Below are 144179 nucleotides of genomic sequence, written 5' to 3'. Positions count from 1 at the left end.
TAAAAAATGCTTTGCAATGTATGGGAAACATTGGAGCTGACTACCAAGCAATGCATGGCATTTGTAGGTCTTTAGCCATTGTACATTTACATATCTCTACCTAGCTACATGTACTGTAGTACCTGTAGGCAACTCACGAATATTTAATATAATAAAATCTACAATTTGCATGTGTTTTGAAAGCTTTACATGATTGATGTAAAAGTACAAGCAAAGTAAAGGCTATTTCTAATGGAAAAATTTAGCAGAATATTTTATATTAAAAGCTGTCAGTCAGATGGCTGATTGCCAAACTACTGAAGGCAAAAATTTTTTGACACAAAAATAATAACCATTCAATCGTCTAAACCCTCTATTTTCAACAATACAAATCAGAGAGAAACCTATATCACAAAACTAATGCCTATGGAATACAACTTACAATTCAAAAGTCAACATCTATGTAGAAAGCAATAAATCTTTTTGATATTACATGTAAATACACTGTCTTCAACAGAGCTTTAAAGATTTAAATGCTAGTCTTCAATTCAAGCAGTTAAGACGCTTATTTATGCTTGTTTTGTTTGCCTTACATGTATGCTTTGTTCTGTTAGTTTGCAACTATATACAGTAGTTATTTTTTTTTGAAGAATCAGGGCTTTTAACTGACACTTACAAACTGTACAATTGCGAAGCTCAATTCAGCTTGACTAAAAACACCTGGCTTCTTTGTCTTTTATTCTTTGGAAACAAAAACAAAAACATGTGACATGGTGTCTAAAACTTGTACTCCTTTATTGACATGTCAACTATTGAAACTCCCTTCCTGGACTTTAATATTTTGCATGTATTGGAGTCTGTGCAGCCAGACTCGTACTGAATCTACATGTAATATTGTAATCTCATAGCACATTATAGTTGTATTATGATTGCATTATGATTGCATTACCCTCGCATTACTTCCCTACATGTATTTGCTACTTTGAAAGTGCATTGGAATTTTGTCCTGGCTTTAGCTTCGGCAACTACAGTCAGTGCGTAATGTAAATGTATTTCAAGGAATAATGCCAACAGGAACCTACTGCACCTGGGTCTACGTTGGCAAATGTATTCATATATTGTTGTTGCGCTTTGTGTTTGTTCACATGCCGTATGATTGTTATTTTCTTCATGCCACAAAGTTCAACATACAGGGTGTACATGCAATCTTTCAAAAAGTTATTATGCTTCATGAATGTACTTGAATTCTGTTATGTTATGTTATTTTACCGTTACTTCTTAAATCTATTCACACGTACACGTATCACCAGCGGACGTGGAGAACCTCATGACAGAATGGAAATTCTTTGAGGTAATCCTCAGGCGTCCGCTGGTGGCATTTCCACTGTCTTACAACTCTTTCATGTTATGTGCAATGTGTTGTCATTTCTATTTTGTTTAATTAATACATACTACATGGAAATGAAATAAATAAAATAAATAAAATAAATCAATGTAGATTACATGTATAATAATATTAATATTCTATGTTCATATCTGTAGTGCTTACATGTAGATAATGTATCTAAGTTCTTTACAGATATGTACATTGTATTATTAACCCGGGCATCGGATTCAGGATTGCCCGTAGACAATGTTTGCACATTCTCAGCCAGGCGCCATCTTACGGACGTTCACATCCTACCGGAAACCCATTTAACACCTGGGTAGAGAGTGGCAAATGTAGATTTAAGGTCTTGCCAAAAGAAGTTGGTGCCAGGCTGGGATTTGTAAACTGTATCTTGTGATCTACAGTCTGATGACTTATCCAATAGACCACAACACCTCTCATGCCTTGCCAAAGAAAACTGGTGCTGTGTAATATTTTTACATCCAGTCATGTGTTCAACTTTTTATCTGCCTTGGTCGACTTATGGAACAAACACTGGACCACCATAGTTGACTTTTCTCACACACACAAAATGTAAAAAATACTAAATCAAATTGTTTGAACATAGGATTTAAATCCCCAGTGGATAAAGAGTTAAAACAACTCTACCAAGACACCGCTATTACTACTAGGAGATTTTGTTTTCCTGCACACTTGTACCCAGAGGTCTGTAAAATATCAAAGCACATTACAAATATATTTCCTCTGATGCACACACCATATGCGAGTTTGAAGTGAAAAAATATTCAGGATTGAAGGAGGCAAAAGAAATCAAGATGAGAAGGAGCAGGCAAAGGAGGAGAAGGAAGAGCAGGAGAAGGGAGAAGAGAAAGAGGGAGAAGAGAAAGAGGAGGAAGAGGAGGAAGAGGAAGAGGAGGAAGAGGAAGAAGAGGAGGAGGAAGAAGAGAAAGAGGGAGAAGAGAAAGAGGAGGAAGAGGAGGAAGAAGAAGATGTAGAAGCAAAAGAAGAAGAAGAAGAAGAAGAAGAAGAAGAAGAAGAAGAAGAAGAAGAAAAGGAGGAGGAGGAGGAGAAGGAGGAGAAGAAGAAGAAGGAGGACGAGGACGAGGACGAGAAGAAGAAGAAGAAGCAGAAGGAGAACTCACCTCTGATTGCCAGCCAGCCATCATCTATCTTGTTATGCTTGGCCAGCTCTTCTTCCGAGACGTCCATCTTCTGGCCCTGGACGCCATTCAGCTTCTTACCCTGCTGCTTGCCTAGCCGGACCCAGTCCATCAGGGAGCGGCCAGGCTTCAGGGCAGCCTTGATGCGGCTAGAGGACCCACTCGGAACGGACAGCGAGGAGGAGCCGCCTGCCCTCTGGGGTGAGTTCATGGCAGGGAACTGCTGCTGCTGCTGCGGCGGGGAAAGACTCATCTTTGGGTTCATGCTATGCAAACCTGCAATGACAAGCAAAAAATAAGTATAATGACAAGCAAATAATAAGTATAATAACAAAGTGGATTCGTGGACCAATCACTCTCAAAATAGGAATTGATAAAAATCATCTTCAAAACTGCATGACACACTCACATAGATCTAGATCTAGTCAGTAGGGTCTAGATAAACATTAAGATGCACCTGGGGGGGGGGGGGGGGGTTGGGTGCAGGATGTTTACTCTGATTTACACATCTGTGTAGGTGTGTGCTTTAGTAAGAGATTGTCTGACGACAATCCAGCTCATTTTAAAAACAAATAGGAGAAAAGCAAAAATTATTGTTCAAACTCCTTCAAATGTGATGCTCTAAATTGACTAAAATCATTTTGATACAGGAATGACTGGAATAAAATAAATCAGTTGATTTCCATTTAAAATTCCACACAAACTATATTAATGCTCCTAGTATTGATTCAGCCGTCACGCCGTGTCAATAACAATGTTAACATGGTCAATGCGACAATAATTTATATTCATAAAAAGTTCTTTAAGACTAGACCCCTACGTAGAAAATCACGTACGGGACCGAAGTAAACTATGCGGTCGAAGTCAACAACCGCTCTCTCGTTTAACTCCCAAAGTGCACGGTTTTGCCTAAAAATTGTCAATTCAAATTCAAATTGCAAAATTAAGAAAGCCTACTAATGAAGTATTAACATCGAAGATTACAGAAATAACTTGAAGTAGAATGTCATACCTGTGCAATTTCGCTCAGTGGCAACAAATATTTTGGTGATCGACTTTGGTTTTTCAACTAACTGAAGTTATCGACTAATATATCACATGCTCCATGCATGATGAAACGGGGATGAAACATACCGAGACATACACTGTTTTGTTGTAATCCAGCTATAGGTCCTTTGATTTGTTGTTGTTGTTGATTTAAAATAAAATTATAATTGAGCTTTACCTTTAAACGCGATTCGTTTTCTAGCAACTTATTTTCTTCAAGAAATGTTTGCCTTATGTGTATAAGTTATACTTAATCTGGATGTTCATCAATAAAATGGGCGTGGCACTTCTGTTTCGGTTTCTGTTTCGGTTGCGTCGGTATACTCGGGGTTTACTGTACTTGACCAACGTTTTGATTAGTATGGTCGTGTATGTGCTATGGCAAGTGGTTGTGGTATCTTGAGAAGCTTACTTAAGATGGGGGAGGAGGGGTATCGATTTTCAAATCCCCCCCCCCCCCCCCCCCCCTCTAAGAAATCCTGGATCTGCGCCTGTAAATATAGCGTAAATGTTATTGATTATAGTTCCCCTGTTCTTGATACTATTATTGTTTCAAACAGATTTGTAATTTATATTAATTTCTTGATGTTGTGAGTCTTGTGACTTAATTTTATACAAGAATATTACTTTGAGCCACTGGCGTACTGGTGGGGGAGCTAGGGGGGGCGCCAGCCCCCCCAAATAAAATTGAACCATGACTTATTTTCAATTCCATATACAAGTGATGTATAAATGTTCGTGATATCACATGATTTTCAACAAAATGCTCGTTTCTCCATTTGAGTTGCAAACTGACACATTCCCAAATGGCCAGGAATTAAGAGCATATGTTTTTTTATAGTCACTAAGGGGCCGTGGCCCTAACAGTAACACTAGTAAAAAAATCCTTTCCAGAAGCAACTGTAACACTGCACATGTACCGTTAAAGGTACTATGTCCCTTTTGCAGCCAACCTCAAATGCTGTAGAACTTTGCAGGAATTATGAATATGTCATGTATGTCCTATCTGTGAAATTTAAACGTTAGCAGTGTCCTCATATTCAAATTATGCAAGGAAAACCGTATACTTGCTAGACTTCAATGTCAGACAGTATTGAGTGACTGACTGGCTTTTTTTTCTTATTTGGTAATAACATACATGAAAAGAGTTGTAAAGGGTACATGAGCATTTGTCTACATCAATAACCCACTTCTTGTGATGGCCAAGATTAAACTGATTCAATCTTTGCGCAGCATAAAACGTATGACCATTCGGTACAATTGTCTGAAAATCAAGACTATTACTTTTGGGCTCTATAGCCCTAAAGTCGATTTGACAACTAATGGTCGTTATTTTCCCACTTGAAGACATTTTCAAGCCCCACCTTTTTTAGGGAAGTTCTAAATTAGTATTATCTTTCAAATGCAGTTGGAATTTAACTTTTTCATTTTTTTGGCCTGCAAATGGGACATAGTCCCTTTAAGGGGCCCAGTGGGGAAATTGAATTCAGACAAGATTAAGAGTATAGTGAACGGTACAGCGAATCGTCTTCTTTCTCTAATAATTTAATGAAACGGCAAAGCTTCCGCGCTTCGGGGGGGGGAACTGAATTCAGACTAGGATTAAGAGTCGAGAACGGTACAACGAATCGTCTTCCTTCTTTAATAATTTAATGAAGTGTCAAAGCTTCCGCGCTTTGCGCGGGAGGGTTAGGGTTAGGGTTAGGGTTAGGGCGGGAACTGAATTCAGACAAGGATTAAGAGTCGGAACCGGTACAATGAATCGTCTTCTTTCTCTTATAATTTAATGAAATGTCAAAGCTTCCGGGCTTCGCGCGGGAGGGGGAACTGAATTTAGACAAAAACACGATACAACGAATCGTCTTCTTTCTCTAATAATTTAATGAAATGTCAAAGCTTCCGCGCTTAGCGCGGGAGGGGGGAAACTGAATTCAGACAAGAACACGATACAACGAATCGTCTTCTTTCTCTGATTTTTTAATGAAAGGTGAAAGCTTCCGCGCTTTGCGCGGGATGGGCGAATATGAATTCAGACAAGGATTAAGAGTAATAGTTTAATAAAACGTCAGAGTTTCCGTGCTTCGCGCGATAAGGGCGAAAATGAATTCAGACTAGGATTAAGAGTCGAGAACGGTACAACGAATCGTCTTCCTTCTTTAATGAAGTGTCAAAGCTTCCGCGCTTCGCGCGGGAGGGGGGTGGAAACTGAATTCAGACAAGAACACGATACAACAAATCGTCTTCTTTCTCTGATTATTTAATGAAACGTGAAAGCTTCCGCGCTTCGCGCGGGATGGGCGAATATGAAATCAGCCAAGGATTAAGAGTAATATTTTAATAAAACGTCAGAGTTTCCGCGCTTCGCGCGACATGGGCGAAAATGAATTCAGACAAGGATTAAGAGTCGGAACCGGTACACTGAATCGTCTTCTTTCTCTAATAATTTAATGAAGTGTCAAAGCTTCCGGGCTTCGCGCGGGAGGGGGAAAACTGAATTTAGACAAAAACACGATACAACGAATCGTCTTCTTTCTCTAATAATTTAATGAAATGTCAATGCTTCCGCGCTTTGCGCGGGAGGGGGGGGGGGGGGACTGAATTCAGACAAGGATTAAGAGTCGGAACCGGTACAATGAATCGTCTTCTTTCTCTTATAATTTAATGAAATGTCAAAGCTTCCGGGCTTCGGGCGGGAGGGGGGGGGGGAACTGAATTCAGACAAGAACACGATACAACGAATCGTATTCTTTCTCTAATAATTTAATGAAACGTGAAAGCTCCCGCGCTTCGCGCGAGATGGTCTAAAATGAATTCAGACAATCATTAAGAGTTATTTTGTATTGAAACGTCCAAACTGCCGCGCTTCCCGCTGGAGGAGTTGGGGGGGGGGGGGGAACTGGATCCAAACAAGAATTAAGAGTCGAGGACGGTACAACGGATCGTCTTCTTTCTCTAATAATTTAATGAAATGTCAAAGTTTCCGCGCTTCGCGCGGGAGGGGGGAGACTGAAAAATAACTTAGTTACTGGCACCGGGTTTATAGGGTTAAATTTATAAACCTTTGGACATTGGCAAATTTGTCGGTAATTGGTTGCTCGTTTTGTCTGTAATCGGTGGCCTCTATCCCCTCCCCACTCCCCCACTGACAAAGATCTAGCGACGCCCCTGATAACGACACAGTTTATACACTCGACCACACTTTGCGAAACGTTCAGCGGGGCCTGCATGTTAGTGTAGGGTGCTGCGGATTTTTTTTTTTTGTCAGCCCCCCCAAACGTTTTTGCTCATTACGCCACTGCTTTGAGCCTTAGAATGGTCGGTTGAGTAGCGCTTGAGGTCCGATCTTCAAATAATTGAGGATCACGTTAATGGTCGGATGAGACGTGGGACATCTTCTCATACTACTCTGGAAAGTATTTGGTGACGATCATTGTCAAGTAGGCCCTGTAAAACTTTGTTAATTAATGGGTCAAAATAGGCTATGTGCTTACAGTTTCCACAGGACAACAGAACTGATATTTGATACCTAAATATTCATATTATGATCGTAAAATGATGAAAACAAAAATTACACAAAACAATAACAAATACAGGGAATGAAATACATGCAAGCTTAAATTACTTACAAGTAACAATTATCAAAATCAAAATGTGAGTATATGAGGCCTACAGTGTCATGAAATTTGATATCTTTAGATTTTTAGCCAATGGCTATACCATTTTTTTAAAAATCGCTGCCAAGGGAAATTATCAAAATACAGAAGATGATAATTAGATATCATTAAATTATATGAGACATTCCCCCCTCCGTTATCATGTTGGATTTCAAGATCACGGATCAAAATGGGCTCTAACCATCGGCTGTAACTCATTCACATTTAAATGAAAATCTGCCTTAGGCTCTTTAAAAAAATTAATATCAACACAAGTTTCAAACCCTAAACCAAACAGTGCCTCATATAGTATTATTTTTTTGTGGTCATATACCATCAAGGATACCATAATTTTCCTGTACTGTACTGGTCTAGTTATTTTTTCCTTCTCCTTCTTCTTCTTCTTTTTTAATCCTCTTCCCCTTCCTTCTTCTCTTCTTCTTCTTCTTCTTCTTCTTCTTCTCTTCTTCTTCTTCTTCTTCTTCTTCTTCTTCTTCTTCTTCTTCTTCTTCTTCTTCTTCTTCTTCTTCTTCTTCTTCTTCTTCTTCTTCTTCTTTTTCTTCTTTTTCTTCTTCTTCTTCTTCTTCTTCTTCTTCTTCTTCTTCTTCTTCTTCTTCTTCTTTCTTCTTCTTCTTCTTCTTTCTTCTTCTTCTTTCTTCTTCTTCTTCTTCTTCTTCTTTTTCTTCTTCTTCTTCTTCTTCTTCTTCTTCTTCTTCTTCTTCTTCTTCTTCTTCTTCTTCTTCTTCTTCCCTCCTCCAGTATATTCCTTCTCCCCTCGAGCTCCATTTATTTATTTATTTATTTAAAAAAAAATCTTTCAGTTTTGCCGTATTCAGATTTTGATAATTATACAAAATGATAAAAAGGAACATAAATGTTCTTACATTATTAACATAGCACATTTTCTCATACATTATAAACACAGACGTGTTTAACAAATATTTCCCATTCCCATAAGTATCCAAACTAATATATAGTACAATCAAAAATACAAATTGTGATACAACTCAACCTTTTGGAAGAAGAAAAAACAAAAACAAAATCAATATAAAAGAAGGAAAAGGTGACGGTAATACTTCATATTGATATTTTTGGATACAATATTATAATAAGGAACAATTTTTACAGTATAAACATATAATCTATGCACGGTCAATAAAAAGTAAGCAATCTGAATACATATTTTCTTATCTTTGAACATAGGTGAAGGTGCTGCTTCGATCATAACCAATAATAAAAAAATTTGTTATATTTACATGACATGACTTGGTGCATTTTTTTTTTTACTCCTAGATTTTATTATAATTATATGAGGGTCTTGTATCAGTGGAGTTTTATAACTAGACTGTTATTATTAAAAAAACAAGCAAATCACGAATAACTGATTGTCAGGATCGATGAGAAAGTGAGGGAGTGAGCAGGAATGAAACAAATAATTAAATGAAATAATAACATTAACAAATCAAAATATATATATATCTACAAACAGCCTCCCTGCTTTAAAGGGTCATTTTTTTCTCCATTTTTTTATAACGTATTGGCAATTTGTCCTTTATTTTTGCTTTTTCATATTCAACCTTTTTTTGAATTGTCTACAGCAAAACATGTTTCTTTGCTTGTTGTAAACTTTCCATTTTTACGGTTACTGTAAATTATATATTTGACCGAAATCAATATATGATCATGTTACCTTTCTTTTTTCTCTGAAACCAAGCAACACATCAATTCATTGCATATTTGGAAACTGAAACATAAACTGTTTCCCATCTCAATCCATATCCTGGACACTTCAGTACATTCATAAAAAATATGACGATATGTCTCCACATTCTTTCAACAAAAGGAACATAAATTTGACTATATTAATCCAAAAATATTCAGTTTATCATTACAAAATACGATGTTATGTAAAAGTTTGTACTCAAATTCACTTTGAACTTGGAAAATCTGGGGATTGAGAAACAATAGTCCGGCGCCCTCTGTTGTCTGTAATGACACAGGTGAAAACAGTAAGTTCGCTTCGATTTCGAAGACTGAACTTAAAAGTTAAATAAATGGACTAATGGACACATTGAATGAATGGTAATATTTCCTTTATTTATTTAAATTTTGGAATTACAATATTAAACAAATAAAATGGAGATATAATGTACTATTCGTTGTAAATGCGATGTTATCAAGGAGGGAATCACGACCAACTTTACTTTGGTCCCATATGCTTGGATTTTTGTTGGGAAATTGATGTACCTGTTACTTAATCTAAATATAATCTAGGTCTAGTCCATGGACATTGTCTTGGCATGGTTTGTGGTAGAAACTAGAAAAATGTTCATGCACTACATTTCAAGGAAAATGGACATGGACAGCTTCAATAGTACAAAATGGCTTCAGCTGCTAGCTGTCAGGTAAACAACAACAACAACCAAAACAAACTTTATTTTTAATAATTTAAAGAAAAGAAAGGGGGGGGGGGGGGGGGGTTGATTGATCCCCTCAATGCAAAGCCTTTGTTGTTGTTTTAGTTTTATCGCATGATTCATTTATATATGAATATTAACGCCAATACCAAGCCTACAGTTAAGGCTCCAAGTGTTTTTTCTTATAATTTTCCACCCATTAACCGCATATTAAATTCAATATTACCATCCATATCCATTAATACCTGTTATTAACCGCGAACATTTTTGCCTCATAGACACGGCACAGGTTGTGGATGGAACATCTCACTGTCATCATATTGCAATGGAGGAATCTGAAGAAAGAATTGCCATGGTAACAGCAACACCCAGTGACGATGATAATCACATAAAGCATGACCCTCACAAGATTGTTCTTTGCTTGCCTTGCAATCTCTGGTTTGATGATGTTTTGAAGTTCATCGGTCACCACTCGCAACGTAAGTTGAGGCAGGGTACAAAGGGAAGAAAAAAATATTACCTGGGGGGCGTTTCACAAAACTTGTTATCAGTGACAAATGCCATTTTTTGTTATAAGCTATTGAAATCCTTGCTTCTGATTGGTTATTAGCAGATTTGTCACTGATTTTAGTCATTTGTCATTGAAAAAAGGCTTTGTGAAACAGGTCCCTGGACAGACACCAATGTAGAGTCTAGTCCATTCACTAGATTCCGTTAAAGAGCAAGTCTGACCCATTTGCAAGTTGTTGAATAAATAGAGAAAAAATAAACAAACAAAATGGTGAAGGTTTCATAAGAATCGGACAAAAATAAAAGAAAATTAATGAATTTAGAAGTTTTGCATAATTTCATGAAATGTAGGGATAGTGTATTGCAGAAATGAAAATTGGATGACAAAATGACTAGCTCCTTTGTACTTGGTAGACACATTAAAAAGTGTGTTTCACTGATGACAATTACACAAATTCACAACTTTCCTATTTTTAATGGGATATTGCTCACACTTTCGCTAATTCCCCTTCAAATGACAAATATGTTTATTATGTTTCACATTTTTTTCCCTCCACAGATGAAGTCCAGACAGAGGTACAATGTCTTCTTTGCAAACAGTCTTTTACAACAAAAATCCTCCTGACTGATCACTATGAAAACTTCCACAACGTTGAAGCGCTCGCAGCAACTGCTGCGCTACTAGAAGGTCCAGACAGGGACCAGAAAACACATGTTGATCACTCTTACTCCAGGGCAGAAAATGGAGACCAGGGAGAGGCAGACGTTGATCCACATGATGAGGAAGAAGACTCATGCAGGGAAGAAGGATCTGGTGAGAACAAAACAGAAAAAGGTGAAGGAGAGGAGGAGACAAAAATTGATGAAGGAAGAGAAGAAAAGGCACACATTGTTGGAGGAGCAGAGAAGGAAGTGATTGTTGGAGGGGAGAAGAAGACAGAAAAAGTTGAAGCAGGAGAGGGTATTTTCAGCGATGCTACCATTGGTACCAAGGCAGTGATCAAAAGAACCAGTGACGAACAGGATCAGGATGCTGAAGGATGCATAAAAGCCGAGGTCGAATCAAGAAATGAAAAAGTCATGGAAGCGGAAGAGGTGTCTTTCGGTGCTGAGATAGGAGTCATGGACAGTATTGACAAGGAGGAGAATGAAGGTGAATTAGAGGAAAGCGGCTCTCAGAGTCCTTGCAGGGATGATGGGTTGTCCAACATTCCAAATTCTAGGGGTCATATAGAGGAATTGGAAGAAGAGATGGATGTAGAGGAAGAGTCTGATGGACAGAATAGAGAGGTAACAGAGAACACTCTTGAAGAAAGGCTCAGTCCTTTTGAGGAGTTACAGGGTAGTAGCACCGCTCTAGATTCAATACACTCTGATCATCTGGATGAAAATGATGATAGCAATACTTTCATGGAGCAAATACACCTCGAGACAGGAGATGATTTCGAAGGCAGTTTTAGTGATGTTGATGATGATCATGAAGAAGAGACTCCACATTCGGAAGAGGACATAGCTGAGATGATGCCAGAATACGAGGAAGGAGACTTCCGTTTCATATCTGGACTCAGGCACCGACAGATTCATATCGCCAACTCCAATCTGGTAACAGACATCGGTATGCAGGTCTTCATATGCCTTCATTGTGATTTCTTAGACAGTGAAGCTGGACTTGTGAATCATATGCAAAGGACACATAAGGAAGTTCTGGAACTGGAGAGTGCAATGCTAGAGTTTCCAAGGGAAGTGCCGGCTGATAGGGACTTCCCAGAAAATGTAACAGGAGAAGAAGTAATGATGTTGTCCGAGTACCACAGGAGAAATCTTGAGCAAAAGCATGTGTCAGGTGGAAGTAGGAAAAAAACTGCCAGGACCGAGGGTGTACGAGAGAAAAGGCACCTTGGGTGTATCAGTAATGGGGAGACATTGGAAAAGAAGAAGAGATATGTTGAAAATCGGGTGCCATGTTTATGTCCAGAGTGTGGTAAAGTCCTGTGTAGGAAAAGTGCCTTGAGGACACATATCCTTGGAGTCCACAGCCGCTCCAGGAATCACCTGTGTGAGGTGTGTGGGAAAGCATTTCGGGCTTCTTACCATCTCAGCCAGCACCGGAAATCCCATCGGACGAAAACCTTCAGCTGTGATCTCTGCGACTTCACGTCTGATGTCCGCATGGATATTTTCGATCACCAACAGTTGCACCCGAACAAGTTTATCCTTTGCCATGTGTGTGGAACAGTACTCAAAAGCAAGACTGCCCTCAAACGCCACATGATGGTACATTCTGAAACGCGGCCTTTTTCTTGTACCGTTGAGGGCTGCACGTGGCGTTTCACAAGCGAGGCTCTGTGCAAGGGACACATTGAGTCGCATAATTCCCCAGGGGAATTCATCTGCTTGGAGTGCAAACGCCGCTTCCGCAAGCGGCATCACATTCGTCGCCACCTGAAGATGGTTCATGGAAAAGTATCAAATAGCGATGCTGATAAGTTTGTTGCGGTGGATGCAAAGGTCATGCCTTCAGCAGAACAGTTCGGTCAGATCCCGGTAACGCAGCTCAGCAAACAGCATATTGTGATAACCACGGATGAGCACGGTACTCCTATCTTCTGTGATCAAAATGAGGAGCTTGTGTTTGATTCAAAGACATCGTCTCTACTGCAAGTTACTGTTAAACATTCTGATGGAATATGATGCTCTCTGTGACACACCGACTAGGACAACATCTTAAATGAACAGTATCATCTATAGTTACTCAATAATGACTGGGATACCTCTATGTGCAATAAGATCTGATACAGAGTGTTATAATGATTAAGTTACCCTCCCAGACACAGGTGACACAGAATGATTTATACCGGTACCTATGACATGTTCAGGGTATTTGGTCATTTGCTATCCTATGATATGTTACCAAGAATGATGGAAACCGCAAAACATTTGACATCGAAAGTGTCATTCTCCTTGACGTATTCTTTTAGGTTATTGGTACACTTCAAATGAAAATGCAAATAACCTGCAAACTGTCACATATGTTTCTTGATTGTCTACCTGTCGTGTAATGAATTTGATCCTTTAAATGGTTTTAGCAGTGGAAATGTTAGACATACCTTTCAGTTAAGTAGGGTATATTGTCTCTTGAGAGCCGGAAGGGCGTTAACTGATATCCTTTGACGTTAATGCCCTTCTGGCTGCAAACGGATGATATGATGCATCTGTATTGTAAGAGTCTATGCTGCTTTATATAATTACTCAGGGAAAGATTCTACAGTTGCCCAAAAGAGTTGTTAATGTCTGTTTTGCAGAAAGAAACTTTTGAGAATTTGCAAAATTTCAGTGTTGTGATTCATTCATTTAGTAAATATGATTATAGGCTGAGAGTGAGAGAGAACGAGAGAGAGAGAGATTTGAAGAGGATGATAAATAAAGACAAAACATGAAACAGAAATAAAAGAGAGATAGATTGATAGAGAGAGAGAGAGAGAGATAGAGAGGAATAAAGAGGGTGAGAGAGAGAGAGAGAGAGAGAATGAGAGAGAGGGGGGGGGGGGGATGAGAGAGGTGCGACAAAAATAGAACATTGTAAAAAAAAGCTAGAGAGGTTGACAGAGAAATACATGTATGACAGTGAGCGAGAGAATGGAGAATAGTGTAATCGAGGTGAGAGAGAAAGAGAGAGAGAGGAGGACAGCCAGACATGTAAAATGGAGGTGGGGGGGGGGCCCGCCCCCCCCCCACTCAGTGTTATTTAGGGTATGCATATGCTCGTTCCCTCTTTTTGAAAGCACCCCCTATCTGAGGACTGCAAACATTTCCGAACCCCCTTTCGCGGGCTTTTCGCGGGCTTTTCCTGCCTTGGAGACCCCCCTTAATCAGGGAAAATGCTCAATGTACCCCCCTAAATTCTGAATAATTTCTCAGGAGTCCGATGAGATGAGAGAAAAAAAAGAAAAAACACCCCTTTTTAAAGAAATCTCCTGGTGAAAAGTCAAATACACCCCTTTTTTTACAATTCTCGGGCCGGACTTTGTCGCACGAAAAGTACCTTTTTACCGGACATTTTGGCAACACGCATGCGGTCATTCTGACCCTTGAGTGGGGAGGGGGGGGGGGGGGGTGGAGTGTGAGATTACATCTGTATTCTGTGGAAAGTTCTGTTTGCTAATATTATACATCAAAATCATTTGTGAGCATGAAGCATGTGGGTGGGGGGGGCCCAAATTTGAAATTATGCGAGCCAAATATTAGTACGTAATGGTGACCAACAGTGACGTAATGCGGGGGGGGGGTCGGTGCAGGGAGGGGCGAGTTTTCCCCTTCCTCCTCCGCGAACGCGGAAGTTTTGACGTTTCATTAAATTATTAGAGAAAGATGACGATTCGTTGTACCGTTCTCAAAAATAATTCTCGTCTGAATTAAGTTTTTCCCCTCCCGCGCGAAGCGCGAATTTTTTTTCGATTTATTAAATTATTACGATTCTTTGGAGAGTTCTCGACTCTTAATCCTCGTCTGAATTCAGGTTCCCCCCCTCCCGCGCTTCGCGCGGAAGCTTTTTAAGTTTCCTTTAATCATTAGAGAAAGAAGACGATTCGTTGTACCGTTCTCGACACTAATCCTCGTCTGAAATCAGTTTTCCCCTTCCACGCGAAGCGTGGAAGCTTTTACGATTCATTAAATCATTAGAGAAAGAAGACGATTCGTTATACCGTTCTCGAAAATAATCCTCGTCGGAATTTAGTTTCCCCTACATCCCGCACGAAGCGCGGGAGGTAACATTAAATCATTAAAGATTCGTATTACCGTTCTCGCCTCTGAATCCTCGTCTGAATTCAGGTCCCCCCCCCCCCTCCCGCGCTTTGCGCGGAAGCTTTGACATTTCACAAGAAAAATTTACGATTTATTAAATTATTACTATTCTTTGGAGAGCTCTCGACTCTTAATCCTCGTCTGAATTCAGGTTTCCCCCCGCGCTTCGCGCGGAAGCTTTTTAAGTTTCCTTTAATCATTAGAGAAAGAAGACGACTCGTTGTACCGTTTTCGACACTAATCCTCGTCTGAAATCAGTTTTCCCCATTCCGCGCGAAGCGTGGAAGCTTTACGATTCATTAAATCATTAGAGAAAGAAGACGATTCGTTATACCGTTCTCGAAAATAATCCTCGTCGGAATTAAGTTTCCCCTACATCCCGCGCAAAGCGCGGAAGGTAACATTAAATCATTAAAGAATCGTATTACCGTTCTCGCCTCTGAATCCTCGTCTGAATTCAGGTTCCCCCCCCCCCTATCGCGCGAAGCGCGGAAGCTTTTACGTTTCATTAAATCATTAGAGAAAGAAGACGATTCGTTGTACCGTTCTCGACTCTTAATCCTCGTCTGAATTCAGTGCCCCCCCCCCCCCTCCCGCGCGAAGCGCGGAAGCTTTTACGTTTCATAATGTTATAAGAGAAAAAAGACGATTGGTTGTACAGTTCTCGACTCTTAATCCTCGTCTGAATTCAGGTTCCCCCTGCCGCGGGGCGCGAAGCGCGGAAGTTTTTAATTTTCATGAAATCATTAGAGAAAGAAGACGATTCGTTGTACCGTTCTCGAAAATAATCCTCGTCGGAATTTAGTTTTCCCTCCATCCCGCACGAAGCGCGGAAGCTTTTACGTTTCATTAAATAATTAAAGATTCGTATTACCGTCTCGCCTCTGAATTCAGGTTCCCCACTCCCGCGCTTCGCGCGGAAGCTTTGACGTTTCACAAGATTATGAGAGAAAGAAGACGATTCGCTGTACCGTTCTCGATTCTTAATCCTTGTCTGAATTCAGTCCCCCCCCCCCTCCCCTCTTGAGCGAAGTTTTGACGTTTCATTAAATTATTAGAGAAAGAAGACGATGCGTTGTACCGTTCTCTATACTCTTAATCCTTTTTTTAAAGGTGTTCTTTGTCTGCTCCTTTTTCTTCCATGCCTCTTCCGATTTGGGGGACCGCCTCCCCCCCCCCCCCCCCCCCCCCCCCCCTCTGGCTACGCACCTGCGGTCAGATAACACATTTTGATACCTTGTCCGACCCCGCAAGCTCAGGGGTTTAAGGCATTAAATTGCGGTCAGATAAGCATTCAGGGGCCCGTGTTAGGGCCCTGGTGGGGTCGAGGCGGCTGAGCCGGCCCCGGAAGCTCAGGGGTTTTAGGTGTTTAATTAAGGTCAGATGAGCATTTTTGGTTATACCTTATTATTTTATGACACTGGCAGGTCACTATTTGGCGTGGGTTCCAGGGGGCGGAGCCCCAAAAAATCAGGGGTTTTAGGCATTAAATTACCGTCAGATGAGCATCTAAGGGCCCGCCGTAGGGTCCTAGGTGGAATCCAGGGGCAGAGCCCCTGGGAGCTTAGGGGTTTTAGGCATTTAATCACGGTCAGATGTGCATATTTAGATGCCTCATTATTTTTTAACACTGGCAGTTAACTATTGTTTCTTTCTTGCTCTCATTCTATTTATTTCTCTTTAATATACTTTTTCAAAAAAGTGGGGGGGGGGGGGGGGGGGGGGGGGGGAGTTCGAGGCTCCCGATCCCCGCCCCACCTCGGGCCTGACATGTAGGAATATCAAGAATCATATTTATTGCCTGGCTGTAAATTTAGTAATTTGTCATTCTCCAACAAACACATACAAACGTATTTACTAAAAATGAGGAAAAATCTCGGAAATTATGTCTTTTCTTTCCCTTTCCTTCCTTCTCTCTTATTTTTTGATTGGGGGGGGGGGGGGGGGTCAACAGCCTGGGAGGCAAGGCCCTTTCGGCCCCCCGATCTCCTTCCTCCCCCTTTTCTTTTTTTTTCTTCCTCTTCTTTCTTTCCCTTCTCTCCTCTTTCCCTTCCCTCTTTTCCTTTCTTCTCTCTCTTTTTTTTTTTTTTTTTTGCGGGGGGGGGGGGGGGGGGGGCCAAGGCCCGCTCGGCCCCCCCCCTGGATCCGCGCCTGGGGGGGGGGGGGGGGTCAGCTTTGGAGGTAAATATATGATTCCTGAAAAGCAACCTATTGCACTTTTGGAGGACACCATGTGAGCGGTTCTTAGAAACATCTAGCAATATGTATATAAAAATAAAATTGTACTTAAAGGCCCACTGCACTACTTGTAGCTACTTGCGCCCTCTATATAACAAACAATGCCTAATCGGTGACCATTGGTCCCCCATGATCCTCTTTGTCTTATGTTAACTGAGAGCTGAGTTTATGAGATAACCACCTGTCCAGTGACCTTGCAGAGCGGTCTAATCCCTCCTGTAAACTAGTACAAATAAGCTTTAGAAAAGGATAATGCAAATGAGCAATCTTACAGAAATGCTAATAATATTTTTCCCCTTTTATATAAAAAGATAGGCCTTCATTGACAACTCTTGTTTCATTCTTGACTTTTGTCAACTTTTCACTATAAGATGCACATGTACTGGTAATCTGGAAAAGTTTTTTTTTCTTTCAATCTCCTCCCTTTCCATCGCCCTCTAGCTCTCTCCTTTCTTTCTTTTGGAGGGGTAAACGACTAGGCGTCCCCTTGCATGGCTATATGTGCTCATTTGATAATGAGATATTCAAATGATTAATTACTGTGTCTGAAAAAAAAAATTGGATTCATTCATTCACAATAATAGAAAAAGAAAAATAACCTTAGGAAAACAAAGAGAGGCAGAAAGAGAAACAAAATATAAACAAACAGGGGGGGGGGGTGGGTGGTAGTGAGAGAATTAATTCCCCCCCCCCCGCAAATGTGAAAATCGCGCCAATCGATATTTCGCTCAGTGGGGGGGGGGGGGGGGGGGGGATATGGGGGGGGGGGGGAGGGTATAGTAAGGAGTATAAAAAATGGAGGTTTTTTTTTTACCCCCAAAACAACCCCCCTCCCCCTGCGTACGCGCCTGATTATCATCATCATAAATCTTTCATAATAATAACATTATTATTAATATCAATAAATGCTTACATAGGGCACAGTGATTCACAGAATCATTATCGCCAATCATCTTCAAGTTCATCATCATCATCATCATCATCATCATCATCATCATCATCATCATCATCATCATCATCATCATCATCATCATCATCATCATCATCACCATCATCATCGTCGTTTGAATGCTTGAATCGGGGATTTCCCATCTTCATGTTAATTTATTGCACGAGTTGGGGGCGCGGTCGTGATCTAGGCACTTGCTAGATCCTCCGCATGATGCGCGCGTTACGTAAACACGTACCGGTACATGAGTTATATTGATCGACAGTGCAGTGTTTTCGTGATGCATGCATGCCGTGCCCAAGTGGATAATTTTCTTCTAACCCTTCTTCTTCTTCTTCTGGTTTTAGAATTATACAGTATATGCCGAGAAAGGAGTGATAAGTAAGTAGACTCTTGATCCAGTGGCAGTGCAATGTTTTAGTGGGTAAGGGTGAACATGCAGATAAAAAAGTCTTAGACTATTTGTCGTTCGTTGACGTTGGACGTGAACTAAAATGTGTGTGTTATTGATTTAGGTCAATTACTGTAGAGTCTACATGAAGATACAATGTAGTCTATTGATTCCATACACCCCTAGTCTAGACAGAAATAACAGTCTGGTAAGGACTATGGGAAATGTTCAGACATTTGTCAAATGTCAAGAGAAACTGAGTGATAGAGGTGGTGGACGTGACTGGATCGAGCCAGACATAATCTCAGATTCTCAGGCGAACATGCAATCGTTGATCAAACGTGTTATCACTGTCAATTATCATGGTTATGTGCTCGATTGTAACAGTAAAGCAGTTACAGAGCTACCAATTGTGACGCATTATGCGTGACGTCATGCATTTCGAGGGTCTAAAAACGCTATACGTGTGTTATACCCTCGCCCGCGCTTGTGCGCCGAGTCATGAAAGTGTCACGCATAGCTGATCTTTGAATTTGGCGTCTCCAGAGCTACCAAGTATCGCGCACTAGGCGTGACATTACGCTTTTCGAGGGTCTGAAAATGCTCTTACGCACGACGCACATGCTAGATTTTGAAAAAACGCTATACCTTATACGCGTGTTATACCCTCGCATGCGCGCTCGCGCGCCGAATCATGAAAATGTCACGTATTGCCGATCTTTGAACTTGGCGTCTCTGCATCTCTGCAGTTATGTGACGGTTTAGTTGAAAATATTGCCCCGGGCTTGGCCTGCTTTCTGAAATCATGTTTATTTCAGCCTGAATTTTTTCTAATTCTTTCAAATTTAGCTGACATCCCAGCTCAGCTCTTTTTTTCCCCCCATTTAATTAAAAATGTCACCATTATGTTGCCGTTATTTTTCTGCTTTCTTACAAAATAAAATCGTTAAAAAGGTTGGGTTGCCCTTGAAAATCATGGGGGCAGACATGCATGTACTATACTGTAAGGAAAATTGTGCCTGCATGCCCTAATTTTGGCTCACTTTGAAACATCAGGTCATCGCTTCAGAATTTTGGGTTGGGTGGTCGCATTACCCGGCCCGACCTTTTGTGAAAACATGCCGCTTTATTCGCGAAACGTTTGTAAATAAAACCCTCTAATTTATAAATGGTCTGGTACAATTTACCTGACACTTTGTGAAAGCCGTACATCAAAATCTACAAAAGGTTGCGTCTTTCTCGTGCATCTTCACATGATCTTCCTCTTTCGTTTGACAAAAGTCTGGCAAAACAACCACCCACTGGATGTGATGACCTGATAATTTGAAGTATGCCTAATTATGTTATTATGTCCTCCTCTTACATACATTACATGTACACTGTATGTATTTTTCTAAACTACAAATTGAACTGAAACAACTAGAATTTACTTTGCTTGTCAAAATCAACGCCCCTCCCCCCCCCCATTTAAGAACCAGGATCCATTCCTGTTCATGTACCGTACAGTAGGTGTTTTTGTGCGATAATATATTTTTTTTGGATTCTTTTATTTCTTGTCACCACCAGATATGGGCTATACCCCAATTCAAACAGATTACGTTGCTTTTACATCATGTGTAACCGTCGCAAGCACATATCAGTATGCTTGATCAAAATTTATAGGAGCTTTCCTTTGTTCAAACTCCCACCCCATTTGGCAAATTATATGCATTATCCAACTAAGCATATCTCATCTGCACAGAACCATGAAGTTTGACACTGAATTATTTGGTCCACTTTTTTTCGAAGATAATGAGTCCTGCAAAATCCAACAAATAAATGTTCCTTTTCTTTCTTCTCTTTCCAGATTTGGCTACATGACGTATACATGGTGCTAGTTGGAATGTAGACTATTATCTGTGTCCAGAGACGAGTTGGCCATATACAACAGGATATCGATGTGTGCTATGAAAATGTGCAGATTCTGGTTCTAGTTCTAGTGATTATAGTGTTTTAGATAGCTGACAATTTCAAAACCTTGAAGAGCCAGCATGGCATCTCCTGGCCATGCACACTTTCACCTCATCAATGAGATTACAAATAGCCTGTACCTCACCAGTGCTTACGGGGCCAGTAGCCCAACAGCCCTGCGCGCCAAAGGAATAACCTGCATCATCAACATCTCCCTATCGTTCCAGACTCCAACACCCAAACTACGGGACATTGAATTTGTCCGGATCGCCGTTGATGACATCCCGACGGCGCAGCTCGGTGTGCACTTTGATCGGATCGCAGACAAGATCAACAGTGTAAAGAAAGGCGGCGGGAAAACCGTCGTGCATTGCTACGCCGGTCGCAGTCGATCGGCATCTTCTGTGATGGCGTACCTCATGAAATACGAGCACTTGACGCTCAAACAGGCTCACGTTCACGTTAAATCGCGTCGTCCGGTCATACGCCCCAATCCGGGGTTCTGGAAGCAGTTGATAACGTACGAACACCGACTGTACGGTAAGAACAGCGTCAAGATGATGTACACCCATGCTGGGGCGATACCGGACGTGTATGCACAGGAGCTGAAAAACTTTGTGCATCTGTGAGTGAGATTTCCGCGTCACTGAATGCTTGTTTGAGGAACTGATGATATTTGAGTATTGTTTCTAACTCTCTATACAGCAAGAACTACATGTACATGTTGATGATGTTTGACCAGGCTGGGGCAATACCGGACGTGTATGCGCAGGAGCTGAAAAACTTTGTGCATTTGTGAGTGAGCTGATCTCCGCGTCACTGAATGCTTGTTTGAGGAACTGATGATAATCGAGTATTGTCTCTCTAGAGCAAGAACTGCATGTTGATGATGTTCACCCATGGGCAATACTGGGCATTTACGCACAGGAACTTGAAATTTCATCCGCCTTCGTGAATGAGTTGTGTTCATCACAGAGTATGTAAGCCTGTAAGTGAGCACATTCAAGCATAGCCTGTATGATAAGAACAACATCAAGATGATACGCCCAACCTGGGCTGGGAAATACCGGAACTGAAATTTGTTATGCATTTGTGAATTGTGAGTGAGATCTTAGAATCACCTGCACTTCTTCCGCTTGGTATGAACTGTGTGGAGTTGATCTACATGCATGCCGGGGCAACACTGGATGTGCACAGTCAGGAGCTGAAACGTTTTATGCATTTGTAATTTCAAGGGTGAGAGTTTTTCATAACTGAGTGCTAGTGTACGGAACTTACAAGGTCAAAATATCATCTGTATGGTGTAATAATGGGATGATACACACCTGTGCTGCTTATTAGGCAATATTGGACATTTTTATTTATTAATGCAGTTGTAAAGTATATCACTTCATCACCGAGTGCTAATGCAAATAAGGAATGTATTGTAATGCTGCCATTTGATTTTGAAATATTTGTGATTTACTGATTTTCAAACCATTTATCTTCAAATGTTTCATAGTGCTAAGGGAGATGTTCATGTACATGTATTGTAGACCATTGTTCGAAATAAGAATGGGCTTGTCTCTGGCACTCTTTACCCTACATGTACATATCTGCAGAAACTGAGAATCATAAAGTATCTTAAACACATCAGTTGTTAATGTGGAAGTGTAATGAACAAAATAGCCTACAGGGCAAGGAATGAACAAAGCTATATCAAGATTTAAGTGCAAACAGGAAATTGATTTCCTAAGATAATGTACGCAATTGTCAAAGGCATCTATTAAAATGTCAAAGACATTTGTATTAAGCGCTATATAAAAATTAAATATTATTATTATTATCTAAGCATTGAAAGTATTGGAGAACCATTGCATGCCAAGTGTTGCAAAGATGTTTTTGAAATAAAAATGTTGGCGGCATTAATGATAAAATACCTGTTTGGCGATAAATTGTCGAATAGTAAGCAAAATACTGATTAGAAAATGGTATAGCAGTATGCCTCATAACACTTTAAACTGCCTCAAAAAACAGCCCTGGGAAAATAAATAGCATTTTGAATATGATCGAATAGCAAATGAAGAGGAAAGATCGACAGTACCTGTAGTATATGTGGCTAACACTTTCGAACTTCATGCATGAATGAGTCTTCACTAAGCAAATAAATCTTCAGGTACATGTAGAGTGTCCAGGTCAATATTTAGTAAAAACAATGTTTATAAATTTGTTTGATGATTACAGTGTACATGTACATGCATGTAAAATTTTAATGATTTTGTCAGCAGTACATGTACATGTACAGTACATCTACATGTACTATATTATCAGCAGCTTTCCATATCCTATGAAAAAAAAATCTGAACCCAAAAGCCTGAATTCACAAAGCAGGTTTGTCGACAAACCAAGGTTTATGTACGTCATATGACGCGTTTTTATGCGTTTTTTTTACAAACCTGGTTTGTAAATAACAAAAGGTGGTTTTTCGAAACGAAAGGAGGTTTGTCGACAAACCTCCTTTCTGAATTTGGGCCAAAGTGTTTATTGAATGAAACACTGGTTAGACTGCCCGTAGCATACATGTACATGTACATGTAGGTCCTGCAGGTATTCATTGAGCTGTGTGTTATAAGATACAGAAATGACGGTTTTGCCGCGCCATATCTGAATGAGGCCTTAGTCTCTCAGATAATATATCATTTAGATGAATGATTTATTCATTTAATCGATAGACTTTTACATGTGTTACATTCAGGTTACTGCAGTTGTTGATATAAAAATTAAATACATTAGAGTGCTTTTTGATTCCTTATTTGAATTTGCAATTGTATTCAGTGTTTTTGTGCTATACCCAATGAACAATTTCTATTTGTTTGAAAATGGGCTCAAATCTCTTTTTAGGGTCTGGGGATCTAGATTGGGATATAAGAATTGCTCTTAGTCATGAAGATGAATGATTTAATGTACAACCAATTGACATTTTCATGTATTACTTCAGGTTACTGCAGTAGTGCAGTTATTGATTTAAAATAAAATATATTTGAATACTTTTCCTTAGTTGAATTTGCTATTGCATTCAGCGTTTTTGTGTGCTTTACCCAATGAACAATTTCTATTTGTTTGAAAATGGGCTCAAATCTCTTTTTAGGGTTTGGGAGCCCGAATTGGGGTTTAAATGAATTGCTCTTGATCTCTGAATCCATTTGATTTCATTACTCATTTTATACAGACTGGGATACAGTATGTCCCTGTAAACTCTGGCTTGCAGTGAATTTACCGGGGCATTTTCCCCATGCTTTGATTAAATTTATTTATTCAGTTTTTTCTTTGTGGTGCAATATGTACAGTTGTCACTGATGCTACCTAAAATTATTTTTATGCTGTCTGTTGTCTGAAATATTCCATGACAGGGTTGTTTATCTGAGCTTATGCTCATTTTTGGGTGATAATATTTGCTGTTTGTTTTGCCCATTTGTCTGCGTTGATGCAGAGTGTTTTCGAGTGCCATATTGGACTGTATTTTTTTGTTATGTTACATCATTGATATATTACCAAAGTAGAATAGTAAATACAGAACTTCCAACAGTTATACATGTAGTTAAAACAAAACATAATTAGAGAATGATCTAAATATCATCTGTTTCTATGAAATTCTATCTGTACATTTAATTCTAAGGAAGAAAAAAAAGTGTACACCTCTATAAGTACATGTACACTGTACATTCAATGTATGCACATGTGTATAGGTAGACCGCTTTTATTATAACATCATTAAACCCAATCAAATTTTACTCCTAAAAAATGTATTTATCAAGAGTTCCTAAAAGTGCATTTATTTATTCTTTTTGTATGCATGCTCTGAGATTTTCTACTGTTTTATGCCTACAGTATATTTATTTGTAAAATAGACAAAGTTAAAGAGACAGGAACGGCGATCTTATCACTCACTTTAGACCATTGTGTATTCATAGAAAATTAATCCACTGTCAAATGCTTGAAATTTATATTGACGTGCACTGTATGCATGACTGAAAAAATTATATACAGTATATAACGATAAAAGGTAAAATCACTTTCTTGTGTTGTTTGTTAGCTGTCTTTTTCTGAACAATCATTCGGGGAGGGTCTGATCATTGTTTGCTTTAATGTATATTTTGGGCAACTGGGTGACCGTGATTGTTTATGAATGTGTAAGATGAGATTACAGGGTGACCCAAGAAAAATGCAGTGATTGTATATTATGCAGACCTTACATGAACAGGGTGTACCTTAAAATGTGTTGGGTATAAATCATCCAAAGTGTTCTCATTGTATTTAATCATCATCAATTTACACCAGAACCACACGACATGAATGTAATTAGTCTCTAAATTTGATTAGTCTTTCCAAACTTTGAGAGAATAACTATTACAGTGAGCATTTTATTGGGTTACCCTGTAATACATGGAATTTTGACACAATAAACCGAAATGAATGAAGAAAAAAAAGAATGAATGAATAATTCAAATTCGATGAAGATGCAATGTCGTATTGCATGCACCATTACATGTAAGTACATAGGCTTTAACATACATGTACATGCACATACACAACTCAAACTATTCTTTAGTTGTCAAATATACATGTTTTGTTGAAACAAATCCACAAGGTTATGGGAAGTAAGATCAAATGGGTAATAATATTGGTATAGGATTCTTCTGAATTTATCCTTTAGACTAGGCTAATGATATTGATATGATTATGATATTCATGTCATGGATCCGCAGTAAGAATGAATTTTTACCATTCCTAATGAAAAATGATGTTTACCGGTAAACACATTCAACTGCTTATGCTACGGTCACAAATGTTCGTACGAACGATTCGTTCGTACGAATCTCCCTGTTTTTACGAATTTCAGAATTCGTAGAGATTCGTAGACGGTACATAGTTTCTTACGTCCTTCTTACGGAGTTCGTACTAACGCCGTTTAATTCGCAAGAAGAACTTAAGGCCTTCTTGAGAAACGAAGTGATTTTCGGTTATACAATGGCCCTAGAGTTCGTACGTTTTTCGTAAGAACGCCTTGAGTTCTTCTTACGTCAGACTTACGGCCATCTTACGAGTTTTGATCTTGCAAGGTGGTCGTACGTGTAACTCACGGCATTCACAAGTCATTCGTAAGAAGATCTTACGATTTTTTTAAATATTTGGTCGGGTTGCAAAAAAAGCGCTGCTGTATACGGTCGAAAATTTGAGTGTTGAAAGTTTGATATTTCACGATGGCAGTATTGCCAAGAAGACTACAACTGCAACTGCAACTCTATCAAGTGATTCTTGAACTTACTGTTTTTTGTTCTCCATATTTTTCCCTCTACAGGGATTTTATTGATTTTCATTTGAAACAAATTAACAAATATATATTCAAGGTAATTTACATTTATAACATTAATACAATTGGTTTAGTACAATCACATAGCAGATGTATAACTTTTTCAATCTCTTCATTACAAAACGTACATTCTTTTCTTGGGACTAAATTCATTTTAAACAGTAGATCGTTCGTATATAATATGCGTTGCAAAACTTCAAACTGAAACCATCGTAAGCCCACATCAATGGTAAAATTAAATCCAATAGAACAATATGTTTCCCAACTCTTATCATTCAGGTCGAAATACACGTTTACATAGTCCTTTTCTTCTCTTTAAAAAAGTTGCATAGATATGTAAACATCCTTTAATACATTTCATAACAAATGTCATTGTATCTGGGAAAAGAGGTTGTGGCACCATGTTAAAAAATAGTACAATTGTTAAACCCTTGTCTAATTGCATCGCATAATCCACGATAAAAAAGAAATTTATTTGAATATTATACTTTTCTTGGAAATGTTTCAGAGAGAAAAAAAAATCACCATTTGTCTCTAAAATATCATTGACAAAACGAACTCCCTTTTGACACAATTTTATATCATATATTGAGCTATTACCTATTTTAATGTGATCATTATTCCATAAGGGTTGGCAAGAAATGTTATCACTAGAGCGTACTGTAAGCCATGAACATTTCTTTCCAAAAAAGGTTCTTTGTTTTACCTGCCAGTTCCCGAAAATAATTGTTTCCCGAAAATAATTGTTTACTGTTAGCATATCTGTTACTTCCTTTATTATAAAAGCAGCCATGTTCACCGAGGAAGTCAACAAGTTTTTGCTCTGTGGTGGCATCAAAGTCATACTTCTCCTTTCTTAGTTTCCCCGTTGCCTCATCTTCATCGCTATCAAACTGCCGTCTTGATGGTTCTCCCTCCTCGTCGTCATCGTCTTCATCTTCCATCGCCTCCTCCCGGTCGCTTTCGATGGCTTGATATTATTGCTTGATATTATTGTTGCTGCTCTCCTCCTCTTTCTCCTTCCTCCTCATCTCTTTCATTACGTTTGTTTCCCTTTCCTCTCTTTCCTCTAACGGATTTCCCCTTTGGTCCCATATTTCTTCGACAGGGGGGCACCCTCGACGACACTATGAACAGGCGCACCGGAAGCAGTTTAGGATTGGGGGTGTGGGGAGGGGCAAACATTTCAGGGGCTCACCTTCCAGGGGCAATGGCGTAATGAGCAAAAACGTTTGGAAGGGGGGAGCAGAAGAAAAATCTGCATCACTCTTACACGTAAATTCGCGTGGGGTCGAGGGGCTGAGCCCCCGGAAGCTCAGAGGTTTTTAGATATTTAACTACGGTCAGATGAGCATCCAGGGGACCGCCTTAGGGCCCTTAGTGGGGTCCGAGGGCGGAGCCCCTGTAAGCTCTTGGGTTTTAATTAGGCATTTAATTACGGTCAGATCAGCATATTTTGATACCTTATTTGTGACATTGGCAGGTCACTTATTTTTTCTCTCTTTCTTTCTTTTTCTCTGTAACATACTTTTTCAAAAAGTGAGGGGGCTCGAGCCCCCGAGCCCAGCTGTTCTGCAGGCCCTGACATGAAGGCTTTAAATAAGCATATTTTTCGCCCGACTGTAAATTTGGGAATTTCTAGTTTTCCAACAAACGCATCAAAAGGTATGACTTACAAAAAAATTGAGAAAAAATACCGGAAATCATATCTTTTCAGTAACATTTGTAAATCACTGCATGGTATCGAATAAGAAATAACAATAAAATCAGTACGCCAGCGTTCAGGGGCTCATGTCTTCTCACCCCAATACCAAAAAACACAAATGCTTTCCCATCCTCTCACAATAATTCGACGATATGCCCGTATCGCTATTATAAAAACCTCCATTGATAAATAAAGGTTGCATGCGGAATGTTTAAGAAATTTAATTCCTGTTAACTTTCCTTTTCTTTGAATGGAATGTTATGTGTGATATAATTCAGGTTTTACCAGGTTTGCCCCCCCCCCCACCACTTTTTTTGGTTGGCCGGGGGCGGGGCTCTATGATTATGAACATAGTAAGGATTTGAACTTCACGCGCTTGGCTTTATAACCGCTAAAAATCAAAATTAGCATAAATTGTGTACGTACACCTTACGAGCACCTTACGAACGCCTTACGAACGCCAGGAGTCGTTCGTACGAAGACCATAAGAATCTCCGCTCGTAAGGAGTTCTTACGAACGCCATAAGAGCCCTCTATGAACAACTTGAAGCGTTCTTACGTTCATCGTAATAATTTGAAGCTTCTAGAATTGTCCCTCGACCCTACGAAATGTACGAAGATCTTGCGTGGTTCTTACGATGTAATTACGGCGTCATTACGGCCGCCTTACGAAGAGAGGGTTTCGTACGATGCTAAAAAAAATCTTGGACCAGACCATCGACCAATTTGTGATCTTACGAACGGTCTACGAACGGTCTACGAACGCTGGTTTCGTACGGCCTTCTTAAGAAGATCTTACGAAATGGTCTGAAAATCGTTCGTACGGCGTTCGTAACAGCCCGTAAGGGTTTTTGTGACCAAGGCATTAAACAATCATTATCTCAGAATATGACATACATACACTGTACATATAGTTACAACCTCAAGCACTGAGCAAACAATATAGGCAGGTACAATGGTACAGTGCCAAACAAATTGATGTACAGTGAGCTTAGCGTATATATTTCACATTGCAAGCCATTGCAGTATATACATGGATTATCTTTCAAACAGAAGGATCATATTTATTTGGATGTGGTTTAGCATTGCCATTTGCTATATGTTTGATCATACAGATTACAGTCTAGGGCTCACATGCATTATGTAGATCACTGATGAATGACATTGCTCATCCAGCTGGCAAGCCGAATGTGGATTATGTTCTCATTAGTGATCAATGCAGTCAATGAGCCATGCAAAGTGTGCCGTCAATTGTGTATTTAAAGGACATAATTATTCATCGATGGCCTTTAATTTTTCGTTGGATATTGAATGATATTTTTGAAAAGATATGAAATTATTCACAGTTACATTTTGTATATATATAATTAAAGTTTAGTTGGATATCAACTGCTTTGTAAAAGAGATACAAAAATATTTGTTAGTTATTGAAATTTGAAAGGGATATATTAACGAATGAATATAATTTGTTAAAACACATTTTTTTATAAATCAAATCAAATTGTTGTTGAGCTACATGTACAACTGCACTAATTTCTTGCTTAATTTCTCCAACATTGAAAGAATACCAATATGCACATCCTTGTGAAGTAATTTTCATTAAACAAAATCACAGTATCTCCTCACTCTGTTTCTTTAAACACGTTCAATGATGCATATGGCCTAGCTTGTACATGTCTGAATATCAGATTGTATAATACTGTGCATAAATTGGCATATGTCATGTACACAGCAGCTGCTAGCCTGCTACTAGTAAGATATACCCTGCGTAATTCAATTTGATTCCTTTCATACCACTATAATGTGAATTCATTGCCATGTCAGATGGGGTGGTTCAAGGGGGGGGGGGGGGGGGGGAGTTCCTAGCTCTTTTACAAGGGGAAGTCCATATGTCAATGTGAAGTAAACAAAAGAAAAACAAAAAGTTCCCTGTACTAAATTTTCAGACCCAAAGTCGACTTGCGCACTACAAGTTTTTAATTTACATTGCTGTGTCATTGGGGGTTTTGCATCACAGTGGTAGATGTATGAAAAGGGCCGGGAGCAGCGTCACACCGGCCCTTTTTTAAAACCCATGTGCCCCCACTTAGATTTAGAGATGGAAACAAAATATGCCTCAATTTTGTTTAAATGTAACGTAAGATAAACACAAAATACGAATTGGGGAAACCGGCAAGAAAGAACATTAAAGTCTTATATGGTACTGGTCCCTTATGGTAAAATACCCTTATCTAACACTTAACGCCTTACACCTAATAACCAGGGCATGTAAAGTCTCACCTCCCTGTTATAACTAACACTAAACATTTAACACCTGATTGCATTTATAAACAAATAATAACATGCTATTCACATATAACGTAATCGTTTGTATCTATGTTTAAATGTATTTGAAGTTGGGCTTGATTATACATGAGGAGGTAATTCATTCAATAAAATTGGTCTTTTAAAGAAAATTGCATTTTTGGAGTTTTAATAAGTGGTGTATGAAAATATGATGATTGCCTAGTTCCACATGAATGTATATCAAAATTCAAATGAAATTTGAGGGGATAATTCCTTTATGACATAAAAACATAAATATAACAATATTATGATCATTCAATTCAAATACATAAAAACATTTAAAACGAACAAAACAGGTTTTGTATGGGCAAGTCAATGGGATCCAGAGATAATACGTATTGCCTCATTTTTAATTCATATAATCTATTCAAACAATAATCATTTGCATTTGCCCAAACAAAACAATGCACTGTACCGTGTGAGTAAAAAAAAAGTGACACCTAGAATAATGCCAATTATTTTAAAAATCATCTATGAACAATAACTTATTATACATCTTATGAAAGAGTTTTTATCCCGAATCATCATTTTGTGTAGTATTTGTTCACGCTTGGATGAACAGGAGGCATTGTTTGCGAGAGTGCAAAAATAGAATTGCACCAAAGTTGCTTATGTGATGTTTGAATAAAACAATTGGGATTCGGAATTAATTCGGGCTTTGCAGGTCCATATAACATCCCTAACAAAATTAATCATGCCACACCTATCAAATATATTTTTTTCGAATATTTTTTTAATTTATTAATTCTTAAAATAAACTAGTATTGTATTATAAACATTACGTACCAGAACCCCATTCGCACTTGCGCATGCACTTCACTGCACCCACTTGATCAATTTCGCGTGTACAATTATATAATTTAAGAGTTTGCCGCTATTCTCTCGAGGCCGCCATCGATTTCAAGCTTACCGCTCATGATTGCGGTCTCCTGCATTTTCTGTAATTTATCTGTTTTCATTGAAATTATATTTGTGTTTGTATGCATCTTATTCAATGTACTTAAAAATGTATAATTATGTAAAATGAAGAAATATTTGTTACTTTATGTATATGATTATGTTTCATTTTGAAAATGCAAAAATAAAAACAAACAAACAAATATCAAATATCAAATATCAACGAACTTTTGTGCGCGCATGTGTGTTGTCTGTGAATTTGCTTCTGCAAAAAGGATATAAAATGCATTTCATTTAATACATTCAATTCATTATCTCACTTTGGCGCAAGTCGATGTTTGCACTCTCGCCAAAAAATACCCCCTGTTAATCCAAGCGTGAACACATACCACACAAAATGATACCAAATGATTTGGGATAAAACACTCTTTCATAAGATGTATAATAATTTACTTTTCATAGATGATTTTTAAAATAATCAGCTATTTTCTAGGTGTAAATTTTTTTGACTCACACTGTAGAAGAAGCTTAATATTAAGATAATCTTACCTGTGTAAAATATTCCCCCGTTGGATTGAGAAGTTGCGTTTAAAGATTTAGTATTAGGTGGAGAAAGTAACACTGGCTGCCTGTACAAATTATGAAAAACATGAAATGTATGCATTGCATGTTGGACATTCTTGTAATTTACCGAAATAAATATCATGTACGGCAAATTTGGTACAAGTACAAAATAACTTGGAACAAGCTGCTTTGCAAGAATACAATTTTTACTTTTGTTCCACATAATCTTTAATCTATCGACACATCTGTGTTTAACCATGGACACATTTTTCCTGGAACTTCATGTTTTCCCTTTTGGCATAAAATATAATTTACAATTTTCTAGCTAGATGAAATATTGCCATTTGCACTTTCAAACCGCTTAGAGTAAAATAAACGACGTGAACATCATATAAATGATGTTCCTTTATTTCTATATTTCTCAACATTATCTGATGATCTTTTTCTAATACTTCTTTTACATAGGACGTTTCTTCTTTGTATTGATTGAAGTATCCCTCTAGTAATCCATGGATGCATTCCTTTATTCTTGTCATTTAATTGCACATATGGAAAATGTTTATTAAAAAGCTAATAAAACTTATTCCAAAATACTTCAAAAGCTCTTTCTACATCGTCACAAACTATAACATAATTCATATATTCCGAGAGTAAATCATCATTCAGACAAAAAAAATGTTATCAGTAATTTTACGTTTCTTTTCAATTCGCCTTTTTTGTGTTACGTCAGTATTGTGGTCAAAAAGTAAGCAAAACACGGGTAGATGATCAGATATTTCACAATAAAATAGACCTGATTGAGAAAACCCTTTAGATGTTTTTACGAAATTATTATCCAACAATGAAGATGAATGATCACTGATTGTGGTTGGTTTATCAATCATTACACTACATGCATTGAATCTAGAATATTTCGAAGACGAAGTGAAATTGGACTATTATTCAGTAAATCGGTTTTAAAATCACCCATAACACAAACAGATTTATTGAAGAGTTGACAGTTAATATGAGTGGTTCTAAATCATTTAAAAAGTGCGAGGTGGTCTGTATATAACGCAAACGACAACATTCTTTTCCTTACGAAGATCAACTTCAATCCATAATAGTTCCGCAGTTTCGTTTTGGAAAGAAATTATGTCAGGGCTTAGCAGATAAAGAATCCCACCCCTACCACTCGACCTGTCTTTACTATTTGTTTGTAACCTTCTAAGGTATATAAAGGTGGAGATTGAAAATTTAACCATGTTTCTTTAATGTCTATAACTGAGCAATCGAATCGTAATGATGATAACAGGATATTCATATTTTCATTATTCGTACTTAGACTCCGAACATTACAATGTAAGAAACAAAGAAATTGTGTTGGTTGAAGTTGATCCTTAACAGGATTAAATTCATTAGGAACGCAGTAGCTACAGTAAATATTTGCATGTCTTTAACCGACCAATACAATGTGAAGTTCCTGTTGGTTTTTGGCTGGGGAAATCTACTAAATAATAATAATAAAAACTTTGAAACCGATATTGGTTTATCATCAATATTGTACAAACGACAAATATCTTCATATCAAAAGTTAAGTTCTAGAACGTTGGACAAACACACTGTGAAGTTCTTGTTGGTTCTTGGCTTGGGTAATTTACCGAATAATAATAATAATACAATTTTTGAACCAATATTGGTTTTATCATCAATATTGTACAAACGACAAATATCTTCATATCAAAAGTTAAGTTCTAGAACGTTGGACAAACACACTGTGAAGTTCTTGTTGGTTCTTGGCTTGGGTAATTTACCGAATAATAATAATAATACAATTTTTGAACCAATATTGGTTTTATCATCAATATTGTACAAACGACAAATATCTTCATATCAAAAGTTAAGTTCTAGAACGTTCGACAACTACAATGTGAAGTTCCTGTTGGTTCTTTGCTGGGGAAGTTTACTGAATACTGATAATACAAACTTTGAACCGCTGTTGGTTTATCATCAATCTTGTACAAATTACAAATATGTACATATCTAAAGTTTTGTTCTTGAACGTTCGACAAATACATTGTGAAGTTCCTGTTGGTTGCTTGGCTTGGGAAACTTACTGCATAATGATAATAAAAACTGTGAATCAATATTGGTTTATCATCAATATTGTACAAACGACAGATTTGTTCATATCAAAAGTTATGCTCCTTAACGTTCGACAAATACAATGTGAAGGTCCTGTTGATTGCTTGGCTCAGGAAACTTACTGAATAATGATAATAAAAACTGTAAACCAATATTGGTTATCATCAATATTGTAGAAACGACAGGTAAGTACATTTATTAAAAGTCAAGTTTTTGAATGTTTGACAAAATTTATACGGTTAATTGCCAGTTGCCAATCGGTCACCAGCTTGTGAGGATGGAAAATTAACAGCGGCACTATTTGAGAGCATTTGTTTTCTAAATTTGCAATTTTTCAGCCTACATATGTGTAAAGAAGGTAAGACTTCAGTTTTTTCTACAATCTGTGACCAGATGCCGATGAATATTGATATCAAGTTTGATTAAATTTGGAGAAAAAAAAGTTTTGTGATTATACCATACATAAGATTGTTTTGAGTGACCATCAAAGCTATTTATCTATTCATAGGCGTAGTGAAACAGAAATGCTCTTTTGAGTGTAAGGAGCCACAGTTCATCCACCCTGGACTTGGCGGGATATCAAAAATCTAGCACTCAGCAAAAACAAGAACAAAAAAATCATCGAGGGGAGGGGGGAGGGGAGGGGTTCAGTTTGGGCAGGGATAAAATAATATTTTGAGAACTTTTCCTCATTGGTTATCCACAAATATTATAAAAGAAGTAAGTTTTCAAACAGAAAAGATGTACAAAAATACCAACAGTACTCCTTTACACATCCTTCAGTAAGAAGGAGATTTCTTAATAGATAGTTAAGGAGTGGGATATTTTAACAATTTTAAAGCTCAGAACAAATGGAGAGCTGATACAAAAGAGATCATAATTTACTGATTTTATATTTGATAGACCACAAATTTCTAAAATGTTAATGTTTTTATACACTATTATCAGTGAAGATCAGATCTCCGCACGAATACACTGTGTGGAAAGTAAATGTATATGTAAGCCGCAATTTCATTTAAAGTGGACTTATTTCAATTTCTCAGGAACACGGTTTTGCTGGATGATTTGGCTGGTCCCCATTTTGATGATCATCGATACAACAGCAATTCCAACTTTCAAACTGATTGACGATTTGACAGAAAATAAAGGGCGCAATTTCGAAGTTGCAATTACAGATTTTAACAGAACTTCTCCTCTACTGAGCAATAAGTTGCAAAAAGGTGTCAGTCTTTAATTTTCTTTGAGAAACGGTGCCAACAGATTTAATAAAAATCTCAACCAACTAGGAACAGCAGAGTCAGCATATTGAAACGTGTATGACTTTCTACTATAGCGGTAGACATCTAACAGTTGTTGCAAGGCTTGAATTCTCCGGAAGTCTCATTATTTTTGAATGGTGAGAAGAGCAACTGGTACACTGGAAAAGGAAAGAGAAGTGTTTTATTTGATATAGTTTGATGTTGTAATTACGGCTTTAAACATAACTTCTCTGATACCAAACAATAAGCAGCATCAATGCGTCATTCTTTGAGACTGGGCAGAAACGGATTTAATAGCAACCTCAACCAACATCTGGAATTTGAACTTCACAGCAGATTTAATAGACTGACAAATATATGATTTTCTAATTTAGCAGTGCTAAACATCCAACAACTGTTGCAAGGCTGAAATAATCGTCAAGAGGTTAGTCTCCTTAACTGACTTTGGAATGCTGAGAGGAGCAACATTGGAAAAGGAAAAAGATTTGTTGTATTTCATGTAGTTTGATGTTCAGATTACAACTTTAAACAGACCACTGCAACAAGTTGCAAAAAGGAGCCATTTATTAAAACCTTCTTTGAGACTTGATGGCAAAGGTTTTAATGGCAATCTTAACCAACATCAGGAATTCCTGTTGAATTTCGATCTTCACAGCAGAATCAATACCTTGAAAGTATTTGATTTTAAAATTTAGCAGTGCTAAACATCAAACACTTGCTGCAAGGCTGAAATAATCGTCTAGAGGTTAGTCTCCGCATTTGACTTTGAATGCTGACAAGAGCAACATTGGAAAAGGAAAGATATTTGTAGATGAACAATCAGATTGTATTTGTTTTTTTGATTTTGTTTCACTGTTAAATCTGACAAAAGAAAACTATAAAAAAGGCAGGACTTCCTTTCATGTACTAAATGTACACACTTGTATTTCGATCACATTTTACAATAGAGCAGAGCCAGACAAACAATCATGTTGCATTTTACCGTTTTCTTGAAGAAGGAAATGTAAACAAAAATCAAAAGAGGCAGTGCTTTTTTTACTGGCTGACTATAAAACTTGTATTTTAATGTCATGAGTTTCTTTTTCGTGTAAAATTTTCTGACATCAAAATCGAATACCGGTATTGGCTATAAGCCAAAGTTTTCTGCAATCAGTAAAGTTTTCAGTTTTCTGGAAGCAGAACCTTGCATAGCTGTTCAACCTTCTATTTTCCTGAGCTTTCCCCCTTCAATATTTGTCTTACTTGTAAATCATCTGTTCAGAGCCAGAAGGATATTAACTCTATACCTTAATACCACACACTTAGAGCCCTAATCTGGCTATAAACAGACACAACTAGCTGCTAGTATACTATTTTTTATGAGCCAACATGGATAAGTCGCAGGAACTTATATTTTTATTTGTTATCTTTTTTGCACTGATCCCATTATCAAGAAGTTTATCTGCGCTGATGCCATTATCAAGTAGAAGTCCTTTTGTCACGGTTACTGAGGATGAAGCCGTGCAACTTGAATTCCCATATCCATGTGACAGTAATAGAGTCACTATACAGAGCGCAAACAGACTTCCATTTTACAGTTCAGCAGAGCCAGAATCTCTAAATTTGCCCTTTTATCAATTGAATAGGTTCAGTGTAACAGATGGTAATTGTTCGGTTCAGGTTGTCATAAATCCAGTAAAGAGAAGTGATGAGGCAACGTACATATGCCAAACGTACGTGGATGGTGTCATTCAGGGCAGGTTCACTAGGATAAGGTTAAATGTCCATCATCCTCCTGGTGATGTAGCTTGTACATTCAATTTCAACGATGATGCAGTTGGTGATTGGGTGCCACTACAATGTACAGCTCCTGTTGGCAGCTTGGCTGGAGGGATTTATTGCTACCAAGATTATACACGATTGGCTCCACAGAGTAACATTGTTCAACTTGGTGAAACTTTGAAACAAACATTTTGGGCAAGACTACAAATTTCCATATTCTGTTGCTCAGCTATCCTTGATCGACCTAAAGACAGATGTGATTGTAAAGGTTTCGTTTGGGATCCCATTGGAAATATTTCTCACACAAAAACCATCATAGACCCTTGTCCTGGTACCACACCGGGCCTAGTTGCAACATTATCCAAATACCCTGAAAGAGAAGTTGAAGATAACTCCCAGCTTCATCAGCTTATAAATTCACCAAAACCGACTGATACAAACAAGGATAAGTCAACTGCTAATAATACTACAATGTTATGGGTACATTGGTCAAATGGAGCTGCCATTGTATGTATGATAATAATGCTGGTTATTATACTCATAGTTCTCTATTTGACTAAGAAAATCTACAAGAAATGTAAAAAATATGAAGTCACATATCACACGGAAACTATGGTAGAGAATGAGACGCCTTTTACAAGTTCACAAAAGAAAGAAATTGTGTTGAATGTCTTGAGCAGTAATAAACATAGCATGGCAAGGCCCAACTCATTGTAGCAATTTTTCATTATGGTTAATATACCTTGAATATACCTTGATGATCCCATATATAGTGTGGTGTGGCAGGGTTAAGGGGGTCCCATGGGACCCATTTAAAAACCCAGGTTGGATAGTTGTTGTTTGAAGCTTAGGAGTGTGGGAGCATCAATGGCAGTTTGTGGCAGCTTGTTCCATTTGCTTACAACTCTCTGGCTATAGAAATTTTTCCTGATGTCAAGGCGGCTTCTTGTTTTGGCTAGCTTCATGGAATGGCCTCTTGTTCTTTCATAGTTAGCAAACTGAAAATAATTCTCGTGTTTTGGATTTGTCGATTTGCCTCATTATCCTGTAGGTTTGCAGTAGGTCTCTTCTCTCTCGTCTTTTCTCCAAAGTAGTTAGTTTCAGTTTTGCTAGTCTCTCTTCATATGGTAGATATTGAATACTTGGAATGAGTTTTGTGGCTCTTGCTTGAACTTTTTCCAACTATTTTTTGTCTTTTTCCAGGTAGGGACACCAGGCCTGAATGGCGTAATCTAGGTGGGGTCTGACGAGTGATTTGTACAGTTTTAAGATCAATTCCTTACTCCTGAATGTAAAGTTGGGTTTGATCATTCCTAGTGTCCTGTTTCCTTTATGAGCTCCTTTATGAAAGACAGGATTTATTGAAGTCACCTAATGTGCCCACAATGGCACAAATGAATTTGGAACTTACAAATCCCCCCAAATACATTGATCGTATTGAGAAACAATTAAAGTGCAAAATATGCTCATTAAAAAAATATCAGTATCAAATCAATGAGAGATGAGCACTTCACAACTACAGGAATCGATCTGTGAGATGTCGATGAATGGACAGCTATCAAATACAGGCCTATTTAGATATGTGTATGTACTCCTCATTTATTAAAAAAATATTAACAATTCTTTATATGTGTATCTAAATAGAAGTTCAAGTTCAAGTTCAAGTTTTATTTCTATTTTCAACAAGAAAAATGCAAATTATGTACAATAAATAAATTACCAACAACATTTTACTAAGTATGCAAAAGTTATTATACAACTTTACATGTTATTTTTCTTTGCATAACAAAAACATAATTCATTTTTATTTTAATTGAAGGGAAATCCAACCTTGAAAGCAAACTTGTCTAGAATAACGCAGAAAAAATCTGAAAGGCACATTGATGTAAGTTTGAATGAAATCGGACAAAAGAAAAATCAAAAGTTACTAATTTTGGAAAGATGCAATTACTATAAGTCAGGGCTCTTCAAATTGGCTTAATTGATAATGTCTATGTGATGTAGTAGCGTACAACTTTCCCATTTGCTCCAATACACAAAAGGACTAAAATTTCAACTTTTCATAAATGTAGACTCGGGGTGGTCTATTCTTTTTAGAGGACCTGTAATAATGTACTCTACATGATATATTTTGAGTAGTGCCCCGAGGGTGAAATCACTTGGAAGAAAAACAGAAATAAGTGATATTTTTGTACCCGACACTGAACGGGAGAGTAATCCGTCACTACGTCACAATCCATTGACAAAATTGCCGTTTTGAGATTCGCACAGCTGTAGTGATCTCATATTTTAAACACTCATAACTTTCTTAATATTGGTCCGATTTATTTCAAACTTAAGCCATTCTGTTTCTCTGATTTTTATGCTCTTATTCAAATGAACTTATTAGAAAGGTTGGATTGCCCTTTAAGTTTTAAGGAATTATAAGATAATCATATCATATAATCTAAATCAAGGAGAAAATAAAAATGTTGCTGTATATTTATATATCAAGTAAAAATGGAGGGATCCACTAAAAAGCATGGCTTGTAAAGTGTGGACCCCTCAACAAATAATGTTCTAACGTATTAACACACACACACACGTGTCCACGGAGACTACTGAAGACAACAGGTGTCAATATAAGACGCAGTGTGGAAGCACAAGGGTAGAATTATGAACTAAATGGACAAGATTATACAAAAGAAAAAGGGTGAGTGCTTTTAGACCGCAAGACTGAAAGACAGTGTATACAAAAAATAGGAAGTACGTAGGAATTAAGAGCATGATGAGGGAGGCTGAATACCATAATTCAGGCAAGGCAATATTGAAGATGAGTATAACATTAAAAAGTTTTAGAGACAAGTTTTGAATCCATTTATTACCCCAATATTACGCGCAACGATTTTATAAATATTATCTATATGACATTTCCATGAAAGTTTATTATCGACAGTTACTCCCAAACATTCAATATGAGGCCCCTCTTCTAACACATTATTATCAAATACAATATTTAATGGCAAAGAATCTATTGATTTACTAAAAAGCATATATTTAGTTTTCTGACAATTTGAAGATATTTTTTAGCTCTAATCCACTGAGAAAGCTATAATAGTTAAATATTGATAGTTTCTGATAAAGTAAGCGGAATACTGTGATAAAAACATAATTTGGTATCATCGGCAAAACGTAAGAATGACAATATGTCAGACGATTTACAGAAATCGTTTATATAAAGAATAACTAAGAGTGGAATCAATACGCTACTTTGGGGGACGCCGCAATTAATATCATGAAATTTTGAATTAACATTATTCAAGGAAACGTACTGTTTTCTATTGGAAAGGTAGCTCCGGTACCACTCCAAGGCCTTCCTACTCACACCATAGTCGGAAAGTTTATGAAGTAAAATATTGTGGTTGATCGTGTCGAAGGCCTTGGAGAAATCCAGTAATATGCCCACCGTGTCTAAAGATTTATCAATAGCATGTGTCACCTCATCAACAAAAGAAAACAAATTGAAAAATAGAAACAATTGTTATGATTAATTTAAAAGGGAAAAAGTCCGAGTATATATCATATATCAACTACTAATGTCTCATTTATCTCCTTTCTTAATAAGACGGACAACCTTAGCAATTTTCCTAATATCCGAGACTTGACCATTTAATAAGGATAAATAAAAAAAAATATGAACGAGGGGAAGAACTATGGCGTGAAAATACCATTTAAAAGGATTTTTTAAAACGCCATCATAAAGTATCAGTCATGCTCCTAGAAACCTTCTGCTCAGTAGAACGACAACATGTTGGGTCATAGCTAAAGAGATGTTTAGGTCAACTCACTTTGAGATACTACAATAACACTCATAAGATTTATTTTGATCGCATGCTTTATTTATTAAAAATAACAAGAAAAACCATGTAAAAAGGAACATTCAAGTCTAGGCTACTGCCTGAAGACAAAGGACAGTACAAGGCGGAAAAAAATACACACAATTCGTCGCTGTTTTCACGAAGTGACGGTAGTGAAAAAAAATTGCATTCACTTTGCGTTACGATTTTCCTCACTACCGTCACTTCGTGAAAACAAGGACGAATTATGCATGTACAGGAATAACAAAAGAAAACAGGATAAACATACAATGTAACTAATAATGCAACCAAAGGAGAGGAAGATACACAATTCGAAGAAGAAAAAAAAACCAAGAAAAAACAAACATGTAACTATTGGATATTTGGGTATATATCAATAGCCTATACTTCATTTGTTATCAGATACATGTATGTTTGCCCCAACATCTATGGTATTTCCTTGAGTGACAATTTTGTCATAAATTGTAATTTGTAACATGTTATATAGCAGCTAAACTGTATGCTGTCTTTGCTGTTTTTAGTACTCTGATTAGTTTGCTGTATTAGATATAAAAGTGCTTTATAAGAAACCCTTATTATTGTTGTTATTATTACTTGAGCTTGGACCCGCTCAAACTGGGAAAATCATACTTATTGAATTCAACTGATATTCATAATGTACAGGTTTCCTAGTAAACATATACAACTAACAAATGATTATTTAATATCATTTGCTGTATTTTTCGGTCTTGTATATATAGTCTTTCCTGAACTGCATTCCTTCTTTTCAGTGTATATGTACACTTTGGTGTATATGTAAAATAATTCCTAGGCACGCCATCACCTTTATTTGTACACTAGTGAGTTATCTACCGAGTCTTTTCAAAGTATTGCTGACCATCTTTTTGAAAAATCTGTGTTTGCATTTTTAGTTTCATAATTAGTTTGATGTTTTAGTATTAATGACTGCTTTGAGAGAAATAGTTGTTTTTATACGCTCAAGGGAAGGTTAGGATTGTGCTATTGCCCGAGGCGTGCCGAGGGCAATAGCCCAATTGTTACCTTCCCGAGAGCGTATAAAAACAACTATTTCTCGAATATTAAAGCAGTCATTAATACTTTTATATGCCAAAAAAAGAGTCAACTTATGACACCATCTTGGCCTTTATCTTGTTTGTCTGCACGGTTGTTTTTTTATGAATGTATCTTTGAGAGTAGACTAAAAAAAAATTTGTTTTTTGTTTTTTGTTTTTTTTGTCGAAGAAGGGATTCAATCTCTTGCGTACCAACGATGATGTGACTAAAATCACAGCCTTAGACCGCTCGGCCATCGCGCACTTATACCATACCTTCCAGTTTTCTCTGATATATACATTCAAATGGATTGAAAACGGCTTCGCGTGCTGGATGCTTCGCGGTAGCTCCATTAAACGGGCCCTTCTTTTACATTTGCAATGCATTGGCACGAACTTAGATCTATTTTTGGAAGTTTATATTCGTCTTCATGTCAACAATGCAAGATAAAATTGTCGGTAAGATCGATCGAGATTCAATTGTATTGAAATTACCGACCAATTCATCGCTCACGTACGGTATCCTCGATCGCTCAGACCTTTTTTTTAACATGTGAACCTATGGGTATTTCACCAAGACTGGACTATTTTCCCAGTAACCATGGTAACTGGGATTTTAGAACTATTTTTTGAACTATTACATGGGTTTGGAATTTTACCGGGAATTTTACAGGAATAGTTGAAGTTTATGAATGCAATTTCGACCAATCAGATGGCTGGATTTCTTAAGTGAGGTATATAATAATATATAATCATTTCTTACCATGTCAAATTATGTACTAGCTAGTGAGTTATTTACCAAGTCGGCTTTCAATAGTATTGCTGAGCTTAATTTTTGTATCTGTGTTTGCATTGTTCTTTTCAGAATTACTTTGATGCATGTTTAAGCAATGCTTACCACGTAATTTTATATACTTGCTTGTGATTTATTTACCCAGCCTTTTCATAGTACTGGTGAACTTAATTATTTTACATCTGTATTTGCATTTTTCCTTTCAGAATTACTTTGGTGTATATGTATAACCATTTCTTATCATGACATTTCGTATACTAGGGAGTTTATTTTACCCATGTCTTGTCCTAGTATTGCTGAACTTTTTTCATTTTCTTTGTTTGCGTTTTCTTTTCAGAATTACTTTGGTGTATTCGTATTTATTATTTACCATGCCATGAATCTTATCTGTGTACTAGTGCGATATTCACTCGATTATTCCACATAATTAAGCTGTTTAGCTGTGCTTCAGCTCGTAATGTTCTTTATCCAAATTGGCTCCATAATGAGTCATTATTATGTTAAGAGTAAAACACGAATATTGTATATACAGTGTACATCTATGTACATATTTTTTTATACTTACAAAAGATAAACTTAAGTCATTGATTCATGAAATGTGAGAATAATTTCAAACAAAATGTTTAAATAAAACAGAACAATATGTATGACTGGATAGTGTATTGTACAATGCATGTACTGAAATCAAACTTAACATTTGACAAGTTTGCAAACAGATATCGTGCAAAGGTGTGTAACTGCTTATGAATAAAATATCATACTTAGAACATTCATTCTGTTGTAACTGTGCTAGCTGTAATAGCTGTAATGACCTTAAAAGAGTATGAAGTTGAGAACATCGGGCAATGGTGTATTTATGGGTGTGTGTGCGTGTGCGTGTTGTGTGTTGTGTGGCGTAGGTTTTTGTCTTGTGTTTTGTGTGATGTGTGTGCGTGTGTGTGTTCTGTTCATTCAAACCTGCTTTAGCATAAATTTTGTGCCGAAAGATCACGTGTCTTCAAAGACCACCCCCGTCTGAAAATACATTTCTCATTAATACATGCGTTAAAGTAAACATGTCTGTCAAGAACACCTATTATACCTAAAATGACCACTTATTTTGTCTCTTTTTGCCGGTCTTTCTGTACAGGTTGGCCTGCGGTTGCATTTTTACAGATAAAGTTAACTCTGCATGAGTCAGATCTGTTGGGACCGCAAAGGAGAACAAATAGGTGGACTAATGCAACACTTTACTAGGGTTTAACAAACATGCAAATTTAATCAATTCATATTTCAGTATAAAGATGTGACACCCTATGAAGATATTTGCGTAAATTCAGTCACTGGACTTTTAAAACTAAAACACATCGTATTTTTGTTAGTTACCTACAGGTAAAGACCATGAAGTAAATGATCTTTGCCGTCTAGACCATTTGTAATTAGTAAGTAAATTGTTACACGTTGATGTAACAATTCACTTATCTTATAAACCATGAGCTTCAGACAAGCTAATGGCGGCTTAATTTAAGGAGACTAGGTCACGAAAGGTCTTAGTGACCATCATTTACATTTTATAAACTTGATGTCAAAATATGAACATGTACATACATATACATAGTACATGTATGTATCATTGTATGTCATGAGACCCCCCCCCCCCCCTCCAATCGTTGTCCGAATAAGATTCATGCTGATAGATTGTTTATCAGGAACATGTCTTGTATAAAGTTTTATCACCGATGGGTATTATAAAAAAGTATTCTTATCTTACAGTTTTCTGACGAGCAAACAATGCAAACATGCACAAGCATGATTGTTTTGCAGGGAGGAACTCTATTATATTAAAGGTAATACAAAGTTTTGGTATGGGGTCATGAATTTGGTTCAAACGAACATATTGGAAGCATATGCGATCCTACAATATTCAATGATTGCCGTCGCGGTTGAAGTCGAGTCTAAAGTGATGAAAGTGTAAATAATGAACTCTTTATGTTGTATAGCGCCCTCTCAAGACTGATATTTATTTAGCTTCATAACAATGTTTTTAGTACATTCGACCGATTTGCTATTCCCATTTGGGAATTATATATTAGAACCGCATATTCTGAGATATTCATGGTTGCAGCTACCATGAAATGGCCTTATAGGCGCTATTTGAAATGTTTAAAATTTACCGGGAGCACCGGTAAATTTTTGATTATTCAATTTCTCGAAAGCAGAAGTGTTTTAGTATAGAGGCTAATTTTTTAGTGCTTATAATACATCCACAGGGCATCCAAATATATCAAAATTGTAAAGAATCACTATCTACCCAATTTTCGAAATTTCCCAAAACTTTGTATTACCTTTAAAAAGCTATATTAATAGAACGTCTCTGCCCTATATTGATATAAAAGGGTTTCTTCATCATGCCTGTGCATGTCGGCATTGTTTGCTCAACAGCAAACTGGAAGCAAAGAATACTTTTAAAAAAAACATACCTGTCAGTGATAACATTTAGACCCAAGAGTTAATACTCAACATTGTCAAGTTCTAGGACAGGTGTTGCCATAGGATATCACCAGAGGCTACTTGGATCATCAGCTTGTGGGGATGCAGAAGCAAGAGCACGGTAAGTTTCCAACATTTGCCTTAATGCAAACATTTTTTATTTTATCACTTAAATGAAATCTCATTCAGATCTTAGTCTTGGCTGTCCTACTCGAAAATAATATACTGGGTAGAAAATTGCGTCATTGGCAAGAAGCTACAACGGCTCTTTTACTTGAACACTGAGTTAACACGGTTCTGGTTCTAAACCGACAATATGATGAGGACCAAAGTAGAAAACAGGTCTTCATGAAAAACGAAACAACTACCGTACTCACGGATATGAAAGCCTCTACCCCATTCAATAAGTATACTTGAATTACGTTACTATTTTACTCCGCATTTAGTTAAAGCTGAGTAAAATGGTGCATGTCTTATTAAGATCCAATTTAAGTATAAAAGCCAAATTGAAGCCCAAATACTTAATACATGTATTCAATAATAACCATTGCATGCAGTTTATTATGAGCTATGTATGACGTCCTTGTCTGTCAATCAAGGACTCCAAATGAATAAGCTTACCTGTATAAAGTCTGCTAGGAAGCTCTCCTAAATTTAGAAGTTTCGAGGTCGAGTGGATATGTGTCCGGACTGTGGATCTAATGTCCTTTTGCAAGATATCATCTACATTTGCCACACTCAACCCAGGTGAGGTAAATGGGTACCTGGTAGAATTATTCCTTGACATGCACTGTGCGCTGGTAACGGCTCCCGGAGCTAAAGCTAGGGTAATAATTTCCAAAGCTTTTTGGAAGCGCATTGAGACTTTATATCATAATGTGTATTGCTCTATACAAGAACGGATTATTACTATTATTATTACTACTTAGCCAGAAGCTTTAACTGAATAACAAAGTTATCTAAGCTGAACACTTAATGTATTTCTCATATTTCTTACATACGAACTGAACTAATTGTATGGGAACTAGTGATGACCCAGTGATTGATTTATTTTTCTTTCATACTTACAGGTCACATCCTGAAGTCAGATTTTACCTACTGAATGCAAAGATTTGAAATTAATTTAAAAATTAGAGGCAACATTCTCCTTTCTCTCGTGAATTCATCATTCTATACTCGCAAGCTTTCCACTTCACTATCAGTTTCCCTACAATAGAGAGTTCATTTGGGATTTCTAAGCAAAAGGAAATATGTGAAACCGTCCAGAACTTGACAATTCTATATTTGTAATAGAGCTATAGGAATAAAGACTTTAAACTGCAACGGTTGGTCTCGAGTTTTGCTTTCGCTACCTGAAAGAACTTTGTTGACGAAACATGGAGTTCAATCTCACCGGATGAAGAACACTTCAAAAGTTTTACTGAAACCTGGGATGTGTTGGACTTTCATTCATAATCCACTTAGGACATACTTCTTGTATCTACGCTTGTGTAGATAAAGGATATTTGTACAACACGGTAAAACCTGTCAAGATAATTGCTGGACATAATGAGTTAGATGATTAATCCCTTCCTCAGATAGAAGGCCGAGTTTCTTATGGGTTCACTACGAATAGGAGCATACAAGGAGCATATTCTTTAATACTGATTGTATGTATGCTACTTTCTTCTCCTACATTTCGTTGTAGAATCACTGAAATTCTGTCAAATAGGCCTTTTTCAAAAACTTTTTATCCGAAATTCCCATACTTTATAAATTGCTGCTCTACAAATTTAATATCTAAGCATGTCGAAATTTCACGAAGCTCCATGTATACCAGAACATAAAAGATATATTTTCATTGTTATAGTTGCATGTATCTCATTGTCAAGATGTAATTCTTTTACCACGGTTACTGAGGACGAAGCCGCGCAACTTGAATTCCCATACCCATGTGGCAGTAGTAGAGTCACTGTACAGAGGGCAAACAAAGCTCTATTTTACGACTCGGCAGAGCCAGAATATATAAATTTGCCCTTCTATCAACTAAATAGGTTCAGCGTGACAAATGAGAATTGTTCAGTTCAGGTTGAAATAAATCCAGTAAAGAGAAGTGACGAGGCAACATACATTTGCAAAGCGTACATGGATGGTACCATCCAAGGCAGGTTCTCTAAAATAAGGTTAAATGTCAATTATCCTCCTGGTGATGCATCTTGTACCTTCAGTATCAACGATGATACAGTTGGTGATTGGGTGCCACTGCAATGTACGGCTCGTGTTGGAAGCTTGGCTGGGGGTATTTACTGCTACCAAGATTCTAAAAGATTGCCCCCTTGGAGTAAACTTGTTCAAAATGGTGAAACTTTGATACAAACCATTTGGGCAAAAAAAGAATATCCTGTTTTTTGTTGTTCACATATCCTTGATCAACCTAAAGACAAGTGTGAATGTAAAGATTTTGTATGGGATTCAATGGAGGATATTTCTCTCACAAAAAACATCTTAGACCCTTGCCCTGCTACCACACCAGGCCCTGTTACAACCTTATCCCATCACCCAGAAAGAGAAGTTGAAGATAACCCCCAGGTTCCCAAACTCATAGAATCACTGAAGCTGACTGATACAAACAAGCAAAAGCAAACTGCTTATAACGTCGCAGTATTATGGGGATGTGTAATTGTCATTGGAATTGTGATAATAGCTATGGTTATCATTCTATTGATTCAATATGTAGTGGAGAATGCCAAAAAGCTTGCACAAGAAAGTCCGAGTGCAAACATACACCGTGCCTGACTGGGTGGACAAGGATAAGCCAACTGCTAATAATAGTACAATATTGTTCATTGGGTAGATGTAACTCTCATTGTAATTGTGATAATAATTCAGGTTATTATATATAACAATGCATCGATCTCTATGTGGTTGAGAGAACCTAAAAGCTTTTTAAGTTACCAGTTCACAAAAGAACTTCATGTCTTGAGCAGAAATAAAAAATAGCATGGCGAGGTCCACGTCTAGTAGCAATTTTTCATTACGGTGAGCTCCTTTATGAAAGAGATGATGTATTGAAGTCACCTATTGTGCCTACAATACCACAAATAAAATTGCAACTTACAATCTGCCCCCCCCCCATACAATGATCATATTGAGACACAAAGTGCAAAATATGCTCATAAAATGAATATCAGTCAATCAATGGCAGATGAGCATTTCGTTAATACAGCAATCGGGTCTGTGAAATTTCACAGGTCATAAAACCAACAAATCATACGAATGTGATCCACAGCACGAAAAGACGTGAGTTTACTTGCATGGCACTAAATGTTAACTGTGGGTGTACTTTATTCTATTCTGGTATCATGTATATTCGGAATATCAGAAAAGTTCCTTCATTCTAATTTTTACATGTACGTGGATGACTTCATATATTCCGCTAGTGTCTAATACACTGTAAATAATTACTTCAACATGTCTTATTCTGTAGTACAGTTTTAATCATTTGATAAATGTTCAAGATTATTAATTGGAAATGATGAGGAATTAGCCCTTGAATGTGGTTTTCAATTTAGGACAGTTGATTCTTTTATTGAATTGTAAGTGTTTACTCATTGCATGAGATATGGAGGTGTTGTGGTAAAGTCGGTCATTCACTTGACTCGTAATCGAAGGGTTCAGGGTTCGAGTTGTAGCCTGGCATTAACATTCTTTGGCAAGACATTGATCCACATAATTATGGTCAAAGAGGTCAAGGTTCAAGGGTTAAACTGGCAGCAGATTACACAACTTAAAACATGTACCTGTAAATCGTGAAATTTATATACACATATACAATCTAGATGAATTAATGTCAGTGAATACAAGTTATTTTGTCCTATGCTATATCTACTTCTCATCTAAGATTGAAGTATATATGATGACTGTTTAACATTATTAGGCCTACTAAGCCAAATGCTTATGAATGTTTAAATATTATGTCCTTGTTTGTATCTTTATTACTAATATCAATAGCCCATAATTCATTGGTTATCAGATACATTTATGTAAAACTGTTTGTACTACCATCTATGGTTGTTCCTTGAGTGACAATGTTGTCACAAAGTGTAATTTGAATTTACTTATTGTGCTATGCTATAGTAGCTAAACATTTATTCTGTTTTTGCTGTTACGGCGCTCTGATCAGTTTATTGTATTAAAAAGTGCTTAATAAGAAACACTCATTATTGTTGTTATTATTACTTGAGTTTCGATCAGCTCAAACATCATGGAAAATCATACTTCTTGAAGTCAACTGATGTTCATAACTTAATAATGTAAAGCTTTACTAGTAAACATATAAAACTAAAAAGGATCAAGTAATATCAATTGCTGTATTTTTTTGGTCTTGTATATACGTGTATATACTTTGCTAAACTTCTTCCTATTTCCTTTTTCTTTGCGTTTTTCTTTGTAAAACTTCTTTGGTGTATAATCATTCCTCACACTGCCATTTTGTATACTAGTGAGTTATTTACCAAATCTTTTCATAGTATTGCTGACATTTATTTTTGATCTGTGTTTGGATTTCTCCTTTCATAATTACTTTGGTGTATATTTATAATCATTCCTCACATTGCCATTTTGTGTACTAGGAAGTTATTTACCAAGTCTTTTCATAGTATTGTTTTAGTTTATGTTTGTATCTGTGTTTGCATTGTTCCTTTCAGAATTACTTTGATGCATGTTTAAGCAATGCTTACCATGTAATTTTGTATACATGCTTGTGATGTATTTACCCAGCTTTTTGATAGTATTGCTGAACTTATTATTTTTTACATCTGTATTTGCATTTTTCCTTTCAGAATTACCTTGGTGTATAATTATGTATAACCATTTATTACCATGCCATTTTGTATAATAGAGAGTTTTTTTTGTACCCATGGCTTTTCACAGTATTGCTGAACTTTTTTCATTTTCTTTGTTTGCTTTTTCTTTTCAGAATTACTTTGGTGTATTCGTATAATTATTATTTACCATGTCATAACCCTTATCTGTATACTAGTGCGATATTCACTCGATTATTCCACATACTTGAGCTGTTTAGCTGTGCTTCAGCTCGTTATGTTCGTCATCCAAATTTGCTCCATAATGATTCATTATAGATAGATATGTCAAGAGTAATAAACGAATATTGTTTATATGTACATATTTTTTTATACTTACAAAAGGTAAACTTAAGTCATTGATTAATGAAATGTGAGAATAATTTCAAACCTTAATAAACTTATAGGGATTGATATCGTGATAACCGATACCGATACCGATATGATCGGGAGAGGGATCGAGAGAGGAGAAAATGGACGATTGTCTGTAACATTCTGATTGTTGTTTCTAAGGCCGTTGTCGCCTTATTAAAGGTGTTTTAACCCAATTCCTGTCTGAGATCTAATCCTTCCTGTCTGTACATAGTGAACCCCCTTATACTGGCGTAATCGGCAGGGATTCTTTGTGCTATGGCTTTTTTGGAAATCTAAGGATTGGGTGAGAAATTAATTGACACGGTTGTTTCATGCAGTGTGTGACTGTTGCCCCACTTATTGTGCAGGCCTATAGGCCTACTAGTGCTTGTTGATTTAGCAGTAGATCTAGGGTCTACAGATAGACTAATCAAAGTTAAGGTAGCTATTAAACAAGTAGTCTAGTATTGAAGTAACATTAAAAATGAAATAGAAAAATAAATAAATACATAGGGTCTAGACTAGACTAAATAAATAAAAGTTTGATTAAAATAGTAGATTTAGAAGTCTAGACCACTCTCACTAACCATACACCATACACTAAAACACACACGTTCAATAGGTCACTAAATTAAATTTAAACTAGATCTAGATCTAGACTAGTCTAGTATAATATTCAGTGCTCAATAAAAGATAAAATTAACCATGACAGACCGATCAGCATATCTCGGCAGATTTACAGCTGAACACATAGCACACTTGTGTGAATTGAATCATATTGATACCAATGCTGTAAAGACCAAGCAAGAGCGGATCTCATGTTTATGTGATTTGCCTAAGCTGGTGGAGGATGAACCAAAAAATACAGGTGTGGGTGTGGATGACCTTTTGCGGGTCATGAAGCACCTTGAAGATTCTCATCATCATGAGACTGAGAAACTATGCAAATCCTTACTGTCTGCTGCAATCGGTAGCTCTGCACAAACTGGTCCTCCGTTAAAGGGATTACATCAGCTAAGTAACGATGATGATATGGTGTGCTACCTTAGCACTTTTGAGCGACTAGCCCTGGCAGCAAACAAGCCAAAGAGTGAATGGCCTCGGCTGTTAGAACCATATCTTACTGGAAGAGCTCAGCAGGCATTCCACGCCCTGAGTACTAGAGAACAAAACAACTATGATGATGTTGTCCTGGCCATAAAGAGAAGGTACCACCTCACTCCGGAGGCATACAGAATAAAGTTCAAAAAAGAACATAAGAAGACCAATGAAAGTTATGAAGAATTCGCTAGTCATTTACAAGATTATTTTTTGAAGTGGGTTGAGATACCCCAGGAGGCAGTAGAGATGCCTGAAGTCTCTAAAGGGCTCAATCTGGTCATGATTGACCAATTCTTAGAGAGAGTACCCGATGAAGTATTGAGGTTAAAACTAAGGGAGATACAAGCCACATCTCTCATGGTAGTTGCGCGCAAGGCGGACGAATTAGTAATTCAGAGGGGGGCGAATGCGGGTAACACAACCCCAGGGAGTGATCCCTCCACTCCACGACGGACAGGTGCAAGCAGTAACCCCACGGGACGTAGATCCTTTAATGCTGCCTGCTACCGGTGTGGCCAGCTCGGGCACAGAATTGCCAACTGTCCGGTACCTCCGGGGGCCACAGGGTCGGGTTTCCAGGGAGGACCTCCACAGGGCTTTACTCGAGAACCGTCACCAAGGTGCAATTTCATTGCAAAGGATAGGGGTGATGCTACAATTGCAGATGTTGTTGTTCAGGGTCTAGATGACAGAGTGGTGAAGACCCAAGCCCTGCTGGACTCGGGGTCAGAGGTTTCCCTGGTCACTTTTGAATTGTGTAAGGAGTTAGGGGTAGAGGTTACTCGTGAAACTGAAGGAGTGTTAGGCATGATCAATGAAACCGCCTTAGTGCCTGATGGTTTAGCATCCCTGCAAGTGGGTCTAGGAGGCAGCACTGCGACTGAGGTCTTTCATGTGGTTGGTAGGCTCCCAGTACCTGTCCTCCTTGGTGCTGACTTTGCTGAAAAGGTGAAACTTATCATAGATTTTGGCAGTCGTAGTTATAGCACAAGTAGCAATGGGGCCAATGAGCGGCCAGTTAAGTTCTCGTTGAATGGAGGGCAGGAGATGTCACATGTTGAAGAAGAAGTCGATGTTCATCTCCAAGCTGAGGATGAGATGAAGAAACTTGATCTAACTGAAGCAGATAGACAGAAATTAGATCAGGTTTTTCAAGACTTCCCAGATGTGTTTAGTGAGGTACCTGGTCATACGAACATGGCTATTCATAGAATTGATGTAGGAGGGGCTTCTCCCATCCGCTCTCACCCGTACAAGGTGAGTCCTGAGAAAAGACAAGCTCTTGATGAAGAGTTGGATAAGCTTCTGGACATGGGGAAGATTGAGCCTTCAGATTCACCTTGGGCCGCTCCTGTAGTGATGGTCCCTAAGAAGAACGGGAAGTACAGGATGTGTGTCGATTACCGAAAATTGAATACAATTACAAAGATTGATGCCTTCCCCATGCCTACAGTGGATGACATTTTGAGCTCTCTGCATGGTGCCTCGGTTTTCTCGTCATTAGATCTGCGCAGTGGATACTGGCAGATGGGTGTTGCAGATGAGGATGAGGAGAAGACTGCCTTTGTTTGTCATAGGGGTCTATTCCACTTCAAGGTCCTTCCTTTTGGTGTGGTGAATGGTCCTGCCAGTTTCCAACGGTTGATGTCCAAGGTGCTTGATGGCCTGATAGGGCGAAATTGCTATGTCTACTTGGACGACATTGTGTGTTTCTCTCCGGATATTGAGCAGCACATCTCTGATCTCCAGGAGATCTTTTGTTGCTTACGACAAGCGGGTCTGACCGTAAATACTGAGAAATGTCAGTTTGCCTGCCAAGAAATGAAATATCTTGGCCATGTTGTCAGCTCAAATGGACTCAAGATGGACCCCGAGAAGGTGTCTACCATTGTTAACTATCCCCAACCTAGGTCGATCAAGGAATTAGAGAGGTTCCTTGGGATGGCCGGATGGTATCAGAAATTCATTCCTAGCTTCTCAGAGGTTGCTGCACCTCTTCATGGATTGAAGAAGAAAGGTGTTCCCTGGAATTGGACTGCTGACTGCACTCGTGCTTTTCAGGCCTTGAAGGAGAGCCTCCTCACTGAGCCAATACTAGGCTACCCTGATGAAGAATCCAGGTTTGCTGTACACACAGATGCCAGCAATGTTGGGGTCGGTGCAGTCCTGATCCAGCAGCAACCGTCTGGGACGAGAACTATCGCCTATGCGAGTCGGTCTTTGTCTGCTGCAGAAAGGAATTATAGTACTACTGAGAAGGAGTGTTTGGCTGTAGTATGGGCCCTAGAGAAATGGCGGCCATATCTGGAAGGTAGAGAGTGTCGTGTAATAACGGACCACCAGGCACTTTGCTGGTTATTTCGGAAGAAGAAGCAAAATGGGCGACTTGCTCGTTGGATTCTGAGGCTTCAGGATTTTCGGTTTCAGGTGATATACAGGCCTGGAAAGCAACATCATGTCCCGGACGCACTATCTAGGATTCCTGAGAAAGGTGTTGCCCCTTTGGTGGGAGTTGTAAACAGGGTTTTGTCGGATCGAGTCTGTGACGGACATGAAAAGGACTTATGTGCAGCCAGTGATTGCATTTCCCCGGATGATGAGTCGGTTAGTTGGGTACAATGTGATGATTGTGATAAGTGGTATCACCAGGTTTGTGTCCATATTGGTTCTCAAGAGGCGGAGGAGGTGGACAAATACTCTTGCCCATCTTGTGTTGGCAAGTCAGAGGCCACGGATGAAGTCGTTCTTCCTTTGGATTTGACAAAGGATTCTGTCCTGAGGGCACAACAGAGTGACCCAGATCTTTTGCCAATCATTCAGATCCTTGAAAAGCAAAAGAATGGTGGTGGGGAGGATCAAGGTCCTGTTCAGAAGTTTTCAGATTTCAGTTTGAAGGGAATGGTGTTGTATAAGAATGAATGTGTAGTTATCCCCAAGGAACTTCAGAATGCAGTGTTAGTTGAGTGTCATTGCAAGCCAATAGCTGGGCATCTTGGGAGAAAGAAGACACTTCAAAGGTTGAAGTCGATGGGTCTCTGGTGGAGTGGTATGTCGCAGTATGTAAGAAGCTTTATTCGCAGTTGTAAGGTTTGTCTTCAAACAAAGCCTTCTTACCAGAGACGTCAAGGGAAGATGTTGTCTAGTACCTCCACGAGGCCTTGGGAAAAGGTTGGTGTAGATCTCATGGGGCCTTTGCCAAAGTCGTATGCTGGGCATGAGTATATTCTGGTGGCTGTCGACCATTTCTCAAAGTTTGTGGAGATTCTGCCTTTGAAGTCAGCTACCAGCCAGTCGGTTGCAACCACTCTAGTGAGGGAGCTGTTCTGCAGATATGGACCTCCAGGAGCCCTGCTCTCGGACAATGGCCCCCAATTCAGAGGGAAGGTTCTGCGAGCTGTCTGCACAGATTGGGGGATTGAGCAGATCTTCATCACGCCATATCACCCCCAAACGAACTGGGTCGAAAGGGTGAATCGTAACATCAAGGCCATGCTTCAAGCTTACACCGGATCTGACCATCGACAGTGGGATGTTCATCTCGCTGAACTCGCGTTTGCCCTGAACAGCAGTAGTCATGACACACTTGGTGTAGAACCATCAGTAGTTATGTTTGGACGGCGCTTGGCTTCTCCCTTGACTAACCGCCTGCAGACTGAGGGAAACAAAGACATTCCTACGCAAGAAGAAATCGCACACAATCGTCGACGCGCTGTTAGTAGCTCCAAACAATACTACGACCAGAGCCGTGATGAGTGCCGCATCACTGAAGGAAGCCAAGTCATGGTGAAGACTAAACCTCTATCAAATGCGGAAAAGAACTTCTCAGCTAAGCTAGCACCACGATGGACTGGGCCGTTTGTTGTGCAGAAAAAACTAACCCCAGTGAATTTTCTTGTGGTGAACGCTGCCAACACGAAGATAACTCGCATTGTTCATGTGGACCAATTGAAAGGGTGCTAATTACTTCGAACATAGACTTCGCATGTTGTCAACGCTGTTAAAATTGTCGCTTATTGTAGCATATTGGATCAGGACTGGTTGAAAGTTCGCGACTCACGATTACATTGACTTACCTCTATAGCCGAGTAAGATTGCAGTTTGGTCGAGAGCGGGACTGTCGCAGTTGGGCTATGGATCGCGAAACTAAATGGACGCTAAGTTTAATTGATCTGGACTCTTAATATAGATTCTAACAGACTCTTATTTCAACTGATGTTATATGTTTAATGTCAACCATTTATATTGGTGCGTGCCCATGTGCTTTAATTCTGGCTCGTGCAGAATTATGCACTCTTCAGAATTGTTGATGACTATTATAATATTAACATGTCGGATCCTTATCTTACAGTTAAAGGATAAATACAACCGGTTGGAAATTGTTGAAAATTGGAACTGTATATAAATTTGTGATTCCCTGCGAATTTTCTGTCTTTGCATCTAGTGTTTTTACTTAGAGTTATACATGTACACTGAATTTTTGTGCACATGAAATTGTTATACAGTATGTACACAGAATTTGTGTTTCAAAAGATAAACGAAACAAAAGGACTACCAATTGAGTGTAGTTTATAATTTACACATATACAGATGTTAGTTTTGCTAACGTCCTACACTTTGGTAAACACTATATCTGACCTGACATTGGGTATAACAATATATATATATATATATATATTGTTATATATATTTAAATGTTTTTGCCGGACCTGCTGAACGGATTTAAATTAATAGAGGATACGAAGTGTGTTTAGTTGTCATTCATCCTACACTTTAGCCATGCAGGTAGGGATAAATTACAAATTTGTCTAAGGGTTATTTCTTTTAGAAAGAAATCAAACAAAAGAGCACTCAGCTGTGCTGGTGCTGTGTTACTTCTTTTGATTTTTCTTTGAAAAGGTATTCATGGATATGTTTGAACATGTTCAGACGATAATCTGTATTGGACGTTTTTTCTTGTTGGTTTTTGGCATTATGTATTTTGCATCTCTGTTTTAAAGGGGGAAAAGCTATCCTTTGGGGTGCGGTGTTCGTTATTCTTACAGTGTACATTTTTTGAGTACTGATGGTATCTTGCGCAGACAAGCGAACTGGGTGTATAGATTTACCCTGAACTCAACATAGAAAGAGTCGATAGCGATCACAGCAAATTAAGAGAACTGGTGGTCGTCTGTTTTGTCTGTACGCGCGCTTGGTTGCAAAATTGTTGCTTCACATGTATATGTCTCGGGCGAGATTTGGCTTGTTTTATGAGCAGTTTGGAAATGTTTGAAAATAATTTGAAAAAACCCCGTAGGGTATTTTTGGTGGGGGAGAGTATAGGGATTGATATCGTGATAACCGATACCGATACCGATATGATCGGGAGAGGGATCGAGAGAGGAGAAAATGGACGATTGTCTGTAACATTCTGATTGTTGTTTCTAAGGCCGTTGTCGCCTTATTAAAGGTGTTTTAACCCAATTCCTGTCTGAGATCTAATCCTTCCTGTCTGTACATAGTGAACCCCCTTATAAACTAACAAAATGTTTGAATAAAACAGAACAATATGTATGACTTGATAGTGTATTGTACAATGCATGTACTGGGATCAAACATTTGGCTAGTTCGCAACTGCTTATGAATAAAAGATCATTATTAGAACATTCATTCTGTTGTAATTGTGCTAGCTGTAATGAGCTTGAAAGAGTATGAAGTGGAGAACATCTGGGCAATGATGTATTTACAGGTGTGTGTGTGTGTGTGTGTGTGCTGTGTTTTGTGTGTTGTGTATGTATTCTGTCAAACCTGCTTTAGCAAAAATGTTGTGCAGTAAAACCACGTGTCTTCAAAGACCACCCCCCTCCCCCCGCCTGAAGCTATATTTCTTGTTAATACAACATGCGCTAAAGCTAGTAAACCTGATGCATGAGCCCAATGTAAAAAGCTTTGACATTTGTGGGGGTCCCAACTTCAATTGTGGGCGCCCTGTGATACTTTTTTTCTTTTTTGGGTCAAACATCCCACTTGATGACCTCCTTTGTGAATTCGGGCCATCAAGTGGGATGTTGACTCAAGAAAAAAAAAAGCGGAAGCATGAAATAATAACTACTCTACTGCATATATAGGACTCAACATGAACTTGCAACTGTGCCACAGGGCGCCACAATTGAAGTTTGGACCCCCACAAAATATGTCAAGGCTTTTTAATTACACTGGGCTTATGCATACAGGAAATTCTTAATTTGGACCCCCTCACTGAAAAGTTGAGTATAGGGCCCCGGCATATTGTTGTTCAACAAAACATACATTCACCTCCAAAGTCAGCATTTTTCTTGTGCAATTTAGTTTCAATCTCGGCCTCCAGCTTCGGTAAAATACATCATCACTCGGGAAATTCTGAACTTGTTGGTTTATCTATTTTGCTACATTGAACCCTGGATAATGCAATATTTACATCTCCACATCATATCTCGATTGTACAGATGAGTCTCTGGTGAACAAATATTTGAACATTCTTGTAATAAATTACACATTGGGTGGAGCCATGTGTTAATGATATGCAAAAACTCAGAGGTGATATTAAATGTAAATACCCCATTATGGAAACAATTTTTAAAGCCGACCGTAGATTTCAAGATTTTTTAACGCCTTATCCACGTTACACTTACAATAAATTTAGCAGGGTAATATAGAATGCACATAGTATCTTACAGGTCTGGTAGATATTCATAATAAAAAAAATATATATCTTTGAAGACACAGCATGCGAATCAGTAAGAAAACATCCGAAAAAAGATAAAAACAAGCAGCTACTTGATTCAAATATACGAAAGCTTTTAAAGCTTTTTCACTTTCCTTTCTATATTTGATATAGGGTGATCATTTCGAATCAGAAGCGATGTATTTCTTTCATAAACGAATCCTCAGGATTCTAATATCGGTTTTTAAAATATCATTAGTAAAGACAGCCGTCTGCAAAATCATCTTGAGTTCATACTTAATTTGAGATTCCTGATACCAATGAACTACGTGCAACAACACGTGATAAATCAACATAATATACTTAAAAGAGTTCGAAAAGTTCGAAGACCTCAACGGTGTGTTCAAATTGGTCCGTTGGTGTCCTGGTTCCAGATGACACTGCGGCAGGACAATTCCTGGGAAAGTCAACAGAGCAAAAAGGAGAAATTTTCTGAAGAAACTGATGGAAGATCACAGAAATCAATTATTACCTTCTTTTATTACAAGGTTGACTCACAGCCATCCAGTCATGTAAGTATGTTTACGTGTTCGGAAATAACACAATCTCAACATTAGTAAACATTATCGAGATAAATAGTTCTGAAGAAAATCAACCAAAATTGAAAATACAAATTTTCCTAGAACTTCTCATTCATTTAGTAGTCTTATGGAAAAAGACTACTTTGAATGCCTTATCCACAGGCTTTCAGGACACTGACTTGGCATCAAACATAATTGCATCATCTTTTTAGACGCCCCAACCTCTCTATCAACTATGCCATATGGTCGTTGTTTGATTTTCTTATCTGGAAGATTTTGAGGTACCTTGTCATTAATTATGAAGAATAAAAATCATATCAGTAAACTCATCACTTCAATGCCAAGCATTCAAACAGTGAGGCGAAACATTTGTACTTGGATAACCATTCTCGACGACACAAAATCGCGAGGAGGGTAAGTTTATACATTGTACATTTACCATAATGCAATTATTATGATTACAATCTTCAATTACAGTGAAATAGAAAGCAGACTTTAGAATCAAGGGCTGGTAGAAAAATGATAATTCTAAAAATAACTATGAAACTATAGTATGTGAATCATTATTAAGAAAAAAATGGAAAAAGATGGTGATAAACAAGCAGTATACAGCAATACTAAATTTAAATATACGAAAGCTTTTAAAAGTTCTTTTCTATATTTGATTCAGGGTTATCATTTCGAATCAGTCGGGGCGTATTTCCTTCATGGACGAATCTTCAGCATTCTGATTTGTACACTATCATTAGTAAAAACAGTGACTGGCAAAATCATCTTGGGAACAGACTTCATTTGATATTTGTGATTCCAATGACTTACATGCAACAATACAAATGCTTAGAAAAGCTGGAAACCTTTAAAAGACCTCAACGGATAGTGTTCAAATTGGCTTGTTGGTGTTCTGGTTCTACATGTTACGGCAAGACAATTGCTGGGGGAAACAACATACCAAATAGAAGAAATGTTCTGAAGGAACATGAAAGTCAGGCATACTTCAACAAATAAAAGCAATAGACAGTGATCTCTTTTTGCCATCAACAAAATAATACTGTAATGTATTCTGAGATTCTAGTCAACATGGTTAAATCGAAGGAACTTTTGTCTTTATTCACTCTCTTTATTGCACTGATCCCATTATCCAGATGTGATTCTATTGTGACGGTTACTGAGGATGAAGCCGTGCAACTTGAGTTCCCGTATCCATGTGACAGTAAATAAAGTCACTATACAGAGCTCAGAGTTCCATTTTACAGTTCAACTGATACTGCAAGTCTCCACTTGCCAGCTTATCAATTACGTAGGTTTAGTGTGACAGATGGGAATTATTCGGTTCAGGTGGAAATAAATCCTGTAAATTCAAACTACCGCAGTCATAATGAAAGAGGTGCATTTACCTCATAATGGTCTCCTGTCAACGAGTCCATAGATTCATAGCGGATCGCTCGCAGCTGTTTGATAGCAGCATCTATACAAACCTGATCTATTAAGGTTAGAGGTAAAATGTAAAGGGTTAAACAGACAGCAGATTACAAAATACCTAAAAGCTATTCATGTAAAACATGAAATGTATATATATATATTATAAATGTATCATGTTCTTTCTTTGGATCTGTATTACTGGTACTAATATTAATAGTCTATAATCCATTAGTTATCTGAAACATGTATGTTTGCACAACTATTCATTGTAGGGCCTGGAGTGACACTTGTGTCAGAAAGTGTGCTTTGGAAATGTATATTATCAATATTGTGATCGTAACAAAATATTATAACCTTTCATGTAAAATGCCAGGAGTTTGACTCAAAATGTTGATGCTTTATGTAGTATATGCTAGCTACTATAAATTCACAGCTATTTGTGTATCAGAAACATGGTTTCAATCAAGTACAACAATATAAATGTATAATTTGGATGGTTATAATCTTAATACAAATAGGAAAGATAACATAGGAGGTGGTGTTGCTATAATACATATGTGATCCAGGGAGGTGAAAGAAAAGGAGGCGAAACTCTTGTAATTTATTCAAACGCATTCTTGAGTTCTAAAGCGTAACAATGGGATGTGTAACATTCCACTTGGCTTTGAAGTTCCATGCTCCGAACCGCGCTTCCACTGCGGGGACTTTCGAAAGCCAGGCACCAGTTTTACATTTATTACAAAATATTAAATTACCTGCAAAATTTCAGTGTAAATCAAAAACTTTATATGGGGATTTTATTTGGAATAGTGCATCAAACAAATTTTCAAATTTAGAACTCCGTCCTTCCTTTTATTTGTGTGCCAGAGTTGGTAAAAGAAAAATTACATCCTGTCAAAAACTCAATATTTTAGGATGATGCGCTAATTTGTGCATGCTTTAATGCCCCGTTATTTGATCCATGATTTACAATCTTCAATAACATTAAGTTTGCTAATGCGTGTTTTCGCGTGTTTTGTGTATTTTTCAAGTTTAAAAAAGGATGAAAGTACACAAGTTTGTGTTCGCTTGTTCTACTCTTTACACATTCAACAATGGATTCAATCATATTCAATCATTGGAAGCGACAGCGAACAGTTGCAGTGATACTATTTTATGATGTAGGAATTCTAAATCCTGAAATTTCATGCGCTCTTTTATCTCACCACCTGGTCAACAGTTGTAGATTAGCGCATAACATTTCGGCGGCTTGGAGCATGGGGTCAAAGGAGAGCGGCTTGATTCCAGTCCTTCTCTATCACGTCCCTGGGTGATCAATATGATTACACAATACGGTCTGATTATCTTGTACAATGCTAGAATACGACGCTTTATTTATTGAATTAAGGAAAAATAATTGTAAACCTCTTGGAATTGGTTATAATTTTGCTTCTTTGTGGTCCTGACCATATATTTGCTTTGTATCTAGTATGTTTTTACGTATTCTATTGTCTATTGTATATTTTGCTTTTACATGCATATGGCTTAATAAATTCAATAAATCAGTATGCTGTATTAGGCGTAATAAGAAACAATTAGTATTGTTGCTTTTATAGCAAGAGCTCGGATCAGCTCAAACGTGGAGAATTATACTCCTTGTGGTCAACTAATGTTCAGAATTTTATAATGTACAGCATTACTAGTATAACTGAAAATTATCATGTGATATAATTTGCTTTTTAATATCTTGTATATAATTATATTCTTTGCTAAACTTCATCATTTTTTTAAAGTGCGTTTTAGCATAGTGCACTATACGTATTGTTTGTTTAAAGTTTGTTGCACTATTTGAGACTTGTACATTTGAATTCGCTGTCTATGATGTAACAATATAATAACATTGTGTTGCCAGGCAATGAACGCAGTGTTTGTATATATGTTGTTGCATTTGTTTTTAGATTTTAATTTTATACCCTCACATATACATTTATAAATATATGATATGCGTGTGTCTGTGTGTGTGTGTGTTTCGTACATTTAAACCTGCTTTAGCAACAACAAAAAAATACCATATGTCTAAAAAGACTACATCTTCCCTCCCCTTAAAATGATATTTCTTGTTCATACAAGTCATGTGTTAAAGTAAACCTGTCAGTAATGATCACCTGCCTAAAAAAGACCAGTTTTTTTTTCCTTGGCCGGTTTTCTATACAGGTAGGCCTGTAAATGGATTTTTACAGATACAGCAAACTCATCAGCTCAACTCGAAGCAGCACAAGCACCTTGGATCCGCCACTGCACACGTACATGTAGATTACAGCGAATCCAGACACATGAAGTACAAAATTGAAGATAAACAGAAATATTAATCATGATTGTTTTATTCTGATTTTCAGGAACTTTATACATTCAATGTCTGTTTTGCTGTCACACCTGGCTAGCAATTCACCCACCATTTTTAGAGTTTAAAAATGTGGTATTTAAGGCAAGTGATTGCATGCATATCATAGCATCATAAACCTCTAAATTCAGAAGAAAAGACTGCCTACATGTCAATCGTGCGACATGGAAATGAAAATCAGAATTAAGCGGAAACATATCATGAAATGAAAGTGGAATAATGTTATTAGTATAATGGAACATGAAAACACCAATTAAATATTTGTTTGTATAAAAAATATCAGAACACATTCATCTATTTCTTATTATTCATGTAATAATTTGTTATTTTTTTAAATTCACAGCTCTATCTTACACCAGATTAGATACGTTAACTTATAAATGGTTAAATCAGTGATGAATTAAAACAAAAAGTAAAAATATAAAACCTGGAACAAGTAGTACACTTATTTTTTGTTTAATAATTTGCTCCTTATGGGTATAAACATTTTCAGAATGTCTTTCAAACCTTGGACACATCTTCTTAAGCATGGTTGCCTTTGTCAGAGCCTTCCTCAATCTAGCATCGACTATCTCATTCAACATTGTTAGTAGAAAAGAATTGATTTAAAATCTAACAAGAAGGTCTAATCATAGTGATTAGAACGATTAAGATTATCATTATTTTGCCATAAGTAAACTTTTGTCCAAATGGTGCATGTCTTTACAGGCACGTAACCCTCTTAATCTTGAAAGCACAACTGTCAACAAGTCAACATTCATTTACAATATATTCAATAATTTATTTCAAAACCTCACACACCATACAAATTTTCAAATTGTTAATTGCTACCACATAATCATCATAAAATGTCCCAAAAATTAGCTACATTTGGCAAAACCAAATTCACTTATAATTACCTAACCAAAGATGTACATATAAAGTACCTTTAAAATGTCATACAAAATAGCACATAATAGGGTTCAAATTTCTGAACAAAATAGCAAAACTTGGCAAATACCACAATCCCAGATAATTTAATACCAACATGAAGATGAACACACATTTTAAAGGTACTATGTCCCTTTTGCAGCCAACCTCAAATTCTGTAAAACTTTGCAGGAATTATGAATATGTCATGTATGTCCTATCTGCGATATTTAAACGTTATGAGTGTCCTCATATTCAAATTATGCAAGGAAACCCGTTTACTTGCTAGACTTCACTGTCAGGCACTATTGAGTGACTGACTGGCTTTTTTTCTTCTTTGGTAATAACATGCATGAAAAGAGTTGTAAAGGGTACATTATCATTTGTCTACATCAATAACCCACTTCTTGTGATGGCCAAGATTAAACTGATTGAATCTTTGCGCAGCATAAAACGTATGACCATTCGGTACAATTGTGTGAAAATCAAGACTATTACTTTTGGGCTCTATAGCCCTAAAGTCGATTTGACAACTAATAGTCATTATTTTCCCACTTGAAGACATTCTCAAGCCCCACCTTTTGTAGGGAAGTTCTAAATTAGTATTATCTTTCAAATGCAGTTGGAATTTAACTTTTTCATTTTTTTGGCCTGCAAATGGGACATAGTACCTTTAAATAGAGTCGTTTAACCCACAGACAAATGAATCCCTTATTCCCATAGGCTTAATACAGGAGACACCTGGGCCCTGTTTCATGAAACTTGTTATAAGCTACGGAATCGTGGCATTTGATTGGCCGAGAGCAACTTTGTCATAGAATTCTAGCATCTGTTATTGAACAAGTTTTATGAAACGGGGCCCTGGTTCCCATGGTTAGTGAGTTAAATATACTTACTAAAAACACAATCCCTGACATATCGCCAAAACGGAAGTACTCACGTGAGACATTTTGAAAAAACAATGTTTTTTAATCCTACATATATTAAAATACCCCATTAGAATGCATTATGCGAATTACTCAAATCGGGCACATTTTCTTTGAGAACAATTTCGTAGATACACTTCATTTTACATAAAGCTGCATTAATATTGTGATAATCACGTCCAATTCTATTACAAATATATTTCAAGGACAATGCTCCATGGCGTCGATCATGAAGAAATAGAATGCTTTTGAAGCATGAAGAAAAAGGGGGAAAAAAGAGGAGATTTGAAGAAAAAAAAACTATAGCCAAGCCAATTTGGGGATTATGAATATGATATCCTTAATTCAGCCATTTAAAAATTCCTCCATATCATTATCACCAACGACATATTTTCTCTCCTGAAAGCATTGGAAACCTACAAAGCCAATTACAACTATCTCCTTGGAAATCCCCCGGGTTACTAATACCGTCGTAGTCCGGGTTAAATGTCTTTGGGATAGCTGTCTAAAGGTGAAAGTTTTCATTATATCTAAACAAAATCTATGTGAGAACCATTGCCCATATTCAAATCAGTACTGAAATCAAAAGTCCATATAAAATTCTTGAGGTACATGTTTAATTTCTGACAATTCCTTAAAACCTTAGAGGCAAAGAAGCATTTAAAGGGATAGTCAGCATAATGTGGAATCTTGTCATCCCATCGATGTTTCATGTTTCGGCTTCCTTCCAGATCTCGTAGAATACCCACCTGAAGAAGAGAGGTCTTAATGTCAAGAAAAAAACAGAAAACATAATGCCTCCGGCTACATTGTAGCAGAGGCATAAAAACAAAATAAATAATCCATCAATCAGTTCTGGAGATAACGTGATCACAAGCTATTTTTGCATACATAATGAGCCCTGTGACCTATGACCTATGACCTCATGACCCCCAAATCTAATTAGTTCATTGGCTCTGCAAGATACATACACGACTCAAGTTTGACAGGGATCCATCAATCGGTTCTTGAGTTCTTAAAGTACAGACGTACGGATGGACGGACAACCTGAAAACATGCCTCCGCTACAAAGTAGCCGGCAGATGGTGCATTGATTGGGGAAATGGAGTGGGGTGGTGGAAAGAGCATAACACATCCCATATTCTCCTCTTTTGTAGCCTTTGCTAGGCCGCAGGAAAATCCACTGAAAAGTCATTTCCGATCGAAATATTTGGGTGGAAGGAAATTGAAACACTGAGAGTACTGGGTATTTATGCTTATATTCTAAGCTCAAAATACTTGCATGGTGGGCTTTAAAACAATGAGAGTTACAGTATGCCAAACGATAATGAGCAAAAGTTAACAATCCCCCACGACCAACCAACCCACTTTATGACAAATGGACCACATCTTTGTTAAACACCAGCATAGTGATACAAATTAAAGCTAATCCTATTGGTAGCTGAATTGGTTGCTAAATTACAAGGCCCCCCCCCCCCAAAAAAAAAAAAAAAAAAAAAAAAAAAAAAAAACAAACCACAACACATGTAAATTCAAATTGTATTGATTTCAATCCAAACAAATAGGATCATTCTTAATTCTCAATTCTCTCATTAGATGGAATATCAACTTGACTATAACATACAAAATAGGGTTCAATATAAAAAGGATACATTTCCAGATAGGATGGCACACAGATATTTTCCTTGCTGAAGCTCACTTTGTATTTTAGTTTGCCCAGTTGCTCCTCATACATGGCCAGCGCTGACTTGTTGTTGAAACCATTGCCCTGAAGGTAGAATGAGAGGTAGTGAAAGAGTAATGACAGAGTAGTGAGAGTGATTGACAGAAGAGTGAGAGTGATTGACAGAAGAGTGAGAGAGACAGAGGAGTAAAAGAAGGCTGGTCAGTGGCCTTTTTAATTTCTAGCACAATTTTGTGATCAATTCATTGTGCATAAAAATCAATCATGCCATGTTTCCTGCATCTTTTAATTTTTTTCAAATGATAATCAAGCATTCTTTGTTTAGTCACCTAACCTTTCTGGTCAGAACAAGGAATTTATGCATCATATGTGTACCGGTACTAAGAAATAGCAAATACTATTTCCTGTTTCCTACTTCATGGTTTACCAAGGTCATAACTTCAAAGCTAACAAACAAAAGTAGAATACACAACAAATTTAGAATCAATGAAATTTGATTTGAAAATAGATATGGAGTTTGGCAATGAAACTTTGTATCCTATTGCTCATAAGGTTTATAATAATCCTACCTGAGTGAAATATTTCCCTGTTGGTTTGAGAAGTTGCATTGAAAGATCTAGGATTAGATGAAGGAAGTCCCACTGGCTTCCTGTGAATAAGAAGTTAAACAAACATGCTGATTTGATAAATTCATGTTTCAGTACTTTTCATGTATTTTTTAAGGTGAATATACTGTGCTATATAAGCTGAAAATTAATATCATTATAATCATAAAAAAAAAATGTATTGAAGCATTAAAAACTGAGGGTGGCAGCTTTAGAAGCCCCCCCCCCTCGACATTTTTCGCGATAATTTTTTAACTCGAGAAAATCTTGCACTGAAATTTTGTGATTTTTTTCTTTCGAGTCTTGCTCATCTTTTGAAAGAAATTTTTTGAAAATCGGACCTACCATTACAAAGTCACGTGTCCTTTTGTCTTTGCACGTCAGCCCGAAAATCGCTCATTTTTGTGATTTGTGTACAAAACATATGGAAATCTCATCTTTCAAACAAAGAGATAAAACATTGGTTATTTTGTCTTGTTTATAGTTCAGGTGTTTATTTTTGGGTCAAAATAGTTGAATTATATTTGGAAATGAAATAAAAGAACAAAAACAATAAAATACATATGTTAAAAAAAACAAAGAAATTCATAAGGAATTATCAAAACAATAGATAACATAAGGAATAACCTTGGTTTTTCAATTGTTTGTGTTGTATTATTATTCCAAATGGTCTAACAACTATATGTAGTGAAAAAGAATGCTTAAATATGAATAATGTCTGATTTATGGGCAAAAATGTGAATTTTATGACCTTATTTGCATAAATTACCATAAATATGCAAATGAGTGAATTTAAAAAAAAATTGAAATTACCATAGTATTCTATACACTTCACTTGACATGTATGCAAATTTTCGCGGCAATCCGTCATTTCACGGCCGAGATCAAAGGGGGGGCCTTAGAAGCCCCCCACCCCCCCGGGCTTTGCAGTTTCAAAATAGTCCAGGCTATATAGGGTTAAGAAATCCAGCCATCTGATTAATCGAAATTGCAGTCGTGATTTTAGCCATTCCCGTAAAGAAACAAAAAATGCCCAAACCGATTAATAGTCCCAGAGTAAAATCCCAGCAAAATTCCAGTTACCAGGAAAAACTAAAATCTTGCTGCGATACCCATTGGTATATTGTTTAAATGTAAACAGTGTATTTTTGTCTGGGATTCCCTACTAATCGAAAATTTCATTCATTTTTCGTTGGTGATAAACAGACAGCGTCTCAGATTTTCCGTTATGTTTTAACCAATCTTTACTCGAATAAAAATATAAGGTAAGAATTCTTCATAGATCTTTGTTTGAATTCGGCATATAAAAGGGAAATCGACTGCTTTAATATTCGAGGTCTGGCTGCTTTATATGCTCTCGGGAACTCGCTCAGATCCTGCCATGACCCCTCAGCGCGCCATCCACCCAGACGCGGCTCAGGGTAATGGCAGGATGCCTTGAGCATATAAAACTAGCCAGGTCTCTCAAAGCAGTCGATATCTCTATTATACAACATCTTTTTGTTTGTTTAGGCCTTATGTACATGTCAAATATTCCAAATCATACAATTACTACATGTTAGCAATTTATTATATCTTTTTTCCCTACAAATAACTTTTTTGCTCATCTATCCACTTTGAAGAAAAAATTATTTAAATGCAAAAGAAGCTAAAGTACAAATGTAAAATAATGGAATGAAATATTATATTTACCTCTTGGTTCTGTAGTAATAGGAATGGCTGTTAGGTCATTGATGATGTAATCAAACATCTTGCCATCTGCGATGTACTGTTGCATGATGGGTATACAGTCAGCTACTTTAACCTTTAGTTATAAGCAAAGTAGAACAGAGTACAGAAATTCATTTTGCCAGTTATTTTATATATCGTACACAATATCGATAAAGAAATTAGGTAAACTTTGTTGTCATGGAGTAAATGTGGATATATGTACAATATGTGTGCCATATTGTATTTTGTTTCATTCGCACATTTTCGGTATTTCATGCAAACGTATTCACATAGTACATACAGTATAGCGTTTATGTTGCTTAAATATGTGTGTTAGACATCAGAAAGTTCAAAATCAACCGGCCAAATATAACACATGTACATTTGTATTATCTTGCACGAATATTTCATTGAAGTTTATCAGATTAAAGATAAAAACCTGTTTGGAAATACAGTGTCAGCAATAGAAGAAATGAAAGGAAAAATACCCTCATGGGCCTACAGAAGAATTAACATTTATTAACTCGCCCCATGGATAAATATTCTAGGGAAGGAACACAAATTTAAAGTAACGCAGTCATGAAAGAAGTGTATTTACCTGATAATTGTCTCCTGTCAGCGAGTCCATAGAGTCGTAGCAGATCCCTCGCAGGTGCTTGATAGCAGCATCTATAACAACCTGATCTATGTGAGGTCAAAGGTCAAGGGTCAAACAGACAGCATTTGATAACATTAAATAAACGTGTACATGTAAAACATGAAATTTAAATATAAAGAACTACTAGGTACCTTATTCTTATTCTTACTCTTACCAAGTTTTGTAATAATATTTTTGAAGTATTTGAAAAATAAAATTGATTTGTATAAATTTATATTTTTTGTGGATGGTGACATACATGTATTAAAGCTTACATCTAAAAGTATTCTACAAAGGCCTCAATTCAATCATTCTTGGCTTACGGAGAGGGGGGGGGGGGGAATCAAATTTACAAGGATTATGTCTGAATAATTCAGTTGTTAACCCTTTATACACACACTTCTAAATCAATTAATGTCAACAAATACGATACAAGCCATTTTTTTGGTTGGTTATATTAACGTTACATCTATCAATATTGAAGTATATCTGATGATTGTATTACATTATCAGCCAAATGTTTATGTTTAAATATCATGTACTTTCTTTGTATCTCTATCAATAGCCTATAATTAATCGGTTATCAGATACAAGTTTGTTTGTACAACCATTTATTGGAGAACCCAGTGTGATATGTTTGTCAGGAAGTGTGATTTAGACAATCATATTATTAATATTGTAACAGTGTGTTTATTATCATTGCTTGTTGTGCTATATCTCTTAATGCGTTTATCGTGTCTTGCCACTAGATATGCACATATCGAACCCCACTATACGAACGTGATTTGCGGGATGTCGCGTTTATCGTCTCTTCACGATTCAAAATAAAGGCCTTGTCTCTGCGCAGCTGCTTTGCGACCTGGGAAGCAGACAGATTTCCGGAGGTCAACTAGATGGACGAGTACACACACATGCTTGTACAACAACATGATACAACACATGGCGCGCTATCTCCAAACCGGAAAGTAGACTGGGAAGGTCCGATATGTATGTGGGGTTAAAAACAGCTTTGCGTTTATCATGTCTCAGAAACGTGATTCTGGCTGTACGTCACATTCAAAACGCACTTTTTTTTTCGGCGTTACAATATGCCCATATCTAAAGACGTTTGAAAAAGACTGTGCGTTTATCACCTTAAAAATTTGCCTGAAAGACATTTGACAAACTCAATTCTAGGCAAAAAATTGGTCAATAAACGCACCCATAGTATGTAAATGTGAATCATGTACATTCTGTTTTTGCTGACACAGTGCTCTGATTAGTTTGCAATTAATTCAAGTGCTTTTAACACTGCTATTGTTGTTATGATTACTAGACCTGGTACACATGTGTCCTACTGTACATGCTTTTTCACTGTATTGCTGAACTTCTTTTTCTGCTGTGTTTGCATTTTTCTTTTCATAATTATATGTTCATGTATAATCCGTCCTCGGCATGCAATAAACCGAATTTGTTGAGTAGGGAATTATTTACTTAACATTCATTTCACATAATTGAGCTGTAAAGCTAGCTGTGCTTCAGTTCTTTAAGTTCTCTCACCAAATTTACTCCATAATCAGTCATTCTAGATTGATATGTTATGAGTAATACACAAATATTGCATTCATATTTAATTCTTAACATCTGACTAATTGGCAAACAGATATTATGAATGCAACTGCATATGAATAAATGGTCATTATTTCAAACACCATCTGTTTTAGCTGTAATATGAAAGCTTGAATGAGAATGAAAATTGGGAACATCTGGGCAACGTTAGTGTTAATTAGGTTTTAATGACATGTAATGGTATATGGTTGTGTGTGCTGTGTGCTGTGGGTGTGTGTGTTGTGTGATGTGTATTTATCCTTATGCCAACCACATCTCTATAAAGTTCCAAGGAAGAATCTCATGTCTAACTTGTATTTTTAATTTTTTTTTTATTTAATAGATATTTTCACCATAGTGATGAAATTAGGATTCTCCTTCAGGAGTTCATGTAATAATAAAAACAGCGCTTATATAGCGCTTACCACCGAAGTCTCCAAGCGCTATAACAAACAAAATACAATGATAAACAATTACATATTAAAGAATGAGGACACCTATACAACCGCTAACTACCACACCCTTGGTCCCTCCTAGTCTATTCATCCGTTAATGCATGTCCTTCATTTTTTGCTGTCTTTAAAAGGATATTTCCACCATAATGATGAATTTAGGATTCTCCTTTAGGAGTTCATGTAGGATGCCCCCGTTTCCACCACTGAGAATAAGGACACCTATACAACCCCAACTACCACACCCCTGGTCCCTGCTTCTCTTTCCATCCCTTAAAGCCCATCTGTACTACTTTGGCTAGGAGGGATTAGACCACCCAGGAAGGTCACTGACAGGTGGCTATCTCATCAACTCAGCTCTCAATTAACATAAGAAAAAGAGGATCATGGGGGACCAATGGTCACCGATTGGGCATTGTTTTCTATATAGAGGGAGCAAGTAGCTACAAGTATTGCAGTCCAGCTGTAGTGCCTGTCTTTTATTCTGTTGTAATTAAAAGGATATTTCCACCATAATGATGGATTTAGGATTCTCCTTGAGGACTTCATGTAGGATGCCCCCGTCTCCGCCCCCGAGGATGAGAACCTCTTTACCGGTGTATGACTCTCTCCCGTTACCGGTGATGGCCTGGGTGTACGCAAGATCACTCTCAGCTAGATCTGTAGTAGGGTTCGGAGAAAGAGAGACAGAAAAGTGAATGTCTGATGGTTCGTTTTACCGGACTGCTAAGAAAGCATGTGTATGCTTTTAAGTAAGCAACCAAGGGGACCAATGTCTTAGGGTCCTCTCCGAGGGAGTTGGTAATGAGGATTTTCTCACAGTGGCAACAAGTTCCTTTTGCAGACTTGTACAAACTCCATGAAACTAGGCTAGTGTGTTCTTCAGATGTTCTGAAACTACTTTGTAAGAAATGAAAATCTAGGTTGTTTTCATAATGCCTCAAAGGGAGATACTCTGAAATCAACAAATATAACGGTCGCATTAATTCTGAATCAGTGTCTGTGATATGGTGTAATATTGAAGCCCTAAAAAAATTGTGCTTCAAAATAATCAAGAAGTGCCTCAAAAAAGTGACCAGTTTGGCAAACGGTTTTCCAAATTTGTAATTCCAATCAGAAATATCTTGATAATCAGACAGGCGATCTGGCTTGTAAAAGTCATGTGGTTCCTGACTGACCTAAAGGTTTATAATTATCATTGCAGCATGAGCTAAATCCAGAATTTAGTTTCAGAATCTGAGACAAAGTTACCGGATCCCTTTAACAGAGCTATTTTTATTCATGTTTTCTTTATAAAAAGCAGGGTAGTCCCATTCAAGCCGTAAGGCCTGCTTTACAAGGGAGCCCTGCTGTACACAAACAAATTACATTTCAAATATATTACAATACACATACAAATATACAAAATATACAATAATTAAAAACAACATAATATAAACAAACTATGAAACATTTTATACAAATAGGAGATTAGATGAAAATGGAAAAGGAGAGAGAGAGAGAGTAAACGAAAGAGAGAGAGAGAGAGAGAGAGAGAGAGAGAGGGAGAGAGAGAGAGAGAGGGTGGTAGCAATACTTCATGTGAGCGATCGCAAAATCAACTCACTTGAATTGAATTTTACGGACATTTCGTTTAAAAATGGGTAGTGAGGCGGAACATTTGGTCAGTATGGGTAGTGAGTTGAATAACTTTGCTGCTGTGTAAGTGAAGGTCTGTTTTTTGAAATCGGTTCTGGGTTTGGCAAGGTACAATTGATGCATTGAAATTGATCTCGTGGGATACGGGTTAGCACTTTGAGGTAGAGCTTGTTTTAGATAAACAGGAGCAAGATTATTCAGGATTTTATACATAAGTACTTGATAGTTATATTCCAATCTGTGTTTGACGGATTGCAACCTTAAAGAATTTAACATAAATTGTACAGGCGTATAATAATCTGCATTTAATACTAAACGACAATATTTGTTTTGACATTTCTGTAGTCGCTTTAAATCTTTCGTTTTCAGTGATCCCCAAACAGTTGAACAATAATCAATGTGAGGAAGAATTAAAAAATAGTATAAATGAGTAAATAAACGTTTTGTCAAACAGTGCTTAATCCTTCGCATACATATAAGCGAGTTCATAATCCTCTTGACAACATCATTGACATGGGGAGACCAATCTAAGTTCTGATTTACAATAACCCCCAAGATATTTAAATTTTGTTACATTTTCTATAAGTTTACCATCCATTTTTATTTGTAATTTGACTGGATTCTTCTTCCTTCGACTTGTAAATAACATAACTTTAGTTTTGTCTGTGTTAACAACTAGCCCATTTTCATTCATCCATTCACATAAAACTAGTATGTCATTTTGTAACTGGGTTTGAACAGCTTGTACTCCATAACCAGATGAGAAAATGGCAGTGTCATCTGCGTACAAAGAAATATTAGTAGTTGAATGCAAGGTTAAATCACATATGTCATTAATGTACATACAAAATAGTAGCGGGCCCAAAATTGAACCCTGCGGTACCCCAGAATGAACTGGAAGGAAATCACTTCTAATGCCCTTGTATGACACACATTGGTTTCTTCCCACTAGGTAAGACTCAAACCATGATAATTCTGTTCCACTGATGCCGAAATAACTAATTTTTTTTATAAGAAGATCATGGGGGATGATATCAAACGCCTTTCTCAAGTCTACGAAAACAGCACCGGTAAATCGACCTTTGTCAAGGTTATCGTATAAAAATTCACAAATCTCCGTTAAGCATGTTGAGGTGGAATGTTTACTCCTAAAACCGGACTGCCGATCGGACATCAATTCTTCATTATTCAAGATTCAAGATAATTTATTGTCTGATTTAAAAAAATACAGAAATTCGTCCTGCACTGGCGAGTGACGTACATACATGTATACAAACAACATAAACAATATATAAATACGTTCGAGGATACCGATACAGAGAAAATACAACAATAATAATAATAACAATAATAATAGCAATAATAGCATTAACAAAGCTGACATATAAACTTGAAAACTGACATTTAAAAATGAATCTTGATAATGCACAGAATGCATTGAATAAATGAATTTAAAAGTGCTCTGAGACATTCACCCCTTCTCTCCCAGAAAGGGGTATGAGGAGAGAGAGAGAAGAACAAATGAGAGAGAGAGAGAGAGGGAGGAGTCGAATGGAGTAGAACAGAAAGGAAATGTGAGGGAGAAAGAGAAGGAGGGAGAAAAGAGAAGGTGACAGAAAACGAGGAGCTCTGGGAGGGAAGAGATGAGGTAGAGGTAGAGTACAGGATATCAAGAACAGTGACTGCCTGTGGTAAGAGAGACAAATGAGTCGTCAACATTCAAAAATTCGAAATTCAGAGCTGCAAGCTAGAGATAAACCCTGTGCAGTAGAAAGTTAGAACAGAAAAAAGTGTTCAATAAGGAACCTAGCCTTAGCCATTTCACATTTACATATACATATACATGTGTCATGGGACAGCGGCCATAACATACTAAAAACATGTAAGAGGGCATGCATGAAATCTGGTACATGTATACAAAGAGATGCAGTGTAGGAGAGAGGGGAGAAATGGGGAGAAATAAGAAAAAGTGGTAGATAAGGGAGAAATGCACACCTAAAACAAAGCTTCAAGTTAAAGGAGGGAAGAGGGAGGGAGAAAGAACATAGCAGCTGACACTCATTATGAAGATATTCCATCTATTGAGAGTGGACTGCTCTTTCCAACACTTTGGAAACAGTGGACAATAGGGAGATAGGACGAAAGTTACTCAGTTCGTGACTAGTCTTTGTTTTGGGAATAGGGACTATGTTAGCCATCTTAAAGTCATTTGGGATACGCCCAGATTGTATTGATTGATTGAAAATACGAACAATAGGAATGGAAACCAATTGAGCACTAAGTTTCAACAATCTAGGGTGGAGGTCGTCAAGTCCCACAGATTTCGAACAATCAAGATTATTTAATTCTTTTTCAACAAATTCGGTGGTTATCTTTTTGAAAACGAAACGTGATTGTACTTTACTGAGTCTTTTAATAGCATTTACACCGTTATCTTTTATTTCATGAGAGCCTTCTTCTCCACGAATCGATTGAAAGATATTGCTGAACATTGTATTAAACTCTGTTGCAATTTTTAAGGGATCGGATACAATTTCGCCTTCAATTACTATGTGTGAACATTGATTAGCCTTGTTATCAGGCAACAACTCTTTTACAATATTCCAGGATTCTTTCATATCTTTGCTACTCTCTATTTTACTTCGATAATAAGCCCTTTTCAAGCTTTTTTTTTAACTTTCTACAGCTTAAGTACGTATCGCTCCCATGCATTTCTTCCCCTGCTGCTTCAGACAAAGTCATGAAGATAATTGCAATTGCAATGCTACCCACAACACCATGCACTTACTTGGATCGTCATCGAGAATCAGCATGTTGCCGTACTGCGGTGAATGCATGATCTTGACGTTCTGATATTCCGAGTCCGCTTCAAACGTCGCAGCATCAAAGTCGTATTCTACAAGCCTTCTGTCTGCAGTTGGGATGTACCGATCGACGGCCGCGCCTCTCGAAATCTCTGGAAACCTGTTTCAGTTTTGAGATTGAGATTGAGATTATGTCAATTTTGGAGAGGTAAAATCAGAATACCCTCCAAGCAAAAATAGCAACCTTGACACTATCTAACAGTTTTACACAGTCTAGTGAACCATCTGATAGCTATCAGAAGGCCCACAACAGATAGTCTGTGCTTCAACAGAAAGTCTGCAACAAATTAGATTCTGTGCTTGCAGACTATCTGTTGAGGACCTGTCCAGTTACAGCCTAAGAAGACAGATACCCAAAAGTCTAGTGAAGCATCTAAATAGCTGTCAGAAGGTCCACAAGATGTCCGTCTTCTTGGGCTGTAACTGGACAGGCCCCCAACAGATAGTCTGCAAGCACAGGCTCTAACTTGATGCTTTACTTCAATTCCTAAACCCTTGAGCTCAGCCTAGATCTGTTAATCTCTGGCTGTATGAAATATAAAGAACAGCGACAGTGCAGAGCCCACATGTAATGTAGTCTCATAGTGCAGACACTTTTAAGTACAATGATAGACAAGGATTTGAGCCTGCAAACTACTCAACAGATACTTCACAATGGCATTGTAAACCCACTCACAGTTTACATTTCTTTGGGTTAAACACTTTCTTCAGCTCCTCCTTCAAAGCTTCCATGCTACCTTCCTCTAGCACAGGAAGATTCTCGTTCGTGGGAGATGGCTTGGCCTTTCTGTCGTACTGGAAGGTCAGGGTCACGAGGTCGGGGCGGTGACCGCTGAACATTGCACTCCTGATTGAAAAAGGGATGGAATCAGAATTAGAAACGGCACAACTTGACAAAAATAAACGTCAAAGTGGCATAATGTTGACAACATGTTATTGCACACAGATAGGATTTGGGATGGAAGTTCATGGAATCAGAGTACTGCAACATAAACCAATGTTTGAGATCATGAGGTGACTGCTTTGCCTTACTTTGGATAGAGATAGAATCAGAGTGATATTTAAAATGAAAGGTCAAGTTCACAAGGTCAGACCACTGACGATTGCACATTTGTTAGATAGTAACTACCTACATGTAGAGAGGTTAAAGTCTCAAGATCAGGACAGTGACAAATAAATGTTGAACATTCAGAAGCATCCATGCCAAAAGGTCAACTTTTTCTTCAAGGTCATGAGGATTTGGATCAATCGCAAGTCCTCCAATCAATCGTAAGTTTGCAGTCTCCTATCTCTCACCCTGTAGGTACATAGTTGCGATTGATATTAACTCTTTGTAAGACGGGGCCCAGACCTCTGGTTACCAGGCTGACAGAATTTTTGTTCAAGTCTGGGATGTCTGGGACTTGGCTCAAGCCCTTCAGTCTAGTGAGTTTAACAACGGTTCTGGTTTGACAGCTACAGCGTTAATTGAAACTTACCTTGCGTGCCCAAAACTGCAGATAAAAAGCTGTTCTCCGCTGGAATGGACCTGAATGTTATCACCAAGGCCAACTGATGAGAGAGCACCCTTCAACTGTTCATTGATCTTTGACCCTGTCTGACCTGCGGGAGTTGGGATTAAAAAAAAGGTTGTTGCCATGACAACAAAAATGACAGGTCAATTAGGGACATGTACATATACTAGAATAAGCTTTTATCTACAGATATCTTATCTAAGGGACTTCGTACCATAGGTGATGTGTGGATTAATAAGGGTTGGTCCACAGTAGAAATTGAAAAAGGAGAAATAGATATTTAGATCTACATCTAAATAGTCATTTTATCTTGTAAACCCCCAAATTGTAGCCTTTTGAACCACAAAGCCCTCAAAAAAAATTGTCTGGAAAACTTGGTATCAACTCCTACTTCCAAAGCAATGGGTCAATTTTATTAGTGCAGGAGCAATATTTGACACGCTGAGGAACTGTACATTGTGCTAAGAATATCTTGTTTGTTTCTCTCTCATATGCATTGGTAGGGAACCTTGGAAGATAAATAGGAAAGAATACAATAATCTCTCAGAGTAACTAGTTATTCCTTGGGGTGAGGTTTCCTTTAAAAGGGAAATACAAATATTTGATAGTGTCAAGGAATTTTTTAATGGAAATTAAAGAAAAATCAAAAGAACTGTCTGGTATACTGAAAAGGCATTCATTTTCTCTCTTTTATTATTTGTTTAGCTTTAGAAACAGTGGCGGATCCAGATTATATAAGTGGCAAAGCATAGCACTTTGTTGTTGTGAATGTGCGTGGATATACCATGCAACCATGCCGCCTGTATATAGTACTATGGAATTTGTTCACCGTGACAGCTCCGTCAAGTGATTGCTAGTCAGGACATCAACAACAAAATCCATCATCATAATAGCGAAAATCTTGTAGAAGATCAGAGAAGCACCATTTTCTATGTCGACAGATGGTAGCTCAGGTCGTGGGACACAAAAGCACCTGTATCCAGTAATTGCGAGATACTTTGATGTTGAAGTCGTTTCCTGATGGAAATCGCTATGACAAAGGAACGATCAACTGGAAACAACATCTTTGACAAAGGAAAGATCTACTTGATAAAACATCTTTGACAAAGGAAAGATCTACTGGGAAAAACATCATGGACAAAGGAAAGATCTACTGGGATAAACATCTTTCCCTAAGGAACCACCTACTGGGGAAAAACATCCTTAACAAAGGAACAATCTACTGGGAAAAATATCTTTGACAAAGAAACAATCTACTTGATAAAACATCTTTCCCTAAGGAACGATCTACTGGGAAAAACTTCCTTCACAAAGAAACGATCTACTGAGAGCAATATCTTTGACAAAGGAACGATCTACTTGGAAAAACATCTTTGATAAGGGAACGATCTACTGGGAAAAACATCTTTGACAAGGGAACGATCTTCTGGGAAAAACTTCCTTCACAAAGGAACGATCTACTGGGGAAAAATATCTTTGACAAAGGAACAATCTACTGGGAAAAACATCTTTGACAAGGGAACGATCTACTGGGGAAAAATATCTTTGACAAGGGAACGATCTTCTGGGAAAAACTTCCTTCACAAAGGAACGATCTACTGGGGAAAAATATCTTTGACAAAGGAACGATCTACTGGGAAAAACATCTTTGACAAGGGAACGATCTACTGGGGAAAAATATCTTTGACAAGGGAACGATCTACTGGGGAAAAACATCTTTGACAAATTAGGTAACGATTTACTGGAAAAAATATCTTTGACAAAGGAACGAACTACTGGGAAAAATATCTTTGACAAAGGAACGATCTACTGGGAAAAACATCTTTGACAAGGGAACGATCTACTGGGGAAAAACATCTTTGACAAGGGAACGATCTACTGGGAAAAATATCTTTGACAAAGGAACGATCTACTGGGAAAAATATCTTTGACAAAGGAACGATCTACTGGGAAAAAACATCCTTCAGCTTTTGGACGATTTCATCACAGAAAATAAGATTCCATGGAAAAATGTCATCTGATTAGCAGCAGATAATGCAGCTGTAATGATGGGAAAGCACAATGGGGTAGCTGCATTCATGAAGAAGACAAATCCAGATACTTTCATCATGGGATGTCCTTGTCATCTCCTTCATCTCACTGCTGAAAAAAGGAGCTAGCCAGCCGCCATTTTCACCTGTAAATTTACTTGTTTCAGTTTACTATTACTAGAGAATAGAGAAGTCTAGTAAGCGCCACAAGGAGTTCAGGGAGGTTTGAGTCCTGTGCAATGTTGAACAGCACACAATATTGAAACATGTGTGCACCCGGTGGCTTTCGTTTGAAAGGGCACTAATGAGACTCATTGAACAATGGGAGCCAGTCCCTCAAATAGGATGTTAAATGGAGGCCCTGTGTAAAGGAGAGTTACTACCTTTGCACGTTAAGAACCCACTGCACTATTCATATAAGAGAAGTGGGAAACCTGGGGTAGTGGTCCATCTGCACACCCCAGTATACCACACATACCGGTACATGTACATGTACTGGTAGGTGCATCACTATCCTGGCTGTATAGTAAAAGAGGTAACACTGCCCATCAGCACATTTACGCAATATTTTGTAAAACCTGCTGCAGCTACCGTATTAGATTTTCATCATACGTATTAACCACTCAATATTGATGAAAAACAACAAACAAATGAAATTTACCAGTTACGTTTATGAATTTTACTGGAGTTTCCGGTAATTCTAGCAAGACTTCTGCCGATTGTGTCAATCGTTCTCAACTCTGTACCTCCATTTTCTTATGTTACTTACGTGTTAAAATAAGGGGCCCTCATACAACGTCATTATACATACACGCACGCTATGGCGCGCCAATTGTCCAATAATTCAGATGAACACTATTATCGCCGATAAATAGTGTAATCGCCGATAAACAGTTTTCGACTGGAAAACAGTGTTTATTGAGAAAAACTACCGGTATGTTTATCAGCGATAATCTCTCCATTTTCCATTCTCATAAGTGCCCTTTTTAATCTCTATTAAGTGCTCCTTTTCAGGTACGAGAAGTGCCTCTTTTCACTTTTGATAAGTTCCCCCTTCACCTCTGATAATTGCCCCATTTTAACTTGGATAAGCGCACCTTATATTTTCACATGTGTCCCTTTTCCTTTCTACTAAGTGCCCCTTTTCCAAATGATAAGTGCCCCATTAAAAACAGAGCCCCTTTCCCTTCTCATAACTATCCTTCTCTGGTAATTGACCCTTTTCAGTATAGTTTCAAGGCGTTACTCCTTTTCACTTCAGATAAGTGCCTCCTTCACCTCCGATAAATAGACTACCCCTTTAAAATCTGATCGGTGCCCATTTTCGCCTGATCTGCAAGACAACGTAAAAAGTAGTTCAATTTTGATTACCGTATTTCAATTCATAAAACAAAATTTCTATTCCTTAAACATTCTCAACGACTGATGTGAAAGACTAGTCGACACACCCTTTCGAGATAAAAACGCACCCTTTCGAGAAAAGACCCTCCGCTTATCCAGAAAGGGTGTGGTACTGTTAAGACGGTACTCCGTTCTAAACGCACCCTATCGAGAAAAGCGGGGGGGCTTTTCTCGAATGGTGCGTTGAACTCACCTCACTGCGCCGCACCGCACCCTTTCGAAGTAGACCTACATGTAGTCTAAGCCCAATTAATAGTGTGTAGAGTAAAGGAGCCCGTTTTCTGCCACTTAAGACAAAATCCTATTTTTAGGACTCTTTACTTCCTATTTATTATCATTTCTTGTTCAAATCATGAAGCAAATATTATTATTATTTAAACAAAAAAAGAATCCCAGAAAAAAATCACGAATTGCCATGACAATATTCATTTCAATTTTCACTGTTTTGGAGCCAGTTATCGGCCGAGCGTTTCAGTTTACGGCCGCATGTACAAAGTCAATAGGAAGCGCTCGAGCGCGCCGTGCGTTTCCGCGCTGATGTACAGCACAAGCGGGCGGAGCAGGTATCCCACGCCGGAGCTCCCTGGTGCTCGCCTGGCCGAAGACAGGCACAGCGGTGATCGGAAGTTGGAATCTGAATTAGACAGAGATATCGTGTGTGCGTCGCGGTGTGCGGCTGCATTGATTTAATACATGCGATGAGATACTTTTGAGCTTGCGACTAGCACAAAATCGGGCTCTAAATCTGAAAAATACTTGAAATAAAGCTCATTTTATGGTACCCATATTTCTTACAGACACGCGTAAGATACTCGATTTTTCAGATTTGGGTAGCGGGACCGGCGATTACATCGCTAAAATGTGATATTTTAGGATATATTTTCCATTGCAAATGTGGTTCTTCAGTGACACTGGTATGGTATGTGTGGGATATGTGTTATGCTATTATGCGATGTATTTTAGAGTGATTTTACCTTGCATCCAACCAATTGGCCGAAAACTGGAGCTGGCCGATTACCGGCTCCTTTACTCTAAATGACAATCAACAGAACTTTATGAAAGTCATAATTACGTAACTGTCATCTCATTGGACTACATGAATGTCATTATTCATATACCACTTAGTGACATGATAAATAATATACATCAGAAATTGTTTGACATCTCTCACTCTGCTGCTAGCTGCTTTCTACTCCGACAGCTCGCCGGCCCGCGTCGCCGCTAGCCGCTCCAGGCACGGGGCGTGGCTTGCCTTGTTGCGAGTCAAGTGTGTGTAGCACATAGCATTACTCGTACTACCAGCATGTTAGCACGTGCATCAATGCATGGTCCAGTGCTAACTGCGCTGAGCGCCGAGCTGTAACCGACGTCTGTAAAATGATCATATGATCCAAGTTTTTTACTCACACAAATTATCAAGTATCTCTGATTCCACCCGAAAATCAAGCAGCACTGTTCTGACATCCATGTTGATAAAATTCAGTGCAATGTACCAGAAATTGACCGACTCAGCTCTGGTGAAGGTTCGCTTGGTCGGTGAATGATGATTGCTTGTTATGATCGCTTGTTAAATTTATGGTGTTGGTAAAAAAAAAGTATTTAAAAAAAAAGTAGTCCCGTAATATGATGGAGTACAAATTTCATTTTAATTATCTTCCTCGCTTGCTGTACTACTATATGCGGAGGGAGATGATCTTTAGTTGTCTAAAAAAAAAACCCAAACAAACAAACAATTGGATAGTTATCGACGAAGTTGTGAAGTTGTGAAGGTCAGAATTAGAAGGAGGGATTCACAATGACAAATGGGGGGGGGGGGGGGGGGGGGGGGGGGGAAGGCCGGGGTAGTCAGAAGAATAAGAGGGTTGGTGCCGCCGAGCTAGTGGATTAAACACTTTTGTTGCTGGAGATGCGATCATATTGCGATGGTCATGGTTTCAAGCCTCGGTGTGGCTCCGATGTCACTATGGCAAGATTGAATAATGTAAAGAAGAGGGGATTCCTAGAACCAGGGATATACAAGCCCTGCTAGAACGTTGTGATGAGCAACATTAACATAATCGGTAGCACTATAGCTATTTTAGAGCCGGAAATTTTTGATCACCGTTTTATCAGCATCTTCAGCAACTTTTATCAAAAATTCAATACAATGTTGTACGCCTTTCTTCCCAGAAATAATGTTTTCCCCAATATAAAATTTGAATATAAAGTTGCAACTCTCGCCGGTTCTCTCTCTCGAGAGGAGAGGGAAAGGGGATATTTCCCCAACACAATGTACATACAGAGGAAGATTTTCCAGGCAGAGGGCAAGGGGCGCTCAAGTGCCTCCTCTATAATGATTTGCCAAATATGCCTCTACCGTCCATAAAGTTGAAAATTTGTTTTATTTAATGAAACTTTTGAGATTTGTAGGCTAAAATCCCGGCGCCAGTATCCCTTTGGCACCAACATTTGTTCTTCTTCAATGGTTTGGGAGGGAGGGGGGGGGGGGGGGTCGCGGCCCCAGTCCGCCCATTTATACCTACCCCTGGATCCCGCCTTGTGGAGTTGAGCGAACGGAAGTTAATCAACAGGACAATGTTCTGTTATAATTATGGACATTTTCTTATCAGGTGAACTTTGAATCTTTATGCCGATAATCCCTTCTATAATAATTGCCATGATTTGAGCGTATCCTGTCAGACTAGTCCGTTGTGCATTTACCGACATACTAAATTTTGAGCTGCTGAAACCTGTAAAAGTAGGTAAGTTTTTTTTCTTCTCACATTAAACAAAAAAAAATCTCTATATTTCTCAATTTCAATATTGCATCTAGCTTGTAGTTTTAGACAAAATTTGAAGTTTGCTAGTAAAAGTTTGCATTCGAAAATACGTAATTGATCATTTATACTTTTTCAAATCTATGAAAATAATTAAATGCTTTGTATTTGATTTATTATTTTCTCAGTGACAATCTTTCATTATTTTCAACATTTAAATTTCAAATTTTAAGATAATAATATTGTGTTTCTTGCAATTTTGTCAGATATTAATTTTTCAGAAACCGTACACTTATTACGTTTTTCATACTGTATGCGACATATGTAAATCATGTGTGTCTTCTGCTTCTGTAACTTCAGAATTACTTTGTTATATTGTTTCAATTTCATCAGTCGAATCCTTTTTTTTTGGGGGGGGGGCATAGCATTATTAGGCGGACGATCATCTAACCACATCAAGACGATCGAGTAAAGAATAACAAATAAGAATGTTGATCATCAATATGGAATATTCTTCTTTTCGGCCTCTTCTTCTTTTCTTCCTATTCTCCTTCCTTCCCTCATCCTCCTTCTCCTCCTTTTCCCACTTCTTCTTCTTCTTCTTCTTCTTCTTCTTCTTCTTCTTCTTCTTCTCCTTCCTCTTTTCACTAAAGTATTTTGATCGTAATTAAGACACTATTTTTCAGTTTTCAAGTAAGATGACGCATCAAGATGCCTTGATCTTCATCTTTGGTTTATCAAATCATGCCCTCTCGTTACAGTCCGAAATAACCCCCGTTTGGACAATTTGAATACGGGAAAAATAAAGTGTGATATGAAAATACCCCCGTTTGGACAATTTGAATACGGGAAAAATAAAGTGGGATATGAAAATACAAAATGAAAGCTTTACCAAGCTTTCATCGAAGTTTTAACAAACCCTTAAGCTACCTACACCATCTTAAATTTAACCGGAGGAATTCAACTTTCTTGTGGCATTTACTGGGGAAAGTTGTAGGCCTACTACCGTACTGTCAACTGGTATTTCTACTGGTTTCCAAATTTTATCAACTGGTATAAGCTGGTACATGTTGGAACCAGTTGAGACCAGTTAAAACCAGTTCAAACCAGTAGATACCAGTTGGAAATCCTTACTCGTTTCAACTGGTATCAACTGTAATTTCGACCTGGGCATATTACCAGTTGATTTACCAGTTGATTTACCAGTAGATGATTACCAGTTGATTTACCAGTTGAAAACCAATAGATGATTACCAGTTGATTAGAATAGAATATCAGTTGATTTACCAGTTGAAAAACCAGTTGAATGTATGTTCATGCATATTCATGATTAATTTGCATGTTTTCACAGAAAATGTAATTATCATGATCTGTCAAGCAAATGTGACAATGCACATCTACTTTGTGATTTATATTTTCTTATTCAAGCATTGACAAATATATTATATATTTCTGACCATCTTTTTCATCTAATCTAAGACGTAAAAATAAATATATTGATATATGTAATTACTAACCAGGAAACAATATGTATCATTTTGTACGAACTCTGCAGATTTATTTCAAACAATACTTATCTGTAATCCACTTCAAATGATCTTTGTGATGGCATAATTGCAAGAGTTATTTAATTATGGTCTCGTTCGTGGCCAGATCCAGGGGCGTCGCCAAGGGGGGGGGGGGGGGTGTGGGGGTGCGACACCCCCCCCACCTGTCAGGATATTGTCGGTAAAATTGCGCTGCCGTCGGGAAAAAGAGAAAAGGGGGAGGGAAAAAAAGAGAGGGAAAAAAAGAGAGGGGAAGGGAAAGAAAAGAAAAAAGAAAAGGAAAAGAAAAGAAAGAAAGGAAAAGAAAGGAAAGAAAGGAAAAAAAGGAAAGAAAAGAGAAGAAAGAAAGAGAAAAAAGAAAAAGAGGGGGAGAGGAAAGAAAGGAAAAGAAAGAAAAGAAAGAAAAGGAAAAGAAAGAAAAGGAAAAAAAGAAGAAAAAAGAGTGAAAGGGAAACAAAAGAAACGGGGGATGAAAGAGAGGAGAGAGAGGGGAGGTAAGAGTCTGAGAAAGGAGGAGTGGGAGTAAAAGAGAAAAGGGGGTTGTTGGGTGGAGTCGTCTCGTCGAGGGAGCAAGAAAGACACGGGTAAATATGTTGCTGTGTCGGGTCAGCTGTGTCGGTATTCTTGCTCGATCCTCATCAATGCATAAGTTTGAAGTCGGTGAGATGTATATTGTCGGTCAGCCGACAAGTTTTTTTCCCTACGAACTGCGACTTCTTATCCGCTGTGACGACTTCGAGAGTGACTACAACTACAATACTTGTATTTTCTCGAAGTTTCACTTTCCTATACTATCAGCTAAAGAAATCAAAGGTTTAAAATTTTCGGGGAAACTAAATTCAAACAAGGTTTAAGAGTCAACAATGGTACGACGAGTCATTTTCCTTTCTTTATATTGTGATGAAACTTCATTTAGACGAATCGAGAACGGTACAACGAATCGTCTTTTTTCTCTAATAATTTAAGGAAACGTCAAAGCTTCCGCGCTTCGCGCGAAAGTGGGAAACTGAATTCAGACAAATAGGGCTTACTAAAAGTCGAAAACGTTACAACGAATCGTGTTCTTTCTCTAATAATTTGAGGAAACGTCAAAGCGCGAGAGGGGGAAACTGAATTCAGATGAATAGGGCTTAATAATAATAAGATTCGAAAACGGTATAAGGAATCGTCTTCCTTTCTCTATATCGTGATGAAACGCCAAAAATTTCGCGCTTCGCGCGGAAGGGGAAAACTTCATTTAGACGAGTCGAGAACGGTACGACGAATCGTCTTCTTTCTCTAATAATTTAAGGAAACGTCAAAGAGAGGGGGAAACTGAATTCAGACAAAATTAATAGGGCTCATTTAGAGTCGAAAACGGTACAACGAATCGTATTCTTTCTCTAATAATTTGAGGAAACATCAAAGCTTTCGCGCTTCGCGCGAGAGAGGGGTAAACTGAATTCAGATGAATAGGGCTTATTAAGAGTCGAAAACGATACGACGAATCGTCTTCTTTCTCTAATAATTTAATAAAACCAAAACTTCCGCGCTTCGCGTGGGAGGGGGAAGCTTCATTCAGATTAGAATTAAGAGTCGAGAACAGTACACCGAATCGTCTGCTTTTTCTCATAATTTAATAAAACGTCAAAACTTCCGCGCTTTGCGCGGGGGGAATACTGAATTCAGAAAAGGATAAACAGTCGAGAATGGTACAGCAAATCGTCTTCTTTTTTTTATAATAATTTAATGAAACGTCAAAGCTTTCGCGCTTCGCGCGGGAGGGGGGGGGGGAAACTTCATTCATCCTAGGATTACCAGTCGAAAACGGTACAATTAATCGTCTTCTTTTCCTAATAATTTAAGGAAACGTCTAAGCTCCCGCGCTTCGCGCGGGAGGCTCATCACCCACACCCCCTTATGAGCGCGCTTTTAAGTGATTCTCTTGCTCACTACCGCCCCTCCCTAAAAATAAGATCCTAGCTCCGCGCCTGCATTAAAATGTATAGCTATGATGCTGACTAAATTTAAGAAATAATTCGTATATTAATGTCGTCGAGGAAAATGACCATTTAGCGCATATGCAAGTACTATAGATAGTCCATAGGAAAAACAATTTAGCCTTCGGCCCCAGGTTTATAGGGTTGACTTTGTAGATATTGGAAATTTAATTTTGTCGGTAATTGGTGGCTACTTTTGTCGGTAATCGTTGGCCTCTACACCCCCCCCCCCCCACTGAAAAAGGTCTAGCGACGCCCCTGGCCAGATCATGCCAATATGGATTATTGAGTATCATAATATCAGTTGATTACTGGTCTCAACTGGTAAATCTACTAGAAATTTCAACTGGTAAATCAACTGGTAAAACTATTGGTAAATCAACTGGAAATATAAACTGGTCTCAGATGTCGATTGGTTTTTCAACTGGTTTTTTCAACTAGTCCCAGTTAGCGTTGTTTTACATTTCCATATTAAAAACCAGTTGAATGTACTGGTTTCAACTGTTTTTTGAATTGTACACCCTTTATGATCGATTCCACACCCTGTGGGGACTAAATCTACACCTAAACAACAAATAGTGTGAACTCAACACAAGTGCAGACTGTAAGAACTAACTTATGGCTGGACGTATCGGTTCAAATGTAATGAAATTACCTAAATACACAATTCTGCCTTGGCGAATATCTTCTCTGTACTTACACATATAAGAAGACCATTATGTACTAGTTAGTAAAACGACACATCTGCTAATTTCATTAAATTATCAAATATAACCTTCGGTACAACCCCTTATTCTTGATCGGATAACCTTCACACAAAATATGCCCAAATAAAACATGACCCCCTCCCCTAACATGACTAAAATATGTGAATTATGCTTATTTTTCTTCATTTGGCAGTACCTATATTGAGCGACAGTTTTCTAATCAGCATGAACTTTTTTCTCTTTCAAAGCAATTTTTTTTTTTTAGGGGGCGGGGTTCCTGACCCCTCCGTAGTGGGTCAGATCATGTGGAATCAGTGTCCGAGTAAGCGACAATGCAAAAGAAGAAAATAATTCTAATTCTGCGTTATCTAGATTTAATCCGATGTCCTTTGAATCCAATAATCCATTTCGTAAACTGCAAATCATCAAGAATTATGCGTCGAGGAAATTCTATTTGATTAGATCTCTGAAGCGCTTTAATGCTCCAAGGAAAGATTTGTTGACAGTATATACATCGTACATACGACCTACATTGGAGTATTGCGTACCTCTGCGGCACTCTGGTATCACCGTGCAGTGCAGCAAAGCAATGACATAGAGATGATCCAGAAAAGGGCTCTAATTCTCTCTGACCAATATGTGAGCTACAGAAATGCCCTCCAGAAAACCGAGCTTGCAACACTGAGCGAAAGAAGGGACAAACTATCCTTAAAATTTGCAGAATCGCTTCAAAGAAACTTCAAAGACTGGTTGCCTGAAGCACAAAACCAACGTCTCTGACGTAGCAATAGACTGAGAGAGTTCAAATGCAGAACAGAAAGGTTCAGAAACAGTGCTTTGCCTTTTCTTGTTAGGCTAATAAATCGTCATTCCGAGTGAATCGTTATTTGATGAAAGACTAAATTATGATTATTGATTACACTCAAATTTAAATAGTTATTATAATGAAATGAATCTCAAAAGAAATGGACAGTATAAATAATATGCAAATTAAAAAAAAAAATCATACTGGAACGCTTTAATCTTTACAATGTACCTTATGTCCTCCTCCGCCTTTTTCGGGACTTTCTACTCACTAGCCTCGAGTCTTTTTAATTTAATTTACTGTACGTTTAGCACGACTGATATCTTTGATCATACTTAATTTCACAATTGTACTATGTTTGAATTTGACCACCTATGGAGAGTTTCATAACTACAATACTACAATACCTGATGTTTCCTGTCAAACGTTTAATTTAATAATTTGTATACGCTTGATATATTGGTGGTTTATACACGCCATGAGGATCTGTACATTTTAAAGCTGATTAATAGAAGGCTCATTACACATGTTTTTCACCTCAACTTTCTTGATATATTCCTCTTACTTACCCTTCCTTTCTTTTCCTTTCATTCTTCTCTCACCTTTTGTTGATTCTTGCTCCTTGCTCATATTCCTCATTCATCCCTTCTTTCTCTCCATACTCATTGAATTTTGATATAGAGTTTTTAATATGATATTTTTATATAATATGTTATAGTTCGAAGACTATTGTACTTTTAACTTGTAAATACATGTACTTTTCAATTGTATTCTAATGGCAATTCAATAAATTGTAAGACTGCGACGATGGAATTTGTTCAATAAAACCTTTCTAATGAGCAAAGGTCATTTATACTAAATTTATTATTAAAAAAACACAGACATTAATATTGGATAGGTGCTCATGAAAATTATGTAATCATTCAATACATTAATTTCATGCAGCAATGGTCATGATGGTGCTGTCCATGAGATCATATTCGTTTTCTTATTTGATTGTCAGAAATCTTTATCTATGACTTAAAGATAAAATGGAGGTCTGGTCATGCGATTGCATTGTGAAAGAAAGATGGGGATTGAATCAGACAAAAATGATCAAATAGCATGTAAATATTGGTGTGTGCTGCAAGGTTCTGGAGTGAAAATCATAAGAACTTTGGCCCATGCTGTCTTGGTAACAAGCACTGTACACAGAAAGATTTGTTGGGACTACACAAATGTTGTCGGGACTGCTTAACAAGATTTACCTATCTTTCTATGCTAATTACTCAGCCAGTATACATTTTCTACCCAAATTGTTTGGCAATTGACATTTATTTGTAATCTTGAACATTCAGTGTAAGTTTCTTTTGATTCTGTAACAATTCATTTTTTTTTTTTAACCAGAACTCAAATTTATCTTTGATATATCCCCTCCTTATATAGCTGCAAGAGAATCCTTGGTCCGCCACTGATCGGCATCCTTCAAAGTGCTCTTGAGAATCCTGTAAGCCAGTCATTATAGATAACAATTATCAGTTCAACGACTCGATGGTGTCAATTCAGTATCAAATGCACATCACATGATCGCCAGAGGGGTCGAAAATGTCCCCCTATACTAGTATTTTGCATACTTTCAGAAACGTTTCCACAAAATATGACCTCTCTCTCTGCTTGAACGCAGGTATGAAATAGGATATACATAAATAGCAATTTTTCGTTTATCCTTTACATATATCCACAAAAAGTACCCTATTTTCATGAAAGCATTGTAAGTATGAATTCACAATCGTGTTTGCGAACTTCGTAAAATTATGACCCTTTCCCACTAAATTTCTAGCTTTTTCAAAATTACAAACAAACAAACAAAATAGCAATTAAACAATGTACCTCTTTTCTCATATCTAAACAAATGATAATGGTAATGTTATACCTACCACTGGATTCAACAAAAAACGTGGGTTCATTTTAGGGTATGTTGTTAGCCATAAGTATCACGTAGTCATCAGTAAACAATGTCGAAATATATGTAGGCATATTATCTTCAGTTTTTTTTTTTTTTTTTAAATTTGTACTTGCTTTGTACATGAGCTCTGACATCGGGCGGAACCAGGAACTTTGGAAAAGGGAGGATGAAAAACAAAAAAATTACTCACAAGCAAAAACAAAAAATGAAAATAAGTGTGCACATTTTCATGTGCATTCTTGGTCTAGCATTTGATTGTAAAACTAGGGGGGGGGGGGGGGGTGGGGGCGGTTGACACGAAAATACGTATCGAGGTTACGTTCTGGGCCCTGTTTCATAAAACTTGATATCAATAACAAGTTACAAGCTACTGTTATAAGCTACTGTAATCATGGCCTCTGATTGGCTGAGGGCAAATTTGTCATAGAAATTTAGCAGTTGTTATAGATAACAAGTTTTATGAAACGGGCCCCTGGTGCACGTCATAATTTAATCACTATTGAGCTATGAATGGGGGGGGGGGGTGCACGGCCTTTAAATCCTCCAATGTGTCCGTCGGTAACTTGGAGTATCCTAGGCGAAGAACAGCCCATGAGACCAAGAGGGGGAGGGGAGGGGGGTGCAGAATGTTTGATAGTCGATGAAGTCCGCGGTGTAAGAGTTAGGGCGGGGACGAAACATGACAACGCGAATATAGCATTATCTTGTAGAAGGGTGAGGGAACTGGGGAAGGGGCAGTTGCCTGAGTGTTAATTTTATTTTAGGGGTAGCAAATTGAAAGGGTGTATTAGCCTTGTTTTTCTTCGATCTTCTTTTTGTTCGCTTGCTTTCCCCATTTCTTCCTTTTTTTTTATTCGAGGAGGGGGAGAGGGTATATATTTAGTTGGATATATATATTCAAAGTTGAACCTCTTTGAAAGTATATTTTATCTTTTATCCGTTTGTTTGATAGTGATTATCATTCAGGATGCGTTTCGACGATATTCTTGGTGAGCTGGGCTCGTTCGGGCCCTATCAGAGACGCGTTTATCTGGCCGTATGTTTGATGGCAGCTACCACTGCATTTCACTCCATGACGCAAGTTTTTATAGCTGGGACTACAGATCATTGGTGTACGGTAAGGAGAAAAGGAAATTGTTTTTTATTAGAAAGAAATGGATTAGAAAGATATAGATAGATTGAGAAACTTACAGATAATAATAATACTAATAATCTGGATTTCTACAGCGCTTGATATGAAATACCGCCTCTAAGCCAAGAGAGAGATGGAAAAAAAGGGCCAAAAAGGTCATAGAACAGAAAGGAATGCTAGAATGCTCCCCGAGAGCGGAGAATGTGCAGACATTTATACGTGGGCAAGCCTGAATGAAAGGAGTAATATTACATGTATACATCTACAAATGGCTTACAGACATCGTCAGTGTATTAAGAGCTATATATAAACCAAGAACATTATCACTATTTTGTTCAAACCAGGCTGAAAACTGGGAGAATGAGAACTGCACTGAGTGGAATTTATCTGTTGAGGAGTGTGAGGAGGCGAAGAAGAACGGTAGTATCCCAGTCCGTTACGGGGACGACGGGGATCTCGTCTACGATCAATGCTATATGTATAACATCACAGGTAAAAGTAGAAATTAAAAAATTATAGTATAAAAGTTATTTTCCATAAATAAATGCCGGCCACATAATTATTATATACAACAACACATGAATACATATACACAATACAAGCACATGCATGACGCTCGAAACTCTTGCAATATAGACTACCTATTATTTATTGGCTTTAAAAGCGAATGAAAATTGTTCATTCGCTTTATTAATATTGGAATGTTTAACTACTTTACAAGCAATTGCACAATCTTCTGGTGTCAATCTTTGACTTCGAACTACTTTAATGAACGAAAAAGTGAATGAATGAATAAGTAAATAAATAATTAAAATTAATAAATAGATAAGTAAATAAATATCATGAATAAATAAATAAAAAATACATAAATGAATAAGTACATGAATAAATAAATGATAATTATACATGAATGATGATTTTTTTTTTTCTTTCGCACAAAGGCGTGGATTTTGACCCATCATACAATTCGCCGACGAATGGTAGCGCCGAGACTTTGCCGTGTCAAGATGGTTGGGAACACGATAAGAGTCAACTGAAGTCATCCATCATACAAGATGTCAGTTTTCTTTTTAAAAAATTTCTTATTGTCTGCATATAATTTGGCTTAGAAAGCAGCAGCCTTGCATGCTTACCTCAGAAGAACAGAATGGCCTTCCTCACTTTAACACCTCCATTAAGAATTGAATACTTTTATAGCCATTCATTTTTATAGTGCATTCAATATTGTGTGGCATGATAAATAAACTCATGATAAATAAATCCTAATAGTTAATATTAGCTTGAAACACCCTGTTGAAAAGGTTGCAATGAGTTCTTAAGACCGTTTAGATTTTGTATAATATTAAATCAAATTTTGATTCCTGTGTATTGACTACAACGGCTGTGTCTCCAGAACAAACAAAAAGGATCAATAAGAAAACATAATCAAAAAAGAATTCTGGCCATGTTTGCTACGATCTCTGACAAACTCTGTTAGATGGAGCCCAATTATTATCCAATAAACTTTTATTACAAATGTGTTTTTTTGCAGTGGGATCTAGTATGTGAAAAGAAAAACTTGCCCGACTACGCTCAATCTGTGTTTTACTTTGGTTATATGGTTGGATCTATCTTCTTTGGGGTCCTTGCAGACAAGTGAGTCCAAAGAAATTTTCTTTCTTTCTTTAAATTGTTTATTATTTATTAATTTTGTTTGTATTCATTCATTTATTTACCTAGTTATTTGTTTATTTTAAAGATATTTATTCATCTCTCTGTTTATCTATTTATTAACTTATTCAATTTAATACTCATTTCTCTTTTTATTTTCTTTGATCATCTCAGAATTGGGCGATATCCTACTTTGTTCATTTGCCTCGGTGTCCAGGCTGGTGTAGGTGTACTCGTCGCTTTCTCACCTAACTACTGGGTGTATATTGTCCTTCGATTCTTCCAAGCGGCTGGCAACAAGGCTGTTTTACAAGTTGCATTCATCATAGGTATAATAATCTGTTTTAATCAGTCAAAGTTTGTGTTCTAAATGCTTTCTGATTTTGATGCGCATTGAGCATTCAATTCAATTTCGGTTTATTAATATCAACATATACAATGTACAATGCAGTAGTCCAGGGACCAATAATGCAATGTTTACATAAAATGTGCATAAAAACAGAAATGTACAATACAAATGATAAAAAATAAAGTAAACATAATAGTATCGTAACAAAAATGAATGGGACAGATACTAGGTTCAATCCACTGATTTAATTTACGCCTCTCTATATCCACACCGACCCACATGCACACACACTCTCTCTCTCTCTCTAGCTTGTCCTCTTACGTCTCACTCTCCCTACCATACTCTCTTTCTCTCGTTCTCTCTTCTTCATTTAGCTTAAATGCATGCATCTTCCTGTCCTTATTTTTGGTTTCCACGGAATCTTCCCAAGTTTACCTTGAAAGTATTCATCTTGTAATAAGATGCTTTTGATCGTATTACTCCGATACTTGTCTCTATAAAATTGATAGTTTTGGTTGACTTATAGTTGTGATGTTTTTTGGGGAAAATAAAATCGTAAGAACAGGAAGTCAGTTAAAAGTAGCGTACCGGTAACCTGGTCGTTTCATTTCGGCATAGTATTGGCTGTTTAGTTCTACGTATAGTGAGAAGTATATTCAAAACGAAAAGCCCCTCCATTAACATTCAATTTCGTAGTTGCGTACATGCATTGTATATTAGGCTACTAAGTTTTAAAAACTATATATGTAAGGTGCGTTGGAGAATGTATGGTGAAAAGGAATAAATTTCACGTCTTTCTTCTTTTGAATATAAATTATTAAAATGTCATTATTACAGGTGTTGAGTTTGTAGGACCAAAATGGCGGACGGTGGCCGGTATTACCATCCAGATTTTCTTCGCCTTCGCCTACATGCTTCTTGCTATCATCGCATACTTTGTCCGGTATTGGAGGACTCTGCAGCTTATCATCTCTGCTCCACTGTTCCTTTTCTTCCTGCTCATGCCGTACGTCTGTTTTAGTTATTCTATTTTTGCTGTAATCAAAATTATGGTGGCCCTGATAGGACATCGCGAAAAGACGAAATCGCGAATTATTCCAGACGAAGTTGGCGACGAAATTCACGATATCGTCAATTTCATCGTGAATAACTGGCGATAAAATTCACGACGTCGTCAATAGACGAAATCGCGAATTATTCACAACGAAATTGGCGACGAAATTCACGATATCGTCAATTTTATCGTGAATAATTGTCGATAAAATTCACGACGTCGTCAAAAGACGAAATCGCCAATTATTCTCGGCGACATTGACGAAATCGTGAATTTCGTCGCCAATTCCGTCGTGAATAATCCGCGATTTCGCCTATTCGCCATGTTCCTTCAGGGCTACCATACAAAATAACGCCGTCATCATAACAAACATCGACTTTCCACGAATTTGGGTGTCCTGCCAGTGTCACAAATAAGGTATACAAATATGCTTTTCTGACCGTTATTTATTGAACAAAACCTTTGAGCTTCCGGGGCTCCGGCCCCTGGACCCCACACCAATTCGTGACATGCCAGCGTCACAATTAAGGTATAAAAAATGCACATCTGACGATAATTTAATGTATAAAACTCCTGAGCTTCTGGGGGCTCCGCCCCCCCCCCGGACCCAATGCCAATTTGTGTCCTTCCAGTGTCACAAATAAGGTATAAAAATATGCTCATCTGACCGTTATTTATTGCCCCAAACCCCTGAGCTTCCGGGGGATTGGCACCCTGGACCCCACGCCAATTCGTGACCTATCAGTGTCACAAATAAGGTATAAAATTATGCTCATCCGACGGTAATTTGATGTATAAAACCCCTAAGCTTCTGAGGGCTCCGCCCTGGGAAAAAAAACGTGTAAAAACACGTTAATTTTACCTATTTTTTTTTAGATAGGCCCCCGTGGTGTTCAAGGGGGAGGGGGTGGGGGGGGGGGGGGGGGCGGGGGGGAGGGGGGGGGGTAGTGAGCACTAATTTTTTTTGGGGCCCTCGAAAATTTGAAAAATCGCACCCGCCCTACTTGAACGCCAGGGGGGGGGGGGCTTTTAATTTGCTTTAAAAAAACTTGAGTGAAAGTGAATTGATTCTGTTTTATTCTTATTTTATTAGCTTCGTACCAGAATCAGCTCGCTGGCTTCTGTCTCATGGTGATAGCAAGAAAGCCGAGAAGATTATTCAGAAAGTCGCCAAGGTCAATAAAAGAAAACTACCTGATCCGCTCTTCACAGAAGAAGAAATAAAAGAACAGGTACGTTTGGATCATGTTCAGAGAACTTCTTTATTTTTTTTAAATCCTGATTTAAATAAAGACTGTTTTTAGTCGCCGGTCTTGGTGTGTATCAGTTATGTGACAACAGTATTTACTATCACAATATATGCATGAAAACAGATGAAAGTAAAATGTCAAAGCAAATCATTCTTTGCAAGAATTCGTTCAATTATTGATGACGATTGTCATATTCCCCGCATCTCAAGATGTGTATGATATATTCTAAAGTGTTCTATCTTATTCGTATTCGTGTCAAGGAAGCCGTTAGTTTAGAGCCAAAAGCTGGCATCTTCGATCTCTTCCGAACACCCGTACTCCGTTGGAGAACCATCAACTTCATTTATAACTGGTGAGCCATTCTGATGATCATTTGGGACGTCCTGCATTAAACGTTGCCATCAATCGAAGCTGATTCGGCTTTTATTCTGACTGGGAGAGTTTAATAAACTAAATTCCCGTTGTTAATATATTTATCATTATTTAAAAGCTAACTCAGGGTATTACTTAATAAAAAAAAAAGATTTCCTATCTATACAATTGCTAATTTTTCGAAATACGTGTTTGCGATGGGCTTAAGAACCCATTCTGGGTTGAACCAAGGAGTTCCTAGGTTGAACTGCGCTATATACAAGCTATACTCTTTTGCAAAAGGAATTGAACATATATGATAATAGCATTTATAGTAATTCACAGCTGTATCACAAAGCCTTTACTTTCATTAAAATCTTACTTCTATTTTCTTCAAAGGATGGTTAATAATATGGTGTACTATGGATTGACGTATAGTACTGGTGACCTCGGGGTCAATGTCTACCTGAACTTCTTCCTGTCTGGAGCAGTCGAGATCGTCGGTTACCTCTGTGCCATATTCGCCATCGAATTCTTTGGTCGTCGCCCTAGTATTGCTACTTTCCTTTTTATTGGTGGATCTGCATGTCTCATCAACATTGGTCTACGTACGTAGTCATTCACTTATTTTTAGTTTATGTATCTTATTTTTTTTAAACCAACTTAGTTATGTGTAGCACTCAGAATAGGGGGTTTCTTTCACGAACAATGGCCAAAACATGGTGACCCAAAGGTTTCGCTAAAGGGAATTACAGGCGCACCGGTTCTATAGAAGAATAATTATTTTTATTCAATTATTATTTAATTCTTTTGTTTTCTGGAAGGGGGGGGGATGTCGGGGGCTTTTGTGCTTTAAAGGTATTATGTCCCATTTGCAGGCCAAACAAATGCAAAAGTTAAATTCCAACTGCATTTGAAAGATAATACTAATTTAGAACTTCCCTAAAAAAAGGTGGGGCTTGAAAATGTCTTCAAGTGGGAAAATAACGACTATTAGTTGTCAAATCGACTTTAGGGCTATAAAGCCCAAAAGTAATAGTCTTGATTTTCAGACAATTGTACCGAATGGTCATACGTTTTATGCTGCGCAAAGATTCAATCAGTTTAATCTTGGCCATCACAAGAAGTGGGTTATTGGTGTAGACAAATGCTCATGTACCCTTTACAACTCTTTTCATGTGGGTTATTACCAAAGAAGAAAAAAAGCCAGTCAGTCACTCAATAGTGTCTGACAGTGAAGTCTAGCAAGTAAACGGGTTTCCTTGCATAATTTGAATATGAGGGCACTGCTAACATTTAAATTTCACAGGTAGGACATACATGATATATTCATAATTCCTGCAAAGTTTTACAGCATTTGAGGTTGGCTGCAAAAGGGACATAGTACCTTTAAGGGCCTTTGGGTTCTTGCATTATTTTTCTACATGTATCTCGCTTTGATTTATTCTAAAGGTATTTTTGTAGCCCCAGGCCCCTACTAACACCGCTACTGGAAAAACGTGAATGCAATAATTCCGCGACCAAAATCGTTTAATTTTTTCTCCTATAAAACTTAATAAATTGTTTTGATTTATGTACAACTGAAAAATGTGAGCAGTACATTTTTTTTTCTCCAACGAAATAATCATCTAACGGGTCTGGAATATCACGACAAACATAGATTCATATGGAGCATTCTGTATATAATTTCACTCTAATAATGCTAGGTTGTCTTTTTTGATTTTATCAGCCATTGGTACCTGGAACACAGTGGTTGCCCTGACAGGGAAGTCATCAATATCGGCTTCCTATGCCATAGTCTACGTTTACTCAGCAGAGTGTTTCCCAACGCCTGTCAGGTAGGTATATCAAGTAACCCTTAACTAAGGTTGCACGGGGCGGGGGGGGGGGGGGGTACGTGAACCGCCTCCATCGAATGCGAAAGGGGGAGATATGGAGGGAAATGAAGAGAAGAGTAGATCAGAGGAAAGAAGAGAGAGAGAGAGAGAGAAAGAGAAAGAGAGAGAGAGAGAGAGAACACAAAACAAAATCAAACAAACAAAAAAAAGAATAGAGGGAATAGATTATTTAAAGAATTTTGTTAATGTTTTGTAAAATGTATTATGCTTTGTTAATTTTGGATGGAATATGAATAAAAAGCAACCGATCAATCTGTTTGACTTCTATGGAATCACAGGAGCATCGGTGTCGGGACCTGTTCCATGATGGCACGCGTGGGGGCCATCATCTCACCCTTGATTCTCATCCTGGGGGACTACTATTACCCCGCCCCTCTCATCATCTTTGGCACCACCACCATCTTGGCTGGTTTCCTCTCCTTCCTCCTCCCCGAGACGCGCGGCAAAAAACTTCCCGAAACCGTCGAGGAAGGGGAGATTTTCGGAACGTAAGTATGATCATGTTAATAATGTAATGATAATGATCTCATTTACCCAGGGAAGCCTCATTCCTATTAAAAGTCCTACTGTTCTTGAAGATGGCTCTGCAATCCTTTCCACACCATCATTAATTGCGAGATACCCGTTTACTATATACCTGGGTCGAGAGGAACAGACATCTTCCAGTGGTGTTAGACGGGATCGAACCTAGGACCTTTCGTATAGGAGTCAAGGGCCTTCACTAATATACCTCTGTTTCCCCCACTATGCTACAGTGTCCCCCTGTCAAAAAATTATGTGAAAGCTATATTAGTATCTAACTCTTTCGACAGTGTCGTGAAACTGTTTATCAATTGCCTTAGTATTTGAGGAAAGATATCTTCGTTTGCTTCCTAGTGGTGTTGTTGGGGCTATTTGTGTTGCCGGTGGTGTTTGGGATGATTCTGATTAACAAATATACGCAGCGATCATATACTCTACGTCTTTTACATGTAGCAATAGTATTCACAGTAGCCTACATGAGTAAAACATGTTGAAAAATTGAATCCTTTTAATTATTTTCATTTAGGAGTCTATACGGAAATTATTTCGTGTTCCGAACGGTGTGGAAATTTAGCAAGCGCACATGCATGAGATGATAGAACATGTTTGTTTTGCAATGTCATTATGACCCTCCCTCGCTTCCTTGTACAAATAATATTGTTCTTGCTTTAAATTCAAATGACATTTTTTGGAACGCTTGCTCAGTAGAATAATTATGAAAAATGTTACAAGAGTAAACATTGGAGGATTATAGGAGAAAATTCTTGTTCGATTTCAAAGCAAATCTTAGTCATAATTCCGACCTCTTTTCATTTTTAGGAAAGTATACGATGACAAGATAGCAGCTGACGAGGCCAAGAAGAAGGAAAGAGATGACATCACTGAAATACCACTCGATGACGTCACTGAAATACCACTCGATGACATTAACGATGGAAAAGCACACACGAACGAAGCTTTTGAATCTGATAATCGTGTTTAGACGCCGACGTGTGATGCCCGTTATACATGGGGGATCATTTTTGTTGACGTAGGCCGGCTATGTCAGAGACAGGCGAATAGTCTTTGACGCCCTAATTTGAGAATGAAATGACATAATGATGATGATAATAATAATAATAATGATAATGATGATGAGAACAATACTTTTGAAAAGGGCCAATTTTAAAGGATGCACACGTTGCGTTTAATCCGTACACGTATTACGTTTCAATCACTGATGCATGTGCTAATTGCCTTGACGTACGCCAGGCTTGATTAGCACAGATAATAAAGAAATCGAATGACGTCTCGTGTCCAATTTTTATAACTCCCGTATACTTGTATAAGTTTTCTGTGTCAGACATAATTTAAATCAACATATTTTCATTTGCATTTGCATTTTCATCATCATTAATATCAAAATCATCACCATTATCATCGCAATTTGAATTGGGGCCTCAAAATGTAATGAAGATATAGAATGAGAAGGAAGACAAGTGAATTTTGTACATAATGATTTTTTTTTTCTTTATCTTGGTGCTGACTTTCAGGTTGTTATTGACAAAATACCAGGTTATAACTATGATAGAAAATTTGACAAAGAAAAACGCCAGATGATTTCTTGGATCAAAAGGAACATTACGGTTCTTGGAAGAGTTACAGCTGCTAAATCATTACTGTTACTACAGTTTAATCATCTTTTTATGGCAATCCCAGATCCTTCAGCTAAGTTTATGAAAACCATAAAAGTTAAGTTCTTTAACTTAATATGGAAGAATAAGCCAGATAAAATTAGTAGGAAACAGGTTGTTGGCACATATGAAGAAGGGGGACTTAAAATGCCAGATATTGAGTTTTTTAACATGCTACTAAAGTTAACATGGTATCGAAGAATGGTTTTAGGAACATGTAATGATGTTAGTCATTTAATGCAATCGTTTTTAACAAAACTATTCGTAGTAGGGTTTGGTGATAAATATTTTTTGGCATTGTCTCATGAAGTTGCTAATCCTTTTTGGAGACATGTGTTTCACGCTCTGTCTTTGTTGAGTCGTATAAAGGGAGATGATTGGTTAACTTATCCATTGTGGAGAAATAGCTCAATAAAAATTGGACAAAAAATCTGTATTTTTAAAATCTTGGTATGAAAAAGGCATGAGATGTATAAATGATTTGATTGATGATAAGGGAAAACTTCTGACTCGTGAGCAATGTGAACAAAAATTCTGCTTGAAACTATATTATTTGTCTTATTATTCTGTAACTGAAGCTATAAAGTGTCGATATCAAATGGATATTGAAAAATGTGAAAAAAATGTAGTAGATCCTCTAATGCCGTCACATATCAACATATTAGTACATGACATAAAAGGTTGTCAATATATTTACAAAACTGTTCTGGGACAAACATATTGTATGCACTCAATATGTCTGAAATGGGAACGACATTTAGATTACACCCCTGAATGTCCAGGAATGCAGAAATATCATAGCATGATATTTCGTTTTACTCCAGATATCGGTTAAAGATATTTTCAGTATAAGATAGTAAATAGGATTCTGTATTTGAACAAGCAACTGTATAAGATGAAAATAGTGAGTAATGATAAATGTTCGTTTTGTAACAAAGAGCTGGAAGATATTGTACATTTCTTTTACAATTGTGAAATCAGTAAATCAATCTGGAATGAAACGGTGAAATGGATGAATGAAGGTTCTCGATTACATATAGAGTTCAATTTAGAAAAATGTAATTTTTGGTTTTGAAGACAAAAGAAACAATGCTTTAAATTGAATGGTGACTATGATTAAGCATCAAAAATTTGTTCAAAGACGAGAGATATATTCATTCTATATCTGGTATGTATAACATTTTTTTTTACTGAATGGCAGTCACTTCAACATTTGTTTGTATGAATTAACAACAAGGAGAGAAATGTGAAAGTATTCTGTTTTGTTTGAGTTAAGGAAAGACTTAATTTCATTGAATTGTACAAATATTTGTTTGACTCAATAAAATAGCTTATAGAGGGCTAAAACGTTTATAAACAATAAAAAAAAAAAAAAAAAAATATCATCAAAATCATCACCATTATCATCATTCACAGCACCGGGTTTAATTATTTTTAAGTCTTATCATGCCACAGGGCTAATCCCCATTGTGCCAAGCCCCAAATCCCCCCGTGTCAGGTTGTTTTGGAGATAATCTCATTAACGCGTCGGTTCTATGAATTGCGAGTGCAAAATACACAGCACAGTCCAATGAGCATGAACAATAACTGCTATTACAAATGGTGCATTGCACGCAAATGGCACTCAAGCGATAGCTCTCTCGCATGGACAAAGCAGGATAACGATAGCGTGCATGCAACCTCATGGCAGGCCATGAGTTAAATCACGATTTAAGGTGAAAAGTTAAATATGATGACAATGGAATACAATTGTTGTATAAATCATTATATTTTCATAATATTTTTATAAATTCATGATATGGTTATTTGTGAGTCCGTGTTGAAAAAAACAAGCATTATCATTAAACTGTCAAGCCCTATAACCCCAAACCTCCAACATTATCTGTTATTTATCAATAGTGATTTTTCAAGAGGGAAATTTGAAAGTGGCATGTATGGTGAGAAAGAGAGAGAGAGAGAAGGGACAGAGAAAGAGAGAGAGATAAAAAAGGGGCGGCATACAAAGTAAAAGGAAGGGGAAAACAGGGGGGGGGTGATTCACTAAGCCCTAAAATCGATCTAAAAATCTTTTTTTTTTTTTCTTTTTTTTTTTTGTTAAATCAATTTTAAGGGGCTAAAATCGAAATTGATTTTAGTTGATGAAACACCTCCTGACCATGTAAAGGCCTACCCGGGAAATTGGGAGGAGAGAAAATGTCATGATTCATTTCATGGGAATTTCTCGAATTTCTAGGCTCAACGCGCACATTATTAATATCCTTAAGCGCTGCAAGTTACTTTGCACGTTATGTTTTCAAAATGACACGCAGCTCCTCTTACACTTTTTAAGGATCTGAAATAAAGTATTATAGTACTAATGACTGCTTTGAGAGACATTATTGTTTTTATACGCTCAAGGGGAGGTTACAATTGAGCTATTGCCCGAGGCAAAGCAGTCATTATTACTTTTATATACCGAAAAGGGTCATAGAATACATGTGCGACCAATCATGGTAATCAAGTTTGTTTACGCTATCTGAGTTTTTTTATATCCCAAATCATTTGGTATCATATTTGTATGGTATCACGCTTGGATAAACAGGAAGCATTGTTTGCGCCTAAGTGATGCCTACAGCAGTGGCGGATCCGGGGGGGCCGGACCCTCCCCCCCCCCCCCTGGCAAAAAAAAAAAGAATGGAAAAAAGAAGGGAAAAAGAAGGGAAAAAAAAGGGGAAAGAATTTTTTTTGTTGGTGCTAAAGAAAGCAAGAACAAAGAAATTTTCCCTTCGCCCCCCCCCCCCCCCACCAAAGCCACTGAACGAAATATTTGACGACGTAACTTTTCCGGGCCCAAATATTTATTTAATTTTTTGTTGTTGCTCAACTGACCATGATTAAATGCTAAAAACCCCTGAGCTTCTGGGGTCTCGGGGCCCCTGGACCTCACGCCATTTAGTGTCCTGCCAGTGTCACAAATAAGGTATCAAAATATGTTCATCTGACCGTAATTAAATGCCTAAAATCCCTAAATTTTCGGGGCTCCACCCCCTTGACCCAACCAGGGGCCTTAAGGCGGGCCCCTGCATGCTTGTCTGACCGTTATAGAATGCCTAAAACCCTTGACCTTCTGGAGGCTCCGCCCCCTGGACCCCACACCAATTCGTGACCTGTCAGTGTCACAAAAAAAGGTATATTTATGCTCATCTGACCGTAATTTATAGCCTAACACCCCTGAGCCTCCGGGGGCTCCGCCCCCTGGACACAACACCAATTTGTGTCCTGCCAGTGTCACAAATAAGGTATCGAAATATGCTCATCTGACGGTATTAATTGAATATATGAAACCCCTGAATTTCGGGGGGCTCCGCCCCCTGGACCCTACGCCAATTCGTGATCTGCCAGTGTCACAAATAAGGTATAAAATTATGCTCATCTGACGATAATTTGATGTATAAAACCTCTGAGCTTCCAGAGGTTCCGCCGCCCGGACCCCACGCCAATTCGTGACCTGCCAGTGTCATATATAAGGTATAAAGTATGCTCATCTGATGATAATTTAATGTATATAATCCCTGAGCTTCTGGGGGCTCCGCCCTCTGGACCCCAGTGTCAGAAATAACGTATACAAATATGCCCATCTTACTAAAATGCCTATACCTCCTGAGCTTCTGGGGGCTCCACCCATTGACCCCCGCCGAGAAACGTTCAGCGGGGCCTGCACATAAGAGTGATGGGGATTTTTTTTTGTCTACCCCCCCCCAACGTTTTTGCCACTGCCAATGTCACCATAACGTACCAATATTTGGCTCGCATAATTTTGAATTTGCCCCCCCCCCCCACCCTAAGAAATCCTGGATCCGCGCCTGGCCTACAGTATGTATTATGTTAGGATTAGCGGAGAGATGAGGTAATGAATTGAATGTATCAAATTAAATGCATTGCATATGCTTTTTGCAGAAGCAAAGACACACACACACACACGCACACACGCGCACGCGCACAAGTGTTTGTTGATATTTGATATGTGTGACATGATAATTTTGATAGGGATGTTATTTGGACCTGCAAAGACCGAATTAAAACCCAAATTCCAATTGTTTTATTCAAACATCACATAGCAGGGTCTAAGCAACTTTGGCACAAGTCGATCTCGCAGACAATGCCTCCTGTTCATCCAACACATACCACACAAAAATGATACTAAATGATTTGGGAGAAAACATTCTTTCATAAGATGTATAATAATTTACTGTTCATAGATGATTTTAAAAATAATTAGCAATTTTCTAGGTGTAAACGCTTTGTTGGACTCACACTGTATATGCAGTCTAGATCTACGTGCATTAACAAAATTATTTTTAAAACGAGATGCAAACCTTTCTTGCTTGTGTTCCTGAACTTGAAGGTGATACTCAAAAAATGAGGTGTCATATGAAAGAGCAGGTTTTTCCAAAGGGGCGTCATTTCGTCGTTACATGTAGATCAAGGCCTACAATCGAGATCGGCGGTCGTCTGCACTGTGTGCAAATGTAGCAACCAAATTAATTGCCCAAAAACTGCGTGGTAGCCGCGCTGCGCATTCCACAAAAAACTTTAACACGTAAACCAATGCACATTCCACAAAGAAATTGTTAACACGTGAACCAATGGATATTTCAGCAAGACTGAACTATTTTCCGGGTAACTGGAATTTTGCTGATTTACTCTAGAACTATTACATGGGTTAGGCATTTTTCGTTTATTTACGGGAATGGCTAAAACCACGACTGCAATTTCGACCAATCAGATGGCTAGATTTCTTAAGTGAGGTATATATATACCTCACTATAAAATCTTAAGTGAGGTATATATACCTCACTCACTTAAGATATCCAGATATCTGATTGGTCGAAATTTCAGTCGTGATTTTAGCCATTCCCGTAAAGAATCGAAAAATGCCAATGCCATTTAAAAATTCCAGTTACCGGGAAAATAATAAAAAATCTCGCTGCGATACCCATTGGTTTACGTGTTAAAATGTTCCTTGAGCGAGCGCGGACATCATACAGTGCTTTTTGTCTGCGATTCCCAACTGATCGAAAATTTCAGTCATTTTTCGGGCGGTGATAAACAGACAGCCGTTCATCAGATTTTCCATGATGTTTTAACCAATCTTTACTCGATAACAGGATAAGGTAAGAATTATTGGTAGTTCGACGGGCATCACACGTCGGCGTCTAAACACGATTATCAGATTCAAAAGCTTCGTTCGTGTGTGCTTTTCCATCGTTGATGTCATCGAGTGGTATTTCAGTGACGTCATCGCCTTCCTTCTCCCTGGCCTCGTCATCTGATATCTTGTCATCGTATGCTTTCCTAAAAATGTAAGAATATCGCAATTCTACTGACTAAGATCTGACTTGAAATCGAACAAGAATTTTCTCCTATAATCCTCCAATGTTTACTCTTGTAGCATTCTCCATATACTACTGAGCAAGCGTTCCAAAAAGTGTCATTAAAATTCAAAGCAAGAACAATATTATTTGTACAAGGAAGCGAGGGAGAGCCATAATGATATTGCAACAAAAAACATGTCCTGTGCCTGCGCACTTGTTAATTTTCAATCCCGTTCGGCACATGAGAGATAACTTTTCTGGCCTCCTAAATAAAAATACCTAAGATGAGACAATTTTTCAACATGTTTTACTCAAATAATGTAAATGTCTATTGCAACATGTAAAAGACGAAGAGTATGTGATGGTTGAGTGTATTTGTTTATCAGAATCATCCCCAACACCAAAGGTACCAACTGGGGCACCACCAACACCTCGAACAACACCACATGGATGCAAATGAAGACATATTTTCTCAAATATGAAGGCAAATTAATCAACATTTTCACGACGATATCGAACATTAAGATAGTAATAGAGCTTCGACATAACACTTTTGATGAGGGGACACTGTAGCATAGTGGGCGAACAGAGGTATATTGGTGAAGGCACTTGACTTCCATACGAAAGGTCCAAGGATCGATCTTTCTAACACCACGGGAAGATGTTTTACCTGCATTTTGCTAATGTCGGTTCCTCTCGACCCAGGTATCTTAAACGGGTATCTAGCAATTAATGCTGGGGCTAATAAGGAAATTGAAGAGCCATTTTCAAGAACGGTAGGACTATTAATAGTAAAGCGGCTTCCCTGGGTAAATGATATAATTGTCATTACATTGTCATCATGATCATACTTACGTTCCGAAAATCTCCCCTTCCTCGACGGTTTCGGGAAGTTTTTTGCCGCGCGTCTCGGGGAGGAGGAAGGAGAGGAAACCAGCCAAGATGGTGGTGGTGCCAAAGATGATGAGAGGGGCGGGGTAATAGTATTCCCCCAGGATGAGAATCATGGGTGAGATGATGGCCCCCACACGAGCCATCATGGAACAGGTCCCGACACCGATACTCCTGTGGTTCAATACAAGTCAAACAGATTGATTGGTTGCTTTCATTCATATTCCATGCAAAGTTAACAAAGCATAATTTACCTTTTAATAAACATTAACATTATTTTCTTTAAGTAATATGGAGGTAAATAATCCTGTATCTTAAAAATTAATGACACGAAAGTATTTATGTTTACCACTAAATACGGAATTGAAAGTGGTTCTACTTAAAAGCTAGGCTTGTCGCGTGTAGGTTTAATGAACTGGATTATTACTACTGACTTAACATACAGAGACAAAAATAAAAAGAGAACTTATACAAAATACATGTAAAAGTAGAAGAGAGAGATATAGAGGAATATAGGGGGAGAGAGGGGAAAGGAAGATAGATAGATAGATATATAGGTGCGTAGAATAGCAAATGACAAAGCTAGAGCAAAAACTCTACTAGAAAATACTAAACTTATTTCTAAACAAGCTTTTGCCTTAGTCACAAACGGGTTTCAACATGTTATTTCCAAACTGAAGGCCATAATTCACGTTACAAAAGAATAAAGTTGTGTGATTTCGCAGAAGCGTGTTGTTCTTGTTCAATTTGAGACAACACATGATAATTCAATAACAGTCAGCCAGCTCGTAAACTCATTTATTTTTTAAAGGCTACATTTTTATGGCACACTTTTTTCATAAGTTTGTTTCTTCACCTGAACAGATTTACTAAGTGGCGTAACGTGGGTCAAGATATTTTAAGGGGGTGGGGGGGGGGGGGGGCATTGCCAACTTAGGGGACACCGACAACATTACGTGTCGATGTGGAGGGGGGGGGGGGGGGCGCTAATCTTATTTGATGGATGACATACGAATTGGTAGTATCTCCTTTTCACATTTCATATCCCTCTATTGTTTAGTTTGTTTGTTTTTGTTTGTCTTCTCTCCCTCTCTCTCTCTCTTTCTCTCAGCTGCTCTGCTCTCCTCTTCCCTTCTTTTCCCTCCCTATCTCTCCCCATGATCGCATTTGATGTGGGCGTTTCACGTACCCCCCCCCCCCCTCCTTCCCCTCCCGTGCAACCTCGGATAAATTATGTCACTTGACCTACCTGACAGGCGTTGGAAAACACTCTGCGGAGTATATGTAGACTATGGCATAGGAAGCCGATATTGCTGATTTCCCTGTCAGGGCGACCACTGTGTTCCATGTACCAATGGCTGATTATAATAAAAGAGATGAACTAGTATATTTAGAGTTAAAGGGGCTGTAGCATTACGAGACTATGCATCTTCCCCAAGGCTCACTCGGGGAAAATCGGGTATAATACGACTACGGACGACGCGGATAATTGCCCTAGGGGTCAGTTGTCCTAGGGGCTAGTTGTCCTAGGGGCTAGTTGAATGGGGGTGGTGATCCGGGGGTGGATGTCCAGGGGGTAGGTGTCTAGAACCGCGTGAAACATACGCTCACCCGAAGCGTGAGGAGATTTTCGGTCTGTTTCGCAATCGCTAGCGCTCGTTGACCCAGTTCATCAAGTCCATTCGTTTACGTGCAGTACTGTTGTCCAAAAGAAGACGTAAATGTCGTCACCAGTTTTTTTTCCATACTACCTACCCTTTAAATTATAGACGGAACGCTCCATATGAATCTGTACTTTTCGTAAAGTTCTAAAAAAAAATGTATTGTACTCATTTTATGTATCTTATGAACATTAATCAATTCAATTTATGAAGTTTTACAGAAGAAAAAACTAATAATTGAAGGACTTTGGTCACGGAATAAATGCAGGGAAGGGGTATCAATCATTTACATTTGCCAATAGTGGTTTTAGCGGGGGACTGGGGCTAAAAGTAATATATGTATAATAAAATCAAAGCGATATACATGTAGGAAGTTAATGCAAGAAGATAATGCAAGCCCCCGACACCCCTCCATAAAACAAAACAATTGAATGCTAATTGAATAAAAAGAATTGTTCTTTCATAACCTGCGCGCCTGTAATGACCTTTAGCGACACCTTTGGGTCACCATGAATAGGCCTTTGTTCTTGAAAGAAACTCCCTATTCTGAGTGCTACACGGAACAAAATTGGTTTTAAAAAATTATTAGAAAGAAAATATTCAGTGAATGACTACGTACGTAGACCAATGTTGATAAGACATGCAGATCCACCAATGAAAAGGAAAGTAGCAATACTAGGGCGACGACCAAAGAACTCGATGGCGAACATGGCTGAGACGTAACCTACGATCTCAACTGCTCCAGACAGGAAGAAGTTCAGGTAGACATTGACCCCGAGGTCACCAGTACTATACGTCAATCCAGAGTACACCATATTATTAACCATCCTTAGAAGAAAAAAGAGGTATGATTTTGAAGAAAGTAAAGGCTTTGCGATACAGCTGTTAATTACTATAAATGTATATTTTAGAGATCAATTCCTTTTGCAAAAGAGTGGCTTGTATATATCACAGTTCAACCAAGGAATGGTTAAACACAGAATGGGTCCCTAGGCCCATTGCACACACGTACTTCGAAGAATTGGAATTTGCACTAGATAGGATTTGTTTTAAGCTTCTAAATAACGATAAATATATTAACAACGGGAATTTTAGTTCATTAAACTCTTCCAGTCAGAATAAAAACCGAATAAGCTTCGAATGATGGCAATGTTTTATTCAGGAGATCCCTAATGATCTTTATCAGAATAGCTCACCAGTTGTAAATTAAGTTGATGGTTCTCCAACGGAGCTCAGGCGTTCGGAAAAGATCGACGATGCCTGCTTTGGGCGCTAAACTAGCGGCTTCCTTGAAACGAATACGAATAAGATACAACACTTTAGAAGATATTATACACATCTTGAGATGCGGGGAATATAACAAGTGTTATCAATAATAGAACGAATTCTTGCAGAGATTTGCTCCGACAATTATTTGTTTTCATCTGTTTGCATGCATTTTTGAAAGTAAATACTGTTACTTTGCGACAGGCATTTGATAGAACGGAGCCGATACACAACGAGACCTACGACTAAAAAACAATCTTTACTTCAATCAGGATTTTAAAAAAGATTAGAGAAATTCTCTGAGCGTGATCCAAATGTACCTGTTCTTTTATTTCTTCTTCTGTGAAGAGCGGATCAGGTAATTTTCTTCTATTGACTTTGGCGACTTTGTTAATTATCTTCTCGGCTTCCTTTCTATCACCATGAGACAGAAGCCAACGTGCTGATTCTGGTATGAAGCTAATAAAATAAAAATAGAACAGATTCAATTCACTTTCACTCAAGTTTTTCAAGGCAAATCCCAACCTTGATTCAGTTCCGAAGATTCTTTGGAAAGCACCAATAATACAACAAAAATGCTCATCACATCTACTAGAACTTCAACTACGGTGTCATAATCAAGGGGGGCATATTTTAGTTTTACTGAGTTTTTACTTAGTTTTTACTAATAATTATGACAGCAAAGATAGATAGATAAGATAGATAAGATAAAATAGATAAGATAAGATAGATAAGAAAAGATAATCAAATTTATTCCATTCATCATAAAAAACATTTAAATACAATAACATACAAAACCACAAGATATATAGTCAAAATAAAAAAAACATTGTGTAAGATTAGATGATCTGGACAACAACATAGAGAAAAGTGGGTATTTATGTGAATGATGAGGCAGCTAGAAAGGAAATGCCCTATTGGTGCTGCCACCTACAAAAGTACGATTGCAAGAATAATTGAAAAAGACGTACGGCATAAGTAAGAAGAAAAGAAACAGTGGAGCAGAGATGATGAGTTGCAGAGTCCTCCAATACCGGACAAAGTATGCGATGATAGCAAGAAGCATATAGGCCAAGGCGAAGAAAATCTGGAAGGTAATACCGGCCACCGTCCGCCATTTTGGTCCAACAAACTCAACAACTGTAAAAAATCAATTCAAGGTTTATTTTGAAAAACATATATGATGCATATGCTGCAGCTAAAAAGCTGAGATGTATATGTTTACAACTATTGAGGATACATATAAATAGAGAAGAATATTCATTTACAAAATACATAATCGTACAATAATGGCATTAGGGGGTGTAGCATGACGAGACTACGTGTCTTTCACGTGGCCTGACTCGGGGCCAATCGGGTATACGACTACGGACGACGCGACCGTATGCAGTCCACGTGCGTGCAACATACGCGAAACCGAAGCGTGCTTCGGTCGGTTTTGCAAACGCTAGCGCGCGCTGACCGTTAATCAAGTCCATTCGTTCACGTGCAGTTGTCCAAAAGAAGTCGTAGATGGCGTTAACCAGTATTTGCCATGCTACACCTCCTTTAATAATTTATATTCAAAAGAATTAAGAAAGACGTAAAACATTTTTTTTTCACCATACATTCTCCAACGCACCTTTAATTGTATACTTAGTAGCCTTACATTAAATGCATTGTAGGCAACTACCAATGTTTATGGGAGGGGCTTTTGTTTTTGAATATAATTCTCACTATACGTAGAACTAAATATGCCGAAGTGAATCGATGAGGTTACGCTACTTTTGACTGACTTCCACTTCTAACGATTTTAGTTTTCAAAGCAAACAGCACAACTGAGTCAACTAAGACTACTGATTATTTACAGAGACGAGTAATAATGATCAAAAGGATATTATCATAAGATGAATATTTTTAAAGTAAACTTGGGAAGACTCCGTATAAAGCAAACACTAGGGACAAGAATTAATACATGTCAAATTAAGCAAATGTGAGAGGAGGTGATAATGAGGGTGGGAGAAAGAGTGCGTGGGAGAGATAGGGAATACAGAATTAGCGAAAGAGAACGAGAGAACGAGAGAACGAGAGAAAGAGAGTAAGAGTAGGGAAAGTGACGTAAGAGGACAAGCTAGAGAGAGAGAGAGAGTGTGTGGGTGTGGGTGGGTGTGGGTATAGAGAGGCGTAGATTAAAGCAGTAAATTGAGGTTAGTCTGTCTCATGAATTCTTGTTAAGATATTGTGCTAAATGCGCATCAAATTAAGAAAGCATTTATAACACAAACAATGACTGATTAAAACAGATTATTATACCTATGATGAATGCAACTTGTAAAACAGCCTTGTTGCCAGCCGCTTGGAAGAATCGAAGAACAATATACACCCAGTAGTTAGGTGAGAAAGCGATGAGTACACCTACACCAGCCTGGACACCGAGGCAAATGAACAGAGTAGGATATCGACCAATTCTGAGATGATCGGAGAAAATAAAAAGGGGAAATGAGTAGCCTATTAAATTGAATGATTAACAAATAGATAAAATAAACGAATGAACAGGTAAAGAAGAGAGATGAATAAATGTATGTATTTAAAATAAACAAATATCTAGATATTACTAATTAAACGAAAGAATACAGAAGAAGAACAGATTTTTGTAAAGAAAGAAAGAAAATTACTTTGGACTCACTTGTCTGCAAGGACTCCGAAGAAGATAGATCCAACCATATAACCAAAGTAAAACACAGATTGAGCGTAGTCGGGCAAGTTTTTCTTTTCACATACTAGATCCGACTGCAAAGACAACATTTGAAATAAAAGTGTAATGAAAATAATAAATTGGGCTCCATGCAACTGAGTTTTTTTCCGAGATTTTTGCAAACATGGCCAGAAAATGTTTGATTTGTTGTTTTCTTGTATTGATTCTTTTTGTTTGTTCTTGTGACACAGCCGCTGTAGCCCATGCACATTATTCAAATTTGATATAATACACGTAACTTAAACGGTCTTAAGAACTCATTGCAACCTTTTCAACACGGTGTTTCAAGCTAATAATCATCATTCTGGATCATGTTTTAAATTTATTTATCATGCCACACAATATTGAAGGCACTATCAAATGGTCATAAAAGTACGGAGGTGTTAAAAATGAGGGAGGCCAATCTGCTCTTCTGTGGTAAGCATGGGCAAGTCTGCTTCCTTCTATATAGGCTAAATTGTATGCAAATAATAAAGAGAACTGACATCTTGGACGATGGATGATTTCAGCTCACTCTTATCGTGTTCCCAACCATCTTGGCACGGCAAAATCTCGGCGCTACCATTTGTCGGCGAATTGTATGATGGGTCAAAATCCACGCCTTTGTGCGAAAGAAAAAAAAAAAAAGAAATGTTTATTCATTCTTGTATTTATAATGACATTTTTTCATTCATTCATTCATTCTTTTATTTATGAATGTATTCATTCGTTCATTTTGTTCGTTCATTCAAATACGTGTAGTTCTAAGTCAAAAGATTGACACCAGGAGATTGTGCAGTTGCTTGTAAAGACATTCAATAATTAATAAAGCGAATGATAAAGCCAATAAAATAATAGGTAGCCTATATTCCAAGAGTTTCGAGCGTCATGCTGTGCTTGTATTGTGTATTTATGTGGCTGGGATTTATTTAAGTAAAATAATTATACTACAATTTTGTATGTTTACTTTTACCTGTGATGTTATACATATAGCATTGATCGTAGAAAAGATCTCCGTCGCCCTCGTAACTGACTGGAATACTACCGTTCTTCTTCGCCTCCTCGCACTCATCAGCAGACAAATTCCACTCAGTGCAGTTCTCATCCTCCCAGTTTTCGGCCTGGTTCATACAAAATAATGATAATATTCTTGGTTTATATCGCACTTTACACTCCGACATTGTCTGTATACGCCCTTTGAAAATGTATTACCCCGGTCATTCAGGCTTGCCCGCATGTCTGCACATTCTCCACGCCCGCGGAGCATTCTATTTCATTCTACAGGCGCTCACAATGCCGAGCAAACTACAATGACACTCATACCCTACCGGGTATATATCCATTTAAAGGTAATACAAAGTTTTGGGAAATTTTGAAAATTGGGTGGATAGTGATTCTTTACAATTTTGATATATTTCAACCGGCTCCGGCCGTACAATGGTAATTGTGGCCATGAAAATCTCAGAGTATGTAGTTGTGATATATAATTTCCAAACGGGAAAAGCTAATCGGTCGAATTTAGTCATTGCATAATTAATATCTTGACATTGAGAGGGAGCTATACAACATAAAGAGTTTATTATTTACAATTTCACAAGTTTAGACTCGATTTCAGCCGCGACAACGATCACTGAATATTATAAGATTGCATATGCTTCCAATATGTTCATCAATAGTGATCTGTCAGTTTATGACAGGTTCAGTGACCCATTGAAAATTCTATATCACGTGTCTCTCCAAGTTTCTCTCCAAGTTTCTCGGTCTTGAGCCAGCCGTTTCATCGTTTCATACCCTGTTGCTCCACATTGTGTGATAACATCATCTAGAAAGCCTTTACGAGGTCTTCCCCTCTTCTTCTTTCCATGAATACGACCTATGACTCTGAGCATCACGCCCTCATCATGCCGTATTAGGTGAATATGTTCATTTGAACCAAATTTATGAACCCATACCAAAACTTTGTATTAACTTTAACAACCTGCCGGGCGGAAACTGGCGAGTGTGGATTTTTGTCTTGCCAAAGGACGTTAGCCCGGCCCCCACTCAGTGTTATTTAGGGTACGCACATGCTCGTTCCCTCTTTTTGAAAGCACCCCCTATCTGAGGACTGCCAACATTTCCGGACCCCCCTTTCGCGGGCTTTTCGCGGGCTTTTCGCGGGCTTTTCCTGCCTTGGAGACCCCCTAAATCAGGAAAAATGCTCAATGTACCCCCCTAAATTCGGAATAACTTCTCAGGAGTCCAAAGAGATGAGGAGAAAAAAAGGAAAAACACCCCCTTTTTAAAGAAATCTCCGGGTGAAAAGTCAAATACACCCCTTTTTTTACAATGCTCGGGCCGGACTTTGTCGCACGAAAAGTACCCCTTTACCGGACATTTTGGCAACACGCATGCGGTCATTCCGACCCCTAAGTGGGGGGGGGGGGGGGGGGGGGGGGACGTTAGTGTCGGGTTGGGATTTGAACCTCCAAACATTGTCTTGGGATTTAATCTAGGGGCGTTGCCTTAGACATACGAAGTGGGACTACTTCTATACTAATATCACAATCGTTATAATCACCAGCGTCATCATCAGTTTCACTAGATAAGTTATCCTTCTTCGCCTTCTGGTTCTTTTTGTTGTTCTAGATTTTTCCTTGTTTGTCATTTTTTTCTCCATCCCTCTTTTCGAAGTTAATTTTCATTTTCTCTCAGTGTTTCAATTTATATGTATTTTTCTATCCATTTTTATTCTAATAAAAAAAAAATCCTTTTCTCCTTACCGTACACCAATGATCTGTAGTCCCAGCTATAAAAACCTGCGTCATGGAGTGAAATGCGGTGGTAGCTGCCATCAAACATACGACCAGATAAACGCGTCTCTGATAGGGACCGAACGAGCCCAGCTCACCAAGAATATCGTCGAAACGCATCCTGAATGCTGATCACTAACAAACAAATAACCGGACAAAATGATACGTTCAAAGGGATTCAAATCTCGAGACGGGTCCAATGAAGTATATACCCCCCCCCCTCCTCGAATACAAAAAAGGGAAGAAAAGGGGAAAGCAAGAAAACAAGAAAACAAGAAGAAGAAGATCAGAACAAGGCTAATACACCCTTTCAATTTCCTACTCCTAAAACAAAATTACCACTAAGACAACTGCACCTTCCCCCGTTCCCCCTAAAATACTATAGGGGACATTTTCGACCCCTTTGACGATCATGTGCTGTGCATTTAATACTGAAGTGACACCGTCGAGTCGTTTAACTGATAACTGTTATCTACTTGACCGGTTTACAGGATACTCATGGGCACATTGAAGTATGCCGCTCAGTGGCGGATCAAGGATTTCCTTGCAGCTAGGGAGGGGGTACACATGTCAGAACACGAAAAAAAATCCCTGACAAGCAAATAAGAAGAAAAAACGTATCATACGATTTCATAAGTTTTATCAGCACCTATAACCAGCATTAATTTCTGATTTTTTGTAATAATATATATAAGTTGGCATAAATTACCTTTGCTCGTCTCATTTGCAGTTAACGAAATGGATTATTGGTTCAAAGAACATCGGATTATTTCTAGATAACGCAGAATTAGAATGTTTATCTTCGTTTGGAATTTCGCTGACTCAAATATTTTATCACATAATCTGACCAATCAAAAGAGGCGTCAGGAACCCCTTCCCCCCAAATCACTTTGAAAGAGAAAAAAGTTCGCGCTGATTAGAAAACTGCCGCTCCCCCACCCCCTCATACTCTCGTTTGGTAAACGAAAGATGAAGATCATGGCAACTTGATGCCTCATCATACTTGAAAACTGAAACATACTGTCCCAATTACGATAACAATACTTCTGTATAAAGAAGAAGGAGGAGAAGAAGGGAAAAAGAAAAATTGGGGATTTGGGGGGGGGGGGGGAGGAGGAAAGGAAGAAGTATACTAAGAAATGAAAAAGAGGAAGAAGAAGGAGGAGAAAGGAAAAAATGAATAGGAAGAAAAATAAAAAGTGGAAAAAGAAGAAGAAACGGAAAGGAGGAGGAGAAGAAGAAGAAGAGAAAAAGAGAAGAAGAAATGTTACAGAGAGAGAGAGAGAGAGGAGAGAGAGAGAGAGAGAGAGAGGAGAGAGAGAGAGAGAGAGAGAGAGAGAGAGAAAGGAGAGAGAGAGAGAGAGAGAGAGGGAGAGAGAGAGAGAGAGAGAAAGAGAGACCAAAATAAGCAACCTCCCAGAATAAAATCCTCATATTCTCTTTTACAGATGCAAATAGCTATTAATTATTTTTGTGCTAAAAATGTGTGTTGATCAACATTCTAACTTTTCATATTCGTTACTCAATCGTCTTGGTGTTGTTAATTGATCGTCCGCCTAATAATGTTATACAAACAAGAAACAAGCATCATACTAATAAAAATTTAAAGTAGGCTATTGAAATTGAGAAATATTTAGAGATTTTTAAAACATTTGTTGTTGTTGATTGATTGAATGATTTTTATTCGACAGGTTTCCAACATACGACAATAAACAAGAATACAATTTAGTCAGTTTGTTAATGTGAGAAATAAAAACTTACCAGCTTCTATATGTTTCAGCAGCTCAAAATTGAATAGGTCAGGCGAGTCTGACAGGGTCCGCTCAAATCATGGCAATATATAGCAGGGATTATCAACATAAAGATTCAAGGTTCATCCGATTAAATCCCGTAGAACAGAAGATTGTACTCAACTCCAACTTTGGTTTAAGTATTTAGTTTTGTATTTTATTTATTTAATCATGGTTAAAATGCCTGCTATCAGCTAGAAGCTGCTTTTCAGCAAGGCCGTGAATTTCAGCAAGGCCGTGAAGTGCAAGGGACGACATAAGGCGGAGTCCAGGGGTAGGTATTGGAGGATGGGGCCGCGACCCCTTCCCCCTCCGCCAAACCATTGACAAGGGAATATTGTCGGTGCCGAAGGGATGGCGCCGGGATTATGGGGCCGGTCTAGCTTTTTGCTAAGGGGGGGGGGGGGGGGGGGTTGACACAGTGGCGGATCCAGGATTTTCTAAGAGGGTGGGGGGGGGGGGGAAATTTGAAAATTCGGCCGATCGATATTTCGTCCCGTTGGGGGGGGGGGTGTTCGACCCCCCCCCCCCCCCTGCGTACGCGCCTGCTTGCATCTCGCATATTACAGCAAGCAAGGAAGATAATAATGATGACATATTATTTATACTCCATCATATAAACAGGACTACTTTTTCACTTTACTTTTACCAATACCATAAATTTAACAAGCTATCATAACGGGGCATAACGGTAGCATAATTGGAACCAAGATTAGTGGATATATGAATATGCATTAATTCCTACGTCACAGACGTGTGTCGAGCGTACTCTGTCATATACAAATAACCTGTACAATCAAATGGACTGTAAATTGTCAGTAATTGATTGCTTCAAGCGGGAATAAGTAGGGCATTCATTTCATGGGGTAATTTCTGGACTCAACGCGCGCGCCTTATCCTTGCGCGCTGCAGGTTAGGCCTACTTTGCGCGCTTTGTTTTCAACACGCAGCGCCTCTTATAGTTTTTAAGGAGCTGAGCTGATGGGGCACGAAAAGGCTTTTCTCAATATTATTTCCATCTGAAATAAATTATTTATCTTAAGTAAATTATTCATTGTTTGGATACAATTGTCTCAAAATAATGTCAAGGATAAAGCTCAGTCCGCATAAGCGACCCAAAGCGGGTAGGAACAAGCCTGTTTCGATCGAAACAGCGACCAGCACGCGAGAGATGAGACCCACCATTTTCCGAAAACTCTACATGAGGGGCGACCTGCCGGTAGCAATGGAGCACTATGGAATGGGCAACAAAATATTTTGGAAGGTAAGAAGAATGTAGTTTGGCGTAGGCCTAGACTATATAGAAGAGTGGAGGCGACGTAACATACCCCCCCCCCCCTAGCATGCGTCGACTAAGGCAACGGGGGGGGGGGGGGTATATTATAGCCTCGCTCCCCTTTCCGACACGATATGTATCGGACTGGTTGCTAATATTATAGCTGTCTAGGTCTAGACTAGTATATAGGCCTAGGCCTAGGCCCTACTTAGAAGAGTCTATTTCAAAGATTTTAATTTGTAAAAGTTTACATGCAATGGTTCATAAATGTTCGGATGCTCAAGCATATGGGGCAGGATTGTAATGAAAAGGGACCCTAGGCCTAGGGTCTACTTTGGAATTTTGATATTTTGCTAATTTTCTCGCTCTCTTTGCTATCTGGGGATCATTCTCATCAAGCCAATTTTGGCTTTCATGATTCCCACTTCCTTTAATCTTATGTTTATAATGAACAAACATGTATAGTCTACATAGAGTCTAAATACTTTTGATGTTTTTGAAAACAGTAAAATAAATAAATTAAATGAAATCTCCCGCAAAACCAACTCCAGAAATTGATCAAATACTTAGCAATGATGCATTTATCGCAAATATTCATGGCATGTCAAAAGTTTAATAGTAATTACTTGTTTGTGAAATCCAACGACGAAGGTGACAGTTCTGATTTTTTGTAACCATAGAAAGAAATCGAGAGGTTGGATTATCACCACTACCTTCCTCTGTTCTTCGAGGGACTCCGTGAGACTGAGCATCCGTTTGACTTCTTCGCCAGCCGAGGCATCAATGACATATTGGAACATGGAGGCCGTAAGATACTACCAGTCATTCCTCAGCTCATCATACCTATCAAGGGTCAGTATTATCTATACCAACTACGCCCAAACAACCAAATTATAATGATGATAATAATGATAATAATGATAATAGTCTAATATAACATAAAATTGGTGGGGTGGGGTTTGGAGTAGCAGGGGCATCCAGTATTCATAAATATAGCATGGTGGTTATGTAAAAACTACCACCAGTTATTCCTCAGCCCATGATACCCACCCAAAACATTGAGGGGGGCGTGTCCCCCCGGGATCGCGGCCCCTGCAACATATACCACCAGATAATAATCAAGTAAACAGATCTCACTTACCTGGTCAGTAACAGCTTGTTTTACGTTCAATCATTTAGATTTTTTAATTTGTATTTGTTTCTTCGGTTTTCTTTTTGCTTTTCAGATGCTTTCAACACCCGCGACAGACGAGTTATCTGCAGCACGTTGAAGGCCCTCCAGAAATTGGCCGTATCGGGCGAGTTTGTCGGCGAGGCTCTTGTGCCGTATTACCGCCAAATCCTACCCGTTCTCAACATTTTCCGCGGAATGAACTGTGAGTTTCGAGAATTTCATACTACAGTTTCCTTTAAAATAGTCTGATTTTTTTTTATTCATGGTCGTCACTATCACTCATACAGTACCTTTCCTCACTCTGTGGTACATATTTAAAATCACTCTCTCTCTCTCTGTGCCTGTATTAAAAAAAATCCCCGTTCATTCCTCTTTTCATTCGCTCTCTTCCACAATTCTCTCTATTTTGGGTGGTATAATTGTTTTTTTTCATTCTTTCGCTCTATATCATAGCTTTATGTCTTCTTTCCCCTATTTTTCTTTGTATTATAATCTCTTTTCATTCCCTCTCTCTATCAGTATCTTTATTCACTACTGCATGTATACGCGTAATTTTTTTTGACCAAAATATAACGTAGCGTGCACCCCCCCCCCCCGTTATTTATTTATCTCATCGTGTTCAAGTGATACATCAAAAAGTCAAAACCTTAAATGGTATTGTTTTAATTATAGAATCGATATAAAAAGAGGATATACATGTACATGTATGTGCTTATTTTCAAAGGGGAGATAGATCTCATCGAGCAAAGTTATCATTTTACTCCCTCTCGCTGTGTACTTCAATATCAGCTGCAAGCCTCCACCTCATGTACAAGATCCAAAACAACACAGTAGCCATCAATGCACACCATTACACAGCACCCATGATTGCCAGCAACACACGACAGTATCACTCAAAGAAGTTGCTGGCTGTCCCATTCCGCACCCAACTCTACCAGAACTCATTTTCCCCTCGGACAGTAACTGCGTGGAATGCACTTTCGAAGATCACCCTTGACGCTACTTCACCGGAGGGCTTCAAGGGAGCGCTTCCACCCAGCATCTAGACCAAGAACTATATAGTTTATTCCTCAGCACTACATCCTGACTTATGGATCCTGCTGAGTATCTTCGTAGAAATAGAAGTAGAAATATCTCTTCGATCTTAGCAATCTCTTCTCCCTATTCCTGTTCCTCTCCTCCTTCCTCTGCCACTCCACTTTCTCCCACTCCGTCTGTCTCACTCTCTCTCTCTGTCTCTCTCCAGTCAATTCTGGTGATGGGATCGAGTACGGTCAGCAGAAGGGCTTCAACGTCGGAGACATGATCCAGGAGACCCTGGAAGTCCTCGAGAGAAACGGAGGAGCAGAAGCGTTCGTCAACATCAAGTACATGGTCCCAACCTACGAATCCTGCATGACCGTCCAGGAGTGATGACGTCATCTATTACCGTAATTTACTGCCTAAAATCATTGACGCGGTAAAACCGCCTATTCATTTCGAAGGAAATGAGAAGAAGACTACGACGATGAGGGCCCCACCCACCAACCCTCCATGACCAGCCGCAAATGATGACGCCATCGATTTAGGTTATTTTACCGTAATTTACTGTTTATTTAACATTCACATATGACGCGGTATACTGCTCTTTTTCATTTGGAAGAAAGAAAAAAGTTAAAGAAGGAGTTGATAAAAAAAAAGAAAAAGATTTTGATGATCCCAATATTCCACTCTTACATGACTGTTCAGGTTTGCTGACATCATCCATTAGCCGCAATTTGTTTCGGCTTCCCATACCTTGTTTAGGCCCTTTTAACGGCACAGTACCGTCAGTGCCCAGAACGGAAGAAAGAAAATAAAAGGAGATCATGAAGAAGTAGAAGAAGCGAAGGAACTGAAGAAAAAGAAGAAGAATGAAGAAAAAATAACGCCCAACTAAACACGTGTTTCTCACGTATAACTAATATGTGGGAGTGGTGGGGGGGGGGGGCTATACACAAATCTCTCCTTTATTCATATGCATAACTATAAACATTCTAATATATATTACAGGTATCTGAAATTCGAGAACAGTTCAAATTTGAATTCCTTCAGACAAAAAAAGTACTTTCATAATATCAAATCATTATTGAATTATATTATCAACACAAAACCCTAGTGCAATCATAATGTTTACGTTTTTAACGATTCGACGAGGGACCGACGCATTTGAAAGTTATGCTCAAATTTCTTAAATACTGTCCAGTTTTCCCATTTTAACGTCAAAAATGTTTTCCGGGTCGTATCATCATCTTCGTTTTGTTTCTTCCTGTTCAAAGTCCAGCACTGTTGTCGTCTTTTGCTTTCCTAAAGAATGGAAATAATAAAATGTTGCATGAAAATGGAAGAAAAGAAAAATCTTGTATCTTATAATGTCATTAGAGACGAGGTATTAAAGACTCTTATACGTTTATTTTGCATTTAACCTATTGAATTATGAATTATCATATTCCTCAACGCTTGATTACAGGACAAACCCTGTTCTAGTAGGAAATCGGTTAATATGAATACGATCACAAAGACTATTAAGAAATCAACTAAAGGGTACAATTCAACAATGTCAGAAATCATATTTGGCATGCGCAATATTCCATTGCTCAGCCATAATTTTATATTCTAAAGATGGAGCACAACGCTTTTGATATTGCCTCAGGTTGTTAAAAAAAATAGCGATCTTGTTGAAACATTTATAGTGTTTTCATGAGAGTTTTGGGAAACAGTGAGGATGTAAATTAAACACGATTATTAATTCCCCCTAGTCTGTCGTTGTCCTAAACATTCTATTCAACATCATCACAGCAATACTACCTTGCTGACCAGAGATAAATAGGTAACGCCTAAGGCCATGTCTTGTATGGATTTTGAAGTGAAGACCACCTTAAGATCCGAAACTTACGTTCCCAAAGTCTCCCCTTCCTCGATGGTTTCCGGAAGTCTCATGCCGCGCGTCTCGGGGAAGAAAAATGAGAGGAAACCAGCCGTGATGGCGGTGGTGCCGAAGATGATGAGAGGAGCGGGGTAATAGTAGTCCCCCAGGATGAGTATCATGGGTGAGACAATGGTCCCCACACGAGCCATCATGGAACAAATGCCGATACCAATGCTCCTGTTAAGCCAAAATACATTAAACAAAACTAAGTGTAAATTGCACATTGTAAAGCGCACTACGAGGGCCTACTGTCCTGTGATGCACTATAGAAGAACTTTTTTTTTTTTACTGAGGGCCCTGCAAACGTGGCAAATTTCTTGCAAAAAGATGGTAGTGCCGGCCTAGAATTTGAACCCTCGACCCTTAATTTGATTTGTAGTCAAGTGAATTAACCACTTTATCACGACACCTCCACCATTTGTATGCCCATTGCACAAGGGCCGTAATTTCAAATGCTTCGATACCTATACACTAGTCAAGCCCACTGTTTGAATACTTCATTTTGCATGTCCCCCCCCCCCCCCTTTTCTTTACATTTTCATTTATTACCTTTTTCTCCATTTTTTTAATTAAAATAAAAAATGTTATAAATGACACAATCACATGGGGCTTCAATTTTGCTGGAAGGGTCGTACATGTCACAAAACAATGGCACCCGGTATGCAACAGGCATTAGGCCTGAATGTCCTCATTTGGGAGGTAAAGAATAACGCCTCGTGTGAAGCCGGTTGTATGTCTGATAAATATGCCTACCTGACTGGCGTTGGGAAACACTCTGCAGAGTAGACGTAGACTATGGTATAGGAAGCCGATATTGCCGATTTCCCTGTCAGGGCAACTACTGTGTTCCAAGTACCAATTGCTGATTAAAATTAAAGAGAGAAACTAGTTGAGTTCTGGCTACATTTATAGACTGAATGATCCCCGTATTGATGCTTTTCTTGATGTTCCAGAATGTATGGTGGTCAATACACCCAATCAATGAACTGATATTGTCACACGGGTTTTTTTACCTACAAAATATCAGGCTTCTCTTACCTACACACCACACACACACAAATACACACGCACACACACGTCCACACCAAACACCCTCACTCACCATCCTCCACACACACAAACACCCACACACCCACTATCGGCTTTATCACACCCTTGATAGCTCTCTACGATTCGAAACTCTTTGGAGCGCAAGAAATTGAAGATTCGAGATTCAAGAAAATACATAATTAAAGGAATTAATGATTAAACGAAATATTATGAAAGCTTGGGAGAGGTGTCACATTATCACACTTTCCTTGAGCGATGCCCATAGTGCCCTATGTATATAGACCTACTTTTCTGTAAGAAACTCCCTTTTCTGAAAGCTACATTTATTTACTTCTTTTTTAGCAAAAATTGAGTGAATGAATATACGTACGTAGACCAATGTTGATCAGGCAAGAACAACCACCAATGATGAGGAAAGTAGCGATACTTGGACGACGACCAAAGAAATCGATGGTAAAGATGGCTAAGACGTAACCGACGATCTCGACTGCTCCAGACAGGAAGAAGTTCAGGTGGACATTGAACCCGAGGTCACCGCTACTATAGGTCAAGCCATAGTACACAATGTTATTCACCATCCTATAAACGGAGAAAGTAATTTAAAAAAAAAACAGTTGCGTATCTTGAAACAAGATGCGATTTGTACATGCCATAACAATTGACTAAACTTTTAACCCTAGTTCAATTAGATTTTCGTCTTGGGCTGTTTTGGGGATAACTCTATGAACTAGTTATACAAGAAATGGAAGAGCTACCTTGCTGTATCACACATCATGGCCGCATGGCCATTAATTGGCTGACTTTAGCTCACACATGAGTAATATATTCCAAACATTTATAACAATTCATAGTTTTTGTCGGCCATCTTTGTTAGTTCCTTTCTCAAAGTGTTTCTGTAGATGATTTTACAAAATTCTACAAAAGTCAACTTTCTACGAGTATAAGAGGTCAATAAATGTGCCTCGGAATAGAATTATCTAGATGGCGCTATATAAATGCCTATTATTTTCATTATTATTACCTCTTTTAAAATCAATTCACTGTATCAGCATGCATAAAATTATACCTTACCAGTTATATATAAAGTTGATGGTTCTCCAGCGGAGTACGGGCGTTCTGAAAAGATCGAAGATGCTTGCTTTCGGCACCATACTGACAACTTCCTTGAAAACAAGAAAAGAGTGATACCCCCAAAAAACAATGTGGAACTGTATTTCTTAAAACTATATTTGTGTGTGTGTCTTGGGAAAATGCCGAAATATAAAATCGGCATTAAACTGTCAATCGATATTATAAGGCCTTCAATATCATGCAATAAAATTGTATTCAACTTAATGAGAGCAACATACTACCCCCGGCCCACAACAAAACAATTATATAATTGTGGGATGTTTCAGCGTCTCACTTTAAAACTGAAAAAAAAGAGAAAAGAAAATAAAAGAAGAGAAGAGAAAAGAAAAGAAAAACAAAACAAAATACACAGTTTATTGTAGACCTACCAGTTTCTGTATTTCGTCTTCTGTGAAGAGCGGATCAGGAAGTTTTCTTTTATTGACTTTAGCGACTTTGCGAATAATCTTCTCAGCTTTCTCGCCATTACCGTGAGATAGGAGCCAACGAGCCGATTCTGGTATGAAACTGACGAATATATAGTTTTCGTTAGATGATTGGTAATACTGAAAACATATTTTTCGATTTAAAACTTTCGAATGGACACACATGGACTCTTAGCAAATATTTTCATAAAGTCGGACAAAGTAAAACACAACAAAATAAACAATGTTTTGTAATATTAACTAATAAATACGACAAAACAAAATTTAATTTAAAATAAGCCAAAGTGGCTCACTTCGTTCAACTGGGTTTTCGCGTCGGGTCGGGTTGTGGGGGTACACAAACTTTCATGAATAATCCAGCCCTTCCCGAAGGGTCGGGTGTAACGTTTTAATTTTGCTCTGTGTTTAGTTATAATGGCTCGGTGTAAAAATGTCAGTGGAAAAAATGTCAGAGGTAAAAATGTCAGAGGTAAAAATGTCAGAGGTAAAAATGTCAGAGGTAAAAATGTCAGAGTTTAAAATTTCAGAGGTAAAAATGTCAGAGGTAAAAATGTCAGAGGTAAAAATGTCAGAGGAAAAAATGTCAGAGGTAAAAATGTCAGAGGAAAAAATGTCAGAGGTAAAAATGTCAGAGGTAAAATGTCAGAGGTAAAAATGTCAGAGGTAAAAATGTCAGAGGTAAAAATGTCAGAGGTAAAAATGTCAGAGGAAAAAATGTCAGAGGTAAAAATGTCAGAGTTTAAAATGTCAGAGGTAAAAATGTTAGAGGTATAAAATAAAAACAAAAGCATGTGACAAGTTTGTTATGTTTACACCCGGGTTATATATCAGGCTTATCGAAAAAGAACAGCGAGGGATATTCTGCAGTCGTTATTTCACCGCTGTCTTATTGTATTAGTTAAGTCTTATTTTGAGCGTATACCAAGGTTGTAGTCTTTGTAGAGGAATCTTGTACTTTGAAGCATGCTATCAGTTGTCTGATGACCGCTGGCAAGCTGTGAAAGTCGGAGTACACCATCCATGTCCCATTAGTCTGCCTTATTCAATATTTATATACCGGTATATTATGTTTTTGTATAAGCAAATGGTACTGGTACACTGAGCAAACTGGGGAAAAAGATTTCTAAAATCGTGAAGTTTGACCATGTTTTATAGGCTGAGTTGTCGCTCCATGGTGTAATCATTAAAAAAAAAAACAAGGTTATTTAATAAAAGGATCATGCGACAAATAATCATTGTGATTCAAATTGATGCAAGGATTTTTTTGAATAAACAATGCTTTTCACCAGAATCTTCTTTGTAAAAACGACTTTTACAAATCTAAGCCATGCAAATCTGCCACTGTGTTGTAAGATTACTTTCAGATTAGGAGAAGTGTATTCTGTAATGAGTATTTTACATTGAATGGAACGTCTCAACTCAGTAAGCATGGCTGAGATTTGTAAAAGTTGTTTTTACAAAGAAGATTCGGGTGAATAGCAGTGCTTATTCAAACAAATATTCGCATCAATTTGAATCACAATCATTATTTGTCGCTTAATCCCTTTTAATGACCTTGTTTTCTTTCTCGTTTGCAAGGGGAGAAGAAGATATGTCACGTTAAAGACATCATAAAGATCAGTGTTGTATACGTATATATTATATACACAGGCCAGTAACAGCTATGTAGCTTGTAAATTTGTAAGAGGGAAAATGCTGATTGAAATGATAATGATGAAATAGCAAATAATTGAGGAGTATCATAGGTACCAATTCAATGGATATTTGTATAACAGAGAGCCCCCGTCAGTACTAAAAGAGCCCCCGTGGACAAAAAATTAATTTGAGCCCTGGTTGTAGAGGAATCATGTACTTTGAAGAATGCTATCAGTTGTCTGATGACCGCTTGCAAGGCGTGAAACTCGGAGTACACCATCCATGTCCCATTAGTCTGCCTTATTCAATATTTATATACCGGTATATTATGTTTTTGTATAAGCAAATGGTACTGGTACACTGAGCAAACTTCGGGGAAAAAGATTTCTAAAATCGAGAAGTTTGGCCATGTTTTATAGGCTGAGTTGTCGCTCCATGGTGTAATCATTAAATAAAAAGAAAAGTCAGTACAGCCCCCAAAATAGGATCAGATATCTATGAACCTTCCCCCTCCTACTTCTCCTTCATATTTGAAGATTGTTGGACATTTTAACTGCGTGGCAATGTCTACTATTATATGTAATTTCCAATAAATGCATATTTCCGACAATTCCACTTTCTTGAGGGCTTGGTATTTTGATACTCTGAAACAAGCAGAAAGCCATGTTATCAATGCTAACCGCACCATCACATTCCCGAAGTGCGCGCGTTGCAATAAAATATTGTCGATTACCATTGCGGTATAAAATAGTCTGGGAGAAAATCAATAAGCAGCTTTGTTACTCCGATACAAAGCAGAAAGCCGCACATGTTACATCAATTAAAGAGAAGGTTGAGTTCTGGGGAAAGGTAAAAAAAAAATATTTGTGAGCGTTCAATGCAAGTGTGATAGAACATCAAAGAAAAAAGTCATTCCCTGAAAATCTATTACAAATGACTTCATATCCCAGATATAACAAGTAACATCTTTGTATGGCTGCCCGATTTGTATGCCATATGTTTGTGTAGTCCCATATCAATATCTTTCTGTGTACAGTGCTTGTTACTTTACCAAGACTGGGCCAAATTTTGTATCATTTTGATGACTCCAAAACCTTGCACTACACACCAATACTTACATGTTTATGCTAGATGATTAACCTTCTCTGATTGCTTCCACAAAAAAATAAATTTCAAAATCTATTTTCCACATTATATTATCCTCAGGACATGTACGATATACAACACATCCATTTAGAAAGGAATATAATAGACTAGCCCATGCAGTAGCTGTACGTCTCGACATTCTGAGTGATAAAAGTGCTGAGATATTATGACGGCACTCATTTGTTTTGCTTGTACCTCTGACATTTTTACCTCTGACATTTTTTCCTCTGACATTTTTTCCTCTGACATTTTTACCTCTGACATTTTTACCTCTGACATTTTTACCTCTGATATTTTTTCCTCTGACATTTTTTCCTCTGACATTTTTACCTCTGATATTTTTTCCTCTGACATTTTTACCTCTGACATTTTTACCTCTGACATTTCTACCTCTGACATTTTTACCTCTGACATTTTTTCCTCTGACATTTTTACCTCTGACATTTTTACCTCTGACATTTTTACCTGGCACCGTTATGATATACAAAACTTTGAAGCGTATTACACTCGCACTTTACGTCATCACTTCAACAAAAACAACAACAAAAGACTGCCGCAGTTTATACCGCTGCATTCTGTACAAGACTTTACGATTCGTGATCACACGGCAGAACTTACGGCATGAGCAGGAAAAATAGAAACAGGGGTCCAGAGATGAGCAATTGCAGAGTCCTCCAGTAGCGGACAAAGTATGTAATGGTGGCAAGAGTCATATAGCCCAAGGCGACGAAAATATGGATGGTAATTCCGGTCACAGTCCTCCATTTTGGTGTAACGAACTCAATACCTGTAAGATGAGCCGATGGCACAATCATAGACGAATGGCATCCACAAATCCCTTTCTTAACCTTTTTAGATAGCAAAACAGCTTTATTAGTCGAAAAAAAAGAATCTTTGGAATCTACATAATGGGACCTTAACCTCTCCCTGATAATGTGAGCACTTTAACCCCCCCCCCCCCCGAAAAAAAAAAGGTTCCGCACGGGAGTTGTACTGTTCTTGAATCTAAATCGTGCTGAACGCCATACATGTTATAGGGCTACACTGTAAAGAGTCTATTTCGGAAGTTGACCCTCCGATTTTGACACATATGTGAATGGGCTACCCTGTCAAAAGATTAGAAATAAATAAATAAATAAATAGACATGATAACACAACAACATGGCTTGTAACGATCACGCAAGTAATAACGTTAATTATCACGTTTTGAGTGCTTTCGTTGAACACACTTTCTGATCTACAAAGTATTACAGTTTCAATTTCAGTTTCAGTTTTATTTTCATTTTCAAAAGAACATTAAACGATTGTGAAGAAATATCAACCTTCGAGACTGTGACCAGACCCCCCCCCCCTTTAAGAAGGGGGGGGGGGGGTCGATCCAGCTACAGCTTCTCTGGCCGGAACTGACGATAACCTAGATTATATGTTAATTTAGAATATATATATATATATATATATGCATATATTATATCTTTACAAAATCAATATACGTCATTACTAGTTTCAATAACAAACACTTTTGTTTTCTTTTTTCAAGTGGTAAAATACGAGGAGAGTCACGGCTCGTACTCGCAAACGCGTGAGTATTCGTGATTTACCGGTCTGTAAAAGAACGAAATGGCAACCCTACTCTTCGGAGACTCGTAGATTAAAATACTTGTATCTACGAAAGTACTCAAAACGTGATAATGTGATCACGCGAGTGTCCGTTACAAGCCAAACAATGTGGCTTCACTTTGAAAATAGCACGTTACCTATGATGAAGGCAACTTGTACCACAGATTTGTTGCCAGCCGCTTGGAAGAATCTAAGGACATTATACACCCAGAAATTGGGTGAGAAAGCGACGAGAACACCAAAACCAGCCTGGATACCAAGGCAAATGAACAGAGTAGGGTATCGTCCAATTCTAAGGGGACAATGGTGCATAAAAAGGGAAGTGAAGGGGTTTTAAACTAAAAGGTAACGATATCAAAATCATTGATATTATCTGAGGGTGTACTTCACATCTCGATTTAATGATGGATTGGTAAGATTTTAAAGGGTACATGTGAACCATTAGTTTTGACATTTTCAGCGATATCAAGAAATCGGAAGAACATGATCAAGTGAAATATCGGGACATTCTCATTAGACAGCTGATATCACATGATACCGACAATCCACGATAACGGCAAGGTTTGTTTACCGAACCTACAGATAAACTGTCAGAATAAAAGATAAAGACCAGTTATGGTCATGCGATTGCATTGTGAAAGAAACGTTGTGGAATCGATCAGAAAAGGTTGATCTAGCATGTATTGGTGTGTACTGCAAGGTTCTGGAATCATCAAAATAATAAGAAATTTGGCCCAGTCTTCGTAAAGTTACAAGCACTGTACACAGAAGATGTATATGGGACTACGCACACGTGCGCGACACGTGCGTTTATCTCTCACATCCCAATAGATAAACTAATTTACCAAATATATCAATTAGTAGGCGGTTTCCCGGCAAAATTTTCATCATCGTGTATTATTCAAAACATATTTTTTTCACGTCAGTGGTAATAAAAGCTTCCATTTCATTTTTTGAAATTGGGGCGTTTCCAATACTGGTCTTTACCTTTAAGGACAGCGATATTGACACATCGGCCTCTTTGGTTGTAGCCTTGTAAAATATGGAGTCAAAAATAAGTATAGTCACGTTCTTTGCTGTTAAATATCACATGTAAACAGAAGAAAAGCCCGATAGTCATAGGAAATACAAAACATTATCTAAGATGACAATCAGTCACAGCATTTTCTAGCATGTCTCGCATGAAGATCTGTATCACTAGCTATTTCAATACCATCATGACTGAACGGATTTAGATATGAACTACACTAAAATTGAAAACATAAAAAGACAACTGTGGACTTACTTGTCTGCAAGGACCCCAAAGAAAATAGATCCAAATAAATAGCCAGAGTAAAACACAGATTGAGCGTAGTCGGGCAAGTGTTTCTTGTCACAGACTAGATCCCACTGCAAAATGATGACAATGTTTGATTTAGGGTCAGTATTAAATGGAAATCCAAACCTCAATAGATAATTACTTTAAGAGAGGGGTAGAAAATAAAAGAAGGAGCCTTGTGAAGTTTAAGCAATATCGAAGAACAACACCAAAGATAAATGAATGAATTTTTGAAAGTTGTAATCATTATACGTGTGGGCTCTTCAATTGGCTGAATGGGTAATATCACTGTGATGTAGTGCCGGCTAACTTTCCAATTTGTTTCAACACACACAATGACTCAAATGTCAATGTTTCAAAATGTACTAGGATGGCCTTTTTTTTGGAAGGATTTTGAGAAGGGATAGAGAAGGCACTGAGGAGAAAAAACAGAAATCAATGATGTTTTCTACCATCAGTAGAGTTGTTACACAACTCTTGGCGACAGATGTCTGCACTATGTAAGCATTTCAACATTTTGAATTTAAGGGGGATCGAAAAATGCTTTCATGAGAGGGATAGAATGTTACAAACATTTAATAGGAACAACTGACATCTTGTATGATGGATGACTTCAGCTGACTCTTATCGTGTTCCCAACCATCTTGGCACGGGATAGTGCTGGCGGTTCCATTCATCGATGGGTCATAGGAAGGATCAAACTCTATGCCTTGATGTCAGAATGAAAGGAAAAAATGAAAATAATATGATAGACAATAAGTGGGGAGATCTTTTTGATTGAAAGGAAGCATCAATCAGCTTGTATTCCACAATTTTACGTTAAGTGAATTCACATCAAGAACGGTCTTTATATTCATAAGTTGAAAGGATAATAAAAAAAAAACATGACCTCTAAATATTTTCCACGTTGACGCTGATAAACGAAATCAATCAATCATGATTATCGCAAACGTATTCAACAATATGAGGCATTTGCAAACAGCAATATTACAGACATTTCGAATTAAGACAGGACACCGCTTTTTCAAAACCATTTTGTGTTTACCAAACAACTTCAAATGCCCAACAGTGTCAATTTTCAAAAGAAAGCTTAAGAAATATCTTTTTTATAAATGTATTGCTTCCTGGGCGAAATTTCAAGTTTTAACATATTTGTGGCTTACACCCAGTAAATAAGATCGATTGATCGTGACTGTGCCATGGACCAGTGATGGCCTGGTGGTAGAGTCGCTGCCCGGCAAGCAGTTAGATGGCAGGTTCAAATCCCGCTGGTTCCAGGATTTTTTCTGACTTGTTTTTTCAATTACAGATCGTTCAATCGATCTTATTTAAAGAAATATCTTGTTAATGAATATGTATAACTAGGATTATTTTTACATGAATGCCTTTTCTGTTGTTTTTTTTTAAATGTAATGGATTTGTCTGGTGTAATTCTTGATATTGATGTTTTGTGTTATTTTAATCTCTGTATTTCTATCTCGTGTTTAGTGTATTTAAGAAACTTTTTATGTAAATTGTATTATCTTTGGGAATAACCTTGACAGGCCTTTGGCCTCTGTTTCCCCCACCACATTAGGATTTAAATTGAAGATGTTTCATTTTAACGTTTGTTATTGTATATATGCATATAAATTTTATTTGTGTTTTTTAAATTCAGATGTGGAAATAAAACTTTAACTTGAACTTGAATTTACCTGTGATGTTATACATATAGCATTGATCGTAGACCAGTTCACCATCGTCCCCGTAACTGACTGGGATGCTGCCGTTCTTCTTCGCCTCCTTGCAATCCGTGGGTGACAAGTTCCACTCGCTGCAGTTTGCGTCCCAATAATCTGTCTATTAAACATACACACGCACAAACATAAATACACACTTTTTTTAAATTTTTTTTTAAACAATTTTGTTTTATTTCTCCAGATGTGTAATACAAACCATGACATACAATTGAATAAAATAAACGTGTTCAATATTGATTCTTTTACATAAACATAATTAAACACAAACTTATTTGCAGTATAATATAACTTAGCAACAAAGTAAACGTATAAGTACCTAAACATAATATGTCAATTGTAAATGTTATTTACTTATATATTACAAAAAAAAAAAAAATCTGGAGATAATTTTACTGAAACAATCCTGCCCCCTCCCTGCCCCCTACATCACACAGACATACTCACCCTCTATCACACAAACATACTCACCCACTCACACACATACTCACCCACCCACCCACCCACCCCCCCCCCCCCCACACACACACACAGTACTCACTCAGTGGACGTCTGCCAACATTCTCAACACACAGACACGCACACACGCATACACACACGCACACACACGCACACACACATGAAGTTAGAACTGAATTATTCATACCCTTACCGAGTTTTGTATTAGTTTATGTATTTAAAACATATTATTTGTCCTGATTATTGTTTTTTGAGAATGTTACACATTAAAGATTACATTTAAAAGAATTTAACAAAGGCCCTATTTCGACATGTTTATCTTTCATTCTTGAGTTTAATACAATTTTGAGTTCAATACGAAATCTCCCCTCCCCTCCCCCAACAAAACTATAAAATGAACCATCATATTTACAAGGTATGTTTCAGATGTCATCAGTTTATATAGAGAGAAGAACTTATTTATAAATTATTGAAATTTGTAATCACTACAGATATGGGCTCTTTTTGTTGGCTGAATAGGAAATGTCTCTGTAATGTAGTGGAGGACAATTTTAACATTTATTCCAGCTCTAAAAGTTACGAAATTGTAAATTCCGTTCCTCTTCATTTTCTTTTTCTTCTACTTCTTTTTCTACTTCTACTTGTTCTTGTTCTCGTTCTTCTTCTTGTTCTTGTTCTCCTCCTTCTCTTCCTCCTCCTCCATCCCCTCCCTTTTCCTCTTCTTCTCCTTCTTATTCTCCGTGTCAAATCTTACCCCCTTTTCGTTTACCTTTTCCTTTTAAATTTATTATATATTTTTTATTTGGTTCGCAGTTCCCCTCCCCTCTCCTTACCTTACACCAATGATCTGTAGTCCCAGCTATAAAAACCTGTGTCATGGAGTGAAATGCGGTGGAAGCTGCCATCAAACATACGACCAGATAAACGCGTCTCTGATAGGGACCGAACGAGCCCAGCTCACCAAGAATATCGTCGAAACGCATCCTGGCTATATTCCAGAACTTAAACGAAAGATAAAAAGTGGTACTTTGAAGGCATGCTGGCTAGCAAGCCATTACAAAAAGAAATTGTCGGCAAACTGGTCCGACTCCCTCCCGAATTAAACTTTGTTTTGAGATGAACATAACACAATAACATTATAAGCAAGTAAATAGGTAAATAAATATACAGTCAAACCTGTCTATAGCGACCACCATAGGGAAACACAAAAAGTAGTAACTGTAGACAGATGGTCTTTGTAAACAGGTTCCTTTAGTACACATTTCAATGAGAATCCATTTTCAAAGGAAACAAAGAATGTGGTTTTTGCAGACAGGTGGTCACTAAAGCAAGTTTGATTGTATAAATGAATATATGAATAAATATATGAATATACACATAAATAAATAGATAAATCAATCAATCAGTCAATCAATTAATTAATTAATTGATAGATTTCATTTTCATTTCATATATCATTTAGAAACACAAAATAAAGCAATGTTACATGTTGACATGTGCAGGGAAAGTTTGATAATCTGTTTTTTTTTAAATCTTACAATAAATAAAAAATGTACAACATGACTTGGATCATAAGAAGTAACAATTACATTAAATCGGTCGAACTGAACATAAGGTATATACCGTACAGAGGTTGTGCTATTAAAAAAAGAGGATCGAGAAAATGTTGTTTCCAAAATAAGAAGAATAGGCCGAGCTGAGATTGACACGATAAATAGGCCGAGAAAAAAAATCACGTATGATTAACAAGAAGTTTTCTCTTTAATTAGCTTGAGTTAAAAGGAATACATAATTTTCAGTTGAGTTAGATCGGTGGGGGGGGGGGGGGGGGGATTCAACGGCTTCAATCCGGTAAAAGTGAAAATATGATTGGTAAAAAGGACGTGTTCTAGTCCTTGGTAAATGAAACGAGCCAGATTGCGACGGGGAAAACAGATATTAGAATCATCAACAACAAGTAAAAAGGGTAATTGATTTGAGACATTACGAAAGCCATGTAAAGAATGAAAAGGAAGGAAGAATGAATCTTACCAGCTAGCTCGGCCTTTAGGAGATTCGATCAGAACCGCAAGACGAGTTAATGTGCAATGTTTCAAAAGGCCAGATTATATACACATCATTATAAGGCATTGGCTAGCCAATTGATGAACCGTGATAAAATGGCAAGGAGTGGCATACCATGAGTCCAGCATTTAAGGTGGGCTGGAATCAGAGGGGGGGGGGGGGGGGATCGGTCTTTCGAGGTATACAATATAAAACAAAACAGCCACCAAGTGAGGAGGGAGATAGGATGGGGGTCTCCTTTCTCACGCTGTCTCCTTGTATCCTTTCTTCCCCCTCTCTCTCTCTCTCTTTCTCATTTTTATCCCTCTCTCTTTTCGTTAGATGGGGGTGGGGACAGATGTCTTCATGCCTCCCTCGTAACTAAACAAATGAATCAAAGTACAGTTAAGGTCATACAAGCCTTCCCTTTCCGGATTACGTAAGTCCGTAACAAAATGTATACCCAAAGTCTGGTATAGCTTACATAATGTCACCCTGAAATCTATCTCATCATAATCTACTAAAGTGGGATATACCTTTTTTTCTTAAATACACACTCATGGGCGTAGATAATCGCACTGCTGTGTACAGGCCGGCGAGTAAACATTGTTTAGAGGTCGCGAGAGGAGCCAGAGCATATAACACTGAGTTCCTATAGGACATATATTTATTCAGATAGTCATATCTCAGCCAATACTGAACATATTCAATTGGTTTCCGACATTTGGACATTATTATTGATGCTCTTTCGGAAAATGAAGAAAAAATTGAGAAATTCTCAAAATAGATTTTTGATGACGTCACACTTCACCACTCTATAAAGGATAGTTAAAATGATGATCTAGGCCTAATAAAAGAAATATGAGAGAGGAATAGAGACAGAACGAAAGAGAAACAGAGACAGAGAGAGAGTGAGATAGGGTGTGCGTATGTGTGTACGGGTGTGTTCTTGTGTGTGTGTGTTTGATAGAGAGAGAGAGAGAGAGGATTAGGGAAAGAGAGGGAGAGAGAAAGAGAGAGACAGAGAGACAGGGAGAAATTAGAAGACACAGGGACCCCCCCCCCCCACTCAGTGTTATTTAGGGTACGCGTATGCTTGTTCCCTCTTTTTGAAAGCACCCCCTATCTGAACACTGCCAACATTTCCGAACCCCCCTTTCACGGGCTTTGCGCGGGCTTCTCCTGCCTTGGAGACCCCCCTAAATTCGGAAATTTTTTTTACGAGTTCAAAGAGATGAGAGAGAAAAAGAAAAAAAAACACCCCCTTATTAAAGAAATCTCCGGGTGAAAAATCAAATACACCCCCACCCCCCCCCTTTTTTTTTTTTTACAATTCTTGGGCCGGACTTTGTCGCTCGAAAAGTACCCCTTTACCGGACATTTTGGAAACACGCATGCGGTCATTCCGACCCTAAGTGTGGGGGGGGGGGGGGGGGTGGCCGAGCTCAGAGGTCGGTTTATAAACAGAAATTTAACATTGCGTACATAGAGCACATAGCCTAGCTAGATAAACTTTATTTTGCAACTTTTTACTCCTTGGATCGAAATGTGACTTCTTCGAATTGAGATGTTGCCACTCAACAGATCAAATCTCGGCCATCCGACATTTTGCTCTGGCGACAACAGTGTGTTAAGTGACTCGGTATTAAACATTGCGTCAGATTCTGAAACAAAATTCTGGATTTATCTCATGCTGCAATCACATTATAAACCTTTAGGTCAGGCAGGAAACCCATTACTTTTACAAGCCGATCGCCTATCTGATTATCAAGATATTTATGATTGGAAATTGATAATTCTATTTTTCGTTTTCCTGACGTTTTTTTATAACACGACAGTTTTTTGGTGGAAATGAGTTTGGTAAAACCGGTCACTCAAAGATTTTTTGTTTTTTGAGGCACTTTATGATCATTTTGAAGCGCAATTTTTTTTTAGGGCATCAATATATAACACCATATCACAGACACTGATAGCACGTAGGCCCATGCATCTTAGATCTAACATAGCATAGGGTTAAGCGTAGGATTGCAATCGGATTTTCAGTTAAGTTCAGGGATAGGGTTAGGTTAAGGTATTGTGTTTGGATCGGTATTAAAGCTCTAATTTGGTAAGCATAGGATACCGACGGCGGAGGAATTGTCACAGGAGCAATTAGTGTCGTCCAACCGCCATTAGTAACATTGTGAACACAGAGGCCAATAAAAACTATAACTAAGTATATGGATTTTTTGTTTTGTTAAATATTTTAATTCATCAAACAAAATAGGTACATTGCACACAATTATATGTAAGAAATAAGGCTCTAGCAACTATTAAAGTGCATTGTTAAGAGGCAAAAACGGAAAATGTATTGGTATTGTGATAAAACATATTGTACTGAAATATTTTAAAGTCTAATTTAAAGGCGTCGTTCAGAAATGACGCGGCAAAACCAGGGCCGTTTTTATGATGACGTAAAGTCTGATACGCGTCGCACCTATATGTATCTTATAACACAGAGCTCAGTGAACATGCGCAGGACCCTTGTTGCGCACAGCTTTTTTTTTTTTTTTTTGCGGCGGTTTACCGCGTCATATCTGAACGAGCTTTGACAGGACCGGGGACCCGTTTCATAAAACTTTTTATCTACAACAAATGCTTACTTTCTATGATAAATTTGCACTCAGCCAATCAGACGCCTTGATTTCAGTACCTTATAACAATAGCTTGTAACTTGTTATTGATGTCAAGTTTCATGAAACAGGGCCCAGTGGGGAAATCCGGGTCCAGGCATAAAGGGGGCAATGACGCTTGGGAAGGAAGGGGTGGCATTATGTCTACTGGATGGATGAAATGCGAATTAACAAGTTCATCGATTGGGAGGGGAAGGGGGGGGGGGTCCCACCTGTCACATTCCTTGCCCCTTTGACCTTTCTATTCTCGTTTATCTGTTTTCTCGTGTTTTGTTTTATGGGGTGTGGGCGGGGGCTGCCTCAGTGCCCCTGTATCACTATCCTGTAGTTACGCCATTGAATTGGACGGAATCTTTATGAACCGAAAATGCAGTAAAAAAAAAATAGAAAGAGCCCCCACATTTCTTACCTAAAATATAGAAACATCCAGACATAGATATACAATAGGTCTCAACACTTTTACAAATATGTACTCAACATCACCTATAATACCTTTTCCATTCAATCCATATTCTTGTTGAGTTTCACAGCAAACTAAAACACGCGCATGCACAATTTACAATTATTTATGACAGAATGTAGACCGACTACATTTAAGCTACGTCATATAAAACACCTTTTTCAAACTACAGCAGTAGAAAGTTTCACATATTTGACACTCAAGGGGGGGGGGGTTGTTTCACAAAGATCCTAATTCGACCTTAACACTAAGTTGGATTTGAAAATTATGGAGAGCCATTTGTAGCCTTAAAATTCAAATATTTTAGACTGTTTATTAATTCTACATCAAGTACATGAAATCTCCTTTATAATAAAAAATATGCATGATTTGAATCAACATTTTATGCCTTTTAAAATAACTTTTACAAAATATTTTCATTGATACTAAACGGCTTTCCATTATTTTTAAGTCCAACTTAGGATCTGGGTGAAACAGCCCCTGGTAGATGATACCTTGAAATTTGATCCTCAGACTGAAGTTTGCACATCGTAATGTTGAAGGATGTAACATTTCTTTGCAATACGTTTATGACTATTATACTGATATATAATGATACTAAATTTGATTTTAATTTTTGAAAAAAAATCAAGCCCACGAAATATGTGTTATACCAAAGATTATTGTATATCGCAGTTGAATTTCTAGAGTAACTCTTGCAACCCAGAGACTAAGTTATGATAATGAGTTATTTAAGGTACAATTTTTGAAAATGTAAAGCTTTATTTACAAAAATCCAAGGAATATTTGAAAGATTATTGAAAGGATAACCATGGAACTTAACATCTCAATATATTTGACAATCTTTAACTGTCCAATGTGCAAATTGCAGTCTAATTCGGCTTTAACCTGCGTTATAAAATATGTATATGTCAAAGTATTCGCTTTTTAAACCTAGAAATTTCATCACCCTTCAAAGTTCAAGTTTATGTCACGATATTTGTTATATCCGATGCTAGCTGTATTTTGCTTGGAAGACTGGGTCCGTCTCGAAAAGAGTTGATATTAATCGCAACCATATATAAGAGATAGGATACTGCAAACTTGCGATCAATCGTAACTCTTTATAAGAGAGGGCACTGGGGTGTTTCACAAAGATCCTAAGTTGAACTTATCTCTAAGTTGGACTTAACAGTTATGGAAAGCTGTTGGCATCTATGAAAATATTTTGTAAGAGTTATTTTAAAAGGCATAAAACGTTGATTTAAAATCATTCATATTTTCTATTATCAAGGAGATTTCATTTTCTCGATGTGGAATTTGAAAAAGTCTAAAATACTTGAATTTTTGCTTTTGAATACATTTAATTTTAAGGCTACAAATGGCTCTCCATATTTTTTAAGTCCAACTTAGAGATAAGTTCGACTTAATTTGTGAAACATCCCAGGTATGGTAGTGGGGTCATACCAGTCGAACGACTGGTAACCGGTCTTTTCTTTTTCCACTGCCAGGCTGACGATGATAATGTAATTTATATATCATTTCAAATCTGTGAAAGGTCATTAGCCCATCCGGGAATAATTCAAAGAAAGGTTTGCACTTCTATTTATATCCAATTTTTTGTTGTTGTTGCAATGACCGTAACATAATTATGCAGTTTATGTCCATTGCACACGAAGCGTTATTACGATTGCGACATTGCGTGCGTTAATCAAGCCTGTGAAGCTCATTATCAGCCCCTACCGGAATATAACTTCAAACTTTTCATACGATATCGTCCTCACATAGTGCGTCAGAGATCAGTTGCTGACGCAATCCTATGTCAAGCACCAATAACCCCTCTTGGGCAATATTAAGCCACAAGGTCACTTTCAGTGATGGTGTTTTACTTAGGAATCGACCGTTGTTGCATCTGCAGGGGTGGCAGTCAACTCTTCGGTCGTTACCTCTGTATTCGTCACCCCTGTGTGAGTATCTGCGGTAGGTCCGGTCTGATCCGAAGAGTCACTCGTGATGAAGCCAGAGGAATCAACGGTCGTCATGACAAACGTGAGCTCATCCTCCTCCTCCTCCGTAGTGACTTCTTCGTTTGTGGTAGCAACAGGAGAAGATGTGGTCGTGGCGGTATCGGTGGTTGATGGTTCTTGCGTTGAAGTGATGTCGACTGTTGGAGTCTGGGTGGAAGGAGTCGTGGCGGTATCGGTGGTTGATGGCTCTTGCGTTGTAGTGATGTCGACTGTTGGAGTCTGGGTGGAAGGAGTGGTGACGGTATCGGTGGTTGATGGTTCTTGCGTTGTAGTGATGTCGACTGTTGGAGTCTGGGTGGAAGGAGTGGTGACGGTATCGGTGGTTGATAGTTCTTGCGTTGTAGTGATGTCGACTGTTGGAGTCTGGGTGGAAGGAGTGGTGGCGGTATCGGTGGTTGATGGTTCTTGCGTTGTAGTGATGTCGACTGTTGGAGTCTGGGTGGAAGGATTCGTTGTGGCGCTGACAGACTGTGTGGTGGTACTTGCATCTGTGGTTGTGGTCGGTACATTAGTTGACATGGAGGTTGCAGCCTTGGTAGCGAAAGTTGCCGCAGAGCTGGCAGATTGTGTAGTAGCAACTCCGGCCGTGGCTGGTGCATTAGTAAATGTGGAAGTTGTTGCAGAGCTGCCATGTTGTGTGGTAGCAACCCCGGCCGTGGTTAGTGCATTAGTCAATTTGGAAGTTGCTGCAGAGCTGCCAGGTTGTGTGGTAGCAGCTCTGGCCGTGGTAGGTACAGTCGACGTGAAGGCTGTAGTAGCCTTTGTGATTGTAGATGCTGCAGAGCTTGCATGTTGGATAGTGGCAACTGCAATTGTGGTAGGAGCATTGGTCGATATGACAGCTGTTGTCGGTGTGGTTGCTATCGATGCCGCAGTGGTGGCCTCGGATGACGAGCTACCAAATTGGATGTCTGTAAATAAAAGAATAACAGAAAAAATCGAAACATTCGGAGGACTGACTACTTAACTTAACAATTCGACTCCATCATGGCTTATAGAAACATCAAGGTAACACCTTTGTTGAAAGATCTGCCCCTAGGTTATACATTATGGCTTCCATATAACGGCGGAGAAGTGATTATACAACACATGTACAACTACCTGAATCGAAAACATCTTCGCCTATTGGGTGCAAAGTAAAAATTACACCTTTTTTAAAGCCGCAGAAATTGTCCTTTTGTCCTTGCAGCGTTGCTGCAGCCCCAACACGCTGAATGACGCAAAAGGGAACAAGATGTGCAGTTATTTATAATAAAAGTATTCTGTTTATGTATGGCGCTATCCAGGTGCGTACGCAGGAATTTTTCAAGGGGGGGGGGGGGTTAACATTTTTAAATCGGGCCGAAAATTTCGCATCGACTCAGCCAGCCGCTGAATAAGCGGGGGGGGGGGGGGGGGGTAAGAGGACACTCTTTTTTTTTTTTTTTGGTCCCAAAAAAATTGCATCGACTCAGCCAGCCGCTGAATAAGCGGGGGGGGGGGGGGGGGTAAGAGGACACTCTTTTTTTTTTTTTTTTTGGTCCCAAAAAAAATGCAACGACTCAACCGGCCGCTGAATAAGCGGGGGGGGGGAATATTTTTTTTAGTTTTTTTTTTAGGGGGGTTTATACTCATAAAAATACCAAAGAGGAGGGGGTTTAACCCCCCAAACACCCCCCCCCCCTGCGTACGCGCCTGGCGCTATCACATTATGTCTCTGTGCGCTCCCAAAGGATTTTAGATATTATGAATATCAGAATATGACCCTTACTGTAGCTCCAGAAAACAAAGCGTCAGTGCATGCATGTAAAGAATAAATCTTGACACTTGAAGCCCAAGGTGCCTACAACGTGACAGTATTACCCTGGTTGTAGGCTAGCTGCCCTACGGCGCTAAAGTATTCAACGAATAAATTCCCATCAGGTATCTACTTATTACAACTGGGTCGAGTGTGGCAACTGTAGATCAATGTCTTGCCAAGGGACGTTAAAGCTGCTGGATAAATTCGAACCCCCTATATTGTGGTACACTAGACTGCAACACGTATATAACTGAAACTTAACAACAAGACAGTAAGGTGATCAAACTTTAGGATAACAAAATTGTAAGCATCCAACATGGTGCAATGTTGCATACTCCCCGCCAAAAACAAAACAATTCAAAAACTTTCATTAACCTACAAGTGAATGTTAGTTGTCTGTGGACAGTGTAGGAGAAATAATAATGTGTAACCAATCTTGCAAATGATAGTTCCTTTATTAACACAATCCACACAACCAAATTTAGTTACATTCTAAGTTTTTAAGTCGTGATAGTCGAATAAAAAATATTGGCAAAAACTCTCTAAAACCACACTACAGAAAGAAAAGGATTTTTTGTTTTATTGGGGGGGGGGGGGGGAGGGGTGTTTTCACTTACCTGTTGCGAAATAAACAACGGCTAGTGCGGCACCGACGATAATGAGGGTAGATAAAATAGCTATGGTAGCGATCATGAACACAGTACTCCCTCCAGCTCCACCACCGGCTCCTGCTCCTCCCCCTGCCCCGCTCCCTGCTTCGAGGGCTCCATAATTACTCCTATCATTGATGGGGTGGACCCGGGTGTTGTGCTGGAACGAACGCCGGGGTGAGTGACGGGGCGACTGCTGGGGCGCACGGCCGTTGTCGTTGTAGGTGTTCTGGGTGGAGGGCTGTTGGTCCAATGTCGGGCTCCAGGCCTCCCGAAGGACTCGTCGCGGATTTGAGGATCGCCGAAAGCCCTCGGAGAACTCACTGCGTCGTCGCAAAACGAACGAAAGAGAAAATTTGGATTTATGTAGATACTGACTAACGTGAGTCCATCAATATGTGGAGGGGGGGGGCACATTTCTTAATCGGAAAATAAAATGCATGCATATTTACAAGGCTATACTGATTAGGGGGTCCTGGCATCTTCGTTTTTTGTCATTTTCCCCTTTTCCCTTTCCCTTCTTTCTTTTCTCGCCTCCTCCTTAGTGAATTTAATCTACACGAATGTTACCCCTGAGCTACAGCAGTCACTTTTTATCCAGCCATCAGAATTTCATTCGAAGAAAAGCACAACATTGGACGAACGGATTTGACAAAATTCACAAGCAATCGGTGAAACGGTAAAGCCACTGATGCAATGATGCTGGATTGCCCTTTCATAGTTTTCAGATATTTCTCTTCTTTTTTTTCCCCCCATCATTTACCTTTTTCATCATACTTTTTTATAATTTGTTTTGTTTAATCATGAAAATTATCTTCTAGCCTATATTCTGTTGCTCTCTGGTTTCTTTTTCTCACCTTTTCTCTTACTCTTTTAATTTCTTTCAATTATAATTCGTTTCAAATAGACCTTGATCATCTGAACAGAGGGACTAAAAAACCCACCCAAAACATTAGAATTTAGAACAATAGTTTGAATTTTACAGTGAATCTAGAATGAATCTAGAATTAAAACGTATATACTATGTCCGGAAGACAGAATAAGACCAAAGAGAAAACTTTCATTATTCTAAAATTTTCGGGTTTTTAAAAACAAAGAACGACAATTTGGATTTTTGCAGATTTGGTGTAGCTGTCTGAAAGATTAAAATTGGCACTGTATGTCGTCAAGAGTAAAAACTCAAGAACTTTTAAAGAAAGAAGGAGATAATCTTAACGTATTTTATGAGGTATATGTATTCTATGAACAATAAATAGAATTGCTACAACGAAGATACCGCTTTTACATTCGTCATCACCAATATTGACTTTTTATTTCATATTTTGTGGTTTTATTAACCGCATGAATTATTCACTACACAATCGGGTTTACATGGCCCGACAGAAAGGAACGTTGCTGTTGAATTGATTATCGCTAGGATTTTCTGTAAAAAGACATAAAATTCAACTAGAAAAAATGCAGGACGGTAAAGTTATACCCCGACAACTGTAACCAGTCGATCGGTCGACTTTTTTGCAATATTGTTCCTTGAATCATATAAAGGTAATTATTTTAAATACACAATAAAGTGAACCGAGCAAATGGCTTATAAATTAACTTATTTTATTTAATTTGGGTAAAATCTAGGTTGATTATTAAATATGTCAGAGTATTAGGGCCTGTAATAAATGTTCATATATAAATCAAAATTATCTCATCGATGAAAAAAGAAAAATAATTTGTAACAAATTCGTTAAACGAAATGTTTTCTTTGCGTTGATGAAAATACACATAAAATATAAGGTGATGCGATAAAAGCTAGAGCTCATAAACTGGAACAAATAGGTTATGAAAAATGAAGAAAGAAGATTATAATTGTTCACGAAGAGAAAGAGACACATCTTACTTTTTGTTAAATTCCGAAATGATAATAATGAAGAAAAAAAAGATATTATTTTAATGGGAGTCAGCGCGTTCAAGATTGAAGACAGAAGACCGATAATACCTACTTACAAATTTGACGTCAGACCTAGCATGACTAGCTACTTTGAGATGGTCTCAGCTTTTCCTATAGGATGATTTTGTTAAAATACATAAATCAATATTTAAGTAAACTTTTATGGTTATAATATTTCTACCCACCTTGCTGACATGTTCGCAACCTCTACATGGAGAAAAGATCTCTATAATTGACTCAGCAGAATATATTTCTCGGTTATAATCCAATTAGGGCGCCATGATGCCGAGATGAATCAACCCATCTTCTGCTAGTCCCCGTGTTTTTTGATAATGGCGTCTATTTGGAGCGGTTACTATATACAACCAGCGACATGTCTTGTGTAAATACTCGCGAGATGAAAGAAAAGGGGACAAGTTGGTACGATTGAGAAAAAGAAAGAGTAAACAGACAAGTTGCTAGAGGGATTATTCGTCCGAGGGGGCACTGATTTGTATGAGAAGAAATAGAAGCCATCTAAGGGTAGGGGATGGCTCGATGGTGTAAAGGAGATACAGAGGTAAGGGAGGGGGGCTGATGGGTGGAAGAAAATGAGATAGTGGCAAGGACGGGATTTTGACGATGAAAGGATTCGGATCAGGAGAAAGAGAAAGGGGA

General features: G+C 38.0%; 9 protein-coding genes across 9 annotated transcripts in view; 4 read left to right on the top strand and 5 right to left on the bottom strand.

Annotated features, from left to right (window-relative positions):
- Positions 1-3590, bottom strand: part of LOC115928353 (cytochrome b5 reductase 4-like) — a 16091-nt gene extending 12501 nt beyond the window's left edge. Inside the window, exons 1-2 of the mRNA XM_030995532.1 lie at positions 3542-3590; positions 2512-2805 (exon numbers count right to left, since the gene is read on the bottom strand). Coding sequence (XP_030851392.1) covers positions 2512-2794 — 283 coding nt within the window. The 5' untranslated portion in view covers positions 2795-2805; positions 3542-3590. The remainder of the gene's footprint in view (positions 1-2511; positions 2806-3541) is intronic.
- A 14856-nt stretch (positions 3591-18446) lies between these two features.
- LOC115918955 (dual specificity protein phosphatase 14-like) lies at positions 18447-21979 on the top strand. The gene is made up of 2 exons (XM_030995531.1): positions 18447-18527; positions 20384-21979. The coding sequence occupies exon 2, from the start codon at positions 20568-20570 to the stop codon at positions 21114-21116; it is 549 nt and encodes a 182-aa protein (XP_030851391.1). The 5' UTR covers positions 18447-18527; positions 20384-20567; the 3' UTR covers positions 21117-21979.
- Positions 21980-33733: 11754 nt separating this feature from the next.
- On the top strand, positions 33734-37668 carry LOC115927851. The gene is made up of 2 exons (XM_030994108.1): positions 33734-33831; positions 34517-37668. The coding sequence occupies exon 2, from the start codon at positions 36101-36103 to the stop codon at positions 37208-37210; it is 1110 nt and encodes a 369-aa protein (XP_030849968.1). The 5' UTR covers positions 33734-33831; positions 34517-36100; the 3' UTR covers positions 37211-37668.
- A 25901-nt stretch (positions 37669-63569) lies between these two features.
- Positions 63570-81546, bottom strand: LOC584264 (spermine synthase). The gene is made up of 10 exons (XM_030995529.1): positions 81384-81546; positions 76510-76633; positions 75708-75878; positions 74956-75131; positions 71035-71189; positions 68452-68541; positions 67836-67947; positions 66108-66187; positions 65507-65622; positions 63570-64603 (listed from the first exon to the last, which is right to left on the bottom strand). Exons 1-10 carry the CDS (start codon positions 81442-81444, stop codon positions 64564-64566), a joined length of 1125 nt encoding a protein of 374 aa, XP_030851389.1. The 5' UTR covers positions 81445-81546; the 3' UTR covers positions 63570-64563.
- Positions 81547-91837: 10291 nt separating this feature from the next.
- Positions 91838-99028, top strand: LOC592060 (organic cation transporter protein-like). Its single transcript, XM_030995527.1, has 10 exons — positions 91838-91904; positions 92379-92482; positions 92672-92826; positions 93684-93852; positions 94994-95132; positions 95411-95502; positions 95901-96109; positions 97231-97339; positions 97678-97887; positions 98741-99028. The coding sequence occupies exons 2-10, from the start codon at positions 92445-92447 to the stop codon at positions 98901-98903; spliced, it is 1284 nt and encodes a 427-aa protein (XP_030851387.1). The 5' UTR covers positions 91838-91904; positions 92379-92444; the 3' UTR covers positions 98904-99028.
- A 6771-nt stretch (positions 99029-105799) lies between these two features.
- On the bottom strand, positions 105800-114391 carry LOC592457 (organic cation transporter protein-like). The gene is made up of 9 exons (XM_030994287.1): positions 114278-114391; positions 112453-112600; positions 111986-112101; positions 111432-111535; positions 111059-111213; positions 109738-109906; positions 108120-108328; positions 107089-107197; positions 105800-106013 (listed from the first exon to the last, which is right to left on the bottom strand). Exons 1-9 carry the CDS (start codon positions 114389-114391, stop codon positions 105800-105802), a joined length of 1338 nt encoding a protein of 445 aa, XP_030850147.1.
- Positions 114392-117062: 2671 nt separating this feature from the next.
- LOC115917997 (parkin coregulated gene protein homolog) lies at positions 117063-119936 on the top strand. The gene is made up of 4 exons (XM_030995525.1): positions 117063-117325; positions 118018-118189; positions 118564-118713; positions 119758-119936. The coding sequence occupies exons 1-4, from the start codon at positions 117143-117145 to the stop codon at positions 119922-119924; spliced, it is 672 nt and encodes a 223-aa protein (XP_030851385.1). The 5' UTR covers positions 117063-117142; the 3' UTR covers positions 119925-119936.
- Positions 119937-120010: 74 nt separating this feature from the next.
- On the bottom strand, positions 120011-134075 carry LOC592117 (organic cation transporter protein). The gene is made up of 13 exons (XM_030995524.1): positions 134007-134075; positions 132809-132976; positions 131475-131619; positions 130374-130489; positions 129748-129851; positions 128600-128754; positions 127464-127632; positions 124008-124146; positions 123580-123671; positions 122879-123087; positions 122212-122320; positions 121426-121635; positions 120011-120836 (listed from the first exon to the last, which is right to left on the bottom strand). Exons 2-13 carry the CDS (start codon positions 132956-132958, stop codon positions 120803-120805), a joined length of 1632 nt encoding a protein of 543 aa, XP_030851384.1. The 5' UTR covers positions 132959-132976; positions 134007-134075; the 3' UTR covers positions 120011-120802.
- Positions 134076-138518: 4443 nt separating this feature from the next.
- LOC115927994 (integumentary mucin C.1-like) lies at positions 138519-143924 on the bottom strand. The gene is made up of 3 exons (XM_030994436.1): positions 143708-143924; positions 141554-141909; positions 138519-140067 (listed from the first exon to the last, which is right to left on the bottom strand). Exons 1-3 carry the CDS (start codon positions 143716-143718, stop codon positions 139019-139021), a joined length of 1416 nt encoding a protein of 471 aa, XP_030850296.1. The 5' UTR covers positions 143719-143924; the 3' UTR covers positions 138519-139018.
- Positions 143925-144179: the final 255 nt, after the last annotated feature.

Source organism: Strongylocentrotus purpuratus, unplaced genomic scaffold (genome assembly GCF_000002235.5).
Source record: "Strongylocentrotus purpuratus isolate Spur 01 unplaced genomic scaffold, Spur_5.0 spur5_scaffold_21, whole genome shotgun sequence".
Taxonomy (NCBI): Eukaryota; Metazoa; Echinodermata; class Echinoidea; order Camarodonta; family Strongylocentrotidae; genus Strongylocentrotus; species Strongylocentrotus purpuratus.
This window is presented reverse-complemented; position numbering and strand designations above follow the sequence as displayed.

Coding starts and splice junctions, on each gene's coding strand:
- LOC115918955 (XM_030995531.1), top strand. CDS start 20,568: ATGGCATCTCCTGGCCATGCACACTTTCACCTCATCAATGAGATTACA.
- LOC115927851 (XM_030994108.1), top strand. CDS start 36,101: ATGGATAAGTCGCAGGAACTTATATTTTTATTTGTTATCTTTTTTGCA.
- LOC584264 (XM_030995529.1), bottom strand. CDS start 81,444: ATGGATGTCAGAACAGTGCTGCTTGATTTTCGGGTGGAATCAGAGATA. Junction 76,634..81,383: donor AGAGATACTTGATAATTTGT/GTGAGTAAAAAA, acceptor CAACTCCCGCAG/GTCAGACAGGGTCAAAGATC. Junction 66,188..67,835: donor TATTACTACAGAACCAAGAG/GTAAATATAATA, acceptor TCTTATTCACAG/GAAGCCAGTGGGACTTCCTT.
- LOC592060 (XM_030995527.1), top strand. CDS start 92,445: ATGGTTGGATCTATCTTCTTTGGGGTCCTTGCAGACAA. Junction 93,853..94,993: donor CTTTTCTTCCTGCTCATGCC/GTACGTCTGTTT, acceptor TTATTTTATTAG/CTTCGTACCAGAATCAGCTC. Junction 95,503..95,900: donor ATCAACTTCATTTATAACTG/GTGAGCCATTCT, acceptor TTTTCTTCAAAG/GATGGTTAATAATATGGTGT.
- LOC592457 (XM_030994287.1), bottom strand. CDS start 114,391: ATGCGTTTCGACGATATTCTTGGTGAGCTGGGCTCGTTCGGTCCCTAT. Junction 112,601..114,277: donor CATTTCACTCCATGACGCAG/GTTTTTATAGCT, acceptor TGTATGAACCAG/GCCGAAAACTGGGAGGATGA. Junction 107,198..108,119: donor TCTTATCAACATTGGTCTAC/GTACGTAGTCAT, acceptor TATTATAATCAG/CCATTGGTACATGGAACACA.
- LOC115917997 (XM_030995525.1), top strand. CDS start 117,143: ATGTCAAGGATAAAGCTCAGTCCGCATAAGCGACCCAAAGCGGGTAGG. Junction 117,326..118,017: donor GCAACAAAATATTTTGGAAG/GTAAGAAGAATG, acceptor TTGTAACCATAG/AAAGAAATCGAGAGGTTGGA. Junction 118,190..118,563: donor GCTCATCATACCTATCAAGG/GTCAGTATTATC, acceptor TTTGCTTTTCAG/ATGCTTTCAACACCCGCGAC.
- LOC592117 (XM_030995524.1), bottom strand. CDS start 132,958: ATGCGTTTCGACGATATTCTTGGTGAGCTGGGCTCGTTCGGTCCCTAT. Junction 130,490..131,474: donor CTATATGTATAACATCACAG/GTAAATTCAAGT, acceptor TCTGACATCAAG/GCATAGAGTTTGATCCTTCC. Junction 127,633..128,599: donor ACAAGTTGCCTTCATCATAG/GTAACGTGCTAT, acceptor CTCATCTTACAG/GTATTGAGTTCGTTACACCA.
- LOC115927994 (XM_030994436.1), bottom strand. Junction 140,068..141,553: donor CGTTGTTTATTTCGCAACAG/GTAAGTGAAAAC, acceptor TTTTATTTACAG/ACATCCAATTTGGTAGCTCG.